Source organism: Pleurodeles waltl, chromosome 6 (assembly GCF_031143425.1).
Source record: "Pleurodeles waltl isolate 20211129_DDA chromosome 6, aPleWal1.hap1.20221129, whole genome shotgun sequence".
In the NCBI taxonomy this organism is placed as follows: Eukaryota; Metazoa; Chordata; class Amphibia; order Caudata; family Salamandridae; genus Pleurodeles; species Pleurodeles waltl.
Window position 1 is genome coordinate 1,167,289,727 of NC_090445.1, and position 144,179 is coordinate 1,167,433,905.

At 43.4% G+C, this 144,179-nt stretch overlaps 1 protein-coding gene across 1 annotated transcript; it reads right to left on the reverse strand.

The window, feature by feature from the left end:
- Window positions 1-16,671: 16,671 nt before the first annotated feature.
- LOC138300704 (testican-2-like) lies at window positions 16,672-118,475 on the reverse strand. Its single transcript, XM_069240382.1, has 9 exons — window positions 118,427-118,475; window positions 115,069-115,183; window positions 111,908-112,022; window positions 103,231-103,348; window positions 80,912-81,022; window positions 47,866-48,084; window positions 38,282-38,344; window positions 21,766-21,903; window positions 16,672-20,648 (listed from the first exon to the last, which is right to left on the reverse strand). The coding sequence occupies exons 2-9, from the start codon at window positions 115,098-115,100 to the stop codon at window positions 20,494-20,496; spliced, it is 951 nt and encodes a 316-aa protein (XP_069096483.1). The 5' UTR covers window positions 115,101-115,183; window positions 118,427-118,475; the 3' UTR covers window positions 16,672-20,493.
- Window positions 118,476-144,179: the final 25,704 nt, after the last annotated feature.

Consider the following 144,179-nt stretch of genomic DNA (forward strand, 5'->3'; position numbering starts at 1 on the left):
TAGGTGTGCCCATTTCAGAGGAGAAGTGGTGTTATTGTTGTGCCCAGATGAGGGAACTCTCCCCTAATTATAGACTTCGCCTCATACATTTAAATTTTTTACAGCGTATACACTATACACCCAGCCGACTGAAGAAAATGGGTCTAAAGGTGAATGCTCACTGTGAACGCTGTTCGGCATTGGAGGCGGGCTCTTTGCATTTGCCGTGGGGCTGCGAGGTGCTGTGTGAATACTGGTCTGAGGTGCTGTGTGCAATTGATAAGATAACAGGCCTGGAGCTGCTGTGCACCCCTGAGGTGGTGCTTCTGGGATATGTAAGGGAGGTCCCCTCTACTTCCAGACGGTTGGTGGGATTGTTGCTGCTACTTGCAGAGCGCAGGGTGGTGATGTGCTGGGGCCGGCGGGCGACACCCCGATGTGCTTACTAGCTGAAGGATGCAGCATATTGTCAGTAACAGCTGGTGACTTATTGAGAATTGATGGCGGAGGGCTCCCGCCCACGCGATATATGGTCCCCCTTGACGACGTATCTTGCAGCCTGCTCCCAGAAAGATGATTTGCTTTCCATGCCTCCCCCCTGACCATTTTGTTGTGCTTGGCCTCTTCTGGAGGTGTTGGGATGACCCGGTCCCCTTTCCAGGACTGTTTTGACGGCAACGCTGCTTTTTCTCATTCCCCTCCCTCTCTGTTTTTCTTTCTTTTAACTCTTCTTTCAGCCTTGTTTCTCTTGTTCACATGCAATAATGGATGATAATGTTGCGGCAAAGGACTGCTTTATCCTGTTATTTCTCCTATTGACTGATCATGGTTGTTAACTCTGCCAGGTGCCTTCCCAGCTTGCGCTGGACATTTAGGGCCAGATGTAGGTACAAAAAAATTAGCGACTCGCAATTTGCGAGCATGTGCGACTCGCAAATTGCGTGTCGCTAATAGGAATGCAGGTACAATGTCCGTGTACAATTTGCGACTCGCACCCGGAGTCGCAACGCAGATAGCGAGTCTGCTGTCTGCGAGGTCGCTGTTTGCGACCGCGCAAAAAACGGACTCGCAATTTGCGAGTGGGTGTCGCAAATTGCGCGTACCATGTAAATTGATTGCAGGTGCTGCAGAACACTCCAGAAACCACTCCAGAACACTCTGGAAACACTTCCTGGCACATGATGATGACATCACAGCCAGGAAGTTTACTAATACACCTGGGAGGAGGGAGGACCACACCCATTTTAAACTGCTGAACAGCCAACAGTAGGAACAGCAGCTACAATGGCAGAAACACCCAGAAAGAGAAAACTTAAATTTTCTGAGAAGGAGCTGGAGGTGCTGACAGAAGAATGCTGTCAGCACTATGATGATCTTTTTGGAAAGGCAGCCCTCAATGTGCCAGACTCAACAAAAAAACAACTCTGGCCGGAAATACAAGAAAAAGTGAACTCCCTGGGGGTCAGCCACAGGAGTGTGGATGAGATCAAAAAGAGGTGGTATGACCTCCGCTCCCGGACCAAGGAGGGGTGGCAGAAAGGCTCTGGGAGATGAGAGGCACAGGAGGGGGACCATCATCCGTACCACCACCCACACCCCTGGAGGAAAGGGTGGAGGAGACCCTGGAGCAGGAGGCAGTGAAGGATTTGGAGATCTGGACACCTCTGAGCCCACTACATCAACCGGTGAGTACCATGTGATATGCCTGTACCCCCATCAATGCCATACCCCCACCCACCATGTACACAGGGGCATGCACAACCAAGATAGCTCCATTTCAGGGTAGCAAACACCAGAATGGTGCATTATGGGCAATGTAGTCAAGTAGGCAGTCACTAGGCAAATGTTTATTAGGAAGTGTGCAACAGATAGTAGACACTGACAGTCTGTTCCCCATGTACCACAGGTCTCCCACAAGACACCACCACAAGCCACAGCAGCCAGCCCCATGAGGAAAGCACAGGAGCTGCCACCACTCCCACCTGCACCACCAACACCATCCCCTTGACGACAACACCTGCTGCAACAGTGGTTCTGGAGGCTGCGCCAGCAACAGCCAGGAGTGCCATGGTACAGCTCACAGGGCATCCACCACTGCGCAGGCAACGCAGGTTGAGGAGAGCAGGGCTGCAGGCTGAGTCCGGGTGTCCATCGTCCACCATCACCGAGGCACAACTGCTCCGTGGTCAGCGCCTGCAGAACAATATGTTAGGGAGAATTAGTGGGGTTCTGCACCGCTTTGTGAGGAGCAATGAGGCCAGCATGAAGCAGCTCCATGCCCAATTGGACGTCATTGGCACAAACACTGGGGACCTAGCCCTGTCCATGCGGGAACTGGTGGCAGGACTACTGTCACAGAGCGAGGGTGGGCGGCGCAGGGACCGCCAGCTGCTCCAGAGGCTGGACAGGATGGCCTCATCAATTGGCAGACTGGCAGTCAACACCACTGGCCTGTCAAGAAGGACAGTTGGCCTCCAAGTGAAAATGGGCCACTTTGCAGGGGATGTGGCAAGAGGCCTGGGCCGGATCACACAGGTGATCGATCTAATGGAGGCACGGCATGTGTCCAGGGGGACAGGGGACACCCCCCAGGACAGCGAAGAGGGCTCCACTGTGAGCAGTGTCTCTGCCAGTGACACTAGGGTGCTCCGGAGTGGGAGTACCAGGCAGAGCACTGCAGAACAACCTGGGACCAGCCAGGCTGGCAGAGGCCGCCGTAGGTCATAGACAAAACCCTGTCCCTGATGTAAGGGCACATGACAGCAATGTGCCCCATGCATGGTTTGCTTTTTGATGTACATGAACAGTTAGTCATTGTAAATAGTTCAATTTCTGCACATATTAAATAGTTTTTTGTTCCACTGAACAAATGGAGTTTTCGGTCAATAGGTGAGTATGGTTGAAGTTGACAGGTACCTTCCAAAGTATTGGGTTGCGATGTGTTCCCGTCTCAGTCTGCCTTGATTTGCGATGCTCCGATCCCCATGATGGCGATGTGGTTGCTCCTACTCTTCATCCTCAGAATCAGGGTCTGCAGGGGTGAGAGGTAGCCCACGTCGGGTGGCAATATTGTGCAGGATGGCGCATGCGACAACAATTTTTAATGCTGTAATGGGGGTATACTGGAGGGCACCTCCACTGCGGTGGAGGCATCAGAACCATGCTTTCAGCAATCCGAAGGTGCGTTCAATCATGTTCCTGGTCCTCTTATGAGCACTGTTGTATCTCCTCTCTGAATCATTGCTGGGTGTTAAGAACGGAGTCATTATCCATGGCTGTAGTGCATATGCACTGTCACCTGTTGGGCACAAACATTACACTGTTAGAAAGTCCTGGTTGGTGTGCAGATTGATCTGTGTATATGTCTACAAGGTGTATGCAGCTCTACCTAGGAGGTATCCGTCTCCAAACTCCCCACGTTCCAGGCCTTGGTGTATCCCACTGTGCCTAACAATGTATGAGTCATGGGTACTGCCTGGAAATTTTGCAACAATGTCAGTGATGACATAATGAGCGTCACAAACAACCTGAATATTCAGTGAGTGGGTGCACTTTCTGTTGCGGAACAGATATTCCAGGTTAGCAGGGGGGCATATTTGAATATGTGTCCCATCTACACACCCTATGACATGGGAAAGTTGGCAATCCGGTAAAATTCCAACTTGGTGCCGTTAATTTCTGCCTCATTCCTGGGTAGGTATATGAAGTGAGACATGTGTGTGAGTATGGCATCTAGGAATGCCCTGAGGAACCTTGATAGTGCACTTTGAGATACCCCACCTGCCCCAGCAATGACCCCCTGATAGCTCCCTGAGGCCAAGAGGTGCAGTGAGCATAGCACTTGCACATGCGTAGGGATGGCGCAGCTGCGCAGAGTCTGGCGTTCTAGCTGTGGTTTTAGTAATTCAATTAATTCTAGTATGGCTGCGCTGCTAAGCGGTATTTGTCATATATCTCTTCCTCAGTTTGCTGAAAAAGAGTCTGCCTTGTTCTGTAAATCTTCTCCTGTCTCTGGCTCCTCCTCCTCCTCTGCTGGGCTGCGTGGACTCTCCTCCTCACTGCTATCAGGTATATCTCCGCCATCTTGAGTAACCCAGATGCCTTCTGGGTCTCCTTTTATACTTTGGTAATGGTTACCACCTGCTATGAGTTAGTGGTAAATGGGAAATGCAAACTGGGCTTTTTGCGACTGGTCACAATTTGCGAGTTGCAATTGCATATGGTTTGCGACTCGCAAATTGCGACTTCCTATTTGCGGGTCGCAAAATGGGGTTGCAATTTTTGCGAGTCGGTAACGGCTTGCATCGCTTTTTGCGAGTCGGAAATGGGATTTTTGCATCCCATTTCCGATTTTGCGCAGTCGCAAATAGCGATTCGGGCCATTTGCGACTCGCAAAACTTTGCTACATCTGGCCCTTACTGTCAGTGAATGGAACTTGCTTTGTTTGCTGGTTATTGTCTGTTTACAAATGCAATAAATAAAAAAAATTAAAAAGTTCCAAAATCAGCCTCTCTAGCCTAGGTACGCCTAGAGTTTGTCTTAAAAAAACAAACATTTCAAAGTAACAGTTCTTTTATCAAACTATGCTGGAAACTGTGTGCTCCAAGAGGAGCTCCAGCAACAATTTATTTTGGCAGAAAATCAAGGAGCAACAACACAGTAACTTAAAAGGCTCATGGGGAAAATATTTAACACAGGCTATTAAGGAACTAGGCATGCAGGATGCTTGGGCTGCCAGTACAGGAAAATCAGCATTTAACCGAGCAATCAATACCTCAACTCGGATCCAGTCCCTCTGAACAGAAAAAAATGCTCTCTTGGGAAACTGAGATGCCTGGGCTGTGATCAACTTGTATAACTTCTGAGACCCCAGGAGTATCTCTCAGCACACTTTTCCCAGGCCTTAAAGCATCAGGCCTTAAAGCATCAGTTTATGTTACTTCGCTTCGGGATCATTGACACCAAAGAACTCATTCCAGCTTGAATCATCATTCAGATGCTTAACCTTCTAGTAGTTTATCACAGAAGAAGTGAGGCTTAACTTAGAGGCAAGGTGTACAGTACTCAAATAGTAATAAGGTGAAAACACAACACAAGGGAAATCCCAAACCAATTTATAAAAATAAAGTGCATTTTCATTAAATAAAAGGACACCAACACAACAGAAATCCAATACGTAGAAGCACTCAATCAGAGTGATGTATTAACATTTTTTTGGCTCATAGAAGTGGCAAAAATCATTAACTGCCAACTAGAGTCATCTGGGTGCGCTTGCCTGGGAAAAAGTAAAATGTTAAGGCTGGTGTGGTTCAGATACAGGGATCAGGTTTGTCTGGTGAAAAGTTCTACCTTCAGTCTTAGTCAAAAATCCGCAGCATGGGAAATGTTCAACTGGGAGAAATGTGAATATCTCTCCCAGAGAAGGTCCCTCTTTAGCCGGATAAATTTCATGCCTTTAGTTGGTGATAATTTCTACTGTGGTATGAAGTAATTTTTTTGCACTCTGATTCGCTCAGCGAGGCAAACCTGCAGGTGGTTGCCAGAGAGGGCTCCACAAGGACAGATACCCTCTCTGTGAGGGCCCACTGGATCGAGTTTGCTGCTACAGAGAACTTACGCGGAACAACCTGAACCTTTGGCCCCACAACAACGCACCTTTGTCTGATGGGCTTCGCTGGTTGGTCCAGGTCCCCTGTTGATTCTCAGAGCAAAGGGTAGCAAAAAGTTTCTAAGTCCCAGGCTTTAGGAGACCTTAGGAGGAGTACACTTTGACACCAGTCAAGGGTCTAGGGCTTTGGGAACAGCACTTGAGGGTCAAGACTCACTCCAGCAGAAATCAGCAGCAGGGTCCTGGGTAGGTCCAGTTGAAACTGGTCAGCTGGCTATGCATTGCAAAAGGTCTCTTGGAGCTTGTTCTGTCCCTGTAGCCCAAACAAGAGGTCAGTCAACTGACCTTTTAAGTCACTTCTGGGGTCCTGGGTTACAAGCCACGCAGGTTCATTCTTCTTTTAGGTTCTTCAATCAGCAAAATACATATTCTGATTTTCCTCACATCTATGGGAAGGGCAAATACCCAGCAACTCCCTAACCAGTGGGGCAAAAGATTCCAGGGTGGACCTTACCCTCTTTTGCAGCACTTACTGTGTTTATTACTTTAACCTATCTCAAAGTACCCACTCTACCTAAATATAACAGAACTCTTCTTCCCCTGCTCTGAGCTCTTTGTGCCCACCCAGAGGTTTGGCTATGCAAATGGGAAAATCCTCCTTTGTGGTTCCTGCACAACAGTTCTAGGGCAGCTCCGTCCCCCCACTGGGTTTAGGGCCAAATTAACAAGGAAGACAAAGGGAGACAGGTCTAGGGAGTGAGCTGCATCTGCCAGCGACAGGGTAGGCACACTTTGAAGTTAAGAAATGACATTAGCACAGCCCCCAAGCTATTCTCCTAGAGGAAGAAAGGCATCTCTCCACACCGAAGCCTATTGTCCACTGACTGGGATCAGCCACATCTCACCACAGGGGAGCCATTCAATTGTCAGGTGAAACTTGACAATGGCGGAAAGACCCTCTGTTTATGCAGAGAAATTACAACTTCCTAAAAGTGTCATTTCTAAATATCAATTTAAATCTGAACTTGACTATTAAGTGAGATTTTACATTACTATTAAAAGATTCCTTGAATAATCTTCCTAGCTGTACCCAAACTGAAATTAACCATTATAAGTTTTTATAGTGTAACCCAGGCCTGCTATACTGGAAAACAACTTTCGGTATTTTTTGCTGCCAGGACATCAAGGAGCATGTTTATGTCATTTGCCATGCAGTACAGCGCAGCAAGTCACCTTGAAGTGCTGCACTGTGTGACAGGGAAAAGGCAGGAATATATCATATTTAAAAGAATACACTGCATTCCTGCCTTTTCTCCTGCGCTGAAGCCCTTTTGGCTGCCTAGCACCAAAGCATGCACCCTTGCACCATGGTGCAAGGGTGCCTCCATTGCGTGTAGGATTGTTTTCTGTGCATGATGGGGCACCTTTCTGCACAGAAACAATCCCCTGAGGCTTTTTCCTTTTTCTAAGTGTGCTGCGGAATGCAGCACACATAGAAAGAGGAAAAAACAAGAGGAATACAGATATTTCTCCTCGTTATACCTCTCCTGAAAAGGTGTATTTGTTGGTGCATTCCCAGGTTTATCAGTTCTAGTAAATCTGGGATGTATCAAAAACCATTGGAATTGAGTAGGAACACCCACACAATGCCCATGGAACGCCTCTATAGTGCAGAGTCAGGAAAAGCAGCAATTTGTGCTGTGTTTCCTTAACTCCAGATTTATGGAGCCACTCAAGTGCTTGGGTTAATAAATCTCACTTAAGGCTTAAGGTTTGCGTGACGCATGGCATGTACCACATTGTGGGGTGCAAAAGCGACACTCTACGAGTCCTAAATATGGTCCTAAATATTCATGTTTAACTTTTTAACTACCGTGCACCCTGCCCTATCAGCATTTAGGGCCTAACTTAGGGGTGACATCTGTATTAAAAGGGAATGTTTATGCTTGCAAAAAGTTAATTTTGCCAGGTTGAAATGGCAGTTTAAAACTGCTTACCAAGGCTACAGGAGCAGGCCTACAGACATCTTTTATAGTGCTGCTTTAGTGGGTGGTACAATGACTGCTGCACCCACTGGTAGCATTTCATTTACAGGTCCTAGGTAGACATAGTATCATAGATTTGGGACTTAAAAGTAAATTAAGGCCCAAATTTATACTTTTTTAGTGCCGCATTTGCGCCTCTTTTTGACGCAAAAGCAGCGCAAACTTACTAAATACAATTGTATTTTGTAAGTTTGCGACGCTTTTGCGTCAAAAAATGACGCAAATGCAGCACTAAAAAAGTATAAATATGGGCCTAAATATCTTAATACAAAACATGTCAATTTTACCCTGTTTAAAGTGAGAGTACAAGCACTTTATCACTTGTTATCAAGAGTAAAGTCCTATGGTGAACAAAAAATAGTTCAATGAAAAGAGAAAAGAATCTGTGGGAAAGAAACACAAAAGGTGGTAATTTTCAAGAGCATTCAATAGGCATTTTGGAAAGCGCTAAGTTTAGATAAGGCTCAAGATGAATGTGTTGATACAGCTCTCCATTTAACCAAATACTATGTTCATCATCAGGATATTCCCCTGAGTGGTCCCATTGCTGTGGCCACCACAGAAGAAGCCAAAGAACTTATGAAGACTTTACCTTCACCATGCCTTAAGTCTGAATTGTACCACTTGAGATGGATGCCCTTCATTGAGCCGTTATTAACGAGATAGAGAAGTGGCAGGGCCACCAAGGTGAGCCCTGGTGACTGCAAATGCATCTGCTAGTTAGTGCTGAAGCACAACTGCATACATTCTTCTTGCAGTTATGGGTGCTGATGACAATTCTCCTACCCCTTCCAGTGCCAGGGCATTATGTGGTGGTCTAGGCAGTCACCTTGAGTCATCTGGACTACTGGAATTCTTTTTGTCTCGGTGTATCTTTGGCCTGCTGAAAAAACTCCATTGCATCCAAAATGCTGTAGCCAAACTAGTTCTTGATCTATCTTGGCATACCTCTTTTTCTGCTGCTGTTTTTGATGTATTGCTTTGACTCCTAATGGTGAAAAGAATTGCCTTTAAATACCTCTGCCAGCTTCATAGAGCCTTACACCACAACAGTCCAATGTATCTTTGGAATAAGTTTACCTCCTATGTTCTCGGTTTCACCCTTTGCTTTACCAATGCTCCTCTTCTTCTTGTACCTAGATTTAATTGGACTTTGTACACTGCTAGGGCTTTTTCAGTGGCAGCAGCCAAACTGTGAAACACTAGTCAGGTAATTTTGCATATGGTGAGGGTTAAGTTGCATTTTAGGAAAGCCTTGTAGACCTGGCTCTATGGCCAGTAGATTCTGTTTTTTGTGGCACATTCCGCTCTGTGTCTTAGCGACAGAATGACTGTGTAGATAACAGCATGCTCTACCAAACATATAACATAACATGCGCACTTGGACAACCATAGCACGCATTGATGACCAGTTAATGGCAACACCCAAGAACTTTGACTGCGAACATGCTAAACAGAACAGATTGGTGGTACTTTGGAATAACACCTCAACCTACATAAAAGAACTGCCTAGCCAAGAACTGACTTATTGGTCACATACTGCAGGGAAGCTGCTCACTTTCAGCCTTAGTGAGCCTGCACCTTCACTTTAAATGAAAACTGTTGTTTTATGATGTAATAGACACCAAAGGTTCTGTTATAACGACCCTACTAGAGCTCTCTTCTTTATTACATTTTGGAATGATTAAAGTACTTCTCCTTTCAAAGGAAAGCCACTGAGATATAGAATAATTGATTGATTCTGTTTATTGACTGTTGAGTTGTGAGTCTCTACTCTCCACACTACCAGTCTCAGATGTCTTGGGCAGCTCCCCCTTACTACCCTGAGAGTCAAGCGCAGTAAAGGTGTACTTGGCCCAGTTTCCAGTGCTGTACGGAACAGCTCTGCTTCCAAGACACTAAGCAACCCCAAATCACTAAGTGGCCAAATACTACAATGCACAGGCTTTGGCCACATGCATCAGAGGATAGCAGCAGGAGTAGGGTTGTGGAGATACTGTCAGTGCCAAGTACGATGCACATCTTAAGGGTGATTCGTGGCACATTTCTTCAACATGTCTTACAGTGAGAAGCAGGAGGGAGCCATCTTACATAGAAGAAACACCACACAATCCCAGAGTAAGGCGTGGAGGAGAGAGGTGGACCTTCGGATGGTAAATCACACAAGGTAGATTAAATACTCTGCACTTGAGATATGTCTTTTGTGAAAAAAATGAATTCACAGAAGGATCTCTTGACAACACAGTGATTTTGAAGTAGGGCACCAAATATAGGTTTTTATTTCTTTGGGATGTCCATGTTCATAGCAAACAGCCTCGAAGAGTTCACAAGACATGAGTGTCAACAAAGGAAAACACAGCATATTTATAGCATTACCTGAAAGGAGGTGCAGGAGATTGGAGCTGTTCCTTCACAGGTTGTGCACATGAAGTAAGTTTATTTGGTTTCAACAATATGGAGTATGAAAAAAATATCTGGTGTGAAGTACAGAATCTTAATATACACAAGAGGAAATCTCAGAACACAAGCACAAATTCCATGCATAATTAAGAAAAGTAGTTCCCATTTGTAACAAGGCCTTTAAATAAACATTTTAAAAAATACCAAAAAGGTTACTGTTTTTAAAACCAAACAAAGAGGTTTTTATTTTTTTTCATTCGTTACTACTCCCTTCCCTTTTTTACTTCACTTTGGCAAAGTGCTGCAGGGCTAGCTACATAGAGTCAGCTGGCCACAGGGCTGGAGGCCTGGCCCTGTGGGCAACGCTCTCACTGTGCTTGAGCAGCATGGGCTGGCCACCCCTAGCTGCTTGGCATGCAAGGAGATTCAATGTGTTATATCAATTTAAAAAACACTGCAAAGTCCAGTTTAAGTGAAGTTATAGTTAGGATTAGTCATAAAAATAAACCTATGTTTTTAAAAAAACTGTCACTCATGTAAAAACAGTGCCCTTTATCTACATCAATGATATTCACTTATAAAACCACAATTCAAATGTAGATATTGTTACAAAGCTAACTCATCCCCCTGAAAATCTCCAATTATGTTTAATCACACCAATAAAATCATAACTCCCAACTAAATACATTGCTTACAACCTTTCAATATTTATATCAATAAATAAAATAAAGGACAACGTAACTTCATAAATAAAAAATACACAGAAACAATACTGTATCAATAGTGAGACCATCCACAAAGTTAATTCTAATGGGATTTGTGATGGCATGGTTCAGCTCATCAATGTAATTTATGTTATCTGTCACATCATATGTGAAGGTTTGATCAATGCACAATGCTTCCATATTGTTTTAGACTCCTCATGTATCTTATTTGTACAATCTCATTTTATCATGTTTTTGCTTCCAAACTTTTGAACCCTTCAAAAGCAAAGTAATGACTTTTATTTTATTTTTTCACATGCAGCAAATGCCAAACACTCCAAAAATAAAATGTATGGTACACTCTTTGTGTTCCAATGTTCACCTTTTGTTTAGGACATTAACTTTACTGAGATGGAGGCAACATTATGTCAGGAGGCAGCCTGGGGGCCCTGTCTTTTCACTGGAAAGGTAAGATGCAGAACACTGGTGACAAACTACCAAGATAAAATGCCAATAAAGATTGTTTGAAAAAATGGCAGATTATTAAAATATCTTCTATCACCTTTGACCTGCAAGTGTCAGTACCATGAAGAGTGGAGAGACAGGTGATGTTATTCCGTGTTTCTCTTTTCTCTCCTATCCCCTTCCCCTTTAATATTGTTCAACATATTCTTTTGTGTAAGGTTAGTGGTGGATACAGTGAGGGAGGGAAAAGTGGCTCAATCTTGTTGGATACAGAGTACAAGGTTAGTGCTTCCAGACACATTATTTGTCAATCAACCACAAACAAAATGAGATATATGCATAAAGTTTTATTTTGTTTATTTGAAAAATGATGTTTTTGTTCTATGCTCCAAGTGTATTTTTGTGTACTAGTTTTCTTAACATTAAGTACTGCGAAAACCCCCATTCTCAATGTAGAATAGCATTTGTGTGTAGGGCATCCTTCCTGGAGAATTAGAGCCAAAATCCAATGAGCTTGATACATCCTGCATTTGTCAAATTTACACAGACATCCTAACACTTATTTTTTACATCTAAAATTACTGAGTGATACAATGTCAGCACTTAATAAATATACAAACTCAAGTCCTAGCACTTGTACACAGTTCTTAATTCTAACTTTAAAGTTATTGCACATAATAATACATTATATGATTTAAGAATAAGCTGTTTGTTCCTTTCTGTAGATTGTTAATTTTACAGGCATATAAATGAAGAGATTCAAAACAATGTTTTCAACACCTTGAAAATACGTATCTATTACAGTTCTTATTTAATACATATTGTTGATTCAGTGACAGTGGGCTTAGAATTTGTTTAGCAACACAAAAGGATGATGGACGGAGTGCTGAAACTTTTCAACCGCTCACCCCAGTCACAGATCTGGGTTTAATCCATCATTAGATATTGTTTGCCAGCAGCTAACAACTGCTTCATTATGATTTTCACTGCATGCGATAAGACACACAGATACTTTATTGATCTGCATTCAGTGAAACATAGGTATATCTTTGTGGAGTGTAAGCCAAAGCTACTGAGGGCCACTCGCAGCTTACACTTCTACAACGCAAGCACTGACTCATTTTTCCCACATTGTTGTAATCATGTCAACCACCCCCCACGCACTGGGGTGACAGGTTTGCTCCCAGCATTTCACATTTGTCCGGGTTCTTTGCATCCATGTATTATTCTTGCACCCTATCCGTTGCCATCTGTTTTGTATGATCCCCAATCCATGCACAAGTCCAAAATAATGAGGGCCTCCAAAAAAGCCTAACCTGTCCAGGAATTTATAGACATTCTGGGTGGAATCATACAATTCAGATTGTTAGGGCCATATCAGACAGCAACGTTGTTTTGACACAACACAACCTAGGCTTCCACTTCAGGATGAGGGGCTAAAAGCATGAGCATATCAAGCACTGTGACCATGAAGTGGCAACTGTATCCAGCTTTGTATATATTCTCACTGACAAGCACATCATTACAAAGATGGCAATGTTGAAAACATTTGGTGTGAGAAATCTATGCTTCCTGACACAATGTATGGTATGTGATTATGTGATCTCAATGTTTTGATATGCCTTACACAAGCGTTTTACTTTCTACTTCCATTTCCCCTCAAAAAACATGTGTGTAATTTGAAGCTTAAATTGCTTTCAGTTTATAAGTTCACTCACAGCAAGGATGAGTTCACTACAGTTGTAGCAGTGCAACGTAGAACCACATCCAAAAATGCAATTTGTTGTGTTTTGTTTAAAATGGATTTATGGTATTCAATTTTACTTCTGTGTGCAACAATTGAACCTATAAAATTGTGCACTGACTATAGTCAATGGAGTCGACTGGGACACATGCCTCTCTACCTCAGAAGAGGGTAAACTTGATCAACTTACTCTGTACAAAGATCTAAAAGCCACAGGCTGCATCTGAAATGTTGTATGTACTTGTGACAGGATCCTGATTGATGGTGAATATGAAGGAGTGAGGTCTACAAGTAGTGAAAGCACAAGTGGAGCTTTGGGAAAGAACAAGAGCTTGCCCCACACAAGGGAGAACATTGAAGTTGTAGTAAGGTGGTTATGATAGCAATACTTTGCTCAAAAGCCATTATACAGTGATCTTTTATACTTCTACTTATCATGCCAATACTCCAAAAGTGAAGCATATAATTATTAGTATTTAAAGTTTAAATTACACAAAACAACTTACTATTCTAATATGTGAAACATAAAAAATGAAGGCAGAAAACAAGAAGGGTCTAGCTAAATAAAACAAATAAAATTCAAAATTCAAATGGCAAATAAGCTAGAATGAAATGAAGACATAATTAAAAAAAGGGACATGGTAAAAGAAAATGGGAAAAAGAAAGTAAAAATATAGTAAATAAGAATGAGGGAAGAAGTCACACTTCATAAATAGGCTAATAAGAAACAAAGAATTCCAGAAATCCAAACAGCACGTTTTGTTACATGCATATTTCTGAGGACAATGATATAACCAACTTGTTAAATACCACATCAGAGTAAGAGCAGTACAGTTAGTAAAACTTATTAAATGCTTCTTTCAGTCTGACTGATAGCTGTAGAAGCACTGAGGTGGTGTTCACAGATGTATATTTAGTAGGAAATGTTACAAAAAGTCGATTAGCTGTGCAGGACAGTGATGATAAAGCATTTAAATAAGAGCATTAGAGTTTGCCGATTTTTTTTTATTCACTTTCAACTCTGCTGGACAGCAACATAATTGGCGCTCGGTGAAGAGTGTTAATGAATGAGGAAATTAAGAGATGCTAACAGTTAGAAAGGGTGTATTTATGATGATGAGTCTGGATGAGAGAGATACTCAGTGTTATTAGAAGTAATGCAATGCTTTCTAACAACAAATATTGAAAAAATAAGACGAATTGGTCATTATTGTCTGTCGTGTTGGGTTGAGGTAAGGTGTGTTCGGCATTGTTATGTAATTTCCATTAAATAAATTTAGTAATTTTCTTTGCAATTAAATGCTTAATTGTTTATTTAAAATTAGATTGGATCTGTCCTTGTGGTTTACAAATTAACACTCTGCCTGAAAACTGTCTATTGTCTGCTTATGTCTCTCACGCGTTGCTTCTGTCACGCAATTTCAAGCAAATCGAAAAATGAAAATGGAAGAAAATGTAATAACGTACATAGGTACAACTGCGCAGAGTTCTCAAAAGTACAATCAATGCACAGATTTGAGTTCAACTAGAATATCATTTACAGGATACATGCATGCATTACGTGCAAATATATTCCAAATTAGTATGTAAAATTAGCTTAATTAAGGGAGAATAAGACGGGGGACACAAAGTGTAAAATTGCAGTTATTCACAAAGGTTTGAAAGTGCCAACAGCACTTAGCCAACTTTCACTATCACCCACCCAAATGAACATTGTATAAGTATACTACATAGGAATAGTATCTAAATGTACACAAATTATCAAAAAGTTATAACTTTTACTGTAGTATGTTATATATATATATATATATATATATATATATATATATATATATATATGTGTGTGTGTGTTCCTATTTTTTGTTCATTGTGTTTGTCTGAAATGTGTTTTTTTTTCAGAACATGTTTTATATTCTAAGCTCACGTTCCTAAAAATTTTTTAGACTACCTTCATTTAATGTCACAAGACTAAGGGCCTGATTAAGACCTTGGCGGATGGGATACTCCGTCACAAACATGACAGATATCCTGTCTGCCATGTTACAAGTTCCATTATATCCTATAGAACTTGTAAAATGGCGGGCGGGACCACCAAGGTCATAATTGGGCCCTGAGGTTCCTAGGACACCTTTACAGTAAATATGGGATATTGTAAAAAACAAAATATTGAAAAATATTCACCAATGCAGATTTGGAGACTTTTGATTATGGGAATGGGCTTTGGAGAAACACACCTCAGCAATTAAATAAATCTCTCCTCACAATGATATATTTGTTTGATCTGTATGTAAAATTGTATGAGTCAAAGGTGAAACCTGTACAAATTAATGAGTGGACCCTGGGATACCTGAACTACATTCTAGGACCACCAAAGCTTTACTATTTGAACAAAGATTTTCTGTGTGGTGGGAAATCCACAACCACCAATAAAACAAGATGGCTACAGCCTCACTTCCTGGTGTATGTCAAATTATTTAGCTAAAAATATAATTACACAATTATCTAAACATGCAGAGCGGGATAACTACCCAGCAGAAACTAAGCGAGTATGTAATCAAAGACAGAGATAATACAAACATATTATGAGATTAAGAATTGGCAAAAGCATTAAATACAAACCTTTCCCAATGGAAATATAGCAGCAAACCTTCAAATCCTTCTCATATTGCGTTTCAGTTGGGTACCTAAGGGATTAAGGGTCACATGTACGAAGCATTTTTCTAGTTGCAAATGGGCCGCTTTGCAAATATTAGGAAGGAGCGTGTTTAGAGAGTCCCTTCCTAATACCAAACCTAAATGGTATGTATGATTGTTTTGTGACCGTGAATGCGGTCACAAAACAATCGCAGTTAGCACCAATTTCAAATTGGTGCTAACCCATTTGCAAAGGGTATCCTTCCCCTTTGTGAATGCATGCAAAAACGTTTTTGAAGAGCAGGCAGTGGTCCCACGGACCACTTCCTACTCTTCAAAACTGAAACTGAAATGTTTCATTTTCTTTCTTTTTAAACACAGCCTGGTTTCCTTTAAGAAAAAAGGGCTGCGTTTAAAAAAAAAACAATGCTTTATTTAAAAGCAATCACAGACATGATAGTCTGCTGACACCAGCAGGCCTCCATCCCTGTGATTTTTGTAATCCTAGGTGGGTCGCAAATTGCAAATTACCTCATTAATATTAATAAGGCAGGTCTATTTGCGACCCACTGGGAATCGCAAAGGAAAGTCAATAGAGTTTCTTACATTATGAATTGCGATTCCCTAATAGCAATTTGCATAGAATTGCAATTAGGAAATCGCAAATCCAAATATTTGTACATGTGGCTCTTAGTTGCTAGGAAGTACGTTTTTAGAATATGTGCCCTTCTTGGGGGTCGTGCTCATTCAGACAATGTCTTTAAAAACCCAGTAACAGGAGTACCTTAAACAGATCATAAGACCACACAGTGAGAGATCTGGATGGAAACCGGAAGGCGGGGTAGAAGGTCAAAGGTGGAAAGCAGCATCTGCCTGTATACATTCTATCTATAACTCTTCAGAGCTTTGTCTCTTTCACTTCCAGGGCACTCCAGGGACAGCATTTTGACACTTTTTGCTTCTTTTACCTAGAGCCTAATTGGCTAACTTGTCGTCTTCAATTAGCCAGATTTTATGTGTTTACTATGTATTTGTATACCAAGTCTCTTTTGATTTGGCCGCTTGAATAGAGGTTATTTCTCTATTTTTTTCTGAAACTATTGGCTCACGTTTGAAGAAAGACTGCTGATACCAGTGCCTTTGAACGGTTCGTGCCCCGGAGAGCCCAAGACAAAACTCTCTAAATCCTGACTTAAGTACACTCATTTAAGTCAGTGTTTACATTCATTCTGACCTCTGCAACATTTAAGGGTATGAATATAGCATATTGCAAAGCGTTTTATGGACTAGTAATGGTATTCTTAATATTTGCGTCTGGTGCACAACTAGGAGCGTAAGTTGCAATTTGCAACATATCACATCAAGTCATCTACTGCACACTCATAGCTTAGTTTGACCACATATTCTTGAATATGCAGCATAGTTGGGTGACTGTATTTTCCTGTAGTATACACGTACATGCAGAAAGAAGCACACATGCACTCATACACACATATGCGCGCAAGCACACACAGTCACATCACTCTCTCTCTTTAGTCCCAAGGTATTCATTTGTGAGGCCAAATGCATTATAATCCTAAAACTGTCCATCAGTTTTCCTCTCATGCATTCCCTCAAAATGGCATGATACTTAAGGGATAAAGCAAAGCGTCAGAGCCCACTGGGCGTGGGTTTAGAGATTTGGGCCCATATTTATACTTTTTTCGACGCAAAAGCGGTGCAAAATTACAAAATATAATTTTATTTTCTGAGTTTGCGTCGCTTTTGCTTCAAAATTGACGCAAATGCGGTGCAAAAAAAGTTTAAATATGGGCCTTGGTGTTCTATGGATTTCTCCTAATTTCCTTTTAATCAATATTTTTAATAGGATGGCTGTTTTTGTAGTGGGCCTGACGGTCAAAGTTCTAGTGCAAATATTCCAGTGCGGGCTGCCTTCACTGTGAGTTTGTGTTTTGCAATAAAGGGTCTTCAGATGCTATGGGTATTGGAATTACAGGGAAACACAACCAAACAGTCTGCAAGGAAAAGATCTGGTGTGATGGGTCTTTGCCGGGTCCTCCTGACTACAAGCACATTGAATCAATATGGCATTGACATGCTCATTGTGACTTATCTCTGCCAGGGTCTTCCAATTACCAACTAAGTTAGTCAATGAAACTGTGCCAAATCAAGGATCTCCTCCTCCTCTTTGTGTTGTTTTATTCTTTGCAAAAAACTTGCCCCATGCCACTTGGCATATTTGGAGACTAGCGCCTTGTTTAATGCAGTACAGTGTATGCACAAGAATGGTCCTTGCTTCTGTGTGCAAAGAATACAGTGAGTGCAAACAAGGGAACAAAAAATATAGAAAACGAGAGTGCAATATTGACACAGCAGATAGAAGAAACAAATGGCCAAGCTTGCACCTGTCTAAATAATGAGCACTCCCGTTTTCATTGTACCCTGAAATTAACATTAAAAGAAAAAAAAACAATCACTCAAGCTTCTAGTCACAATTGCAACCATTTAGTGTCCTTTGTTTTCTCCTCCTAAATTCTTTACAAACTGCATGCATGGGAGGTGTCCACACCAACTCGGCAAATAAACGTGGGAACATTGAATATAGGTACATATCAAAGCAGGTAATCTGCCTTGTGAGAATTGTGAGAGAAATCAACATTTCTGTGCACAGCATTCATGGTCGATTTCATGCTACGCTTCGACATTTCTCACTCAAGCTCAAGCATGGAGGATAAGGGCTTATGAAATCTGAAGTTCCTTATTTGCTTTGCTGAATTCACTTTTCAGTGTGACCAAAATGTTGCTTGTTTAAACATTAACAACTGGCTACATACCTTATTATATGGACATCATGCATATTCTAAGGTGACAGAAAAATCTCATTACTGATTTATTTGTACTACTTGAGATTAATGTGCATGTAATTATTGAAAGGAGCTAAGCCCAGGTTTTAATATCCTGTTATATCATGAAGCTTAAATAGCAAGGATAAAACAAAATGGTTGTCACTATATTGATGTGTGTCATCAAAAACAATTAGCATGTTGGTGGTGAGTAGGAGAAGCAACCTAGAGGAATATTGGATTGTTGCGTTGCACTCAACTGGGCTTTGGGATATATTTGCATGCTCAATAAACCTTGACCATTGACAGAATGAAATTCATTAAATTACCTATAAGTCTAAAGAACGGGACTTTTTTCATCATTATAAATGAACTCTCTTCTTGTTTTGGTCATGTATGAACATGTATGAACAGAAAGGAAGAAGCACATGTATTTAAATTGCCTTATTTTTTTCCAAATCTTCCTCTCATTTGTTTTAATTTCTGATCAGCTCTCTTTGGTCAGGTCACAATAGCATATTAAATGAGAGCCTTGTGGACATGAAACAAAATCATCTAAGAATAAAAATGGACTGACTGATTGGGACATTTTTGAGAAAATGGGAAACCTTGCCTTAATGGTGTAGAATGGTTAAACGTATCGTTTAGGCAGTTCACTGTCTGGAAAAAACACTCCCACCACCATCTTGAAAAAATGACCAATTTTTTCCGAAATGATCCATGAATGGCATTAAAGGACAATAGCGGTCCCATCTGCAGTTCACTGTAGAATATGCCCTGTAGACATTGTCCAATTCAATTGAAGGCCTTGAAACAAAGCTTTCTTATCGGCATTTACTATTGATGGACAATAAATGAAAGGCAGATGGCTCATTTCCAAGTTTACATTCCTGTTGTGATCAAATTGAAAAATACTGCATCTTGTCTGCCAGATTCAGGGTTGTTGAAAAGAGACAGGTGTACATGGCCTCTGGATTGTTAATATTGTTATCTTGGTCAATCAAGGATTTCTCTGTGTTTATTATAGCTGCTAAGGCACAATACAAATAATAACATAATCATGTATAATAACGCCAAACTAATCCAGACATTATTATTGGGAAAAAACTGTGTTTTTTCAAAGGAAGGTGAATAGCTCTACATTCATACTGGGTTTTCTATACAGAGCTACTACTTGCTAAGAGATAGCAGTCTGAATCCGGGGACCAGCACTGAGTAAAATGACAGCAGATAAAACATATTTGTCAATGTTCTGAGGAAAGTGAAGACGCCGTAGCAGAGTAACGGCCGAGTACAGAGAAAAGGAGCTGGATCTGAAGCCGAAACACTGATAGTGTCAACTAAAGATCACCACGCTAATGTTTTGTTCTACGATAATACCAAACTCTCCCAGTGCACGGAGTACGTAACCTGCACCACTCCCAGATAGTCCTCCTGGTTGGCTAGTCTAATTTACCCTCAATCTTGAGGAGCCTTTGTGCTGAAGTTCCTGTGAATTTACATCAAATATTCAGAAGTTCATAAGACAAGGCACAGCATTAATTCACCAATGACATACATGTGTCCTCAAATAGGAAAAGTGCACTGCACTTGTCAATATGTCAGCAAGCAAACACCATTTCAATGATTCTGTGTTGATATGTGTGCCAGCTGCCACATTTATAAGGAAGATATACCTGTTTTATATGTTACCTTCTTTTGTCTTAATTGTATATGACCGATGTTTGGCTCCGCTATCGATACGCGTTATACATGTTACAATTCCTTGAATTTGTATTTTAGACTGTTACTAAACAAGATGTTTTTGTTTTTTTCCCTGTTATTCTCTGTTCTGGGAGAAAAGGTGTATCCACCTGGAGCCCATAAAACACGTCTCAAGCATTTAATCCACAAGCATGCACTCTCACACTTTCATGCACACTTGCTCACAAGCACATACGACTTCTACTGTATTAAATTACTGTACATTCAACTGTGTTTCCTGATCGTCCAGTGACACCAGTGTTCTTTTTGTTTACTGCAGTCTCCCAACATGGCTGCCAGCATCCCGGCAATCTGTGCTTCGACAATCTACCAAATGTATCCTCCATCATCGGCCTCTCCACCCTCCCCCTCCTCCTCTTCGGCTTCTTCCCCGGCTTCCTCGGCTTCCTCGGCTTCCTTCTCTTCCTCATCTTCCCAGCCGACTCCACTTCCGAAATCTCCGGAGAAACCCACCACGTCATCTAAAAAAAAAATATGCGAGGCTCTCTATTAATACTTTAATAATATAACTATTAATTAAATATTTGCAGGGGCAGAGAAATATACCCTTGTTAATTTAGACAACTATTGCCCCCCAACTCTTTAGGGCCCCATACTCCTCTTTAGAAAATGTACTGAACAACCAGTAGGACCCTCTTTAATGAGCTAACGTTTGCAAGCAGAGGCATTCTCAAATAGGTTTTATATGCTAGCGCGTTAAAGCCAGAAATAATGACCAATAGGTCTAATGAAAGTGATAAAGAAATATGCGGGACACGTATAAAAATAACTCTACTACGGAATATGTATTTAGTAGAACTACAAGTTTCTGACAGGCGGTCGTCATCAAGGAAATTCATCCCAGTGTCAAGACACACGTATATGATTTGTGAGCAGGACAAACTTCCCCAAGGAATGGCCGTCCTTTCCAATTAAATGATTCCATGCAAATTCTCAGAAATAAATATGCCATAAGCAAAAGGTGAATGGTTTTATTTTATTAGGACCAGCTTGAGCTAATAATTGGTAGATCCTTTTTAGTTCCAAAAAGACTTTGGGGTCTGTTTGGTGCCCATGTGAATAATCAGATCTGTTTACGGATACTTTAAAGGTACGTATCCGGTAGCCTTTGATAGTTTACTAGATATTTTTTTTCTGCCTGATGGCAGTTCCTAGATATTAGTAAGCGGTGGCCTCGATTTTTCGATACGATGTGGTTAAAAAAGCATGCAAGAAACCAACATGGGGAGGGGGTCAGAAGTCATGTGATGTCACTTTCTATGATTTTTTAGCACACAGTTTTGCGTGCATAACTAATGATCTTCCTTATCTACAACATTCCTTGGAGATACAGCAAATTAAGCCATATCTTCAAGCTGAGAAAGTAAACTCAAGTTTTTTTTCAATGTTCTTGTGGTGAACAATAATTTGCAAAGAGATTGACAAGGGATTGCTGAAGAAGGCAAACATAGATTTGAAATATTCCCATAAATCAGGTGTTAAAAGTCACAAAAAACCCTTTGATAATTTCCAATTCAGTAATCAGTTGATGGCCCCATGATCTCTCGGTTTTGAACTCTTCTATGGGAGAAACCTTACCACAATCCGGATTCCCATGTAAACGTGTTCCTGTCAGCTCCACACCCAGCTGGTCAACACACCAGCACTCCCCACTGCTTTGGTCACACTGCATCTTCCTATAGTAGCCATCTTCATCACAGCTGGGGATGAACACACCTGGAAACAATGAAGCAGAGGTTGATGGGCCTTTGTGCAGCATTTGGTAGCTGAAGATTTTAAGCATTTGATACCTTTTACAACAAGCAAAGCCAATAGGTCTGGCTTGCCTTTAGAGTCCTGGCTAAACCATTTTAAAGAGCAGTTGAAGTGAAAACTCAAAAAAGATTGGTTTCTGTATACGTCTATTAGATAAATAATTTAATATGTAATGATTTAGAGTATTTTTAAGATGTAAAATAGTCTCTCAGGCATGGTAATGTTATCACTCCATAGAATGGAGAATGATACACCAAATATCCAATAGCATAAAGGCATGAGCCAAAGTCCACTTTATTAATATTTTAAATAACGTGTAACATTAGGTAGTGCATACAGATACACTCTCAAGCCAGACCTAAACATAGGGCAGCATCCTACGAAAAAAAGTTAGAATCAATTGAAGTTTCTCAAATTCCTAGAACCCAAGTAGGAATGCTCTACATTGAAGCAAGGAATGGTGGTGCAATTCAAGTGAAAGTAAACTTCATTAGAGTAATGCTTCATGGGTATTACAAAGGGGTTTCTTAAAGACACGTAACATAAAAACAAAGACAAGTTTATGGTCGGATAATGATATTTTTCCTTTGGACGTGTGTATGTACCAGTGTGCAACATGTTTGTATGAATATATTTACTAATGTGTGTGTGCGTTTGAAAGAGAGAGAAAGACAGAGAGAATGTGTGCATGCCATCATGCAGGTGTGTGTGCCTTGTGTATATGTAAGCGGCTGGAAGGAGGCAAAATGATATATCAAGTAAAGTTGCCATTATACCCGTAAAACATTCTAACTACTGACCAGTTATTGCATCAGTATTTGCTGACAATAATAAAATGACATTTTATTGCAACAACATTTTGTGCTACAATTCAAGGTTGCTGCATTTTTATTCATATCATCAGGATTTAGCCCAGCACTCCTTTCTAACCAATCAATATCAGTTGAGTTAAGAGTCCTCATAAATTATTTATGGTGTTAGTAATTACATAGCATCAACTTTCCCCTAAACATCTTGATTATCCCCTCTTATCTGACAATGATGTGCTAAAAACTGTTTGTTAGATTTGGCATCTTTTGGCATGTTTCCTCTGTCTGTTTGCTTTCTGACCTCCTGTTTTCATGGTATGCTGGACTCTGTTGTTGCTGGTTTATTGTCTCTGCACACTTTACCACTGCTCATCTGTGCTAAAGTGCGAGTGCCCCCCAATGTAAATTGTACTGATGATTGGTTTATCCATGAATGGCATATTTGATTTATTGGTAAGTCCCTTGTAAAGTGCACTATGTGTGCCCAGGGCCTGTAAATCAAATGCTACTAGTGAGCCTGTAGCACTGATTGTACCACCCTCATGAGTAGCCCTATAAACATGTCTCAGACCTGCCACTGCAGTATCTGTGTTTGCAGTCTTTCACTGCCAATTCGACCTGGCAAGTGCACCCACTTTCCAGACCCAAACCTTCCCTTTTTGTACATGTAAGTCACACCTAGAGTAGGCCCTCAGTAGCTCCATGCTCAGGGTGCAGTGTATTTGAAAGGTAGGACATGTACTGGTGTGTTTTACATGTCCTGATAGTGAAGTTCTGCCAAATTCGATTTTCACTATTGCAAGGCCTAACTCTCCCATAGGTTAACATGGGGACTGTCTTTAAATATCTTTTAAATGCAGTTTCCTATTCGGGGCAGATAGAGATCTGGAGTTTAGGGTCTCTGAACTCACAATTCAAAAATACATCTTTTGATAGAGTTGGTTCTTTAGATTGTCTATTTGAAAATACCACTTTTAGAAAGTGGGCATTTTCTTGCTTAACCATTCTGTGCCTCTGCCTGCCTGTGGGATCCATGTCTGGGTCAGACTGACAGTTGGGCTGTTTGTGAATTCCCTCTAGACAGTTACACAAAGGGAGCTGAGGTGTGTCCTGCATATCCTGATGAGTTTCTTGGGCTAGAGTGGGGAGGGAGGACCTGATATCTACACCTGAAAAGGCTGTCCCTCTCCTTACACAAACCAGTCTCCGGTCCCCTGGAGTGTGTCTGGGGCCAGGCCAGGGCAAGATAGGATCTTGTGAACAACAGGGACTTTTCTTTGAGGTTTGCCTACTAAAAAGGCAGAAATGGGTATAAGCAGTGGACCCAAAACCCCAGACTTTTAGAACACTTCTCGATCAAGAGGAACTTATGCCAAGGAGAAGAGCTGAAGAGCTGGAGGAGGAGTACTGCCCCTTTGCTGTGTGTGCTTTGCTGGGTTGTCCTGGTTTGCTGCTTTTGCCTTAAAGAGGACAAAGACTGGACTTTGCTGTGTATCCTGCTTGTGACATTTCTTCAAGGGCTTGAAGTAGAGCTTGCCTCTTGTTGGAAGTCTCAGGGAAATCAAAGACTTCAGGTTCATCTGCCTACAGCACTGGGAGCTGTGTGTTTTGTGCTGCAACAGAAGAAAACCACCAAAATGGCGTCAACGATGGCGCTGCCTGCACCGTGACCTGACGACGACGCACGGAGCTGTGCCCCATTTAGCACCGCAACCCTGGTCTCACGGCCGACGCCACCTGATGCCGTCACCGAGCCGATGCTGGCACCGTAACCTGTGGGCCCGAACTCCGCATCACCTTGCTTACACTGTAGCCTTGGTATCTCCGCCACCGCCACTCTATCCTGACACTGATGCCACTGCCTGCTTCGTGGCCTGAATACACTGCTCATGAGGTACATGAAGCATCATTCAGCACTGCAGCCCAGGTCCACCATGGCCAGAACCATCGACTCCAGCAATGACGATGCTGCTGCCTGCACCATGACCTACCTGCTTCACGCAACCTTGGTCTCACCAATGCTGCAGGACACCGTCACCAAACCACTACCAGCACGTGACCTGTGTGCACTGCAATCAATCAATCATAACATTTGTAAAGCGCACTATGTACCCGTCAGGGTTTCGAGGCGCTGGTGGGGGGGGGGGGTGAGCTGTTAGCGGTCGAAGAGCCAGGTCTTGAGGAGTCTCCTGAAGGCGAGGAGGTCCTGGGTCTGGCGCAGCGAGGTGGGGAGAGAGTTCCAGGTCTTGGTGGCGAGGAAGGAGAAGGATCTGCCGCCGGCGGTCTTGCGCTGGATCCTGGGGACGATGGCGAGGGCGAGATTGGCAGAGCGGAGTTGACGAGTGGGGGCGTAAAAGTTGAGTCTGGAGTTGAGGTAGGTAGGTCCGGTGTTGTGTAGAGCCTTGTGAGCGTGGGTGAGGAGTTTAAAGGTGATCCTCTTGTCCACGGGGAGCCAGTGGAAGTCCTTCAGGTGAGGTCAAGGAACAGGCGGGCGGATGCATTTTGGATACGCTGGAGTCGTTTGATGTCTTTTGTTGGGATGCCTGTGTAGAGTGCGTTGCCGTAGTCAAGTCTGCTACTGACGAGGGCTTGGGTCACCGTCTTTCTGGTTCCTGTTGGGATCCACTTGAAAATTCTGCGGAGCATTCGAAGGGTGTTAAAGCAGGAAGAGGAGACGGCGCTGACCTGTTTGGACATGGTGAGGGCTGAGTCCAGGATGAAGCCGAGGTTTCTTGCGTGGCTGGCTGGGGTGGGTGGGGGGTCCGAAACCGGTGGGCCACCAGGAGTCGTTCCAGGCCGAAGGGGTGCGCCCGAGGATGAGGACTTCCGTCTTGTCGGAGTTGAGCTTCAGGCGGCTGTCGTTCATCCACTCGGCGATGGCTTTTAGTCCCTCGTGGAGGTTGGTTTTGGCGGTGAGTGGGTCTTTGGTCAGGGAGAGGACGAGCTGGGTGTCGTCGGCGTAGGAGATGATGCTGAGGTGATGTTGGCGGGCCAGTTTGGCGAGGGGGGTCATGTAGACGTTGAACAACGTAGGGCTGAGGGAGGATCCTTGGGGGACGCCGCAGATGAGGTTGGTGGCTTTGGAGCGGAAAGAGGAGAGTCGGACTCTCTGGGTTCTGTCGGTGAGGAAGGATGAGATCCAGTTGAGGGCTTTATCCTGGATGCCAGCTCCATGGAGGCGGGTCAGTAGGGTGCGGTGGCAGACTGTGTCAAAAGCGGCTGATAGGTCGAGGAGGATGAGGGCCGAGGTTTCGCCGTTGTCCATTTGGGTTCTGATGTCATCTGTGGCGGCGAGGAGAGCAGTCTCGGTGCTGTGGTTTCGTCTGAAACCGGATTGAGAGGGGTCTAGGATGGAGTTGTCTTCGAGGAAGTGGGCGAGCTGTGTGTTGACGATCTTCTCGATGACTTTTGCTGGAAAAGGGAGGAGAGAGATCGGTCGGAAGTTTTTGAGGTTGTTGGGGTCAGCCTTGGGTTTCTTGAGGAGGGGTTGGATTTCTGCGTGTTTCCAGCTGTCTGGGAAGGTGGCGGAGTCGAAGGAGAGGTTGATGATCTTGCGGAGTTTGGGGGCGATGATGGCGTTGGCTTTGTTGAACACGTGATGAGGGCATGGGTCCGTGGGGGAGCCTGAGTAGATGGTGTTCATGGTTGTTATTGTTTCGGTGTCGTCCACGTGGGTCCAGGCGGTGAGGCGGCAGGCGTCTGTGGAGATGTCAGGGGTGGGGTCTGGCGGCGGAGTGGCGTTGAAGCTGTCGTGGATGGTTGTGATTTTCTGGTGGAAGAAGGTGGAGAGGTCGTCGCAGAGTTTCTGGGAGGGCGGGATGTCGTTGGAGTTGGCGTTGGGGTTTGAGAGTTCCTTCACGATGCCGAAGAGTTCTTTGCAGTCGTGGGCGTTGTTGTTGATGCGTTCAGTGAAGTGGGCGCGCTTGGCGACTCGGATCCGTTGGTGGTGTTCACGGTTGGCGTTTTTGAGGGAGGCGAGGTTGTCGGGTGTGCGCTCTAAGATCCACTTCTTCTTGAGCTTCTGGCAGAGGCTTTTGGAGGCGGTCAGTTCGTCTGTGAACCAGGCTGTTTTTTTCTTTCCTTGGTTGGCGGTGGGTTTCTTGAGTGGGGCTAAGGTGTTGGCGCAGTCGAGGATCCATTGATGGAGGTTGATGGCGGCAGTGCTTGGGTCGGTTGAGCCGGGTGGAGGGTCTTTGACGAGGGTGCTGGTTAGTTGGTCTTGGGTGATTTTTCCCCAGCGGCGGTGAGGAGGTCGAGGGATGCGGTGGTGTTCGGTGATTTTCGTATAAGAGAAGTGGACGCAGTGATGGTCGGTCCAGTGGAGTTCGGAGGTGTGGCTGAAAGAGATGTGGTTGCTTGAGGTGAAGAGGGGATCAAGAGTGTGTCCGGCGATGTGGGTGGGAGTGTTGACCAATTGACGGAGTCCGAGGTTGAGGAGGTTGGAGGTCAGAGATGCGGTGTTGACGTCGTTGTTATTTTCCAGGTGGTAGTTTAGATCTCCCAGGAGGATGTAGTCTGGGGAAGCGAGGGCGTGGGTGCTCGCGAGGTCGGCGACGGTGTCGCTGAAGGGGGCTCTTGGTCCTGGAGGGCGGGATATGAGGGTTCCTCTGAGGGTCGTGTTGGGGTCCGTGTGGATCTGGAAGTGGAGGTGTTCGGCTGTCTTGAGGGTGTCGTCCGTGTGGGTGTGGATTTTGAGGGTAGATTTGTGGGCGATGGCTATTCCGCCGCCGATTCCGTTGGTTCGATCTCTTCTGGTGATTTTGTATCCCTCCGGTATGGCGATTGCGATGTCCGGGGCCGAGGAGTCGTTCCACCAGGTTTCGGTCAGGAAGGCCACGTCAGGGGCGGTGGTGTCGAGTAAGTCCCAGAGTTCGATGGCGTGTTTTCGTGCGAAGCGTGTGTTGATGAGGATGCAGTTCAGGTGGTTGGTGTTGGGAGTACTTGTTGTTGGCTTCGCCGTTCTGTCGCAGGAGAAGTTGCAGGTGCGGCAGGAGAAAGGTCCTTTTGTGTGCTTCGGGGTTGCAAGGAAGCACTCTGCGGAGGGGCCGGGGTTGAGTGCGCGGAGTTCGTTGGTTGAGTAGCGGACGCGGGTGATGCGGGGGGCGTGAGGACCAGGGGGGGTGGTGCTGGGCGCGGTCCAGGCGCGGACGGGCGCAGACGGGCTTGCCTCTGGCGCGCCAGCGGCGCGGACGCGCAGCGCCAGCCATTAAGAAGGGAGGGGGGAGGGAGGAGCAGCTGGGAGGCGGGAGGGAGCGGCGAATGGGGGCGCGAGGGGGGCGGGGCCGCAGGGAGGCAGCGGCAGGGATCGGAACGCTTGGGGGAGCGCACAAGGGGCAAAAGCACAAAAAACGAGCAAAATTAAAGGCAATCACAATAGAAAACACACAGTATGAAATACAGTAATGGCACAGTACACGATCTGGGAGACAGCAATCAGGGGGGCACAACGGGGGCAGAAGCGCCGGCGGCGAGGCGCAGAAAAATCGGAAAAACAATCAGAAAAACAACTTACAGGACGTCGGAAGCGGCACACGGGTCAAGTGGAGCTAGGCAGAGCCCACTAGACACCAGGGATGAGGCGCAGGAGGATGCCTGCGGGTGGAGGAGGGCCTCGAACACGCAAACAGCAGCGTGGTCGGGGGACAGAGGCAGGAGGCAGCAGGTTGGTGCTGCGGTCGTGGGGGGCGAGCTCAGGACCTGAAACAGGTCAGAGGTCGCTCACTCGCGACGCGCAGCGCCAGCCATTAAGAAGGGAGGAGCAGCTGGGAGGCGGGAGGCGGGAGGGAGCGGCGAATGGGGGCGCGAGGGGGGCTGGGCCACAGGGAGGCAGCGGCAGGGATCGGAACGCTTGGGGGAGCGCACAAGGGGCAAAAGCACAAAAAACGAGCAAAATTAAAGGCAATCACAATAAAAAACACACAGTATGAAATACAGTAATGGCACAGTACACGATCGGGGAGACAGCAATCAGGGGGGCACAACGGGGGCAGAAGCGCCGGCGGCGAGGCGCAGAAAAATCGGAAAAACAATCAGAAAAACAACTTACAGGACGTCGGAAGCGGCACACGGGTCAAGTGGAGCTAGGCAGAGCCCACTAGACACCAGGGATGAGGCGCAGGAGGATGCCTGCGGGTGGAGGAGGGCCTCGAACACGCAAACAGCAGCGTGGTCGGGGGACAGAGGCAGGAGGCAGCAGGTTAGTGCTGCGGTCGTGGGGGGCGAGCTCAAGACCTGAAACAGGTCAGAGGTCGCTCACTCGCGACGCGCAGCGCCAGCCATTAAGAAGGGAGGGGGGAGGGAGGAGCAGCTGGGAGGCGGGAGGCGGGAGGGAGCGGTGAATGGGGGCGCGAGGGGGGCGGGCCGCAGGGAGGCAGCGGCAGGGATCGGAACGCTTGGGGGAGCGCACAAGGGGCAAAAGCACAAAAAACAAGCAAAATTAAAGGCAATCACAATAGAAAACACACAGTATGAAATACAGTAATGGCACAGTACACGATCGGGGAGACAGCAATCAGGGGGGCACAACGGGGACAGAAGCGCCGGCGGCGAGGCACAGAAAAATCGGAAAAACAATCAGAAAAACAACTAACAGGACGTCGGAAGCGGCACACGGGTCAAGTGGAGCTAGGCAGAGCCCACTAGACACCAGGGATGAGGCGCAGGAGGATGCCTGCGGGTGGAGGAGGGCCTCGAACACGCAAACAGCAGCGTGGTCGGGGGACAGAGGCAGGAGGCAGCAGGTTGGTGCTGCGGTCGTGGGGGGCGAGCTCAGGACCTGAAACAGGTCAGAGGTCGCTCACTCGCGACGCGCAGCGCCAGCCATTAAGAAGGGAGGAGCAGCTGGGAGGCGGGAGGCGGGAGGGAGCGGCGAATGGGGGCGCGAGGGGGGCGGGGCCACAGGGAGGCAGCGGCAGGGATCGGAACGCTTGGGGGAGCGCACAAGGGGCAAAAGCACAAAAAACGAGCAAAATTAAAGGCAATCACAATAGAAAACACACAGTATGAAATACAGTAATGGCACAGTACACGATCGGGGAGACAGCAATCAGGGGGGCACAACGGGGGCAGAAGCGCCGGCGGCGAGGCGCAGAAAAATCGGAAAAACAATCAGAAAAACAACTTACAGGACGTCGGAAGCGGCACACGGGTCAAGTGGAGCTAGGCAGAGCCCACTAGACACCAGGGATGAGGCGCAGGAGGATGCCTGCGGGTGGAGGAGGGCCTCGAACACGCAAACAGCAGCGTGGTCGGGGGACAGAGGCAGGAGGCAGCAGGTTAGTGCTGCGGTCGTGGGGGGCGAGCTCAGGACCTGAAACAGGTCAGAGGTCGCTCACTCGCGACGCGCAGCGCCAGCCATTAAGAAGGGAGGGGGGAGGGAGGAGCAGCTGGGAGGCGGGAGGGAGCGGTGAATGGGGGCGCGAGGGGGGCGGGCCGCAGGGAGGCAGCGGCAGGGATCGGAACGCTTGGGGGAGCGCACAAGGGGCAAAAGCACAAAAAACAAGCAAAATTAAAGGCAATCACAATAGAAAACACACAGTATGAAATACAGTAATGGCACAGTACACGATCGGGGAGACAGCAATCAGGGGGGCACAACGGGGCAGAAGCGCCGGCGGTGAGGCGCAGAAAAATCGGAAAAACAATCAGAAAAACAACTTACAGGACGTCGGAAGCGGCACACGGGTCAAGTGGAGCTAGGCAGAGCCCACTAGACACCAGGGATGAGGCGCAGGAGGATGCCTGCGGGTGGAGGAGGGCCTCGAACACGCAAACAGCAGCGTGGTCGGGGGACAGAGGCAGGAGGCAGCAGGTTGGTGCTGCGGTCGTGGGGGGCGAGCTCAGGACCTGAAACAGGTCAGAGGTCGCTCACTCGCGACGCGCAGCGCCAACCATTAAGAAGGGAGGGGGGAGGGAGGAGCAGCTGGGAGGCGGGAGGCAGGAGGGAGCGGCGAATGGGGGCGCGAGGGGGGCGGGGCCGCAGGGAGGCAGCGGCAGGGATCGGAACGCTTGGGGGAGCGCACAAGGGGCAAAAGCACAAAAAACGAGCAAAATTAAAGGCAATCACAATAGAAAACACACAGTATGAAATACAGTAATGGCACAGTACACGATCGGGGAGACAGCAATCAGGGGGGCACAACGGGGGCAGAAGCGCCGGCGGCGAGGCGCAGAAAAATCGGAAAAACAATCAGAAATATTGTCACAGCATATTGTCCTGCTTTTCACCGCAGCCCCAAAGCCATCAGCGCCAGCGCTACTGACTTGGTCATCAGCCTGGAGTTCGATCTGTAATGTGTGTGACTTCAAGAGACCGACGACTCCTGCACCGACCCCCAGAACTGACTCCAGTGACACCGCACTCCGGATCTCATTGCGAGGATCACAACGCCCTACATTTCCTAGGTACTGTTTGCGGGTCTTCCAGACGCCGTAGGTGGCCTGCGACCCCGTGGTTACTGTATGTTGGATTTTTCTCGTTTTGGTGTGGTTTTACATAGAAAAATATTAGCTATTTTTCTAAAACTGGTGTGGTGTCCTTTTGTAGTGTTTTCACTGTGTTACAGTTTGTTATGTGCAGATGCTTTACACAGTGCTTCTGAGATAAGCCTGACTGCTCGTGCCAAGCTACCAAGTGGGTGAGCAGGGGTTATCTGACCTGGGTATTTCCCTTGCCTTGACTAGAGTGAGGGTACCTACTTGGGTAGGGTGTAAACCGTCTGCCAACTAGAGACCCCATTTCTAACACATTTCTTGTTAAAGACAAACAGCCTTGTTACGAGTTTGGCTGTCCCACCGTGGGACCGCCAAACTCATGGGGAGGACACCACGGCCATGTCGGTGACATCCCCACCGTGCATATTACAATGTCCCACCCAGCTGACTAGTGGGAACATTGTAATACGTGTTCCCGGCAGTCAGTCCCTTGGGAACCGTGTTACTATAAAGGACTCGGCTCCCTTAAGGGGTCCTAGGACCGCCAACTTCATAATGAGGCACAAAGTAACCATTGACAAGGGTAAATTATAATTAAATGTAGTTGACCAACACAATACCATTGATAAGCACTCTCCTGTAACAAAATCAAATCAAAAACGCAGGGCAGAAAAAGCCTGCACTATTTACAAACTTTAAATAACTTATTTTCAATAGGATGCTTAATTGTTTGCCACCGAAAGTTTTGATTTCCTCATTTGTTAACCCCACAGTGTTCAAGTTAATGTGTGTTTTCGATGGCTTATTTTATATAAAATGATTCATTGATTAATTTTTCAATGATCAGTTGTGGCATGTCAGAATCAACCCACAGCCACGTTCTGAAGCACAATTTTTATTTGTATTTCGTTTTCCGTCTTAAATATTAAAGTGGTAAACTGCAGCATTAGACAAGGGAGAACAGAGTCCACAATCTTGATATATGTTGTGAATGGGCTCACAAAATTCACACAAAGATGAATTGGTTTCTGGAGCCGGTACGGAAAAGTCACAAGTTCTATGCATTCTTTTAAAATCTTTGTACTTGCTACAAGTAAAACCCAGAATAATATTCAAGGTGCTGTACCGTGCGCACAAAAGTTCAGGTGGAAGCCACTTGATATATTTAAAATATCATCGGTTCGCTCCCAAATGGACATTACGATCCATGGACAAATGCTTTTTGACGAAGCCTCCTTCTTGTTTAGGGGGAAGAGTTTGCACAAGGTTTTCTTTTTCTTTTTACCAAAACTGAACACTATCTTTGATATCAACATGAAAGATGAACATTACTAAAACATCAAAAAAAAATATTTATCAAGAAGTTATGAATGAGACATTATAATTATGTGCTATTTTGCCTTTTAAAGATGGTGTACAATGATTGTCTGCGGTTTCAAGTTGACTCTTTTTGCAGCCGCTGGGGATCAAAAAAGGATTAGCCAATCAGACGTCAGCATAAAGATTGGAGTTTGAACAAATAAAGAAGAGATCGTATCTTAGAGCTCGACAAGTGTTCGTGTGCAGTTGGTTTTATAATAGTAGTTCAGGAAAGGGAGGGATCCAATATCTTCCAAAGGCAGCAGCTGTGAAGTGCCAGAAAGAGGTTGTTTTAGAGCTCGGCAGATGAGGGACATCTACCCAAAGTGGTGGATGTCTCTCCACACTAAACAGAATGTTTTGATGTCTATGCACTCTAAGGATGTCTGTCATGTTTTGGTACATGTCTCACATCACCAAGCTTAAAATTAGACCCTTAGTTTTTAACTTAAAACCAACACATAGGGGACTGGTTTAGAGCAGCACAGGAATGGCAAACTACGTGATTTATGGAGGAAGTGATAAATCAAAGCCATGCACATTTTCTGCCCAAACAATAATTAGAAAATTGTAATCAGGGCCATAGAAGGCCCTATTAATTTACCAAGATTTTGAAATAATAAAGGGGAAGGGGAGGGTGAAGGCATGAAAGCAGCAAGAATAGTTTATCTGAAGAGGAACACAAAATAACCAGGAGGGTTACATTACTGGAAGCCACGTCTGGCTTCTGTATACACGAAAGTAGCCACTGAAATAGGAGTGGGATCTACAGAGAAGTAGGGTGTCAAGATGAGTGGTGCCCATTCCATTTTCCAATGTAATGGGTTGTATTTTTGAGGCTCTTGCATGATCTACAGAACATATCAAATGAACACTAATGAGGCCTACCTACATACAGCACACAATGTTCTTGTAATGCAGGACGGAGAGCTCCATGTGTATGTATTATATCTGGAATACAGAAAGAAGCATAAGGCCAGATGTGTCATGCATTTTTGCAATTGCAAATGGCCCAATCAGGACATCTGCGATTGCAAAAATGCATTTTGGTATGTATGAATTCCAATTTGCGATTCGATAACTTGTAACCGAATCGCAAATTAGACTTGAGACTACATACTGATTCGGTATTAGTAAAGGGCGTGTAAAGGGTGTCCTTTCCTAATACCGAATAACAGCATTATGTAGGAATGTTTTGTGACCAAAATGCGGTTGCAAAACACTGGCATTTTACCATCTACTTCAAGTAGGTGGTAACCCATTCGCAAACGGGAAGGGGTCCACAAGGGACCCCTTCCTCTTTGTGAATGCATGCAAAAACATTTTTTGAGAGCAGGCAGTGGCCCCATGGACCACTGCCTACTCCTAAAAAATAAAAATAAAACTTTTCAATTTTCTTTTTTAAATGCTTCCTGTTTTCTTTAAGAAAAAAGGGCTACATTAAAAAAAAAAAAAAAAGATTGCTTTATTTAAAAGAAATCACAGACATGATGGTCTGCTGAGCCCAGCAGGCCACCATCCCTGTGATTATAGTCATTCACGATGGGTCCCAAGTTGCGACCCATGTCATGAATATTAATGAAGTAGGTCAATTTGCGAGCCATTGGGAATCACTAAATGAATCTCCTGGAGTTTCATACATTCAAGTAGCGATTACATAATTGCGATTTGCAGATAATCACAATTAGGTATTCGCTATTTGAAAAAATTATACATCTGGCCTTTAGTTCGGAAAAGGCTGCTAAAAAGCACCATGCTAATAGATACCATGCCTCATTTCTAAAAGGGGCTTACTTGTCTCTGCAGCATCACTTGGTAGTGAAGACTTTACTACCTGATTGATGAACACCAAGAACCCAGTGCTGGCTGTGCTGATGTCATACAGCTATTTACTGGTTCTTTAAGCCTGACTGTGACCTGCCAATCTTCACACTTCTTATTTCCATAAATACTGCCATTACTCCATGTGAATGGGTGTGCTTTACACCTGGTTTTTGATTGTATGCTTATTGGGCCATATTTCCAAAGGTCTGTCATATCAATTCCAAGGTAAGCAGTTTTCAAGTCATGGGTCTCACCCATCCAAGGTACCACTTTAATAAGTCTATCAATAAAATATTTTACAACCAATTGGAAAACAGTGGCATAACTTTTAGTTACAAAATGACAGGAATTCGTTTTTTTTCCGGTCAAATTAGGAGTGGTTTCCTTGGTGATGTCCACAAACAGTTCCCAGAAAGATTGTGGATTCACAAATGTGTGGGAAACCTGGAGCTGCACTCTCCTCACCGGCTCATTTCTCATTCAACTCCAGTCAATTAAATCTGAGTTGAGTTTGCTCATAGATACATCCAGGATAGGAAACGAGTAGCTGTTTTGGATGCTCTAATTATTTGCATGAAGTGCATGAATAGTGTCTCTCAGCCTCACTTCTCAACATGTCTGATCTAACACCTCAGTTTAATTTCCCTCATCTTCTTTTGTGGCCCTCTTCATATTCCCTTTCACCATTTTAGAGCATTGGTTGACGATTTATTGTGCAAATATCAGGCCTTGTATTTACAATGAAAATCTCTGAAGATGAAAAACCTGCTAGTCCTGTGATAGCAACAAAGCTGCTTTTACATAAACAAGGAGGTGAAGCTTTAGAAGGCATCTTGTAGGATTCCTTTTTGCAGGAAGAGTTCCAATGTGTATTTGTTGTGTAGCTATTTTAGTTATAGCTTCATACACATTATTTTAGCAAACTAGGCCTGCTGCTGTGCACTTTAACCTAGACATATTTTATTCAGCTTTGTTCAGATTTTTTTTTCAATAGCCACATTTACGTCTTGTTTAATTTTTTCTATCTAGCTGTTCATTGCCTAGGCCATCACTGCATTCTAAAACAAGACATTTCTTTCACTCTGTGTTTTTCTCAAGGCTGCAGTGAGATAGGTTGCCGGTAAATGTGGTACGCTTTGTCTCTAATATTCACAGAAACATACACACTCTTACGTGGGGATCCTTTCTTGGAACATCAGCTGTTGTATTATAAAAACACTACTTTTACCCATGTACATTAGAGGGAGATTCCAGCCAGATGACCACGACTGTATGCTGATTGCTGAGTGCTTTGCTGCATCTGCTTATGTAGACTACAGGCTTCTTGCTCAGGTATGAGGGATGATGTCTTCCCAGGGGGAACCTGAAGGGCAGAATTAGAGCTTAACATGCTGTGCTCTAATATAGCGTAGTTAGGAGCTATTCCTAATGATTTTAGTGACACTCTAGCGCTATTTTTATGTTTCACTCTCCTTGTCACAATTTTAATCCTGTCATACTTCATCGTCCTAGTTATTGTAATGCATGCTTTAATATCTAAAATGAAGTTACTTCAACAAACCTTATTGAATTATACCCTACCTCTGATTGTCCTTGCATATGTGAGACTAATCTAACTGAGAGAAACGGATGAGATCTGAGTGACCACAATTTCCCTGAGGAGTCAATTGTGTCATGTGCTTTGTTGCCCAATCATCCCTGCTCTAGGGTGGAGATGAGGCACTGCTAGCTAGCCGGAAGAAAACCCGGATTAGGTCGACAGGTGTCACCTGTAGTGGGTTCAGACTCAGTCCCCCACAGTACAAGTGATCTTGTAAAGAAGAATTCCTTTAGTCTAACAAAAAATATCCTGTGAATGAGAATCCTTTTAGTAGAGGATAAGAACTCTTTTAGAACAGGCTATAAGACTTTAAACAGATCCCATGACTGCAGTAATTAAACGGAATGGACCACTCTGCAAACCAGTGGATACACAGTACCTTGGGACGAGTTGATCTTTTCAAGAATGAATGTGAGCAACATGACGTACATGACCTGGAAAATGGCAATGTAACCTCAAAGTTGCTAGTCCTTTCATGTTCACCAAACATACTCCTCACCGAAGTCACCATAGAAACCAGACAGTGACAACGATAGGAATCAATTTAACATGAAGAAGAAGCACTCATAGAGGGGAAGGTCCAAAGCAAAAGGCACTGAATTACAATGCGGCTTAATATTATGAACATCATTTGCCTTCCCTTCACTGAACAAATGAAGAAAAGAACCTGGGATCTCAAATTTCGACATGTTGCAGGAAGGGTTCATGAATCTTTAAAATGTAATTTGTATTTAATAAGTTTAGTATACATACATGTTTGTAACACACATCACATGCTACTTATTGTATTTTAAACAGAAAGTCGGGTTAATGAATACCTTAACTGCTAAGTTAATCAAGACAGGGGAGAGAAACCACAGAGCAGAACTAAGTAAAATAGCAAAGCCATTAGCACCATGGAGTCCCCATGGTGGATACTACAAGCCTATGAAGATTTCAAGGTATGAATTATTCATATGCAAATAAAGCAGGGTAGATACAACAAGCAGCCTCTAGTACAGAAGACAGCCAATAAGGCTGACAGGGAGTGATAGACTTGAAGGATAACCATTACTGAGATAGTGCCCACGTCTGATGTAAATCCACAGTCTTAGGGCCTGATTACGAGTACGGTGGTTCCTTGAGCGGTCTTCCCACCAGATTAAGATGCTGGCAGTTAGACCACCACAACACCGCCAACACCACGAGGATCATAAATCCTGCGGTGCCAGCAGTGCAGAAAGCTGTGGTCAAGTACGGGATGCCCATGTCAGCATCGACGTGTTGATCATGACTTTCCTTTCCGACAGCCTGTTCATGGCAGTGTCACCACAATGAAAAGGCTGGCAGAAAGGAAGAGTTGGGGCCACAGGCGGCACCCGCACTGTCCACGATATGATTGTGTGCAGTGCAGGGGCCCCTGTCAGCACACTGGGAATGCACACTGTCTGCAATCACAGACAGTGCACATTCTGAGTGTGCTGTGTGCTCTGGTATTGACCTTGGCTCTCTCTGACAGCTGAAGCCAATGCTGTTGCTCTGTTCTCGCCGGCCAGCCAGGTGGAAACACCGTAATACGGTGGTCGAGTGGCCTCCCCACCGCCGTATAGGTGTTCCGGTGGTCAGACTGTCACCATCATAGTGAGGCCCTTAATGTTGAAGGTCCGATTCGAGGGGCATTCTTGAAAGAGCTACATGAGGACATGACAGAAGAGAAGGAGTGTGAAGGGATATGGACAAACCAACAAGAAAAATCCTCTGAATGGGAATCCTGACTGGAGTGAATGCATTTGAAAGCCTTAGCAAAGAAGCTAGGGAATGGTTAAAAAAATATAGAACTTAGAGAGCCACACAAAAGATCTAAGGGGGTTGTAGGTTTATTAAATACAATATAGACCCTAAAGGAACTTATGAAAACAACATAACCCACATTGTCTAAATTACTTTTTTATGTGTAGCCCCACTGTATTAACATATATGTTAAAAATCTGTCAAAAATATTATTGCAAAATGATTGATCTCAACTAAATAGTCACTAACATGGCTTCCTCTAAATTCTGAAAATCACAATTAGGTGACTTAATGTTTCTTTTCATTAACAGGTAGAGATTATTTACAATAATACTCAAATGAACTTGCATATTGATCATATGAAATGGTCTTTGGTTCGAGGCTCATAACATCAACAAGGTGAACAGATGGCTGTTCCAGAGATCCTGTGCCCAGCTGGCAATCTGTATGACTGGAACCCAGAGATTATTGTAAAAGAATGGCTCAGTATTTAGTAGTGCTCATTCAGGTGCATAGGTAGTGGCAGTAACAATGAAAATATTACCTGGCTTCTTTTTGGCTGCTTCCTGGATCTGAATCTTCTCAAGCTCCACAAGACAAGGGGGTTCTATGACACACAGGAGAGAAACATGGAAAGTGAATGGAGACTAGGTACACATGCTGAATTAAGTATGCTTAGACTGCCACTTTGTTTACTCAGTGTCTCTCATGCAAATTCTCTATAGAAGATGACCACTTACAGACATATTTATTCTTCATAAATCTGATTATTTTTAAACTTTTAATTTTTACCTTCTTTGATTTTGTCATGTGGTAGCCTTAAATTACATTAGTATAAACACTGGGTGAAAAGATATTTGAGGACATTTTTGTTACACATTTGCTTCTTCAAATTAGGGTCAGAATGCATATCACGATGGATGTTGTCAGAACTCTTTCAGACAGTCACAGGACAGGCAAAAGCTACCGGGCCAAACATTGGGGGTTGAGGCCTTTTTACTCCTGAGGTCCTGGGGCCCAATTTATTATGGGTCCAAAATAAATGGGCCACGAACCTCTTCAGAATTTGACTCCCAGTGGTATTATGGGTGTAGCAGTCCAGGGCCTTTCTTGAGAGAGTGGGGGAGGTAGATGCAAGGGGTGAACACAGGCTCACAACTCCAAGTAAGTTCTATAACAGCAATTCATGACTAGCGAGTCAATTACCTTCTTTTATGGAAACAGAAGTATTTAAATACAAATACAGAGTTAAATATGACATGCACAAATAACCCACATAGTCCCCAATGTACTAGTGTTTTATAGGCAAGTCCCACTTTCCTCTCTTTAATGGTAGTGGTTATTCCCCATTCACAATAGATGACATTCAGCTTAGGCCCCACTAGCAGTCCAGATCTCAGGAGTCCTGGACTGAGTCTTCCAAAGTCAAAGGTGTTCCAGGGCCTAAAGTGCTATTAAGCAAAACAATGTTCCCCAGTACCCTTTAGCCCAGTGATCCATTGTACCTGCTCCTAAAGGGGAGCTCTACTGGAATCCCGGAAAGCGTTTGGACTCAGATGTCCCAGAGGTCTTCAGAAGCTGCTGATGGTGTGCAGCAATCTTGGCTTTGTATGGGCATTGCTGTTCAACCATGCCGCTTTCTCTGATGACACCATAAATACCTCTGTTCCTTCTCACAGATAGGGAGATGATTTCTGGCTTTCTGATACTTCAGTTGAGGCTCAGGCATGCACAGGTCACCAAGGCATCTTTTTCCCTCGATGTTGGCAATGATCCTTGCTCTTCATGTAGCCCCGATCTTGTATATTGGGTTGACGACTTTACCTCACACACGAGTTAACAGCTTGATCTTCACCGCAGTAATGTAATCTTCAAGGTGGCCCACTCTGCCATACGGGGTCACCGACTTTACTCCACACATGGGCTATGGCCTGATTGGCATGCCAGTAAGGCAACTTTTACAGCGGGCTCCTCCGGCACACAGGGTCGCCGATTTTACTCAGCACACAAACAATAGACACAACAGTAAGGGAATCTTCATGGTACCCCCATTTTCCCTGCACACGAGTGATGGGCTAAAACCAAGGCTAGCTTTGCATTAGCCCTCTCCTGCATATGGGGTTGGTGCAATAGCTGCTTCCTCACACCTCGTGATAAAGATCCACTCACCAGGAACCCCCCTACCGGACCTCGCTCCCTCCAAGTCTTCTTCTTTTCCTCACAGAACACAATAGTCTTGAAAAGCAGGCAAGTGCTGGTGCTCATGGACAGGTGGTACTGGTTTCCCTGGGTGATGTCCGCTCAGCCAGCTGAGAGACTGGCAGACCTTGGCTCCAGTCCTGTACAAAGGTATATGTTTTGCAGAGCTTCACTTCCTTGACATATAGGCTGACTGTCTGCATGCAGTTGACAATTTTGGGGTCCTCAAACTCCCCTTCTTATTGTCCATATCAAACACAAAATGGATTTAGGGCCTCATTACGAGTCTGGTGGTAACTAGACCACCAGACTCGTGGTGTCGGGCAGGACCGTTGCTGCTGTGGCAGTCTGACCATCACATTACGACCCTGATGGTAAGACCGCCAGAGTACCGCCGACTCCGCTGTGATCGGTGATCCTGACGGACTACCAGTGAGTGCAGGTCACAATCAGCCAGGGCGGCTCTGCACACAGTACCACCCTGCTGATTACGACCTGGTTCTCTGCCAGCATTTTCATGGGGATTTCACCGTCATAAAAATTCTAGCGGAAAACAGGTGCAGGGGGGCCATGCACTCCCCATGCACTTGGCTTAGGCAGTTTCACCGCCATGGAAATACTGGCAGAGAACAGGTGCAGGGGGCCAAAAGGGGGCCCCTGCACTACCCATGCACTTGGCGTAGGTAGTGCAGGGGGTCTAAGAGCACTCTTTGATGTATACTTTAATGTGTCCTTACTCCAATGTATGTCCCACTCAGCCCTCAGGAATTTAGCAATACACAATTCTGTCAGGGGATAATTTTCTGCCTCCTCATGTGCATCCACGTAGCCCTGGGTCTCCCAAAATGGAAGCCAGAGTTGTACCACTCAAGGTACACATATACTCAGCACATGCATGCAACCATATGCGCATTGCACACCACTACTTATTAATTTGATGTAGGGCAAGAGTGAGTTAAGCACACAGCAGCAGAACTTTATATGACTGAGCCTGTAGGCCTCACTCCAGTGGCACAAGTAAAAAGACATGTTCACCCCTAAAGATCAGTACAAGGTATCCTGCCACCACTTGTGCTACTCAACTTCTGGTAAATACAGTAACCTTTCACTATCATGTGGGTAGCACTTTGGGCCCTCCTCCCAGTCCGACAAGACCACAATCTGTGAGACAGGCCTATGTTGTGGCATGCACATATGTTCTGTGTTTGCTTATGCCAACAAGAGACTAAGATATCTTTGAATCTGGGGCACTCAGAGCAGAGCTACATGTCCGTTACCATTTGAGGTGAGGGTCTTTCCCATCAAATCAGATGTGTAGTTTTAGCTGCAGGTGTGAATCTTATAAACTGTGGCAATGCACCTCTTCAGCAATCAAAATGTGCTGTCTGCAGCACCTGCACACATTACATTTCTAAGGTATGGAGATTGATGCAAAGAGAATACCTTAGAATCACAGAGAGATATGTTGTAAGGCTGCATTTGAAAAGAACTGCTGAGAAAAAATTCAGGATTCAGTGCAAAATAAGGATGTCCTGAAGAAGGACCTGGTTCAGGAACACCAGCTTGGAGAAACTACTCCTACAATTGGCAAACAAATGTATCGTAAATACAGTTAAAAACTATTTAAACACAAAAATGTTACATATTAAAAATATAGCCAAAAAGTCAGTGAAAGGGAGCACAAAGGAAGTATATCTGCTATTTCTATCATGGAGGTCTGTTTTTCAAGGCACACGGGAAAACAACAACTGCACATGAATGCAGGATTCTCATGATGGGTGAAGGATTCATGGCGTGCCAAGTAGGCCACACGAAATAGGAAACTGATGAAAAGAGAGAATGAAAAGTAAGGATGGGTAAAAAATAAAAAGTTAAAGGCCTATTCACAAACTGTGTTTTCTAGTTGGTTGAGTAGTACAAAAGTAGTACTGCTAAAGGGCTACAAAACGCCGTTCACAAACATACACGTGTGAATCTCCATCTTCCCTTCTCCTATCTTTTTTAGGGGAAGATCCTCACACGTAAAAATGTAATTTAATTATTTATAATAATTAAATTATTTTTATTTATATTTTTCGTGTTTCAAATATCTCAAAATAAAACATATTTGTTATGTAATTACAGAATATCTCAATAATCTTTTGATTTGATAAATTGAGGTAACTTTATCTTTTATAAAAAATATCATTCAATTGTTTTTAACTAGTTTGGTACACCACTTGCAATAATTATTAAATCATAATTTTTTTTACTTTGGGTGTGATTTTTTTTTTAAAATAAACTTAAAAGAAATACATTTTATCAAATGTAATATACTTAAATTAATTAAAGATTTAATTCATTATGAAGATAATATTGCTGTAACATTTTTCTATTTTGTTCTACATTAAACATACATATACTAAAACAGTTTACCATAGTGCAAGGGTTTCTGCACCACAGGCACAATTGTTTTTGCATAGAAAGTGACACCTTCCTGCACAAACTAATCCTTAAGTATATTCTCCTCTCCATGTGTGCTCTCCATGTGTGCTGTGGATTGCAGCACACATAGAAAGAGGAACTTCAGAGAAAAAAATAAAGATATTTGTTCTCCTTATGCCTCTGTTGGGTAGACACATAAATTTGGCACAACCCAGGTTTACAATTTGTAAGCCTGGGTTTGCATGAAAATACATGAGTTGATGCATGAGAACATCCATACTCTATCCATGTAACGCCTACCCGACGCAAAATAATGCAAGTCACCGCTAAGCACTGTGTTGTATTACTTTCTATTTACTAAATAACACAAAGCCATGCAACATTTGTGTGGCTTAATTAATGGATAAAGGGATTTTATTTTGGGGCTGCACCACAAACGTGATGAAACATTGATGCAAAATCACAGTAAATCTGGGCCTTTATTTGGGAAGGTTAACAACACACAATGGCATGGAGTAAACTTTCTAGGATACTACAAAATGGAGGCTCGGGGTCTGCCAAACACACACCTTTACATCTGGGCCCCTCCTCAGCTTAGACAATATAGATCACTGATAGCATTTAGGCGACAGAGTAAGTTGGACAGCTGTTTTAAAGCAGAGATTGAACTAGACTGTAGGCTGGGGATCCTCTATGAGTTTGCTTTACCCAAGGTATTTAAGAAAACAAAGGTACTTCACGCACACTCACCCACCTAACATCCAGTAGGGAATATTTGGAGCATATTGTTAGAAGATGCAATAAGCCCCATTAACAGAATCATGCTTGATAATTATAGTCAACTTTTAGAAGGAGGAGTTCCTCAGTTTCTGAGACCATCTAGCTGCTGACACTATAGGCAGACTTTCAAAATTTAAATGCCTCCTGGTAGAGGCCTGTCTAAGAACACTTGACATAAAGAAGTGGATATGTGAAATTAATACTCTGGATGTAGAATTGAAAAAGTGGGAACATGCAACAAAAAGATATCAAAGTCGTGTAGGATACCTCAAGGCTTGCAGTAGCACATCAAGCAGCTCAAGATGGCGTACGGAGAGATGACTTGCCATTGTTATAGTGAAATAGCAAGTATCAATAGATCTTCTTCACAAAATGAAACAGCCTGCCTCCTTGATGAGAAACCACTTTTTATCAACTTTAGGTTGTATCAGGCACCAATGAGGATTATGGTCTGGTCCACAGTCCCGGTTAAATGCATCAAATGTGAGAAGCAAGCAACCGACGACCTTCATTATGTTCTCCAAATGCTCAGCATTGCAAGAATTCTGGCTAACCGTGAGTAAAGCAATACAAGAGATAGTGGGTGAAAATACCCAGATGATACCAGTGAATCTTCTATAATTTATGTGGTGCCTTCCTGGGTGATGCAGATAAATAAACTACAAAAGTATTTTCTTTTCTATCTAGTATCAATTGCTAGTTCTAGAATATGAAAATACTGGAAAGACCATTCCTATCCAAAGCATAAGAAAGGCGTGTAATTCTAGTTTCATGTGGCATCCCTTCCTGGAGTGGTATTAATGCGTTGTCACTCAACCAGTCCTAGGATTAGGAGCCTGAACTAGATCGGTGTAGGCTTTAGGCCTAAATTCTTTCTCCGTGTACTTTTAGCCAGTCAGATATGGTATAGTGGCACTGATGGATAGGAGTACAAAATAATAAAGAAGGCCTCCCACATGTACGACAGGCCTTCTTTCTTTCTTCCTTGTCACAGGACATGTGTAGAAAAAATAGTCAGCACCCTCAAACTCCCAATGCACTGTAAGGATACATTCTACACATCTGGCTATTGTTTTATGTTTCTCAGGAACAAATCTCAGTTTTGGAGGTTTGTTTCTGAGAAACAAACTGCTTGTGTAAGCTAGTCACCATGAAAAGGTGGCCTTCCCGAAAATTATTTTCTGCTGTATGGACTCATTCCATGTTTGAGGGAGCACCTTTTATGAAAGGTTGAAGGTATTCTGTAAATAGGGTGGGTGGTCTGCTGCTGGCTTGATGGAGGCTGGGTCTTTGCCATCTCCTGAAGAGGTTTTAATGGTCCTCTGTACCTTAAATATTTAGCTGTTAATTTATGATTGTTGTGAGTAAAGATAAGGTCGGACGGTGTTTCCATTTGGTTGGGCATATTCTGTATTGCTATAGTACTTCACAAGCTATTTCCCAGTGCCTAGTTGTTGGAGGTGTGTGGGTAGGGCGACATGCTGGGTGGGTACAAGTATGATGGATCTATGTTTGGAGTTATTTTGTTAGGACCATGAGGATGACCAACTATTTAGCATATCAATTCTACGTTGCATGTATGCAAATTTGTCTTTCCAATGTGTTTTGTTCCATATTTGTGGGTTTTGTCCATCTGTGTCTTAGTATTCATTGCTGACAGGTGACAGGCATTCTGATTTCTTACTTTCTTATGGGCATCAACATAGGGCAGACCGGTACCGGTGTATATAGTGTGTTTATACCAAAAGAGGATTATCATACTAGCCTACAGATTATGATACGAGAAAAACTATGCACCCTTTCAGAGGCATGAATATTGTCTATTGCCATACATTCACGCCCCATGAATACAACAGTAATTGAAGCAGCAATCAATGTTAGTGACATAACAGAATCTATGCTAGATTTTAAAGATATAGTAGCATCTGCGGTAGTGGTTATATTTTTGTGTAATAAATAATAATAAATAATAATGATAAATAATTTGCTGGATCCAGTATGCATGATGAGCTAATATGATTATGGCCGAAAAGAGTTTAATATGATGTATTGAAATGTGCTGATAAGTGTAATTTAGTTATACCACATTTTTATGAAAATTCCATTTTTGGATCAAATGGATGCTGTTTCTGTCATTCACTGCAGTATTCACCCCCTCCCGTCCTGTTCCTCTGCGCATCTGCTCTTCCCACAAGCTCCACAGAGAAAAGAAGGTGATGTAACGGTGTATTCCTACTGTTAAGAATACCATACTTTCAATGAACTTTCCAGTGTTCCTGATATGTTTCGAATTCCAATGCCCTTTTTCTGTAATTCCGCTTTTTATATGGGTCTTATTCATTTGAGTGAAACAATATTATTAAATATTTCATATTTTGTTTGAACATCTCTGAATGGCATTATCATGGAACATACTGTATAATTACTTTAAATGGCATAGTGCTTTTGCATTAAGGTAATGACGTTCATATTTCTGATTTACTAAAGAGCTGTTACTTATGATAATACCATGAATTTGTTTTTGTTTTGACTAACTTTTGCTAATTTATTATGCAACAACTGTGTATAAGAACCCCTAGAATCTAGCGGTAAGGGAGAATTGTTTTTATCTTTCCTTAATGCTAACAGGATGCTGTTCGACCTTTCTTTCTGATTCTACTGCTAATTTGGGACTTGGAATGATTTCTGATTTCGACTACTCTGTATAACTGTATTCGAGCCTTTATGGCATTTATTCTGTATCACTTGATTTTGAGAATTTGTAATGAATCTCTTTCACCTTTCTCTGTTCTAGAACTCAATTATTGAGCGGTCTCGTTATTGGATTTTGCTTCTTTCCTCAAAATTGATGTTGGGAGGGTATCTTTTTTCAGTGGGAGAACCTTCTGAGGTAATGTTTTAGGGGTTCTGAATTTTGGGATGTCCTGAATATTGGAATAGGATTTTTGTTCCCACAAATACAAGGACAATGCCTATATATCTACAATAACAACAAGTGAATGAAATAAGAATAAGAGCAGCACTAAATGTTAGTGACCTGGGCTGACCTCTTAACCTGCTAAGGACCCAGATTTCACCTACCTTCCCTAGGGGAGTCATAGAGTGAAAACAAAGACAGGCTGGGTTCTGAGTACTGTTTACAGTGTTAGAGCAGGAAGGGAAATAAGCGGACTCAGTGTCCACTTGCCGTCCAAACTCCAAACATGACTTCATACTCATTCCAAAAAGGCTTTACACTGTAGACAACAAAATCGAATAGCTTTGTTGATGTCTGTACTGGGAGAAGGTATTGATCCTATAGCTGTTCATATGAAGCAAAGAACCTTCCAAGGAAAGAGGTGAAAACACCAACATGCATTAACAAGAGGGAACAGAGCAAGGTGTCACTGCTTTGTCCCTAGCCCATGAGGTCATAATGCATGTTTTTATGGCGCGAGTTCAAAGCACATTTTTAACGTACAGGGCAAAATAGATGAAACAGGAAGAAAGGTGCAAATTGGCTAGTCTAAAATGTGTATATGGGCAGGTTTAACCCGTGCATGGAACAGAAGGGATACCAGGGTTGCCATAAAAATGACTTGAAATAAAATAACAACATAAAGTAAATAGAAAAATGATCCAGGACTAAAATACATGTGGGCGGGAATAGATTATTCAAACTGCACCTAAATACTGGGATACTGCTGCTGCCTTTCCAAGGTGCAGTATTTACCTGCTATTCCAAGGTTTCTTAGGAAATGATGAATAACATGCAGTATGGGCAGTCAACATGCTAAATTCTGCATTTTTATATTATTTTTTTGGGACCTTTTTCTCTTGTCCAGCCTAAATCTGTCATGAAAAACAGAAGTGGATGCGATAATTATTATACAATTTAATTCTCCAAATCCTTGCAAAACAACTATTGCGCAAGGATCAGAAATGAACTGGTTATTTGGAATCAGGGCACTAGTGTAAGTAAACAAATGATATTGAAAATGCACCTCCCGAGAAAATGTACCCCATCAGAAATAGGTTTTTGAGGGCCGATTGGGTTTAATAGTTTGTGGAAATTCGATGTACTTTGTAAAACACAGAGCAGGACTTAACTCGGATTAGAGGAGACAATTATCATAGTAAAGGGGAAATGAATAGAGGTGCAAGCATTTTTTCAGTGTTTTTTTTCGTTCTATATATACAAATATTTTCATGATGCTTCAATATTTTGAAAGGGTGGAGGAATATACTCCCCGCCTACTAGATCTTCCACATAGTGCAGAGGTTGCATGTTACAATATCTTAATTTACATATTGACCTGCAAATATTTCGTATTCACACTCAGAAAAACAGATTGTCGATCACAGTGCACATTGTGCTGCGGCTGAGAATTTTGGCATAAAATCCACCCTGGTTTATTCCATTCAGTCAATTCCTCTCTTTAATTCCACTCCATTCTTTAATTCCTCTTTCGCTTTTTATTCTTTTCTCCACTCCAGTTCTTTTATTTTCTGGTTATGTTATTGGTGATTTGAGGTGTTTAACAATAATCTCAAAAGTCTACAGTTCATTGGTGGTGTTTGAAAAACCCTGCGGCATGAGTATGAAATGCTTGCATTTTTTTCTAAAGTGTATATGATACAATGTGTACAAAAACGTATCAGAAGAGTAGTTGTGAATTAAAGGAAAAGTAACCAAGTTTTTGGATGGGTGTGATATTCAGGCAGTAATGGAGATTTCATACGTACTCTCTCTCCAGAAGCAGAAACACCACTCGGCGGTCGAGACTTGGCCATCCTTGTAGGTGTCGCAGGAGTTGAAGAAGGGCCGGATGCAAATCTCGTACTTATCCAGGTTGATAGAGGATAACTCTGCTTGGTCCAGGAACAGGTCACTGTTTGAGTCCAACTTGGAAAACATCCAGCCAATGGAGTCCTTGCAACTAGCCACCAAGTTCTTATCCAGCACTGCAGATGGAGACAGGGGTTGGAGAAAGAAAGGGGGATCAAGAACCGATAGACAGACTGAGAATTATTTCCAAATTATATTGTAAAATGCTTAGCATATTGCAGGCCTGGGAGTGACCAACCAGAAAGCAGGAGGCTGCAATATATTTTCCCCGTCATTATCACATTACTTAAAAAGAATCCGTGACTGGGCCACATTTAAAAAATCACCTGTGTCTAAGGTCCCGGAAAATATCTGCTGGAAATGCATACTATCACTCAGAAGTAAACAGGAACTATTAACCCAGCTAAAATTTTAACAAACCAGCACAATCTTTGAAGCTGTCAATGCCGGCTAAATTTCTGTTCCGTAGTTTGCCAATACTAAATGTCCTGGTGAGCTAGGAAGACGAACTTCCATTCCTTTCTGCTTGTCCCAAAACTTCACTGAGATCGCTGTTCAGCATACTACTTACCATCAGAGGATGCCACTGAACTACATGATAGGGAAAATGACAAAAAAGTAACATATTTAGGATCCGAGGGCATATTTTGGGAAGGATCTATTCTATGCTGTTTCGTGCCTACAAATATGTAGTCTATGGGCTTTCAAGTAAACCCATGGGCTAGGTGTAGCTTCTGGTTTAGACAGAGACACAGCGTGGAAGATGGGCAAAGATAATGCCTGAGGTATAACATTTCAACCCATCTTTTTACTTTAAGGAACAATAGCAGCCTGAACACGGAACATGGACCACCCCACCTTGTCACCAGACAACTCCAATAATGGTTTTATGTTTATTCCTTTCCCATAAATGATCAACATGTGTTGTTGTGACTGTTCAGTGTTCAGAATTCCAATCCTATATCGCTTCCAGAAAAAGATGGCAGGTGAAAATATTGTTGGGTCTTTAAACTTAAGGCAGATGAAATGTGATGGGGCGCAGTGGTTGGGGCTCTAAAATCAGGATAGAAGAAATGGTTTTGGCACATACCTCATGTGGAAAGATTACCAAATTGAAGGATTTCCCATCAGCAGCACTGCCATTTATCCTGCTGGTAACTCATTTGGAAAGCTCCTTCTGACCCACATGTTATTTTAGAGTGAAAAACAAATCTTTATTATCACTCCTATATCAAACACTTAATTTATGGCAGACGCCAAGGAGAGAAACCTGGAACCTCAACTAAATAGATTTTGCATTGGCCCAAGGAAAATGTTCAGCCTCACAGATATCCAAACAGAGTTGAAAAGAGAATAAAATTGACCATACTATGCACAGTGTTAGGGAGGCTTTCTCCGCAGAGCTTGAGAAGCAAACAGAGGGTACTTGCAGCAGGAAATCTGTAGTCCTCTGAGCAGTCATCATTACTGAGCCCAGGTGAAGAACAGGTATTGCATGGATGGAAGGAGTGATGAAGTAGTTGGGCGCACTTGGGGTATTCCAGGGTGAGTGCTTTCAGTGAGATGATTAGGGTGCTCTTGAAGGAGAGCGGTCACGCAATGTCAGCCATAGACCAAACAGCAAGTTTGCAGGCAAGCTGCCACTGGACAGCCCTGTTAAGATTGAAACTACTGTTCCTGTATTGAGGGTAAGAAAGAACAAGTATCTCCTTATGGATAGGCTCAGACAGGGATCCTGCCAGTGGGTGGACCAGACACTGGGCATCCAAAAGCTGGACAATTTTTGAGACACTGACTCCGTGTTTCCAGAGCCCATCCTACCCAGACCCTCAGCAAATGAAAGAATCCAGAGAATTCTAGACCTGATGACTTCTGGTAAGGTAATAACTAGTTAAAATGATGGGATGAGCATCTTAGCAACGCAACATTTAAGATCCCATTCCGCCTTGCTACTACTGACTGTCCACCACCACTTCATGCTATGGTACCCAGCGGGTATGAACTGTTTTTGGACCTGAGTGTTATTTATTAGGCTTCCCCAGACACCGATAGCCAGGTGATGGCACTAAGTATATATATTCCATAACATTTTCTTATCAATATTTTCATGAAGCGATTTACATATGCGACCAGGGATGCATTCCTTCTCCTTACAGGTCAGCAGCAAAACTGCACATGCTACCCAGTGAGTGTATCAAAGAAGGTAACCATTGCTACAAAAACATTTGGGGGCCCCTGAGAAAAATTACACCCAGAACCTGCCACCCAACTGGAGTTTTGGCATCAACCATAGGTCATACAAAGGATATGTGAACATCTGTACAAGATCTAACCTCAGAATACAAAAGTGTAGGAACAAGAATAGTGTATCCAGGACTCTGGAATGACTCTCTGCTGACCGGACAAAGCAACCAAACGTCCAGACTTTCAAACGATCTCTGAAGATGAAGCCTTTTTAATTTAACAGATCAGGATTGTACGAGGACCCGCCTTTCCCAGATAAATTAGGGAGCACAACTACAGGAACACTTGTGACTCTGGATGTAAGGGTTGTATGACGGAACAATGCATCCCATTGCAACGCCTGCCTTTACCATGCATGCCTTTACCATGCATGCATTACAACGCGAATGCGTTAACGCATAACGTTAACCATGCATACGCAAAAATGAACATGCATTTACCACACATGCTTTTACAGCACATTTCGTTGTAAAAGCATGTATGGTAAATGCACATACGTGGCTAAGGTTTTCCCAAACCCCTGACCTAAACACTAAGGGCCAGATTTACAAGGCCATAGCGCCTCTTAGTGCCACATGAGTGTCGTTTTTTTTAATGTTAATGTGGTGTGAAGGAGGCCATTCACCTTCGCCATATTTACAAGGTAGCCCAATGCTAGCATTGCGCACTTTGTAACCCCTTGTTCCACTTTGTACCTGTGCCAGGTAAAATGTATGCAAGGGGTGAGTTCTGACACAGGGAGGCCACAAAAAATGGTGCAGTGAAATCTACAAGATTTCACTGCAACATTTTTTCAGTCATTTTTAATGCCTGCTCGGGGCAGGTGTTAAAGTGCCTATGGGCCTCCCTAGTGCTTTGCTTCATCAGTGCCGTACTTGATGGTGCGAATCCAGCAAAGCACCACAATAGCATTATAAATGAGGATGCTATTTGTGGAAATGAGTGCCATGGTGCGCCCTACTGTAAATATTGTGCGACCATGGTGTACTTAGTTAGGGCAGGGGTGGCGCAAGAAAAGTGGCACATCAGGACCGATGTGTCACTTTCTTCTAGATCTGACCCTAAATCCGGACCAATGCGCCCCCCCGCTCACAGCTGTTTAAAAAAATACTACCCCACCCGAGCTGACTTTTTCTACTGTTATAGTGTTTCTTTGCAAAGTGTTTTTAGTGCCACTCATTAGGGGTTGGTGCACATCAAAACCCAATGTACTCAACACATTTGCGGTGATCTTTAGCAGCATAAAACATACCATAATAGCTGCAGCTTGAACCTAAAACATTTTCCCCACAACCACTTCGTGTTAATTAGGACTCAGGGTTTTTCTTAGCAATTACATTATCCCAAAAAGTAAGGGAAATGTACTCTGAGGAATGAGAGCCTTCCCACAGTCCTTTAAAAAAAATACTGAACCCTGCCCTAAACCCTAAAACTACCCCCAAGTCACAAGCTAACCCATTCCGCCATAAGCCCTAAAATCTGACTCCAGTACTATCCCGCCCCCCACCCTGAGCCCTAAGACCTCCCCGCCCCAAGCATTACAGCCCGCTGTCCAACTAAAGGCTTCTTAGCGCTCCTATGCCAAACAAATGTACAGTGCTGCTAGGCACTAAGGCCCTCATTACAACCCTGGCGGACGGCGGTATTTTAGAGAAAAGTACTGCCAACCGGCTGGCGGTACTCCTCCCCAAAATATGGCATTGGCGGTTTGGCTCAAACCAAACCGCCAATGTACCACTCCGTCCGCCAGGGCGGTAACAGCCGTCGGGCTGGAGACTTCAGTCTCCAGCCAGGTGGCCGTCACTATCCCACCCACGGGATTATGACCCCACCTACCGCCATGGTGGTTGTGGCTTCCTTACTGCCACGAAAACCATGGCGGTAGGCACTATCAGTGACAGGGAATCCCTTCCCTGTCATTGATGGGGGTCTCCCCTGCCCCCCTACCCCTCCCCAGAGCTCTCCTCCATCCCCCCTCCCAATCCAGACCCCCCACGACAGACACGCACATTCACCCACCATCATACACACGCATACACACACTCATACCCACATTCACCCATGCATGCATACATCCATTCACACACACATCCACACACACTTACATACATACAAGCACCAACGCATTCACACAACACAACATACACGCACACTCCCAATCATGCATGCACACACGCATTCCACACGCCACACACCCGCAGGCACGCACACACAAACATACCCCCACACATACACACAACAATCCCACCCCTCTCCCCTGTCAGAACACTCAACTTACCTGATTGCAGGGGGGTCCTCCGGCAGGAGACGGGACGGGGCAGCAGCAGCATCCGCCAGCAGAACACTGCCACGCCGTATGGTGTGTCATGATACACATCTGCGGCAGTCTACTGGCGTGGCGCTGCTGCTGGCAGCAGCGCCACCTTTCAGCCAACCACCGCCGTGGCCACAGCCGGAATTCCGCCATCCTTCTGGCAGAATTTCCGGCAACGGTCATCATAAGGCGGATGGCAGGTGGCCGCAGCAATGGTCTTTTGGCCGCACTCGCCGCGGCGGTAGGCGGTCAATACCGCCATTGTCATAATGAGGGCCTAAGTCTGAATTATATGAAAGAATTAAATAGATTTTGGGGCAAATTTAAGAAAAATGTCGTTGCACACAGTGCAGTGGCACTTTTCTTGTGCCCCTTAGCACCCACCCTAACGCCACCAATTAAAATATGTCAGTAGTTAGGGGAGTAGCATCAGAATTTTTTACGCTAGTCCGGGGATTTGCAGGATTCACGCATTGAGACCCAATGGTGTGCCTCCTTTTAATGCCTGATCTGAGCAGGTGTAAAAGTGCTGAAAAAAATGATGCAAAGAAATCTCCTAGATTTCCTTGTGCCATTTTTTGGCCATCCTAACGGGGGAACGCACCCTTTGCATACATTATGCCTGGCACAGGCATAACTTAGCGCAAAGGATGACAAAGTGATGCAATGCATGCCACTTTGTAAATATCGCGCAGCTATTTTGTCTTCGTTGGGCCACATTAGCATCAAAACAAGTTAAGCTAATGTGGCGCTAGGGGGCTCTTAAATATGCCCCTTAGCTTTTTAAGATACTCCCCAGCATATTCTCAATTGCACTGCAAGGGTGCTAAAACAGTATGTTTTCTTTGACTGAAGGTGATTTCACAAAAATACAGGGTCCGAAGATTACAGTTCACGAGTCTGCAGGCAGCAACCTTGAGCCAAAACACTGCTCTCATTCTGTAATATATAATTTCGCTTCATCGCTGCTCCTTGAAGAGACCCTTTGTGACTTTGAAGACAGAATAGCAAAATTGAGCTAGGGATTTGCTTCGCTCCTGGAACAGAGTTCTAGCAACACAGGCATGTTATAGCATCATTCTTATTCATGTGGACAATAAAAACAGCTATTCTGTGGGGAAAGGCGAGTGGATCGTCACACTCATCTTATGAATTTACCCAACACTTGAACTTCAGTCCCCCCTGAGAAACGAGCACCTTGCTGGCACAGCCCAAGGTACTGCTGGCTGACTCGCTGTATTAAATCTCACTATCAGTAGCTGCTGCAGTCACGTAATATTTTGAATATAGAACTGTCAGTGCTTTTGACTAAAATATCGGCCAAGTTCAGCATTTTATAGTAATATCAATCAACAAACAACCCTACTGGCCATCACTAATATTGATTAAATAACTCTCATTGGTCAGACAGCCATTGTAGTCTAAACAGGCTGCATAATAACTCCCTTTTGCTGGCCATAGTATACCTCCACAGACAAGACAGAACCCCAACAGGTCTTGTCCGTCACTCAGTATTGAACCGGTCCACAAAAAATAAAATCTATCACCAACTTAACAGACATGGAATAAGTGGAGGGATCTGACAATTACCACTGGCCAGCAGTGGACTCTAATTTAGTCCGCCACTGCGAGTCGCAACTAGGTCCATTCTATAACTGCTTCTTGACATCTCATAATGACAGGCAGTTATGGGATGATAGTAAGTCCATGCCAGCAGATTCCCACGCTATCTCTCACTCCAGCCTATGCCTGCTCAGGACCATAAACTTTAAACTAAAAATTTCAGAATGAACAACCCAGTGCAGTATCATCAAAGTGGATTATGATTTTAAATATATTAAAACGTCCTGCAGAGGTGTCCAAAACTGCCAGCTTACTGAAAAATTAAAACTGACATCCTTTTTCTTACTCTCATTCATCGTTCGCACCACTAAGTGTTACGTCCTGTAACACGATAGCCTTACCTTGGAGGTCATAGTGCAATACAGATCACTTTGTATTGTCATATGATTAAGACCCGGATTAGTGTTGAAACAGGCCATAATGGATGAACTTTCTGTTGCTGTTACCTGATAATGGACTCTAGTGCAATAAAGCAACTGTTATCTGCAAAATGGATGGTGGGCTTGTTTGTGCCTCTAGATATAGGGGCATGATATCTATATATCTATACATATATATATCTATATATATATGTATATATATATATATAACAAGATAATTAAAGTTAGGTCCATGTTTCCATAGAAACAACGTTTTTTGACTTGACTATATCTTTGACACCTTTGAACAATCTTCACAAAATTTTCTTTAAAAAAATGTTGCGAAGATTCTTGCTGTATATGGAAAGTTTCGGGGTGATCCGTCAAGCGGGGGCCGAGAAAAAGGGGGTGTCAAAAAAGTTGCGTTTCCCATGTTAATTCCCACAGGACTTTTATGGCACAACTACAGCTCAAACAGCTGGACGATATTACACCAAATTTGGCAGAAAGGTAGCTTTCGGTAAGTAGATTATGCTTTTGTTTATTTGGTGTAAAGCAATTCAGCAGTTTTTGAGAAAGTTAAGGAAATCCAAAGGTGTACATCTCTGGACGCAGAGACTTCACGATTATTTCACGACTATTTAGGGGAAATTTGTGAATTTTCACACAAATGCTTGCAAAAAGAAGCACTGTAATTGGCTGACCTCAACCTGACTAGAAAGTTGTGCCCGCCATTTTATTTCACGGTACACAGTTCCTAGGGGTGAAATTCTACTTGAAAGGGGCATAGAAGGGCAGGGCGAAGGTATCCTGACCCCAGGGGTCTGATGTAGGTGTGTTTCAGGGGCAATTATGGGTTCAAAATAATTTCTCATTACCATGCATGATATTCATGAAAATTTGCCAATTTTTGAGAATTATTTGCAAAATATTGGCAAATGTGAAAACATTTGAAAGAAAAACCACAGATTCATTCATACATTATTATTTCACTCATACATGCACTCAGAGACTCACGCACCCACTCACATACATACACCCACTCAGACCCACTCAGAAACTAACACACCCACTTTCAGAGCCACTCAAACACTTGCGCACCCACTCACAGAGACAGGCACTGTTGCCAAACTGCACTGCGCATGTCCAAAGCCTTGCGTGGTGCAGGGTTGTGTGGTTATAAGGACTTGGCTACAAGGCCTGGCTGCAAGCCAGGCATTGGGACCAAACCCTGCTGCGCATGCCCTTTGTTGTGCGCAGCAGGGATTTGGAAAAACCATAGAAATTCACTGAAAAAAACAAAGATTACTGGGACATTATAGTTATGAATTTACTCATACAAAACTATAGAAATTCAGCAGTTATAGTTAGAGTTATTTCAAGTAACTATAACTCTCACCCTAAGGAAACTATAACTCACGCCTTCGCCATGCATAGCTAATTACTCCACATATTATATCATTGATGAGATCTTGTATGGCATCTTTGATATTATCACTGCAACATTGCAATAAAATTATTGATAAGAAAATTGTGCATGGCAAGGGCGCGAGTTAGAGTTATAGTTACCTTAGGTCACGGGTTATAGTTACTTGAAAGAACTCTACCTATAACTGCTGAATTTCTATGGTTTCGTGCGAGTAAATTCAGAACCTACTATAACGTCCCTATAACCTTTGTTTTTTTCTGTGAATATATATGTATATATATATATATAGATATATCTATATATATATCTATATATATATATGGCACATCATATTTTGTTATTTAATCTTTTAATAGTGCTACTCTTTATTTAATTCTTTAATAGCGCTGCTCATCCCCATGTAGTGTCAAAGCACTTTACATCACACACGCACATTATACATTGAGAAGAAACTCAAGAGCGTGAAAATCAATGCACAGGATATGTTACGCTACTTACAGTAATCAGGGTTACAAGGTGTACGAGTCACACATCATCTTTGCTGGTAGGCATTAAGAACCAGATTTACTAACCTTTCACACAAGGCAAAACAACAAGGGATCTTGCTGTACTACTCTTTCTTGCCTGAAGGGGAAAGAGCAAACATGCACTATATTTACTAAGATATGGTGCATGTCTGTTCGCTCCTTGAGCTGGCTCACTTAGAGCAGCCTAGCACAAATACAGGTAACCTCACACCATGACGCAAGGGTGCCTCTGTTGCGCTCAAAATAGTTTTGTTCATGAAGGGGTATGTTCTTGCACACAAAAATATTCTTCAAGGCGAATTTCTCTTTGTATGTGTGCCGCATTTTGGTGGAAACCCATGTTTACATACATTAGTAAATCTGGGTTTGCTTCAAAATACACGGTACACTGGTACTGAATTCCACAACTCACTTCGGTGTGGCTTGCAACCTCATTTTAGCAGGCTCCCATTAAGGACTTATGTGGGACGGTAGACAAACAGGTACTTCTTCATACTTATACTTTTAATTTTGCAGGCTTGCCACAGTGGGATACATGCATACAGCAACTTTCTGGAGGCCATGATAGTTGGTTGCTAAATCCCTTCCATTTTACATTTGCACGTTATGTTATCCCAATTTATAATCAGCATAGTTTAGCACAATATACTCTGAAACAAACTGATCTAGCTTTACGTAGGAAAGTGAATCCTTATCTAATCTAATCTAGCCTATCCTACCATGACATGATATAACTTGGCTCAGCATAGTATAGTATAACATAAGCTAACTTAGCATATAACTTCATATAAAAACATTACAGAATAACACAACATAATTTACCATAGCATAGGAAAACATAACATGACATAACATATCGTAGCATATCCCATGCTTAAATTGAGCTGTGGTTTCCAGTGCTCGGTGCCAAAACTTAGTTACCAACACCGGCACTTTTGACAGCTGCCACATGGTGGTGCTGTTTGGTGAACTTGTCAGTCAGTCATCATACTTTGGGGCATATTTATACTCTGTTTACACTGAATTCACGTATTTTTTTTACTCTAATTCAGTGCAACACTAACTCCGTATTTATACTTTGGCGCTAGACCCATCTACCCCCAAATTTATGGAGTTAAAGTCATTTTTTGGATGTGGAAACCTACCTTGTCTTAATGAGATGCAAGTTAGGCGTTCCCGTGCAAAAAATAACTCTATGGCCTTAACACCATATTTATACTCCTGTGCAAAAATGGTGCACGGGAGGGGTCAAAAAGTGGGGTAAAGCTTGCTTTGCCCCATTTTGTAACACCTGGGTCAGGGCAGGCGTTAGGGGACCTGTGGGCCTATTTCCATGTGGAACACTATGGACTAAGCCCACAGGTGCCCTCCCCAGGCCCCAGGGACACCCCCACCCACACCAGAGGGACTGTGGAGGATGGGGGACCCCATCCCAGGTAAGTACGAGTAAGTGTTTTATTTTATTTTTTAAAGTGCCACAGAGGGCCCTGAAATGGGCCCCCATACATGGCACAGGGCGCAATGGCCATGCCCATGGGACCCTGGTCCCCTGTGCTGGCCATTGGGGTGGTGGGCATGACTCCTGTCTTTTCTAAGACAGGAGTCATGTGGTACAGATGGTTTTGCATCAGAAAATTACTCTAGGCTGGTTAGAGTCATTTTTTTTCACTCTAACCTACCTAACGTCATTTTTTGGTGCAAAACCCCCTGCTTCCATACCGCCACCCCCACCTGGCTAACGTCATTTCTTTTTTTACACTAGCCTACACTTTGCACCGGCTTGCGCCATTCCATAAATATGGTGCCCGGCTGGTGCACAGAAATGGTGCAAGACGGTGCTAAACGTTTTGGTGCAAAACTGCGTTAGTGCAGTTTTGCTCCAAAAAGTAGAAATCAGGGCCTTTATTTCGGCATTTGACATAAAGGCACATAAAATGTGGTTAGTGTAATTTAAAGATGAGCAGCACAAAAGTTGTTTATTAATTCAATATACAGTAAAAACAACTAATACCTCCCACTGAAACAATTCATACTGCTTTGGGGGGGATTGAACAGTCTGAACTGTAACATTTGTTGCAGTGTCATGGTTATTAGTTGTGTAAGTACCGCCATTGGCAATGCTGACAGTGGCAATGTGTGGTGCAAGCCGCGGTGGCCCCCTGACCAGGGCCCTGGCACTTCTTCTTTTTTTTTTTTTTTTACAAATTACACTCTGGTCATATCATTTTATAATACATTTTATGGAAACGTATGCACTGGCCACAATATTCGTGTGCGCCCCCTCTTACAAAAGGCTTTAGAGTTTGATAGCTTTAAAGTGCAGTGCCCCGTTTTTTGTGTGAAGTATTCAATAATATTGGGAGCTTTGGTTCTGGCTTGAGGTAATTCGATCGACTCAGCCTAGAGCTTGGCAGACGAAGACAGTTTCGTAATCATCCCTGATCTCTTTGGAGCATTCTCTTATAAGGCTTTGTCTGGCTTTTTATCTCAATACTGTGGCAGACCCTTACTTTCGAAAAAAACAGGAGGACCACGGGTAGAAAAAGTGGAAGGGAGCCCCAAACATTGCTGTGATAGAAGTGATTTTCATTTTTTTTTAATAATGGGAGGCGTTCTTTCTTCATTCAGTGGAATTGCTCAGCATTTTCTCAATCTGTTAATGTACAGAAAAAGTCAACTATGCTGCAGTGCTGTCATTATGCAAGCCTCATTGGAAGAGCCCCCTAAAGCTAGTATGCCGCAGCACGCGCTTCTCAATAAAAGAGCATGAAACAAATTCGCCCTCAGGGAGTCCCAGTTTGGAAGCCCGTGCTCGGTGACATTTCAGCCGCGACGGGTCGGTCCTAGCAGAGGGGATTTCACGGCACTGTAGATGGGGCAGGTGAACGAGAAGAGACAGGACTGTAGGTTTTTGGGCTTAACGCTTGCGACTCAATAACAACCCTCTCGTCTGCAGGTGGCACTTGCCACAGAAGATGTCGGCTGAGTGAGCATTTGCTTATGTCTGCCTCTCCTGCTTGTAACGGATCCATGTGAGCATAGTGCGGACTGCCACGCATCACACTTCGCTGAATTACAAAAGTGTTATAAGACCCCTAAAAAGGCGCGAAGGCGGCTATTTGCTCCATTTAATGCTCCAAAACCATCTGCATTGGCCGTGCTAGTGTGCAGGCGTCCCATGCTGTGGCATGTGTACTGCATTCTTCAAATGTAAATTGTAAACAATGCAGAATGAATTCAGTATATAATTGGGCCCGACGCAAAAGAATGTACCGAGGAAAATATTATTTTAACGCTACAAGATCTGGTCGCAAGTTTAGGGGCTTTAAAAGCATGTCCTCTCGCACCGTTGTACCACACCACCACCTAGTGCTCCGGTTACTTGCATGACTACAACTGCATCACCTGTCATCAAAGAGATGAGGACCAAGAAGGCGCCGTCCTGCACCCTGGAGGTTCCCAGCTGCGCCAGTGTATACAATCACAGCTGGCCACTTTTAATTCTTGATCACCCGATGCCCCCTGCAGTCACTGGTGCCATGTCTGTGAGACATCGCCGAACCCCTGATGCCTCGTTTAAAGAAAGTCTGCCGCCGGGACTGAAAACAGCCAGAAGTGAGGTGTATATGTTTTCATATGACTGCAATATGTTTCTGAATGTCTTTGTGTGAATTTCGTGTGGGATTCCACACAAGTGTCCTGAATACTATACACAATACCACATGTTTGGGTATTAGGCATCAGTGAGTTAAAGTGATACACATAAACTACAGAGAATCTACTTGGGTTGACCTTAAATTGTATTCGAAATATGAATATAATATTCATCGTTTAGGGTCTCTTTGCCATCTGGTCTGCAATTAAGCCCATTGACTTTGTTTTGATTTCAGCAATCTTCTAGGATCAAAATTTTATAAATTATGAAAAGCATTTTTTCACTGTAAAAATACAAATTAAGCCCATGGCTGAGCTGACCTTGTGGGACACAGGGAAAATACCCAGTGGGCTGAAGACTAGTGAGGCTGCTTTTAGAGATGATTGGACGTCGGGGCCTTCTGCTATCCAGCCTCGAAACAGCCCTCTGGTACCCACACATTATTTTTAGGTAGACAGAGTGGTAATGTGCCTACTTCAAAGAACATGTACCATGCAGATCACAGAGCAGAATATGAAGGAGCTGTGAGTACTGTTATGAAAACCATTAAATACATGTCAGAGAAGGGGTGTGCAGAGATGAGGGGCACCCTTCGAGGGCGGTATTGAGGGAATTCATGAGAAGGAGGAGGGCATTAGGGGGCATCATAAAAGAGTGTTGCACTAGGTGCAACCACCGCTAAAGCCGGCCCTAGTTTCAACCATGCAGCACTTCTAGTGAAAATAAAGCTTGAAGTTTGGAAGGCAGAACAGGAGATCTCCCTTTGGAAGGACCACACTCTAGAGCAGGTTCCCTCCTAGAGGACAGAAAGGAGCCTCATCGATCTGAGGAATGGATGACCTAGCATTAGGCCCAGTCTGAGTCACAGGTGATCTAATTCACTGGGGCAACCTATGTCACAGCTCATCCTCAACAGTTGCAAAGTGCAGATTATGGAGATGAGCCATCACAACCAATATCCAGTGAATCCTCTTTAGGGGTCATGGTGTGAGTCGCCAATTTAGGGTTACCAACCATGTGGTTGTCTTTTGGGCAGTTTATGGGATACAGCCTTGGGTTGGAAACTGCTCATGACAGACAACTGTGACAGAAACTCGGTTATATTGATAACTGTGACAGAAAATCCTTCATGAAGTTTCAGGGAAGCTTTAGGGAAATACTACATCCTAAACACAAACTGTTATCACTAGTACATTTCACCATCCCCAGTATAGGTTTTTCCATTCATTTGATGGGGAACAATCAGTAAAGGCTTGTGATGACTTCATAAATAGAACTTTGTCCTTATAGGTGTTCTGGAACTGTGAACATCCACAACCATGTCAGGGCTTCCTACTCTGTCACAGAGTAGTTATTCTCAATCCCAAGCAACGTTAAGGAAGCAACTGCCATCACAACGCCCATGTGTTACCTTTGCTGCAAGGACTCTTATGTGAACCTTCATTCATCATGCTGGACCTTCTTCAAGCTTGAAACATTGTCTTTTCATTCTTTCTAATGCTTGGTAATTATTTCTTGATCTACAATGTACTGCCAACTATATTATTCATTCAGCAACAAACAATGTCTACCTTACGAGCTCGAAAGACTCTTTCAGATTGTGATCTTCAGCAGGAAAATATTTTCCTGCAACTTTAGTTGTTGTCTGGATTCTATAAGTTGTTCTCTCATTATCCCATTGCACAAAGACACCAAAGCGAAATGAGCCAACAGATCAGAATCTACAGAGTCTGCTGGTGGATACTCATCTAGAACATATTAGAGCTCTCCAGAACTACACTATAGGAAATTGGGTTACTGGGTGAGGGGGGGGTGAAACCCTACTTGTTGGAAATGGCCCTATGCAGGGTCACCCTCTAACTTTCTGCTTTTTACCCTCCACTTTTCGATTAATTTGTTTTTGTTAGCCTTAGATTCTGTGCACTTTACCACTGCTAGCAAGTTCTAAAGTGCTTTCTCCCTACAACATGATACATTTGGTTTACACACTATTGGCACATTTAATTTACTTGTAAGTCCCTTATAAAGTGGTATCTTATATACACTCATAGCCTGTACATTAAATTCTAACACAGGACCTGCAGCACATATTATGCCATCATCTAAGTAGCACTCTAAAACTTGACCTAGGCCAGCCATTGCAGCCTGAATGCACTGTTACACTGCTATGTCAGCTTGGCAATTAAACCCCTTTGCCAAGTTTAATACTCACCATTTATTACATACAAGTCCCCCATAGACTTGGTAGGCCCTAGATTGCCCATAGGACTGGGTGCTATGTTTCTAAAAGGCAGGACATGTACTTTTACATTTTGTATGTCCTGATAGTGAAAAACTGCCAAATTCGTTTTCACTACTGTGAGGCCAATCACTCCCACTGGATAACATTGGGTATTCCTTATTACATTTAATAAACTGTAATTCCTAAATGAGAGGTCATGTTTGGTACATTTGGATTTGAAATGATAAACCTTCTTTAATGGTAAAGTTGGATTTATCATTACAGTTTTGAAAATGCCACTGTTAGAAAGTTGTCATTTTCCTGTCTTTAGCCCTTTGCGCCTGCAGCCTGTCGTGGGTCACACGACTGCCTCACTGGGCCATCAGCTGGCTGGTTGGGGGGTCAGTGGAGCTGAGCAGAGCCCCACTTGCATCTGAATGTACTCTGTCTTGTCTCCTCACAATAAGCCTAATGACATGTATTGTCAGTGCAGTCAGCTTGGAGCCAGGGTAGGGGAGTCAGGAAATTCCTAGAACTTCAAAGAACCTTTCTGGAAACATCTCCTATCTTCTAGGCGCTGAGCACTAGGGTATAAACATAGGACTGTAAGACACACACTTCAATTCACTAATTGACTTGCGGAAGGCCTCTCTTCGGACTGCCTGCTGCTGTGACCTGCTGTGCACTCTGGCAGACTACTGCTGCACCTGGAATGACTGCTTTGCTGCCCAAAGCCTGCCTTGAACTCTCAGAGGCCAGCCCTACTGTTTAGCCCTGCATCTGCATCTGCACCCAGGACTACCAGAAGTGACTCCAAGGGCTAGTTTGTTGGCCTACAGCTCAGAGCCACAGGGACATAACAGGCTCCCACCATCTTGAACCCGCACCTGGACCCAGCCTGAGTGAACCCCCAAGAAGTCTCCAACCATTCCTGGACCGTTGGTTGTGTTGCTAAAGGAGCCCAGATGGCCATTTTCCAAAACTGAGGATTTAGACAAGCTTTGGCCAAAAAGAGCTCTGAGAACCAGGAGGAGACCAGGACCAACCTGCTCACCTAGTTGTCCAAGGTGCATCACCAGTTGGATTGACTTCACTGCTTCATCCTGCTACGCTCTTCTCTGCAGCGGCAAATCTGTTTAAGCAGTCCTTTGAGAAAAGGGTATCCGACCTCATGGAACTGTCTTCGGCTACAGCATTCTTCTTTGTTCAGGTGGGGATTTTTGACTTCCAGTTTGGTGACTAAGTCTGAAGGTAAACATCTTCACCGCAGCCTCGCTCCACCCCCATCCAATGACAAAGCTCCCTCCTTCAACAGTCCTGCAGATTTGCCCCACTGAACTTCTACCTTCTCAGACATTTTCTCTTCCAAATTTTTCGTAGTCCGAAGGTTAGTGCTGACAGGGCCCAATCCACATCTTTTATCCGAACCACGTTCCATCGTGGTCAGCCTTTACCTTCAACTTTGATCCGGTCTCGCACAATCAGATGTCATCGGATGGTGCTTTTATCTTTTAGGCGCTATGTTGAACCTTAAACTCCAAAAATTCATAGCTTTAGTTCTACTGATTGGATGTTTGTCATTTTGGTGTCAAATACTTTATTAACATTTACTTTACCTTTCTAAATTGGTTTGGGATTTTTCTTGTATTGTGTTTTCACTTTATTGCTGTTTGCGTGATGCATAAATACTTTACACATTACCTCTAAGTTAAGCCTGACTGATTTCTGTGCCAAACTATCCGGGGTTAATCACAGGTTAATTTAGTGACTTTTTGTGGTTTACCCCGCCAGGGACTGTGGCTGCTGCTTGACTAGCACCCACAGCTCAGTTAACCAACAAACCAATTTCTCACACTACTTAAGCAGCAACCACCATTCTTTTCAGGGTGAAATACAAGCAAACCTCAAATTTAATCTGTGCTTAATCATTTGGTAGCTTGGCACAGATGCAGTTAGGCTTGACTTGGAGGCAATGTGTAAATATATTTATGCAGCATTTAAAACAGTAATAAAGTGAGAACAGAACACAAGGAAAATCCCACTTTTTGAAAACTAGAGTAACATTTAATACATCATTTGACACCAAAACAATAATCATCCAATTACTAGAACTCAATATATTTAATTTTAAAGATTTAGGTAAGAACAGTGCTTACAAGAAAAAGGTGCCAACTGTGGTTATCTGGTCGCGCCTCATTGGGACAAATTCACATGTTTAGGCCGACCATGCTGGAGCAGGGATCATGTTAGTTCCGCTACCCAATGTACCTTAAATCCCAGTTGCAGACGTTGCGCTGCGCAGTGGCAGTCCCGACAAACAATGTGATGTCTGCGTTGAAAATGCCTCCCACAACAGCAGTTCTGATAAGCTGCAAGGCCTGTTAGGAGGGCTTACTTCAAGGCTGTTTCATGCTACATCAGTTGAGAAGAGAAGCTGTGGGGTCCATATGGAGTCTGCGCCACATAGCAGCATTTCCGAGGAGGTCGTAGGCTGCAATGTGGGCTTGCGTTGAGGCTGTGTCACGCTGTCGTAATTTCAATGAGATGCTGGGAAGAACAGCGTAGGGTTGATGTCACACTGCATCATTTCTGGTAAGACCACAGCTGGGCCAGCAGTGACCCTTTAGCCCCACTTCCAAGGATCCAACACTTGGGATTAGGACTCACAGTAGGCAGAGTCCAGGTTCAGGGTTCAAGATGGTTGAAATCTTTTCTGTCCCTGAGGCTCTGTTCAGGAGGCCAGCCAATTTGCCCTTGGAGTCATATCGGTGGTCGTGGGTTCAAGACACATGTCCAGTCCTTTTCAGACAGCAGAGCAGCAGGGCAGCATGGCAGTCCTTCTTGCAGCAGAGTAACACAGCAGTCTTTCTTCTCACACCTCCAGAGGTCCAGAACTGATCTGAAGAGTTGGGTCTGAGGGTCTATGTGGTGCCCACTTTCAGGTGGGAGAAGCTTCTAGAGTCCTCCACCTACAGAGGTGTCTGGAATTTCCTGCCTGTCTGTATGCTCTAGCCCCAGCTTGTCTGGGGGCACAAAAGACTATTGTCAAACCTTTTGTGAGTATAGTGTAGGAGGTGCCCCTCCCCTCAATCTGACAGAGATGGCGCATTCTGCCAACACCTAGCCCCTCTTTGTCTCACTGTCTGGAAGTCATACACAAAGACCAAATTCCAGCCACACCTCATCATGTGACCCAGGATACAGGTTGTGAGTACCGAATTGTTGGGGCAAGAAAATGGCAACTTTCTAAAAGTGGCATTTTCAGAAATGTGCCTTAAAATCTGACTTTAGCATTAAAGAGGATTTTAAATTACAATTATTTCTGTAGACAACAAACTGCTACCTGCTCCCAAATGAAAGTTATCATTTGTTAAATGTAATTAGGTAACCCAGTGTTATCCTAAAAATGAATCTAGGTGTTTTTCACTAAAACTTAAAACTTAAACTTAAAATTACATCTCCCATTTTTAAAGTACACTGCACCCTGCCATTTGGGCTGTTTAGAGTTTAACCAAAGGGTGACATATATGTATTGAAAAGGTAAGTTTTGGCCTGGCAAAAGGTTTATTTTGCCAGGTCGAAATGCCATTTGGAAACTGTACTCACAGGCTGCAATGACAGGCCTGGGGCATGTTTTAAAGTCTAATTAAGTGGGTGGCAAAGAATTGCCATTGGCCCACTAGTAGCATTTAATTGACAGGTCCTGGGGATACCAGCACACTAAGGACTTACAAGTAACTTAATTGTACCAGTTAAGTGGAAGTCAATGTTACCATGCTTTAGAGAGACAAGACAAGCACCCTAGCACTGGTTAGCAATGGTAAAGTGCGCAGAGTCCTAAAGTGAGCAAAAACAAGAGAATTGAAGGCAAAAAGTTGGGGTAAACCATGCAAAGGATGTCAGGTCCAATATATATCTCTTTTAGGATTATAGCGCTTATCCAACATCTTTATTGTGATACATATTCAACCACTGCCCTTTTCTTACCAACTACTGTCACAGATGGGAACTGCTTATTTGATCCCTTTCACTCTACACCAAAGCTATTTATTAATAAAGAAAAAATCCTCTTCTGAGAGTATACATCATCCCAGTTGCATCTAGGTAGTCCTTAAAATCACCCGGCCTTTGCTCCAAGGCCAGAATAGGAACTCTTCTGGATTGCAGGAAGGCATAGGTAGTGCAAAACCTGGCATGGGTCTTAGCTGCAACATACACTCCTCACCAACCTGTACTCTGTCGATGCCCTGTGGCACTGCTACATGGCACCATGCAGGGTCACCCTGAAGAGATAAGGGGAAGCTTAATCTGAAGAAAATCTTAGATGAAATCACCTGTTCACATTAAAAATGTGTCCACAGAACATCAGCACACCATCTAGGTTCCTGCCTCACTTGAGCAGATTGTGTCCTTTGGATATACTGTAAATTCCAATTCACAGTTGGCATATCCGTTCCAACCATACTTTGCTCACATTTAAAACCTGGAGTGATACCCTATGGATGGCATGTGTTTCCTTGTCCAGATGAAGTTGGTGTGATCATGTCCACTCCTTCTAACTCTATCCTGCCGGACTTAGGCTGTCTGTGGACAAGCAGCAGGGCAAAAGCTGCCACTGAAAGTCTTCTGCACCTACATGTGTGTTGTCTCCTTGACTGACCTCCTTGTGCAAATGAGTGGGGTGGGCAATAAATCCCTTTCTGCTCTCAGAATTGGAGGGGTTTTTGCCACTGCGCACTCCTCGTGGAGCGCGTAATTTGGCAAAAACGTTGCCATCCGCTGCATGGCAGAGTTTAACGGCACCCATTGCCCACCCCTCCAGCTGATCGATTTCACAATAATTTATAGATTAGCCCTTGGCAATCATGTAGTTTTACGTGGTGGTAATAGTTGAACTGCAAGTCTATCATGGTAATTCAGGAATGCATTACTGATGGCAAGCTTATTAAAATATACCCAGCTTCTGCATGCTGCATTTTAAAGTGAAGAGCCAGTTTTCAGGCCTCTCAGGCTGCAAAGACGAGAAGTTCAAGGGAGATGGAGTCCTACAATAAAATATGGACTTTGAGCCCTAAGCTCTTTTGGACTCACCCATCCACACCCAACCCATAATATAAACCTTCCCCAGATTCCAATGCTTCCCTAAAAATCGACTGTACACAGAATACCACTCCTGCCTGGCTGCACACAAACTTTCTGATTGGTGAAAGTTGCCTCTTCACCGGAGAGGCCGGTGAAAGGCTGTCAGTTACTTGACTAATCAGCTCCCAACCAATAGAATGGCGGAGAATTCTCTATGAGGTTTTCATGATGGGCTGGGAGCGGATGAGTAAGTCCAAATTAGCCGAGGGCTCAATGGGTTGTGGCCATTTTGCTCAGCTGGTGTTTGCAGAGGCATGAAATGTTCATTCGAAGTTTCCACATGATGGGAATGTGGGGCCATGTGGGGAAGTTCAAAGGTGGGGTGTGAGACAGAACAGTCGTTGTGGCCAAGGCTACGGGTCAGTGAATATTTAAGGAGTCTGTGGTAGCTCAAGCCCTCAGACAAAACTGTGAGAAAGCCCTTATTGACACAGAACAGCTGACAGAGGTGATGCCATATGCCAGGTTCCCCTGGTTGCCCCGGCAACAAGCAACCAGAAACAGTTAGCTAAATGACTGCACATACTAGTAGGGCACCCATGGAGGGAATCCTTGCTTATACTGTGATTTGTTGTTGCCATGAGATCTGTTTCCAGTATGTAATGTGCAGGCTTTTGAAGTATGCCTGCAGTGAAAGCAGTGGCACATTTTCTCTTGGTGAATGGGCTTTCTCGACCTTGTGTACAAAGGCACAGTCCATTTGTTTTAACCAGAGAAGGTGTTTGTGGTTTCTGTGCACAAGTTCTACTCAACATGGATGAGTGACTATTTTTTGTACGAGCGGGCAGAACTCAGCAGAATTTCGTGGAGTAGAACTCCACAAGTTCCACCCACCCTCACACATGAGCGTCATCCACAGAAATGGTGGCACTGCCAGAAATGTGCCCAGTGAGCACATGGCATATCTTCTGTCACACATGTAAACAGCAAATTCTTTTGCCTCGGAGAGGACAGAATGTTTGTGGAGCACTTTAATATTCTTCTTAAGCATGTGTGCATGATATTACTTCTCCTCCAGGATCCATGCCGGCCAAACAGACCCTGACAGCTTGTATAGTGCTTAATTTGAGCCAGTAGTTGGGGCCCACAAGCACACTTTTTTTAAAACCGGCGTACCCCTTTAACACCTCTTCCAAATTGTGATTCGGTATGGTTCGCTAACCTCATTTTGCGATTCAGAAAAATGTATCCAACGTGCTAAATGTGGTTAGAACACATGAAAGGAGGATTTTTGCAGTCACAAACTCTGTCATTTTTCTAAATGCAGGGTTTGCAATAGTAAAATCCTTGAATATATATTTGGCCCTATGAGAGTTCTTTAAAACTCGTCACGTACCTGCAAGGAGCAAATATGGGTTATATAAATCAGACAAACTGTCCAGTGAGGCCTCTCACCCTGAAAGCAGAAGAATGAGCCCTACATTGCCAACTGTCAGCTTCCATAGAACAATTCAATGTCTGCTTTGTCCATGAACGTGATTGATAGTGGTGTATTGGCACCAGCATCTCCTCATCAGAGTCTAAGTAAGAGGAAGAAGATTTAATACCAGTAAATACAACATCCACCATCAAGAGTAAAAAATGTAATTCTTGCTCGACCAATACCATATCTTCCAGATTTAATACAACCTGTCAACCTTGAAATCATATTCATCTTGTGTACCTGTCGAATATGACAACAAACTCTCAGGAAAGGGTGTGGGTTTACTTGGGAATTCATTTGTTCTCATCCCTTTAGAAAATATCCTAGTAAATGCAGCACTACTTTTTTTTAATATGTTCTGAAAAATCGCACATTTTACAGACAGTTCTGAAAGGGAACTTAAGATATACTCCTAAACATCAGCCTCTCACTTCTTAGCCTGGAGCCCACAATAGCCCATTATGAAGGTGTCAACCACAAAATGTGTCCCCTCTTTAGAAACACTGACTTGCTGCACCGTGCTTTTCATTTGGCAAAAAAGCGTTATTCAATTAAATGTTTAATATTGTCTTTCTTGTTTTTTGACAATATGGCAGAAGGGTGCGATCAAAGTGTGATCTGTTTGAAGCTCTCATGAGGCCCACACTATTTTACCCCATTAGACTGTGAACAAATCCAGGACGACCAGCAATGCATCTCTTGGTTGATAGTAGATGAGATGTTTTGTCTCTTCACTGTCGAGCAGTACATACCACAGCGCAGATTTCCTCTGGTGTTTTTCCATTGTCACCTGCTGCTTGGCGTCAATCTCTACCTCCCCTGAGATCCTGGAGTCTGGATATTGATTCAGAGAAATATAAGCAGTTGTGGGCCTGAGGTTTGTGCCAGGATTGGCTGAATCCTGGGATCAAAAGTGGGTGAGGTTCCTGCCACAGGGGTGCATACCTTGGCTCACCTTTGTTCATTTCAGACCCTGCTCAGTGTGCTTGAGCCCCAATCTTGACCTTTCAGTGTTTTACTCCACACATCATAGGAATGCTGAACTGCACAGCTTTGGCTGGCACTTTTTATTGTTCCATGCTTGCTAGCTCCGGCACTTGGAGAGATGAGCCACTCCATGTGGTTGAGCACTCCATGTGTTCGATGGCTGGGACTTGAAGGTCAGAAACATACCTGAGATGCTGGGAATGCCAAGATGAGTACATCTTGGCTGAAGATGCCACTGGCTGGCCACTGAAGATCACATAATGTTTGAGATCTCGGAGCACAATGTTAGGGATCTCTGAGCATGAATCTGTGCACACAGAAATAGTGCAGAAATAACTCAGAGTGCAATAGTTGCGTAGTTTAGTCCTATGATTTCATCTGTTGCCTAATAAAATATCCAGAAACATGATTGTGGTAAGACTATACAAGAGGCCCAAAGGCTAGACTACTATTCTCACATAAATCGGCTACCGTGGAGCCAAAAAACACTACGGGTGGCAGAGGCAAAGTGTGCATGAGAAAAAACAGTCAATCTAGTGTGTCCTTCTCAAAGTGATATGGAAAGACAAGACCACTGATTAGAAAGGATTACAACTTCTCAATCCTCTGTCCTTTCGTACCCTGAAGCCCTCCCATCACTTGCTGCTGTAACACTGGAGACTCTATCAGGATCAAAATTGCATTAACGCAGCTGAAGTAGCTGTGCCTACACCCCCTGAGAATGCTGGGCCTTGCCCATGTTGTAAGGAGACCTTCTGAATTGTATTATTTCCTATTGATCTTCCTGTACTAAAACTGTCTTTAGATACTCTAGCCACTTCGTTAGGCTTGGCTGGATCTGAGACTCAGGACTAGGCAAGACATGGACAAATCTATTATACTGCCACTAGAACAGACTGCCAAATTAAGATGATAGCAGGGTTCCTCGCCTCAGACAATTCAATAGCTACAATATACAGCTCAGTCAATCATGACAAATCCTACTTTGAAGAAACTCAAGAAACTCCAGAAACCCATGACTTAATACCATTAGATAAAGTTTAAATGTCAATAATAAAAGACATACACCCATCATCCATAGTGGTAAAGCAAATACTTTCTTCTAGTTTTCCAGATATGCCACCAAAGATTCTTATTCCAACTATTTTACCAAATTCAACATAGATGGAAACTAAATGAACAAAAGTAGTTGGAGGTCCTAAGTCTAATATTTTGTTTCTCATAGCTCTCACAATGTCAACTGCCCATTACTCACATAAGAGAAAAGACTCTTGTTTACTTTTCCACTGACGCTTCCCAATATTACCACTTATTATAATAAAGCTGCTCTTTCTCTTCAACATGAAGAAAGTATCTCAAGTATTCAAAGAACCTTACTAATTCTACCTAGATCTAAACAGCAAGAATGACTTAGGGCACCAAAATGCTTCACATACTGCCTGATGTGGATCTGTAAATTAAAAAGGCTACCCACATTCTGCAAAGGGTTTCAAAGTGGTCAGGAAATGTACTTCAATCTGGTTCTGGGTTGTGGGCTCTCCTTCTGATCACACCAATATTACAAAAGTTGATGCATCCAATATGTCACCCTTTTCTCTGGTGCAATTAGGAAATCAGCCCTCCTAACATACCAATGGCTCAGAGGATCAGGGGGAGATGGTAAGCTCTTGGTCTTCTTGGTCTGTTTCAACAAAGGCCATGCTAACAGCCATCTTCAAAGAAGTCAAAGTTATTAATGGAATCCACTTGCAACATTGACCCAAAGGTAACTTCATTAGAGGTCACCCCGAAAAAGCAACAAAATAGTATTCAACAACAGATGAGAACTATACTGGCGTGATGCAAGGATTTAGAGAACAAGTCTTGTTGATTTAATCTGTGAATTGGATGGATTTTAGAGGGAAGAGGAGGGAGATGCAAAAACTAATCTGATTTCACAAGTTACAGATCTTATCATACAATACCTGCTCGATAAAGGCCTAGATTCCCATGTGGGTTGAGAATTTCATATTGCCAGAGCACATCAAGTTCCGTCCTACGTGCAAAACCAGGAAGCATACCTGCACTGTTACTGTCTATTTTCAAGACTTTAGTGTCACTGAAAAATTCTGTCTGTTGCCAGGGCAAAGTATCAAATTACAACCAAGGAGGATTTTCCCGCTTTCTGTATTCCCCTATCTATCATGGGAAACTGCAATGTGCCAGCATGAAAGGAGGGCATTCATTCCCCATCTCGTGCCCAAAGGAATTCCAAGCCTTCTCTTACTCAAACAGTATTATATATTGCACCATCATTACTTTCTATTGAGGAAACTGAATGGGCTAATGACCCCAATGGTTGCTGAGGAACTCTCAAAAATGACATCTACTGTTCTCATGGCTGATTCTTCAGATACTGATGTTCTTCAATCAATCAATCAATCAATCATTCGTATTTATAAAGCGCCCTACTCACCCATAAAGGGTCTCAAGGCGCTGGTGGGGGGAGGGGTCAGTGCTCGAAGAGCCAGGTCTTGAGCTGCTTTCTGAAGGAGAGGTGATCAGGTATGGCGCGAAGGTGGCTGGGCAGAGAGTTCCAGGTCTTCGCTGCCAGGAAAGAGAAGGATCTTCCTCCGGCGGTGGCTTTGCGGATGCGGGGTACGGCTGCCAGGGCCTGTCCGGTCGAGCGTAGAGTGCGCGGAGGAGTGTAGAAGGAGACGCGGTTGTTGATGAGTTTGGGTCCGAGGTTGTGAAGGGCTTTGTGTGCGTGGGTGAGGAGTCTGAAGGTGATCCTCTTGTTGACTGGGAGCCAATGGAGTCTCTTTAGGTGTACGGAGATGTGGTGGTGGCGGGGTATGTCCAGGATGAGTCGTGCGGCAGCGTTCTGGATCCGTTGGAGTTTCCGCTGCAGCTTGGTGGTGATGCCGGCGTACAGAGTGTTCCCGTAGTCCAAGCGGCTGGTGACGAGGGCGTGGGTGACGGTCTTCCTGGTGTCGGTGGGGATCCAGCGGAAGATTTTGCGGAGCATGCGGAGGGTGTTGAAGCATGCCGAGGTCACTGAGTTAACCTGTCTGGTCATGGAGAGGGATGAGTCCAGGATGAAGCCGAGGTTGCGTGCGTGGTCGGTGGGTTGGGGAGTGCTGCCTAGGGCGGGGGGCCACCAGGAGTCGTCCCATGCGGTGGGAGTAGGGCCGAGGATGAGGACCTCCGTCTTATCTGTGTTCAGTTTCAGCCGGCTGTCTGTCATCCAGTTCGCTACTTCCTTCATGCCATCATGTAGTCTGGTCCTTGCTGAGGTGGGGTTGTTGGTGAGGGATATGATGAGCTGGGTGTCGTCGGCGTAGGATATGAGGTCGAGTCCGTGTTTGCGTGCGATGTTCGCCAGGGGGGTCATGTAGACGTTGAAGAGAGTGGGGCTGAGGGAGGATCCTTGGGGTACGCCGCAGATGATCTCCGTGGCTGTGGATCTGAGGGGGGGCAGGCGGATTCTCTGAGTCCTTCCGGAGAGGAAGGAGACGATCCATTCCAGGGCCTTGCCTCTGATGCCGGCGTTGCTGAGGCGGCGTATCAGGGTGCGGTGGCAGACCGTGTTGAAGGCTGCAGAGAGGTCCAGGAGTATGAGGGCCACGGTTTCTCCCTTGTCGGTCAGGGCTCTGATGTCGTCCGTGGCTGCGATGAGGGCAGTTTCGGTGCTGTGGTTGGCCCTGAAACCGAACTGTGTGGAGTCGAGGGAGTCGTTGGTTTCCAGGGCGGTGGTGAGTTGAGCGTTGACGATTTTCTCAATCACTTTGGCGGGGAATGGTAGGAGAGAGATGGGTCGGAAGTTTTTGAGTTCGGTGGGGTCTGCTGTGGGTTTCTTTAAGAGGGCGTTGAGCTCTGCGTGTTTCCAGCTCTCCGGGAAGGTGGCGGTGGTGAGGGAGGCGTTGATGACGTCTCGGAGGTGCGGTGCGATGATGTTGTCGGGCTTGTTGTAGATGTGGTGCGGGCAGGAGTCCGATGGGGATCCGGAGTGGATCGAGTTCATGACGCGGGTGGTCTCCTCGGTGGTGGTTGGGCTCCAGGTGAGGATGGTGGTGATGTCGGTGGCGGGTTCCGGGGGGGGGTTCGCGTTGGCGGTCGTGAAGCTGTTATATATATAGGTGATCTTGTGGTGGAAGAAGGTTGCGAGGGAGTCGCATAGGTCTTGTGAGGGAGGGATGAAGTTGTTTTCTGCGTCCGGGTTGGAGAGCTCTTTGACGATGCCAAATAGTTCCTTGCTGTTGTGGGCGTTGTTGTCAAGTCTGTTCCGGTAGGCTGTTTTTCGTGCGGCGCGGAGGTGTTGGTGGTGTTGGCGGGTGGCGTCCTTGAGAGCTGACATGTTCTCCTCGGTCTGGTTGAGGCGCCACTTCTTCTTGCGGGCGCGGCAATCTTTCTTGGAGTCCTTGAGGTCGGGGGTGAACCAGGAGTTTTTCTTGTGGTTGTTGGTGTTAGCTTGAGTCTTCAGGGGGGCCAGGAGGTTGGCGCAGTCGGAGATCCAGCTTGTGAGGTTGTTGGCGGCTTCGTTGGGGTTGGTGGTGTTGGTGGGTTGGTTCTGGGAGAGGGTTGATGCGAGCTGTTCAGTGGTGATACGATTCCAGTGTCTTCTTGGTGGTTGCTGGGTGTGGTGATGCATGGTGGTCTTCTTGAAGCTGAAGTGGACACAGCTGTGGTCCGACCAGGTGAGTTCGGTGGCGTGGCTGAAGGTGATGTGTTTGCTGGAGGAGAAGATGGGGTCGAGCGTGTGTCCGGCGTAGTGGGTGGGGGTGTTGACTAGCTGTTTCAGTCCCAGGTTGGCGAGGTTATCCAGTAAGGCGGTGGAGTTGTTGTCGGTGAGGTTCTCCAGGTGAAAGTTGAGGTCTCCTAGGAGGATGTAGTCGGTGGACGAGAGTGCGTGAGGGTTGACGAAGTCTGCGATGTCTTCGCTGAACTTGGTGCGAGGTCCTGGTGGTCTGTACATGAGGGTGCCTCTGAGGGTGGTCTTGGGGTCGCTGTGGATCGTGAAGTGGAGATGTTCGGCGTCGGGGAGTGAGTCGTCGGTGTGGGTCGAGATGCGGATGGAGCTTTTGTGTGCGATGGCGATGCCTCCTCCGGTGCGGTTGGTGCGGTCTTTCCGGATGATTTTGTAGCCGTCGGGGATGGCTATGGTGATGTCGGGTGCCGAGGAGGGGTTCATCCAGGTCTCGGTGAGGAAGGCGATGTCAGGGTTCGTTGAGTTGATGAGGTTCCACAGTTCGATGGTGTGCCTGTGGACGGATCGGGTGTTGACCAGGATGCAGTGGAGATTGCTTCCGGGGGAGTCGTTCTTGACGGGAGCGGTGTGAGTCCGTTGGCAGGTGAAGCGGCAGTTGCTGCAGGTGAAGGGTCCGTGGGTTCGTTTCGGGGTGGCGCGGTGGCAGCCCGGCGTGCGGCCGGGGTTGAGGTTGGCGAGGGTGGCGGAGTCGTAGGTCAGGCGGGGGTTGCGGGGGCCAGGGGTTCGGGCGCTGGGCGCGGTCCAGGCGCAGACGGGCGCAGACGGGCGCAGACGGGCGCAGACGGGCGCAGACGGGCTTGCCTTAGGCGCGCCTTTGGCGCGCCAGCAGCGCGCCCACTGCGCGCGGCCTCGCAGCGGCCGCCATATATGGGGTAGCTGGGGGAGGAGGGGTCAGCTGGGAGGTGGGCGGCGGGAGGGTAGGCGGGGAAAAGCGAAAAACGGCGGGAAAAATCGGCGAGGCCGGAGAACGGCGAGGGGGCCAAAAGTGGACAAAAGCTGTGGAAAAAGAGGCAAAAAGCGAGGCGAGGGCCAGAGAACGGCGAGGGGGCCGGAGAGAAAACAACGGGGGTGAGAGAAACGTGGCAGGGGGACCGGGCACTCACGGGGGGTCACGCACTCGGGTTACACGGAAGAAAACAGGGAGAAATCAATCACTCAAGCCAGTCACACGGGGCCAAGCACTCGGGATACACGGAAGAAAACGGGGGGAAATCAATCACTCAGCCAGTCACACGGGGCCAAGCACTCGAGAGAAGGAGGACACCAGCGGGCAAGACGGCAGCTAGAGCGGAGCTGAGAGTTGGTGAGAGGAGGCAGTCAGGCACTGGTGGTGCTGCGGATGTGGGGGAGCGACCTACCCTGGGGTCAAGGGTCGCTACCTCCGCCTCGCAGCGGCCGCCATATATGGGGTAGCTGGGGGAGGAGGGGTCAGCTAGGAGGTGGGCGGCGGGAGGGTAGGCGGGGAAAAGCGAAAAACAGCGGGAAAAATCGGCGAGGCCGGAGAACGGCGAGGGGGACAAAAGTGGACAAAAGCTGTGGAAAAAGAGGCAAAAAGCGAGGCGAGGGCCAGAGAACGGCGAGGGGGCCGGAGAGAAAACAACGGGGGTGAGAGAAACGTGGCAGGGGGACCGGGCACTCACGGGGGGTCAGGCACTCGGGTTACACGGAAGAAAACGGGGAGAAATCAATCACTCAAGCCAGTCACACGGGGCCAAGCACTCGGGATACACGGAAGAAAACGGGGGGAAATCAATCACTCAGCCAGTCACACGGGGCCAAGCACTCGGGAGAAGGAGGACACCAGCGGGCAAGACGGCAGCTGGAGCGGAGCTGAGAGTTTGTGAGAGGAGGCAGTCAGGCAGTGGTGGCGCTGCGGAGGTGGGGGAGCGACCTACCCTGGGGTCAAGGGTCGCTACCTCCGCCTCACAGCGGCCGCCATATATGGGGTAGCTGGGGGAGGAGGGGTCAGCTGGGAGGTGGGCGGCGGGAGAGTAGGCGGGGAAAAGTGAAAAACGGCGGGAAAAATCGGCGAGCCCGGAGAACGGCGAGGGGGCCAAAAGTGGACAAAAGCTGTGGAAAAAGAGGCAAAAAGCGAGGCGAGGGCCAGAGAACGGTGAGGGGGCCGGAGAGAAAACAACGGGGGTGAGAGAAACGTGGCAGGGGGACCGGGCACTCACGGGGGGTCAGGCACTCGGGTTACACGGAAGAAAACGGGGAGAAATCAATCACTCAAGCCAGTTACACGGGGCCAAGCACTCGGGATACACGGAAGAAAACGGGGGGAAATCAATCACTCAGCCAGTCACACGGGGCCAAGCACTCGGGAGAAGGAGGACACCAGCGGGCAAGACGGCAGCTGGAGCGGAGCTGAGAGTTGGTGAGAGGAGGCAGTCAGGCACTGGTGGCGCTGCGGAGGTGGGGGAGCGACCTACCCTGGGGTCAAGGGTCGGAGGTGGGGGAGCGACCTACCCTGGGGTCAAGGGTCTTCTGCCAAGTGTGTTTCATCCTCTACTTAGGGAAGTCCTATTTTCAGCTTTTTACACATTATACAAGGCATCTTTCTGGATGCCTCTATTACTCCACCGAGGCATCAGACACAAATTGTGGTCTTTTTGAACGTTTATAAGCCCATTCGGTACTAGGCTCCAATTGACCCATTACTGTACTCTCTGCAGACAGTAGAATTATGCTGGACTGTTAGTTAATCAACTGAGAACAGCCAGGCACATCTGATCTTACAAGGCAACATGAATTTATCCCACTGACATGCATGACGGGTCATACCAACTTTGTAGTAGCCTTAATAGATTGGGCTCAGATCTCCCAGATTCAGATGTGCTGGTCATCTTACATGATGAAAAGGCATTTGATCAGTAGAGTGCCCTTTTGTCTGGGCTGTTATGCAACACCTGAGCTTTTCATCACAGTTCATAGGCTGAATTCAGGTGCTCTATCCATCATCCTGGACAACAGCAAACACAGTGGCCCCTTTTAACACCTCCTGGGGACTTGACACATTTGTTCTTTATCCTCATTACTTTATACTCTTTATATGGAGCCTTTTCTAATAACTCTGCAGAAAGCCACACATGTGCCACCAGTTTTATTATCTAATAGGATAGCAAAGTGACCTATGCCAGCCATGTCCCGATTTCAACAATTGAATTATCACAAGCCCTTTCACAATTGAACCCAAGGTACTTGTCCTTGGTTGTTTTTACAAAAATTAAACTCAATAGGTAGAAGTTGTTTGAATGCCTAAAAACCAAGACAGACACTATCCCAAGCTACCACTGGCAAATGAAGAATGGGCCCTCCCACACCTGCAGTGGTACTATAGGGCATCCTTAAACTAATGATTAGTCAAACGGATTCAAGATTTCTCTACCCATACTTACTTTTATAATTATCCATGTAGATCTCCTTTTCTCCAGTTTTTTTTTTTAGATACACAAATTCTAGGTGTAATTCCAAGCATGTGAAGATCAAGGGGCCAGCTGATCTGCTCCATGCCTGGCATGACATTACCCAGTGTCATAAATTTTGAGCCCTTTTTGGAATTTTCCCTATTTGAATGAATCCACAGCTACCACAATGGTTTGATGCCCAGTAGGTTTTCCTGGCTAACATCAGACTTACAATTTATCCATGAGCTAATATCATGGAATCTTGAAATCTTTTCAGGAACTTATGAGTAAATTTGAGATTCAACAACATGATTTTTTATAATATCATCAGAATATTGATTCTCTTACAAAAAATATTTTGACCCTAACTTGATGTAGATGCCTTTCCTTATGTTTGCTATATTATAATTCTCTGCAATTTAAAATGTCTGTGTATTATAAAGAGTTAGAAGATCGGAATATTTGGTGGACAGTCAAATGGTTGGCGTGGCTGTGTACCGCAATCACTCACGATCTGTTTGATGATTCATATACAAAGATCTTTGGAATTTCCACATTTTCTAAACTCAGACTCCATCAAAATAAGTTACAATATGATTTTTATGTCACTTGTCAGTCCAGAAAATATCTCTAGATGGTATCCATGGTAGGGACCTGCAAAAGCTTGTTTCCAGAGTCAGTGGTGTATAGCCACCTGGATTCATATGTCCATTGTGTATTTACACTGAACCCATATTGAAAAGCTGTTGTTAGTAGCATTTGTACATTTGTAGGCTTCTGAATAGATGTAACTGGGAATCACCAGTAACTTCAGTTATTTGGCCAAATTTAAGCAAGCTTACTGATCGCATGCCAGTGTAGAGATGCCTACCATCCTGATATAAATAATTGTGTTAAGAGGTTCTAGATCTCTATTACCTTGATGAAAGAATTTACCTGAAAACAATCACGGGTGTTTCAGTCTTAGTTAGGGCAAATTTCAACACAAGCAGTTTTTAAAGCCAATATCAAAGTACTTAGTGAATGAGAGCGGAATTCATATATAGCTGTAACTGGATGGTGTGCTCTGTGCTAGATCGTTGTCAATTTTAAAATTTGTCTTCAAATTCAAAGCAAATATTATGGATGGAATTGAAATACATCTGGGACAATAAAATGAAATAGGTAAATAATCCATTAATTTAATAATTTGTCTACAATTTCTAGTAGCATTTTCTTCAATTGTTAATATTTTTTCAGGTTGTCTAGTTCTTGACTCATGTAAAATTAAAAAAAGCTCAATAAAAAGCAAAAAGGAAAGACTTCTTTGTTTTATATTTTAAATCAGAAAGAGCTTCATAAAATATCATTTTATAATGACTGTCTTGTAACTGCATAATTGCAGACATATCAATATTTTACACTGTTCTGTTATGTCTCACTATTCAAGGCATTAACACAGCAGCGCATTACATCATAAATACACAATATAAAAACACAACCAATATAGTAAATAATAATACAAAAAACCAAAACATTGACACATCACAAAACCCAACCTAAAACAAATCCGTTCCTTTGACATTGTACTCTGTTGTTGTTATGCTTTGATGTGTTATGCTGTGTTGTTTTGTTCTACAGCTAAGCTGATCTGTTGTTGTTCTACTATGGGTGCTTGTATCATTGTTGCTGGTAGATTGTTGATTTTGTTTATAGTTGTGTTGCTGTATAGTGTTATATTTGTGCTGCATTTTTGTGCTGTCATTGTATTGTTTCATTGTGTTGAATTTTGATGTTGTAGCGTATTTTTGTTGTGTTGTCAACTTCTTCCAATATTCTTTTGTTTTGCCATGCTGTGTTTGTTTGCTTATTTTTGTATGGTTGTGTTGTATTACTGTTGTGGTTTTGTGTATGTGTAGGATTGTGTCATGTTTTTGTAGTGTTATTGTTGTGTTTCTGTGCTGTTGTACCTGCACTGCAATCCATCTGATTCTGTCACATGTTAAAACCTCTGCAAATCTACTTTCATAATACAGTGATGAAAAGGTGTTTACAAAAATTACTGTGCTATTTACCAAAAAATGAAATTTTTGCTTGCCCAGCTACAATGAGAAAGTATGTATTCTATCTAATGCTTTCAACCATTTGTGATATTATTTGTGTGGTGTACATGCGTACAAAGACTTTAAACCAGGTTTTTGACAAGAGAAATATATATATTTTTTAAACTTTTATTTTTTTTAAACATAACACAGCACTTGTTTGACAGGGATGTATATAGCATTGTGAGCGCAACTTAAGGAGAAGGGTCTCCCACCCTGACCTGCACATTTGTGTCATCAGAAACCCTCCAACGTGTAACACAATATCCCTTATTCAGATATGACTCATTGTGCAGGTGGTAAGTGCTCTGCTCACCTCTCCCCCCACCCCCCACAGAATCAGGGTTGCCTCCCACCTGGTCCTCTAAGCTGTGATTGCCTGTTGATTCTGTGTCGGCATCCGGGTGTAGGAGCTTTTCACAAAGATGTCGTCAGATTGCAAGGTCTTCGAGAAATATATATTTTTAAGTGGACGTGCAAGAAGATTAAATTACTGGTGCTGAACTGATATTATTTCTGACTTTGTTTTCAAAGATCTCAGTTTCATGTGAGGTAAGAGCCTGAACCAGAATTCCACGCAGAAAGGTAAGATTACAGGATATATCCCAGATACAGACCAACCACTGGCAGCAAGACATACAATTTGGCAAGTAAATCTTCAGCCTCCGCGGTTTTATAGTAATGCACAGGCATGAGAGTGAATGGTTTCTGTAGATGTACTGGTGATATGTGTTCATTGTGTGAACAATATTAAGGTGATTTCTACAGGAGCAGACCAAGTTACCTTTAATTGGGGTTCCAGAGCTGTTCTGCTTGGCGTTCTCGTGGAGAAGTTGGAACCAATCTCGAAGGCGGTCTCCCAGGTCTGCTAAATCCTGCCCAGTACAGGTTTCCACTGCACAGAAGGGAGAAAGAGAAATGTATTTGCCCCAATACTTTAAAGGAGGAGTATTAATTGGGCGTGAAACAATATTAGAGCAAAAATGTTTACCATAAAATAGCAATATCCGAAGAGTTTGCAAAAACATTTTTACATTTTAGAAAGTTTTCAGAAGAATCCTGGCTTTTTATGTACGAGGGAGATGGACATTATTACAAGGTCCTTCTATAGAATCGGCAGGCCGTGCCGCTGGACACTGAGAAAATACTTAACAGATGGTAGAGGAGGCGAGGGAATACCAGGAGAAGAAAGAGAGAGATATTGTGTTGTTACCCAGAATCCTCCGTTGGTGCTCAGCTGCAGCAGACTGCATCATGAGATGCCATGTTTGTCTCGATGTTTTTTTAAGTATACCTTCCCCTCAAAGTTAAACCAGTAGGGAGACGTAGTATGGGGAAGAAGGATTCGGGGACGCCGAAATGAATAAACAGTAATAAATATAAACAAAAGAACTATCGTGAACAGTAACACATGAAAATAACCATTTAGGGTGAAATAAGTACTTTTTACATTTAGATACATCAATGTAAGAAGACAGATCCGATGGCACGAAATTAACCTAAGAGAAGAGAGCAATATGTAAGTTTGTTCTGAAGCATTTGAATGTGGTTCTTGCATAGGGTGTTTTTCACAGTTATTTTCGTAGTAAACGGATTCGTGAAACCATTAGAGACTTGACTTGGTGTTGGATGGCAAATAAAAAGCATTCAGTTTCAGGAGCAAATGCTAACTCCGATAGAGAATCCGGCGATGTAATTTTCATCACCATATGGATAGCACATTGGAAACAATGGAGCCACTGGAATCTCTTTAAGATGTCATTGTAAGATTTATTACACACATCCTAAATCAGGCCTGAAAAGTCTCCAGGGTGTCGTGTGACAGAACAGATAATGACTCCGTTCTGAAAATCGAATCTGTGCCTTTAAACACAAAGGTTTTTTTCGTAGAGACAGTCTTCAGTTATAGACCACTAACCTCATATTGTTGGTCATATGGTGTTGCGGCTTTATTTATTTTAATGGTCTGTGAAATAATGGGGGCTGATTACGATTGGAACAGTAATTCCCTTACGGCTGAAAGTCCATTTTTAAGCCAAAACGTGACTATAAGTGGTATAGGGTGGCTACAGTCAGGATTAGTGGCTGAAGTAAAACCTGGATACAGTTCCACGTGCCAAAACAAGTGGCGCGTGAGCCTTGTAAAAGACCCATTAATGGTGAAAAATACGCATAAACAAGTATGATAATTTGGCATCCTGCTTGTCATTCGGCATTCTGGCCCCAAAAAAACATACATGCATAGGCATGGTGAGGGGATACTGCATAGAAACAATAATTTCGGGTGTGTTTTTACGGCTCCATCATTACCGTGCTACTCGCGTTGGCATTTGAGGGATGCCCACGTTAAAAGTTGAGTCGTTTATTAAACAAATGTGAGTCTCCCCAGACATGTCTTTGTCAACAAAGAAGAGCAGTCTCCAACAGTGAGCTCTACTAGTACCCCGCTGCTTGTACTCAGGCAGAGAATAGGCCAAGGGCTGAAACCGCACAGGTTAGCACTGCTCTCCACATGCTTCGCTACATATTTAATGGGCAATCGATTTGCGCGCTGGAAGCCAATAGCAACTATTAAGACTAATTAGAATTCCATTTCTCATGCTGTAGGAACAGACACAAACTACAATATGATGCCGCAGTGCTACAAATACATAACCTGGCAACACACAATCCACCATCTAAAATTCATTTTAGTTAACCAATCAATAAATAAGGTACATACAAATGTAATCCAACCACTGTTGTATGACATTTTCAGTGTAAGAAAGGCTTAAGATGGACATATTTACTGTAAAATAAAAAAGTACATTATTCTAAGTTGAGCGTACACAGACCATAAAATATAAAGGAATGTGGGGCAACATTTTCCATGAAAAAGGGTTCTAATGTAAAACTTATTTAAAAACCAACATCACCATAATCGGAACTTAAGTAACTAAAGCTACTAAATTCTAAAAACATGGTTCTATATTCAATTGCGTACTTCTTGTTTGTCTTATATCAATTACTCCATTACTTTGGAGCCCCATTATCCAGGAAGTGGTTTGGTTAACTCAAGAACTGTCTTGATCATATTCAACTGTGTAATGATGTGGCTACTTGTAAAAGCCAGCATGTTATGAAATAATTACATAAATAAATATCATTTTAGAAGAGACCGCCTTGTTTTGATTACATTGCTTTGTTATGTTATTATTGTGATATTATTCTGTGCATAGTTCTTTCACTGAAACAAGATACTCAGCTGCTGTGTATACTGTAAACCACGGTCTGCAATCTCTCTGAGTACTATGGGACTTATTTACAAGCCCCTTGCGCTGCCGGTACATCACTTCCTATAAGGGAAAATGTGACGCACCAGCAGCATAAGGGGCTTGTAAATAAGCCCCTATGTTTGATTGTGCAGTGCTATCGGGCCAAAGCCAATGGTTCCCCACTTTTCTTTCTGAAATGATTTCAGTTATAAATCCCCCTGAATATTCCAACTCTTGGCAACTGTATCTTCTCTGCTCCCATTAACTACATCCTGGATTACAGAATCAGGACTGTGAGCACTTTTACTGTGTTACTATTGCCATCTCTCAGAAGATGCCTCTTCAATACTGGCAGTAATCTCTCTATTCCTGGTACCCAAAGCCTGCATCCTACTTTCAGATGGTTCTCTACGCACTCTCTTGACAGACCCAAAATGCTTGATCACATTTCTATCTTTATGACCCTCCTCCTTATCCAAAGATGGATATATCCATTTATGTTTTGCTGAAGCCTACTCCCATCAGAATACAATGTTCTGGGCAGGGTTGTTTCTTTCAAGGGACCGGAAGACAATGACTTGTCAGCTCTCCAGTGTAGCAATCAAACCATATGAGAAATTAAAGCAGTCTACGTATCTTTTAACTTTCCTTTAGTACCGCGTTTGTGCTACCATTTCCTTATTATTGCCTCCTTGAGCTTGGCTGTAACTCACTTAGGTTTTCTTACTGATTTTTTATGTTTTTGTATCAGATTAGTGTAAAGAGTTGTGTGTACCTTGAATCCTTTACCCAGTGTTAAAATAGTATAAAATACTCTTTTTTAAATAAATAATTAAAACGAAAACAGTCCTTTAGGAAAGCGCTGGAAAAAATCATCTCAATATTGTCATACGATAAATGAAAAAAATATATAAGAGGTGGAAGTATTTTCAATGCAGTTTTAGAAGACTCTTAAAACTTTCAGGAATAGTGCTTGATATTGCGGCCCACGTTTCCCAATTGATGAAGTACCCCAAAGCCTCTGCTATCAAGTCCACCATACATACCCTTTTCCATCTGGGCCACTGGGATTTTTCAAGGTCGGGAACAGCTTCCTCTGTTATCAGGCAGAATATTCTGCATCTTGAAACCTAGGATGAAAGAGCCACAGGCGCGAACAGACTTTTTAGGTACGACCTGAATGTCTTTAGCCCTCTGGATATGTAGGAGGCTGGCTCAACCAGCTCTAAAGGAAAAAGCAGGACCAGGAGTCCAAGACAGAGCTAGAAACATTTTGTCCACTACTTGAGGAAGCAGGAATTCTTTATTAGAGCAGCAGACAGGGACATATTCCCCTCTTCAGTTCCACTTTCTCATTGGTAAGGGCCAAGTAGTTTATTTTAAAGAGTAAAAATATTAGCAATTGATGAGACTTCCCACTCTCAGTTTTCAGCAGTCTGGTGCATTTCCTTCCCTTTGTATATGTTGTTTCCCAACAAGGATATCCTAGAATTCCTTTACCAGAAATCCATCATGGCAGCTTTACACTTTAACTGTGGGGTGGTCTTTTGTATTGATTAACTTTTCATCCTACCCGACCAGTTCAGCAAACTAACTTTCAAATGGAAGCTGAACCACAACCGTAACAACTGGTTTCTGTGATGCTGAGAGGAACCCTGCTGTATATAGAAAAGGTTCTTCATAGATTTACTGTAACTAGTGCTACACTTATAAGCTGTTTGGAACTCCTCCACTCATTTTTCCTGTCTATTGACAGCCAGTTGCATTAGTTTTAAAAGAGGTACAGTTTCACACAAAAATATGATGCCTTTTCAATGCACCCAGCGTATTTCTGGTACAATATACTTAATATTCATTAACTGATAGAAGGTTGTCAGTAATATGTATCTGATTTTACTACTGATCATTTGAGCCCAGAGTACCTCCACTGCAGATCTGGTTTTCGTGCAGCAGATTTTTGGCTCCTACCTTTGATGTTACAATGTTGATCTGAATGTGCCCATATTGATATTATATTGTGTAAACTGATAACAAGCTACTTGTAAAGTGGTGCACTAAAAGTCTATATTCAGGTGCATACACTGTAGGCTAGTATTTTAATGCTTGTGGTATAGTCACGCCATCTAAGATATAATCACCTAACCTAATTTCATATGTTGCCTTGTGGTGTTAAAGAATAGTTATCATTAAAACGATAATGAATTCCTTGATTGATATGTTTTGAATGCTATAGGCTAATGTTTAAAAAGTATAGTTCCTATCATATTTACTGACATGCAATAACAGGTTATTTCACTTCAGTAATTTACTGTAACAAGCTAATTGTAAAGTGGTGCACTAAAAGTCTATATTCAGGTGCATACACTGTAGGCTAGTATTTTAATGCTTGTGGTATAGTCACGCCATCTAAGATATAATCACCTAACCCAATTTCATATGTTGCCTTGTGGTGTTAAAGAATAGTTATCTTTAAAACAATAATACATTTCTTGATTGATGTGTTTTGAATGCTATACGCTAATGTTGAAAAAGTGTAGTTCCCATCATATTTAACTGACATGCATTAACAGGTTATTTCACTTTAGTAATTTACTGTAACATGAAATTAGACAACATTTATTAAAGACAAATTTATTATTGAAACATTTACACGTGCTTGTTCAACATGGATAAAGTGTGCCATTTTTATTCTGTTTTAGTTTAGACACTCTTTCCCAAATGCTTGCTGAGAAGACTAGATTTTTCTTGACCCATGAGAAGACTCTTGACAAAGCTTCTGAGATGTTGACACCTTCCATTTTTACGTGCTTTTTACCACCTTAAGTTAGCTTCATTTTGTCTCATATGTCATTTTCCCACTTCATTTTGTCCTATTTTTCCTTTGTACTTCTTGTCCTCATGTTTTATAGCTCAGCACATTTGAATCAGTGACTTTTTGTCTTTGAAGGTTTCGTCATCACTTAGCCAGCAAACATGGAAGGTTCCTAAATTTCTCAACTGTTTAGAAGAACTGGTAAGTGTTTATTTTCAGAGCATCAGATTTTGTTTCTATTGTTTTGCATCACATTAAATGAGTGTTTAGTTTGTCTGATGCTGATCAGGCTTAGATTTTACTAGCGTTTTGGTCACCCTATGAAGATACTGTATCTTTATAGTCTGGTGTTGAGAACTGTTCACATTAACCTGAGTATTCATTTGTGATAAATCCCTTTTAAATTTATTTCCGATTTGGGTTTTCATTGTGTGACTAAATTGGTCATGCTGTAAATTAAATGTTCATTGATTATGATGTTAACTGCTCTTACCCCTGCGTAGGGTGACAATATTTGCCAACCTTGTTTAGAGTATACCTGAAATGCTCCAACAAATCTGGTAACAGCGGACGGTTTCTCCCACGAGGTGGGGAGCTCTAAATTGAGAGGCAATAAAAAGGAGATTGTATTGGGACTTAAGGAGTTCTATTATGAAGTTGTCCAGACCAATCCCAACTTATGATTTCATGGTTTGTTTGGAGGATTAAAGGAGTCCCAGTGTCATTCCTTTGCAGTGGATGTATGAGTATTAACAGAGTTTGCGCTTTAAGTTGCTTTGGCTAAAGATTGCTGTGAAGTGTAATTTTTGTGAAGTGTGTTGCTGAGTTTTCAAAGTTGTGTGAATGTGGCTCTTTTTGCTAAGAAGTTGTGTTGGTTAATGGGTCCGTTATGGCCTAAGATCCCGGGATAATGCACAAGTGTAGAAGACACTTGGTTAATTTATTGTCTGTGGTGTGAGGTGCTGGTCATGGGATGTCATCAACAGTAACAGCAATATTCTTTGTGTGACAGGTTGGTATTAGTGAATCTTGAGCACACCGAGACAAACTGTTTCAATCCAGGTGAGATCTGTTAGTCGAGTCTCGTGTGCAATATAAATGTGAAAACATAGTCAGAAGGTGTAGCTCCGTGCTGCTTTTGAAGTGTTTGATTACCCGATCCTTTTGAGAAGCAGACAGTTGTTGTTAGTTTTCACTCCATTATTTTGCATTTGGTTTGCGTGAAAGAGTGATTATGAGGGAAATTGTAAAGGAGGGCGAGCTTCTGCAAGGAGTGAGATTGACTTCACAGTGTGTCGCGCTGTTAAGGTCAGTTAGTGTGAAGCCTCATTGGTATTGGTGGACTACGTCATAGAGTGTTGCACTGCTATTGATTGCGAACATCGAAAAAGAGGATTGTGGGAACAGAATCATTTCCTGATTGCAAATGAGACGTTAATTGTGTTTTTTGTAATTTGATTGAAAATGAAGTTCTTTAAAGCATTGAAAAGTTTGATAAAAGGTGATATATTCATCCTGGCTAGAGATGGAATAAAGACTCCACTCAACAGTACTCCAGGTCAATATGTATTGTCCAACATAGGTCTTCAGGCATGTTTGTGGCTTGAGCAATGGCATAGGTTACTGAGAAAGAAGGTACATTAGCCTTTCCATCTATGGAACATTTAGTTTGAGAATTATTGAGAACCTGAGGCGTATTTTATTCATGATCAGTCCGCCTCTGAGACCAGCTCAATTTGAAGCACTTAGGCCCTTATTTATACTTTTTGGTGCAAAACTGCACTAAAGCAGTTTTGCACCAAAAAGTTTAGCACCGGATTGCACCATTTCTGTGCACCATATTTCTGGAATGGTGTAAGCCGGTGCAAAGGGTAGGCTAGAGTAAAAAAAAAATGACTTTAGTCTGTGGGGCTGGTGGTATAGAAGAAGGGGGTTTAGCACCAAAAAATGACTTTAGGCAGGTTAGAGTAAAAAAAATTACTCTAACCAGATTAGCGTCATTTTATGGTGCTAAACCTACCATGCCACATGACTCCTGACTTAGAAAAGGCAGGAGTCATGCCCACCACCCCAATGGCCAGCACAGGGGACAAGGGTCCCCTGGGCGGGAAACATCCTGAACAACTAGGTCTAAACCACTACTTGCCTGACCCACTACTGCTAAACAACTGAAAAGACTCTACAACTAAGTACTGAACAACTACTGTCTAAACAACAATTGTGCCTGAATAACAATTGCCTGAACAACTAATTTTAAGGTAAGGTTTTCTTTTTGGTTTTTATGGTTTGTTAGTTGTTTAGAATATATATATATATATTAGTTGTTCAGGCAACATGACTGTTGCAGAGGTGAGATGGGATAATCAACAGAAAGCTTGACATAATAGAGGGAACTACTTGGTATCATACCTTCTTGAGTGACGAAGGAGAAAGTACTAAATCAATGGTAAAGAAAAAGATAGAAAAGGCAGAACAGACAACAGAGTCAGAGAAACCTGTGAGAGTGCTTCGAATTATGATTTTATAAATCAGTTACTGTTAAATCATCCGCCTCCATGCAATTCTGACATTGAGAAATGTGACCTTTAATATGCTGTTAAATAGAGCTCTAATCAGGTAGTATAAAGTCTAAATTTGAACCAGATGAGACAGAGTTTTAATCCAAATCAGACAAGACAGGGTTTAAATACTAATTTGACAGGACCAGGCTTAGGTATAACTGTTCCTTCGAGTTATACTGAGTTACACCAACCCAGGCACATTAATAGTTCCAGTAACAATAGGTCTAGTTGTTCCTTTATATGGCCCAGGTATGACAGGAAATAAAACACATGCCTTAAATGTTCCAAATGTTCTGAAGGTTTCAAATGTTCCAAATGTTCTAAAGACCCCAGTTGCCCCACTGTTCCTTTACTTGCAAATGCCCAGGGATTGGTTTGTCCAAGTGGTTCAGAATTAGAAAGAATTATTTCACTTCAAGGACCATTGACCCCTATACGCATTTCAGATCCGACTTTGACACCTAGTCAGCAAGGAATTACCCCGATGTGAGGTTTCCTCAGAGATCCTCACCATATTTTGTACCCAGATCAAAACTTACCCTGAATATTGGTTATAGTGCCCCAAATAGGAGATTGCCTTTTAACTGTTCTGAAGAAATGTTCATTGTGACTACCCCAGATCAGGCAAATTTGAGTTCTTCAAAAGGAGAAGCATTGGCAAATCCTCCAATAAGTTTGAGAGGTTTTAATGCCCAGGAATTAAACAATTAGTTAAATGGTCTGAGGACTACAAAAACAGCAGGAAACACTAGTTACAGTGGAAAATCATTACAAACTCTTGCCAGAGAGAAAGAGACCGCCAGATGTGCCCAGGTTGAAATTAGCATTAAATATTGGGAAATTTAGACATGGATCAGCTAGACACTTACAGAGAGAACAAAACTGTGGTTTGTTTGCAAAGACATTACAAAAATGTGCAGGACAAGCTCATGAACTATTAACTGAATTGGTCCAGAAATATGCAGTAGATCAGGAGAAATCAAAACCCTTATAGAACAGCTATAGTCCGGAATTCAGTGATAAGGATACTATGAACATGAGGCCTTTGGGAATGAGATTACAGATTAGAGAATTAATTTGTTACATATACAAATGGGGTGCATTATATAAGTGGGAAGGATGATGGGTAAAGAAGAAGGATCAGAAGAAAGCGTAAACAGATCTGCCTCCGGCTGGAGCAGGTCAGAGTGAGGGAGATGTAAAGATGCTGCCTAGGAGAGAAGTTTGTGGTGGAGTATATATTAATGTAGCTTGGAATAGAAGTGACATTCTGTCATTCACAAATGATTTCCCCAAATTGTGAGAGAAACCAGCAGAATGGTATGGGGAGATTGAAAGATTTGTTAAACTTTACAAAAGTTTGTAGGAAGATTTCAACACATTGTTTGACGTCGTGGTTCCGAACTCCTTGTGGGCTGAATGCAAGATTGCTGTTGAGTGGCCTGACAGGGAACCTCAGGGGGCCAGTGTCAAATGTGCTGTCTGAAGAGGTGATGAAAAAGTAGCAGAAGCTGATTGCATTTCTGAACGAAAAGGTGTCCCCCAAAGATTCTGACTGGCTGAGGATTGACAGAATGACTCAGGAGTCTAAGGAATCAATACTTTCCGATTATGAGAGATTGTTGCAGACTTTCAAACATTTCAGTGATACTGAGACCATAGAGGCAAAAGATATGGGTCATTTTGTGTTTAGATTTGTACAGAGATTGAAGCCAATTGTGAATATCATGATTCAGCAGCATTTGATTTGTTGGCAGAACAAATCGATTGATGAGATCCTGCGAAATGCAAAATATTGCAGTGATGAGTTGGATTTAAAGTAGAAAAAGCTCAAAGGAGAAGTTGATGGTGATGCAATTGAAGTCTGCACAGAGAAATCAGAATCCACAGTTTTCAAGGAATGCATGCGAAATCCAGGAAGTGTATCACCAGGGAGCCCGGATGATGCAAGGAAGTAATGGTTTTCAGCAGTAAGGTAGAAGGCAAAGTGTTAATTTTGGTCCCAATGTAGGTGTGGATATCATGACATTGAAGAGAACTAATCCATGTCACATGTGCTGCAAATTGGGCCATTGGAAGAGAGAGTGTCCCCTTAACCCCTTCGCTGCCAGGCCTTTTCCCCCTCAGGTGGCAGGCATTTTTTTTGGCTATTTGGGGCAGTTCACGCGTAGGCCGTCATAACATTTTGTCAACATAAGCTATCTACGCCAAATTTGCATCCTTTTTTTCCAACATCCTAGGGATTCTAGAGGTACCCAGAGTTTGTGGGTTACCCTGGAGGAGACCAAGAAATTAGCCAAAATACAGCGAAAATTTAGTTTTCGCTGTATCCAAAAAAATGTGAAAAAAGGGCTGCAGAAGAAGGCTTGTGTTTTCTTCCATGAAAATGGCATCAACAAAAGGTTTGTGGTGCTAAAATCACCATCTTTCCAGATTTCAGGAACAGGAAGGCTTGAATCAGAAAACCACATTTTTTAACACAATTTTAGCATTTTACTGGGCCGTTCCGCATTTTTACTATTTTTTGTGCTTTTAGCCTCTTTCTAGTTAGTGATATAAATGGGTGTGAAACCAATGCTGGATCCCGGAATGCTAAACATTTCTGAAAAGTAGACAAAATTCTGAATTCAGAAAGGGGTCATTTGTGTAGATCCTACAAGGTTTTCCCACAGAAAATAACAGCTAAATTAAAATTTTGAAATTGAGGTGAAAAAAAACAGCCATTTCTCTCCACGTTTTACTCTGCAACTTATTCCTGCTATGTCAGATATTTGAAAGCAATATACTGTTACATCTGCTGGACTCTTCTGGTTGTGGGGATATATAGGGCTTGTAGGTTCATCAAGAACCCTAGGTACCCAGAGCCAATAAATAAGCTGCACCTTACAATGGGTTTTCATTCAATACCGGGTATACAGCAATTCATTTGGTGAAATATAAAGAGTGAAAAATAGGTATCAAGAAAACCTTTCCGAAATGGGCACAAGATAAGGTGTTGAGAAGCAGTGGTTATCTGCACATCTCTGAATTCTTTGGTCCCCATACTAGCATGTGAATTATAGGGCATTTCTCAAATAGACGTCTTTTTTACATACTGTCTTACATTTGGAAGGGAACATTTTAGAGAAAGACAAGGGGCAATAACACTTGTTCTGCTATTCCTTGTTGCCCCAAGTATCTCGATAAAAATTATATCTCACTTGCATGGGTAGGCCTAACGCCCGCGACAGGAAACACAACATGGACACATAACATTTTTACATTGAAAACTGATGTGTTTTTTGGAACGTGCCTAGCTGTGGATTTTGATCTCTAGCTCAGCCGGCACCTAGGAAAACCTACCAAACCTGTCCATGTTTGAAAACTAGACACCTAGGGAAATCCAGGATGGGGTGACTTGTGGGGCTCTCACCAGATTCTGTTACCCCGAATCCTTTGCAAACCCCAAAATTAGGCCAAAAAACACTTTTTCCTCACATTTCAGTGACAGAAAGTTCTGGAATCTGAGAGGAGCCGCACATTTCCTTCCACCCAGTATTCTCCCAAGTCTCCCAATAAAAATGGTATCTCACTTGTGTGGGTAGGCCTAGTGTCCGCGACAGGAAATGCCCCAAAACACAATGTGGACACTTCACATTTTCACAAAGAAAACTGACGTGTTCTTTGGTAAGTGCCTAGCTGTGGATTTTGGCCTCTAGCTCAGCCGGCACCTAAGGAAACCTACCAAACCTGTGCATTTTTGAAAACTAGACACCTAGGGGAATCCAAGATGGGGTGACTTGTGGGGCTCTGACCAGGTTCTGTTACCCAGAATCCTTTGCAAACCTCAAAATTTAGCCAAAAAAACACTTTTTCCTCAACTTTCGGTGACAGAAAGTTCTGGAATCTAAGAGGAGCCACAAATTTCCTTCAACCCAGCATTCCCCCAAGTTCCCCCCAAAGGAAAGGCCCCAAAACACTATCTGGACAGATCAACAAAACTACCTGTTTTTGCAGGGGCACCTGCGTTTTTGGTCCTGGGCTCAGCAGGCATACAGGGAAACCTACCAAACCCAGACACTTCTGAAATCTAGACACCCGAGGGACTCCAGGAGGTGTGACTTGCACGGATCCCCCAGTATTTTCTTACCTAAAATCCTCAGCAAACCTCAAATTTAGCTAAAAAATCCCATCTTTCCCACATTTCATTCCATCCAACATTCCCCTCAGTCTCCCGGTAAAAATTATACCTCACTTGTGTAGGTGGGCCAAGTGCCTGTGACAGGGAAGAGCCAAAACATGTTGAAATTGAAGGGAACCAAAGCGGGTCTAAAAGGGCGGGTCTAAAAGGGCAGTTTGAAAAAAAAACATTTTTAGGCTGACAAGTGGGGCAGAATTGTTATCGATATAGATGAGACAATGCTGGGTGGTAGGAATTTTGTGGATTTCTGCAGATTCCATCACAAAAATGTGGAAAGAATGTGTGATTTCCAGCAAAGTTGGAGGTTTGCAGGGCATTGTGGGTAATAAAATGGTGCAGGGTGCATGTGAAGCACACCACCCTAGGCTCACCCAGATATTTCGTTTTCAGATGTGTCTAGGTCTTGTGGATTTTTCTACATGGCAGCGTCCCAAAGTTCAAAAAGTGAAGCCCTCACCATTCCAAGTGGGACAATTTTGAAAGTTAGCCAAGCTCTCATGGCCCAAATGTGAAACCAAAACCCAAAATAATCAGATGTCCTCTTGCTTGCCGTGGGATAAGATGTTTTAGTGTGCGGGGGAAGAGCTGAAAGACTGTTACCCCCTTCAGTTGGGGTGGGGGCATAACCATGCCCATGCTGGTTGGTAGCCACCAAGCCACTATATATATTTTTTTTAATTCCCTGGCATCTAGTAGACTTTCTGGATTGGGGGTAATTGCTCTATCTTTCCACTGGTGGGCAGAACAACTTTGGCTCCATTTATTTGGAAAAAATATCTTCCCTGGTCTTTCGTGGGCTTTCTGCCCCCTTTGGGGGCAGATGGGCCTCCCAAAAATAGGCCAATCTGCCTCCAAAGGGGGCAGATATGGCCAACAGTAATGTGCCCCCATGGGGAGTGACCCTTGCCCAAGGGGCTGCCCCCGATACAAAACACACACAAACATACACACACACTAATCCCTGGTGCCTAAGTGGTTTCTGCCCCCCTGGGGGAAGATCGACCTAATAGAAATAGGCTGATCTGCCCTGAAGGGGGCCAGAAATGGGCTAAAATAAATTTGCCCCCCAGGGAAGCGACCCTTGCATAAGGGGTCGATCCCCTTGCATGAAATTTGCGCAAAAGAAAATAATATCTGGGGCCCAGTGGTTTCTGCCCCCTTGGGTGCAGACTGGCCTAAGAAAAATAGGCTGATCTGCCTCCAAGGGGGACAGAAATGGCCTAAAATAAATTTGTGTAAGGGGTCCCTCCCCTTGTGTGAAATTGTCGCCAAAAAATAAATCCCTGGTATCTAGAGGGTTCTGCCCCCTTGGGGGCAAATTGGCCTAAGAAAAATAGGCTGATCTGCCCCTAAGGGAGGCAGAAATGACCTAAAATAAAATTGCCTCCCAGGGAAGCGACACTTGCCTAAGGGGTCGCTCCCTATCTGTAAAACAATATAAAAAAATTAAAAAAAACTGGTGCCTACTGGTTTATGTTGGCCTAATAAAAATAGGCCGATCTGTCCCCAAGAGGGGCAGAAATGGCCTAAATATAATTTGCCCCCCAGGGGAGCGACCCTTGCCTAAAGGATCGCTCCCCTTGCGTGACATTGACCTTAAAAAAAAAATCCCTGGGGTCTAGTGGTTTTTGCCCCCCTTGGGGGCAGATTGGCTTAATAAAAGTAGGCTGATCTGCCCACAAGGGGGGCAGTAATGGCCTAAATATAATTTGCCCCCCAGGGGAGAGACCCTTGCCTAAGGGGTCGCTCCGCACGTCTGAAAAACAAACGAAAACAAAAACAAAACAAAAGAAAAATGATCCCTCGCACCTAGAGGTTTCTGCCCTCCTGGGGGCAGATCGGCCTAATAACAATAGGCTGATCTGCCCGCAGGGGGTCAGAAAAAGCCTTAAAAATAATTGCCCCCCTGGGGAGCAACCCTTGCCCAGGGGGTTGCTCCCCATATGCCAATTTTGCTACACAAAAATTATCCCTGGTGTCTAGTGAGCATTTCAGCAGCTAGATCGCTTCACGATCCGTCTGCTGAAATGCTCTGAGAGACATCAAAGGGAAGGAAATTCCTTTCCTTTCCTTTGAAGCCTCTCAGGCACCCATCACATGATCAGAAGAGAAATGCTTTTGCATTTCTCTTCCGTGGGGCGGCCTCTGATGATGTCAGCGCACGATCAAGCACTGACATCATCAGACATCAGTGGAGGTGTGTGGAAGAGGAAGAGATTCCCCTTTCAGCCCTGCCATGGGGGGGGGAGAGGGGGCTCGGCCCTCGGGGGGACCACTAGCGCTTCCCCCGAGGGTCAGTACTAGGACGTAATGGTTACGTCCGTGGCGCCTCAGCGCCGCAGCCACGGACGTAACCATTAAGTCCTTGGCACCCAAGGGGCTAATGTGAATAATAACCAGATGAAGACTAGTCGAGTTATGCAAATGCAGGAAAATAGTAATCAGGTTCAGATACAAAAAGTGCAGATACTTTGAGTGCAAAATTCAAATGCGTCCCAAAGACAAGAGATACAAAATTCAAAAGTGTCCCACAAGCCCCAATGCCCCAACAACGGTCAAATGTTCCTTGACAAAATTTGAACCAAGTCACAAATGTAAATTCTAACTAAATGGCAACTCAGTTTCCCTTAACTGATCTGAGTGATGAGGATTCCTCAGCTATTTTCTAATTATGGTGTCCGAAAGGAGAAGAAGAATGCATGCTTGGAGCATCTTTAGCGGTAGATTAGTGTGGTCTATAGGTTGAGGGTAATATGAATGGCTGTAGTGTGTCCTTTTTGGTTGACACTGGTGCTATCTACTCTACTGTAAGAACAGCAGAGTTTCCTAACTTTCCACTCTCTGGAAAGAAGATCCAAGATGTAGGAGTTACAACTCAGCAATTGACCAACCCTGTAACAGTCCATGTCCCTATAAAAATGGGTTCATTTAAGGATGAGCACCAATTTGTGGTGTGTGACTAGAGTCTTGTGAGCTTGCTTGGATGTGACTTGCTATGTAAGTTGCTAATCCATGCCAATGATGAGGACGTAGCATTTATAATTGGGAATCAAACCCCAAGTGTCACATTGTTCTCTATGCTGACCTGTAATGATGTACCCACAGAGAGATTCTGTGTCCCCTGAAGACTGGGACTTTTCAGAAAATGAGATAGGACTCTCAGTTTTGACTTAACTGCATGGAAATGCACACGGACCAATCTCTTACTTTTCAGCCACTCTTCAACCTGTGGCTTCTGCATTGCCCGGCTGTCTTAAAGTGGTTGCTGCACTCAGTGTTAGCATCGAGCGGGGCGAACACTTTGAATGTTTTTGTCCCCCATTCCATGGACATTTTGTTAACCTGTACCAAGATGCAGCATTTGACAAGTAGTAAACTTACCCGGTATGAGCAGACCATTTTGGCTGCACCCATTAGTTTGAAAAGATGCCTTACCCTAAATCCAGCAACACATTTGCCTTTTCCTGTTGACAATAAAGATGTAAATGGTATTGATGAAATTGAGCATGACTGTCAGGATGTCACTGAACTATGCACCAAGCCAAGACCCGATATTCAAGTTATCCCCCTTCCTGAATCTGATCATGTCATATTTGTTGATGGCTTCTGTTTGAAAGACCATGAAGGTACCCAGGGAGCTGGTTATTGCATGCTTTTTCTCTTGTTGGGTTGAAGCTTACCCGACCAGGAGAAATGAAAGTCTGATAGTAGCAAAACTGTGGCTAGGGAGTTAATATCTAGATTCTGCTTCCCAACTTCTCTAGAGTCAGAACGAGGAACTCACTTCAATAGTGAAGCCCAGAAGTTACTATGTATGATATTACAAGTTGATCAAAGACAACATTACAGTTACAGGCCGGAAGCTTCCAGATTGGTGGAACAAGTAAATGGAATCATGAAATCCAGACTGGCAAAAGTTTGTGCTTCCACCTCACTGAAATGAACTGATGTATTGCCTCTTGTGCTGATGAGTTTGCACAGTACACCAGACAGGAAAAAATATTGTTGCCCCACGAGATAATCATGGGTCATGCCATGAGATTAATAGCAGGACCTGCAAATGAGCTTGTGAACATTACAGATGACATGGTACTCGATTATTGCAAAGGACTGTCTGATGTAATTTGTTCTGTGTCTCATTAGGATGGAGAATCTACAGTTCAGCGGCTCCAGGAGCCTGTGCCCAGGTGACTGGGTCATGGTAAACAAACATGTACGGAAGTATTGCATGGAACCTTGGCGGAAGGGACCTTACTAGATAATACTGGTAACAACAATGGCTGATAAAGTGTGCTAGTCTCCCCAAGTGGGCGCACAAGGCACATACTCCTAAAATTCCAGGTCCCCTTGATGAAACACCACCTGTCACTGAAGGGCCAGTTACAGTGAGACAAAGGGAGCAGGTTAATCGAGCTGTTGGAGACAAGCAAGTACCTGAAACGGCACATCTATGGTCTGAGGGGTGTCTGATTGAGTCAACAGCAGCAGTTGGTACAAAAGGAATGAGACAAAGACAGTTGACCGTGTAAAACTCAGATGTGATTAATAGTAACTCTGAACTGTGCATTTATTAGAGATATTAGGACATTTAATAGAAACACTTGATGAACTTTGTAGGGAATCAAAGAAGATTTTGAAATTAACACCTGAACTTTGTTGAAAGACAATTGCTTGCAAGTTGCTTTGCTCACAACGAGACTGAAAGAGACATTTGCTATTTTTGCTGTCATCATTTGCATTTTACTTATTTGCATTTTTACATTTTTGATTGAGAACTCATGGAGCCTAATAGAAAACTGATTTCATATGGTTCTTTGTGATGTTAAAGAATAGTTATCATTGAAATGATAATGAATTCCTTGATGCATATGCTTTTAATGTTATATTCTAATTTTGACAAATTGTAGTTCCCCATTGTATTTACTGACATGTATTAACAGGTTATTGCACTTTTGCAATTTACTGTAATATGAATTTAGACAAGATTTATTAATGACAAATTAATTATTGAAATGTTTACATGTGTTTGTTCAATATGGAAAAGTGTGCCATTTTTATTCTGCTTTAGTTCAGACGTGTTAAGGCTTTTTAGGCCTCAGTCTCAAAGAACACGAGAAAGTTGTCTTTTGTTTTGCTAATGTGTCATTTCTTTCAAATTTCAGTCACATGAAACGTTAGTTTAGAAGTAGATGTGCTATTGTCTTATTCATAGAGAGCCTGAGAAAGTAACCTTGGTGATAGCACAAAGATAATCCGTGAATGTGAAGATTGGATTTATTCATAAATTGTTACAAAGTCGTACAGGAGAGCAAAGATGGATACCTTCCTGTGACGGTCTTGGGAACAACCCTGGATGTTGCAGATGCCTGTTGTATGATGTGCTTTGATTGGACAATTTAAATCTTTGGATCCATATGCATTAGCAATGGACAAATCACCATTCACCTTGAACCTTAATTTATTGCTTCCAGTTAGTTTCAGTAGGACAGACCTCTTGGACTTTGAGAAGTACAGACCTCTTTGCCCTTGCCCTGCTCATTCCCAAATGATTGCTTAAAAGATTTAGATTTTTCTTGACCCATGAGAAGACTCTTAACCGAGCTTCTGAGATGCTGACACCTTTACTTACTTTCTGCCAACTTTAGTTAGCTTCATTTTGCCCCAGATGTTGTTTTTATAGCCTCCGTTTATCATTTATTTCCTTTTTACTTTTTGTCGTCATGTGTTGTAGCCCAGCATGTTTGAATTAGTGAGTTGTTGGGTTTCACCACTGCTTAGCTAGATTCCTAAATTTCTCAAATGTTTAGAAGAATTGGTAAGCGTTTATTATCGATTTTGCTTTAATTGTTTTACATCGCATTAATTGAATGTTTAGGTTGTCTCATGCTGAACAGACATAGATTTTTCCAACGTTTTGGTCACACTATGGTGATACTATGGACCATATTTATATTTTTTGCAACACATTTGCGTCATTTTTTGACAAAAAAGTGGCGCAAACTTACAAAATACAATTATATTATAGCCTAGTGTTCAGACTTGTTTACATTAACCTGAGTATTAATTTATAATAAATGCCTTTTAGCTTTATTTCCGATTTGGGTTTCACTGAGTGACAAAATTGGTCCCACTGTAAATTAAATGTTGATTGATGTTGAAGGTAACCGCTCTTACTCCCTGCTTAGGGTGAAGAGATTTGTCGACCTCGTTTAGCGCATTCCTGAAATGCTCCACCAGTATTATGGCACTTTCTGATCAAATGTTACCAATTTACCGATTTATATGCGTTTTACAAATTGAGAATATATCCTGTATAATTCTGCTATGAAAAAAAGACTCTAAAATTAGGTTAGATTTTAGGTGTAGGGGAAAAAATATTTCCTTTGCTACAACACACCATAATTGTGCTCTGCACAACTATGTAAAGGATTTGGGCACAGTCAGCTTATCAGAGTGACAGATGGCTTTTTGGATTAAAAATGTTGATCCATTTAAATACAGCTCATACGGCAGAGCATGTTTAGTAGGTCACCAACAGCGTTCAAACATCAGCTCCTCGGAGCAAACAAATGAAAGAAATGCTGTACATAGTTGGCTCCCTTACATATACAGGCTGTCATTACACAGTATGTCACAGACATGGGGTTCTCCATTCATCCCTCTGGCACAGAACATCTATGAATGGATATTTACAAACTGAGTCTCAGACTCAAGCAAGAGGCGCTATCATAAGGCTATACTGTTTACTTTAATACAAGTTCTTTGGATGGTCAATAACATTGGGCACCAGGATGAACATGTATTAAATGTTTAGGTATATACAATGTAAATAAAAACAGCCACCTCTAACTGAGAACATAAGTTTTGATTTTTTGAGTTTTAAGATCATCAAGCTGGAAGGTGTTTTTGAGTTGGGGCGGTATTGGTCAAACTTCTTAAGTGTTACTTAGGATCGAACGTCTACAGAACACTGAGGTCCAGAATTGCAAACTTTTGGGGGACCTTCATGTGACATAAAACTACACAAATAATAATCACGTCGATCAATTTATGTATGCTAAATTATTTTCGCACTTAAAGCAATTAATATCTTGTATCACAATATCTCTGATAATGTAAGCAAAGTGGTCATTACAGATCAGGAACTCTGATCTCCTATGAGGGTAAAGTCCATGACAACAACATTTATGCAACATAGGGCGATCCACTGTTGTATACAATTTGAGTGCCAAATAAAAACAGGCACCTCAAACGAGCAAAATATATGTGGGTGATTTCTCATGGACTTTTCATGTCTAAAACATGTATCAATTGCAAAAATTATGCATTTTATTCGGTGTACCTGAGGGAAGTTATCTACGTAAAGAAATCTGCACTGACAGTAATACCCCCAGTAGAAAGGCTGCACAAGATACCCAAGTCTTCCCCACAACACTCTTCCAGTGAAGTTAACAATGCTATTACTAGCTTCAACCATAAACCAAAATCATGTTACATCGGGTAGGCAGATACTTTACTAATCTAATGGAGCGTCAGGTTACCTTGTAACGTTGCTTTTTCCTGTACTTAATGTGATTACTACAAAAGTCTTATGAAAAATAGAACGAATGTAAGAAAGTAGTTCACAGGCTTTTTCATGCCTGAAAGTGTTTGTAAATTCAGCTTCCCCTGAGGATAGGAAATCACTTATGCTGACAAAGGCGCCATGCCTCCTGCTGCCGAACCAGCCTTTGGCTGTTTGAAACTGCATCGAGGGAGAACTCACAGGACGCAAAGAACTGAGGCAGCAAACACAAAACAATGAAAAAAAAGAAGGACGAATACAACCTTGTTTAACGTCGAACAATCCTTCTATCTGCTACTTGTAAAAAATAATCGTAAAGCTTCACCAATACAAACTCACCACAAACAGTGGCGGCTGGTCGCTTTAGGGGGGAGGGAGTTGGGCGGGACGCACACACACACACATTCATTCTTTCACACACAGACACGCATGCATGCACGCACATCCATTAACAACACTCATACCATTCAATCATGCACGCACGCACCAAACATTCATTTTAAAACATCACACACACTCATTCTTTCACACACGCACATCCATTAACAACATTCATACCATTCAAACATGAACGCACGCACCAAACATTCGTTTTAAAAGATCGCACACACTCATTCTTTCACACACACACGCGCACGCTCGCCCATTAACAACACTCATAACACTCAAACATGCACGCGTGCATCAAACATTTAATTTAAAACATCACACACATACAAACACACACACTTACCTTCAGCCTCCAGGTCCCAGGAGGGTTGGTACTGCTGCCTTCCCGCATCGGCTGACCTTAGGTCAATGAGGGAAGGCAGCAGTCCCAGCCTCGTCACCGTGTGGGATGGGGTCAGTGAGACTGCTGACCCCACCCCACCCCACTCAGTGACGGCGCTGTCATAAGGCTGGGATGATTGACACTCGCTATTGGCACTTCAGGGCTTCAACCTGAAGTGCCCAGGGAGAGTGTCAATTGGTGACGCTTTCCTCGTCACCCAGGGGAGGGCCTTGAGGCACCTTTGCTGAGCTGAGGAGGTCATGCCCAGCAAAGTTCAGCTCAGGCAGCCAGGAGTGTGTGCAAATCGCGCATGTCTGCTCCTGGCTGCCTGAGCTGAACATGGAGAGTGTCTGTCAGGCTGACCTTTGTTCAGCCTGACAGACACTCTTCATGAGGGGCAAAAGGTGGGGGGGGCGTGGCCCCTCTGCCCTAAAGTACGAGCCACCACTGACCACAACGCTGTTTTTGAGAATATACAGCAGAGTGGACCCCAAAGTAGTCTGTGGCTGCGAAATAGAGTGTGGTTCATTTGACAGGGTCAGGAATAAATATGTGGTTGGTAAAGTCAGCATTCCACTTTGTCTCTTTTGGGATTTTCCATCTACTCTTTGGTCCGTAAGAAGGAGAAGCAACAAAAAATTAGAGCAGCCACTTGTTATTATCACCTGGAATGGGCTTGAGAGAGGACAAATGCCACAAATGCTATCTGTTCAGTTCCTCACTGATGTACAGATATCTAAATTAACCCCAAACGAAATGGTCACATCTGTCATTGTCGCAAATCTAGTCTTGGCTCCAAGTCATTTGAAGGAGCTGATGGCATGTGGGGAGACCATGAAATATGACTTGAATTAGGTGGTAAACAACTCCCAGGAGTAGGAGCCCAGATCATCAAACGCATCATCAGATTTGGAGTGCACTGCTACCTTTGTTGGGGATCATAACAGTTGTAAACCGTGAGAACTGAACAATATATGATATGTTTTCCGCATCGGTCTACACTGGGGTCACAGTTTTGATCCTGATATCAGCTGAAGAAGATGCTACAAAATTAGCTTGATGATATTAGCCCCGCTCCTTGTGGGTGTACTGTGGAAATAAGGTATACAGTACAATCCGGCCCACTGAACAGAGACAAGTTTGCTTTTATATGAAATGCAAGGAGAGGCTACGACATGCTCTGACATTAGTGGTGCACTCTACTCGAGGTTGTTACGGGAACCACCAACACGTAACCTGGTAATGCCTTACAAAAAGAAGTTTTAAATAATGTGCATTCCTTATCCTCTTGGCAATTGGACTGACGGGTGCGGGGCGAATCTGAGGACAAGCTTTCATGTGCAAACGCGAGGGGTGTCGAGGCTCAAAAAAGTAACTTTCCTAGAACTTCCATTAAATTGGTTTCCAATTGCAAGGCCCTTTGACATTGCTGTTCAGGATGGAAACATTATTTTTCATTCAGGACAGCAGTGCTCTGTCACAAAAACGCCACCAAACATCTAGATTAATTTGGAAAACAACTGACTCCTGCCCTTCAGGAGCTTGTGAATCAAAGCTCTGGTGGTATCAGCTGTGCCAACATCCACCTATTTGTAAATACGCACAACTATGGTTATGGTGGGAATCTGTAAGGAAGTCGATGCTGTCACATTGTGGAGAAACCTCCCTTGCTGGTAAAAGTAAGATACATCTGTTTTCTGTTCCTGGGGAGCCATGGACCAAGGGCCAGCTACACTATTCTCTTAGCTTTTCCCAGCGTTTACATCAAGTTAAAGGCTGTAGGCAGAATCAGGTTTCGTGGATGGAACCTCACTACTAATTCCCCGATTTCACATGACCTGTGATTGTAGGGAAAAAGAACCTTAGCTTATCATACTGCCCAAAGGACACATTCATGGACACTAGATCTGGTTAACAGAAGATACAAGCGGCAAACATTGAGCTAACAACATTCTCTTACCCTGTTTGTTGGTGTCCGTGGTAGATGTCGGAGTGTGTGTTGTTGGGCACGGGCATGACCCCTGACACTTTAAAGTCAGCTGCTTGCTGGACAGGCACGCCTGTTGCTCAAGTTTGCACTAAGTGAGGAAAAATAAGGAATCACACATTATACAAAGATACAAATGGGTCAGATCCACGATGCACAATCCACAAGCCAAACATTCACATCAATACAAAAAACACCACTATTTGAGAAAAATCTATGAAGGGCTTAGGAAGCTTACAGAATCGAAGGAATTGTGAAATATTTGTGTTCAACACAGGTACTGAATACAATGGCTCTCAGAAAATGGGTGAAAATTGGTTGCCTGTTGATATACATTGGCAAAGGGTGCACTAACTGATGGGTGCACAATTTGAACCCGCTTACAAAAATGTCACCTACGGATGGAGAACTGTGTGCAAATTCAGCTTTAATTCACCAGTTACCAAATGTGCAAACATATTTTGCGCAGTTCGCATCTGTAATCAGTGGCATGTTTTTTCTGCCACATACTGTGGGAGCAAACGACTATGTCAGGCACACTTCTAAACCCATTTTAGATATAAATCAGAGTTTGCACCAGAAATGGGATTAACAGACCCATCTTATATAAGTACCTTTACCATACAAGTCTCAACAGGCCCACCTTATTTAAGTATATTTAACATACAGGTCTATTGGGTTTGGTTGACAAAGAGGATCTTTTGTTATTTAATGTTGTCCGAAGCTGTTGCTATCTGAGCCTTTCCACAGCCCTGAGATCTGAGTGTTTTGGACGTTTTGGACGAACATATGATTTTGAGAGTAATATTTTCTTTTACATTGTTTTCCCAAAGACAGAAAGCATCCGCGCAATATTGGATACACCTGTTACCAAAATACCAGGGTCTTTTTGGCTTACTCCCCTAACAGACACTCGCATCAGTCTAACACACAGACAGGATTCTTATACCTCTGACCTCAACAGCCAGTTAGTTCTTACTTTTCCTATCAGATATGTCAGTGGCCAAACAAATTTCTAATCTCTCACTGTGTCGCATTGACCATATCTTCTTTTGGTATATTTTCAGGGTAAATGGAAATTATCAGGGCTAGGAACATCGTTCACATGAAGGGAAACCCCCTCCTCTAGGTTCTCATACTCACTACCTGGTATGATGAGATTGTGTTTTAACAGCTTACTAAAGATTTCTAGGTCTAAGAAACCTTTACGTTCCGTGTGGACACTGAAACTATCCAGGACTGATAGGGTCTTTCTAGTGACAGTCTTGCTACCAATGAGCCCCAGCTTCTCCTGTACCGCTAGGACATGACAGGGATCAAATGTTTCCCTGAGATGGAGCGTTCCTCATAGTCTTCTCACAACCCTTTATCAGGGAAGATCGCACAGAAATCAAAACTGAAACAAACTCAAAGTTATACTAAAGAAAATCCATTATTAATTATAAATCTTTCAAAATTAAGGTCCAGATACCTGTCTTGATTTAGCTACAGTGTTACATTACTGGTCAGCAAATTTGAGATATGACTAGAGAAAGGTCCACTCAATGGAGGAAACACTTCATTTAATGAGGTAGAGAAACAAAAGAAGAATTAGGATTTTAGGGAACCGTTGTAAGAGGTTTTCAACTCCTCTACCCTGGTTGGCTGTACAAGTTCAAGGAAAATCGTTGTAAGCGAGGAAAGATAGGATAGTGCCCCTTTTCCTGGGAAATCCTGGGCTCAAGTAAAGGCTGAACAAATGAATGACTGACTTTTCTCATCAACTGCTGTCTTGGAGGTTTGGTAAAATAATTTTGTTGTTATAATATTCTGTGTTAGAATATCATCTGACATGAATATGGGTTCAATTCACAATGAAATAATAAATCTAAACTCATAGATCTACACCTTATATGCATGTGCAGGTTTACAACTTTCTGGGATTCACAAACATTGCCAGGAATCTTCATTGAAAACTGCAGCAGGTGCAGGTTTCCATGTCGATCCAAACAAAGGTTATGTAACATTCCAATCAGGTTCCTAATCCTGCGGTGTGGCGTTTTGTAGATCAGACAAATCATAGAGTAATAGACTCCCATGTGCAAATTCACGCTTTGTTACTACATATGGAAAATATTTAACCATTGGTAAGCCTTGGAGCACATTTTCCCAGCACTTGAGAGGTATTTACACATTCAGGGAATGCTACTCTCGTGGAGGAGATCTCTTCACATGTAAAGGGCAAGAACATTTCTGAGCTGCTAATATGCCTCAGCCAGGGAATGTTATGCCCTTGATCACATTTGAGGTAATTTTCTATTATTTACCTGCCAGCAAGAGTTTAGGACACTAGCAAGGCGCCATAGGCATGAAGTAAGGCCGGAATGGGGGCTCGAAGACCAAGTTAGCAAAAAGGCCATTGATTTACAAAAGAAACGGAATAAGGGCTAAAACACATACCTGACAAACTCCTTTTTTCCACCTCAAAATATTTAGTACATTCTCCCTCTATCCCATACCTTACTGAAGCCTTGGCTCCAAAGCGCAGAACTCATGGAACTTCCACTATGTCCTGATCCAATACAATCCCAAGCAATATGGCCCATAACTTAGACATGTTAAGCTTATCAAAGGCACTACTAAGGGTCATAAAACTGAGATACAATGAACCCTTTTCAGCAACAGCATATTTGCCCACAATTTGATGAAGATTGAGGCAATTCTCCTACGTTCCAAGCCCCTCCCTAAAGTCATTTTAGACTGGGGTTATCAAATTGTATTTATTGATCCATCCCCAAATCCAATGCAATACAATTTGCCCAATGAATTTAACAACGGAGAATAACTGCAAATGGGACTAAAATTGAGGGTGTCCTTCCTATTCCCCATTTTAAGCACATGTACAATAATTGCCTTTTGATATTATGATGGTAGATGGAAGGCTACAGCAGAGTTCAAGACATTAACTGTCACCTGTGTACTGAAATTACCATTGGCCTTGCAAAGAACCATAGAGACTCCATAGGGCACGGGGATTCATTAGCAGGACTTTCATTAATGGTGGTCACAACCTCTTGAAGCTCAAACCAAATATCCAAAGGATTTTTTTTTTTTGCCTCAGACATGGGTGCTTCCTTGTCCAGACCCAGGTAGTAAATTACTTTGAAATGCTCTTCCCAAACGTCTGATTTAATATTAGTCCCAAAACCATCTATTAAGCAGGTGGTGAAGTTGTTTGAATTCACAACCTTCCAAAAACCCTCTTTTATCTTGCAGCACACAGACACTCAGTAACTTATCCTAGGCTTTGTATCTCAAATCTGTTTTCCTTTTCGTTATTGCTGATATAAAAGATTCAGCACTACAATCAACAATAATCTTCCTTACTCTGAGTTTATAATTTAAAGCTAAAAATCCCTCTTGTTCTTTACAATATATAATATTACTTCATCAATATAAAATACAAGTTCCAATGTAAATATCCAATGAGTTCTTCTTTAATGCTTCTTCACAAACAGCTACAGCCAGTTTCATCTGGGTTATATCTCCCCTATAGACTTCCTCAGGGCTTCTCATGGCTGTCAATAATATAGAATAATAACTATTTTTCACATAAAAAACATGTCTCAATTAACAATAAGTACCCTTTCCCACGAAATCCATAGTGCATTAGCTCTTTTGTGTACTCACATACATATAATAACGACTCAGTGGAAATCCCCTTAAAGTTTTGAACAACCCATACCAATATAAATATATATCACAACCTTTGCAAAACCACAGTGCAAAAAAAGCAGAGGAAAACTAATGAATGTGTCACAGACATGCACACCCAGGTTAGGTCTCCTGTTTAATAAACAAAATATTCCTGAATATATTTCTAAAATGTACCTGCCAAATGGACTATCAAAAATGCTATCTTCTAGTCAGTCCTATGGAATAGTTCAAAATATCAATATAAGTGTAGTGCCTTATTTAGACATTGCCCAAACAGCTTACCTTAATAATAATAGCTTCACTAGTTTCAAGTCTACAACAGCTCAGGTGTTGAGAGCAAATGTATCTGTGAGGAGAATTATTATATAATTTGGTAGTCCATTTGATAGTCAATTTGGCAGGTACATTTTAGAAATATATTCAGGAATTTGTAAAGAAGCATTACAGAAGAACTCATTGGATATTTACGTTGGAACTTGTATTTTATATTGATGAAATATTATTATATATAGTAAAGAACGAGTGCGCTTTTTTGTTGTTTCGTGTTTAGGGACTAATCTGAGGATTGTCCCATCACAAGGTCTTAAGGGGAGGTACCTTGTTTAAACACTGTTCAATACTAAAGGAAAGACCACTCTGATGAGCGCTATTTTCTCCTTTACCACCCCTATCATTAGTTATTATAATTTAAAGCTATCCTTAACTGTCTATTTGCCTCCCCGTGTTTCTTATCAAACCAGCTAGGCTGAGGAAACGCCATACGATTAGCCTGTCTCAAAGGAGTTGTTCTGATGTGTTGTACCTAATAAACAAAGGCATTGAAAGTTAAAACATTTAGTGGATTTTCAACTAAAAAGCACTCATTAATCAAAGTTAAAAAGACTTTAACAATCATACAAAACAAAAAGTAAAAGTAACTCCTCCCATCTAAGTCTAAACCCATTGGCTTTCAGTTGAAAAATGGTCAAACCCTTCTCAGACACTGGGGTGTAATTAGGAGATAATTTTATAAATAGATCTTTCAGATTGTGATCGCTTTATCTGCTAGCCTTCTTTCCCCCAGATTGAACATACATAAGCATAGACAGTGAGACAAATAAATAATCTATGATAATTTCTTGCCCCCAATCAGTAAAACTAACAATTTGTTTGGCCGCTTCCTCTGGAGTTTCAGAACAGTTACAAAAGTCAAACCTCAGTATATGTTTTAGGAAATGCCTCTCTTTCTCCCAGTGATCCATCTTAGATGTATGTGGCACAATTACCCCTGGCTTGTAGGGATCAGAGATAGTAGAATTAACATATCCATCTTTGCATTAAAGACACCTCTTATACTTATGTTTAAGTTTTTCAGAATTGAAAGTGACCTAGCCCTCCATACCTGTATAATAAAAAATAAAATGACAATATTATACGTCTTTTCATGCAGAAGTACAGCATTGTAGAAGTTAATTAAAACAAAATATATCTAAATGGAGTGAAAAACTAAAAAAAAATGGATCCCAGGATACAGAATTGGAATGTGCATTATCTTTATATCTATGTAAGCTTGGAAAAAAAGTTACCAGCCATTCCTCCCCCCACTAATCCCCCTCCCCCTGGCCTTCCTGCTGAAGATGGAATTTCTGGCACACGGACACTGAGATATCCATCCCATTTGATATCCCTGGTGGCCCAAGTCTTCTGAAACATATTAATGTCATATGTGGTTAGACCAGTTAAACCTTCTTTGATAGTCAGTTTGGAACTATTCCTGAAATATCCCAGCAAATCCAATTTAGATGTCTAGCTTGGGTAGTAGACAAAGGTGGCTTTATATTCAATATCATGTTTCCATCAATTAGACAATCATTCCTAATGGATGCAGTACCCTCCACACTCTGTCAGTTCCTCAGGTCAGAGAGTAGAGGAAAAACGTTAAAGGTTGGTACTAGGCCTCTTACACCGAACAGTAGATACATTTTTCATCCTAGATGCTGTTTTGGGGGGCTATGCTGCAAATGCTTGTGAAAGAAGCCCGGGGGTAAAAGAATAATATCCTCCTCATTCCTGTGATCTATTTTTGTTTCTGGGAAAGGCAATATTGTGCTAGAGCAGGAGATTTACAGTTGATGACTATACAGTCTCCTGTAAAGGATTTCAGGGAGGGCCTTGGCCAATCCACCCTTCTGACAAACAAAATATTTCCATAATTAGCAAAATTAAAGTTGGTGTGTTTTTAAAGTCAGTGGCACACCTTATTCTTTAGCTGTATAGTAGATTCTGTTTTCCTTGTTTCAAAATCAGCATGTTAGCCATAACAACATAAGGGTTTGCGTTTGGTGGAAGACTAAATCGATGATAAGGTGACTGCTGAAGAAGTTTAACAAGACCATGGGCATATAAACCTGCGTTCTCTCATATTGTGAAGCTCTAAGATTATCTAGACATTCCAGTATGGCCAGTAAGGGGGTGGTCACGTTGCAGCAGCTTCCAAGGGGTCTCCAACAGATGAGAATGTCATGACCGGGGGTTAAAATGGTGTGGACTGGATGTGTAGTCATCCGAGCTCTCCATTCATGCATCACACTATGGTGGTTCATTTGACAATATAATTTTCCAGTATATGCAGTCACTCCACCAGACGAAAGATACAATACTCAACAATATCCTCGAGTTTATCAAAAAAGATATCCCAGTCGGGGCATGCCCCCTACCACAGGAGCTCACGTCGACCCCAACTAGATGAGGGACTGAACAGGGTCAGCCAGTGGTTCAGGATGTATCACAGGTCTCTTTGCCCTTTTTGTCCTTTTCGTCCTTTTCACAATAGGGCCTGCATTGCCACAAAGAGAACAATCAAGTGCAGTTGTGTCACACTGTGGCGGTGTTATTTTATTGCTTCAAGAACCTCATCTGGAGCCTAGATAAAATCTCTTCAAAGAGGGGGAATTGGAATGTGGGAAACCTCCTTAGAAATAACTCCCATGCTAAAAAGGAATCCAGAGAGATACTTTTTTGCACGCCTTCTGGTTTTTAGCTGAAGTTTTTTGTCTTACCCCTATTTACATATATATTTGCCAAACAAAAATGGCATAAATGGTGATGACTCGTTAATTAGAACTAAGCAGGAAATGCAGCATCATGGGGGAAAACCCTGGAATAATAAACATAAACAACCCTTACCTACTAAGTTTATCAGCTCCAGGTCAGCACAAAAACTCCAGTCAATTAAAGATTCCGGGCCACAGAGTATGCAATCACAGAATCAAATCAAATTAGAAGTAAATCAAAGCGAAAATACCATAGACATCCTCAAGCTAAGAGGAGTGCCCGAGACCAGCCTCTTCTGGGTGATGGCAGGCGCAGTGGGATGTTGCAGAGTTCTTGAGAGTACCCCTGCGTGCCCGTATTCCACCACAAAACAAACGGGTACAAGCAAAGGCGAAGGGTGACCTAGTCCCTGAGGTAGCTGAGTGGAAATAACACCCCTTGCAGTGGGATGCTGGAGCTCTCCTTATAGGGCCTCTGCGTACCCCTCCTCCATCTTCAAACAAACCGGTACAGGCACAGACTTCTGGGCGATGTAGTCCCTGCGTTAGCTGTATGTAAATAACGCCCCCATTGAATATAGACCAGTGGTGAATTCAGAGGGGGGAAAGAACCTTTAGTAATAAAAAATGTGCAATTTTGAGTTTTTTCAAGGAGAAAGGGGCTTGCAGTCTCACGCCCAAGAAAGACCAACTGTTATGCTGTTTGCAGTAATGAAAATGCTTTAAGCAAGTATACGACTTCACCTACAGGAAACAATCCATTCTCTCCACTCCTGATTGACTTGATTATCTGTCCAGTGTGCTGATTGTATCGCCATCTGTCCACCAGCCTTGAGCAGTTCGTCACAGCTTGCCACCATGCAATACATGTTGTACCTCTTGAACTCAGTCCGGGTTTGCAAAGCAGGAACAGCCTTCTACACAGAGTCATCCTGCCAAGCAACAGCAGGTAACTCTTTGCAGAACCACAAGGGGCCAGATGTACGACCTTTTGTTTTGCGACTCACGATTTGCGATTCGTTTGGGAATCACAAATTGCGAGTCGCAAAGCGAAATTAACATTGTTTGCGATTCTCAATGGGTTCGCAAATTACCTACCTCATCAATATTCATTAGGTAGGTCACAATTTATTACCCCATTGGGAATGGTCCCGCTCACAGGGATGGTGGCCTGCTGGAGGAGGCAGACCACTACGTCTGTGACTGCTTTTTAAATAAAGGAGATTTTTTTTCTTCTTTTTTTAAAATGCAGCCCGTTTTCCTTAAAGGAAAACGGGTAGGTAGACCGTTCCTAGTGAATGGCATGGAGGCCAAATTCATAGGCTACCTAGTCTTAAGTCCATCTCAGGCTTCTTTCCTCAGCCACCCCACTATTCACCTCTCCGTGGCATACCTTACAGGCTACTTTTATTACTGCGTTCTCTCATTATCATTTATATCCTATCGTTCTTTTCCTTCTTCCTTCCCACTTTTCTGCTTTTCTCACTCTTCCTCAGGGTCAAAGATTGAAAAACATATCCAGCTCTTGAAAATAGACTCTTGTGTCCATCACCAGAAACAGTCGGCACAAATTAAACACTGCGTTAAATAATCTTGCAAGATGAAGGATTCAGATAAACCCAGAGACAGAGTATATGGACATATCCCCTTTGACATTGAAATAAATGATAAAATGTCCCACTCTATATATGTCAAAACTGGGACATGGGCGGAATGAAATATCTCTTCCACCAGGACCCGGGCATGTGTGATGTCACTGATCACCACACTGACTGTGCTAGACTAGACCTGCCGCTGGACAGGACTGAGAGCCTTTGATCGGGTAGAGTGGGCTCCACCTCTTAGAGCAGAATTGGATCGATCCAGTGTTAGTCTAAGGCTTAATAGATAAGTAGGTCTAGAGGTTTGCACAATATCCTCACCACAGAGCTGTACGTGTGTCCATCGGAGCCGCATACAGGTGCAGGTGTGGTCACGTGGCATGGCTTGCAGAGGTTCTCCTTGTTCCCATGAAGTTTCACGGCAGGCTGCTTGATTCTGGCCAGGTGAGAACCAAACATGAGCAGAGTATAAGAATGGAAAAAGAGACAGCGAGAGAGTGAGCAATGTAGTCACAATCAAGAAGGGAGAAGAAGAAAATAGAAAAGAAGAGGAAGAGATAAACCACAATGACGAGTTCAAAATGGAAGTAGAAGAAGAATGAAAACAGTGAGTCAGATGAAAAAAGAATCATCACAATGAAAGTAAGTTAAAGCCCAAGGTTATGTTCGTGTGCAAAAAGAGAAGTAGTAGAGTAGAAAAAAATAAGGAGGAAAGATTATGTGAGCAAGACGGAGAAACAAAAAGGAACGGAATACAATGTACTCATTAGAGAAATATAATGTATTTGACGTGCACCCAAACTTGCATGTGATACTTTTTGCGCCTGGAAAGGATACTTTTTTTGTCGTTATCAAGCCCCATTTGTACGTAATACATGATATGGTCGTGAAAGCTAACTGAAACACAATTCACCATGATAGACTGCAACAGAAATAAATTATAGATACCAGCAACAGCACAGAAAGCTTACCGACCTGTGATGTGTAGGTCAGTGGCAGGCTGGAGATGAATAGCGTAATAACTGAGTGAAATAAAATGGGGTGATATCTGACTGGACCTACATGTGAAAATGGCCAAATGGAGCTAAAAGGGCTGAAGTCTAAAACAAGAAAACAGTGACGGAGCAGAAATATAGCATGTTTGTTTTGAGAAGGGTTGGTGAGTGTTGACAAGAGTATACTGAGTGTGATAAGTGAGTCGAGTAGTTAGAAATAATGGGTGACTGGAGCATAATGGGCCGACGTCTGATTCCTGCAGAGTAATGGATGGTAGACGGGAGGGGAATGGGGTTGTGGATGACTGGAGCAGAATGGAGTGAGTCTGAATATTGTAGAAACAGTCTGGTGCACATTAGGGTATCTGTTGACTGCTCTACCAAGGGAGATGACTGACTAAAGCACAAAGGCTGATGACTAACTGGAGCAGACTAGTGATGGAATGCAGAGGAACCATCTTAAACTAAACATTTCTAAATTGGAAACTTTAACCTATCATGGCAAAATTTCACCCTTATATACCTAGTCTCTGGTGATGAGAGGGCTGCTAGCCACGTTAATTGAGATGAAAAACCTTGAGCTCTAGCTCGAAGTCTAACTCATCACAGTGACCAGAGTTCATTCTACACACTGAGTATAATTCAGAATATCTTCATTTAATTAGGTCCGTATCCCATGATACAGTGGACTCTAGACACTTAATTGGAAATCGTGTATGCCGCAGCCAGCTAGATCGTGCCGATCAGATGGATTCCACTACCTCGGCACTCAAAGCTCTACACTGATGATCTTTTTGAAGAAAAATCTGCTTCTTGGTCGTCTGAATTGCACACCAGGCAGTCCAGTGGATGGGACCAATCTTCTCACAATATGACCCCAGACTGTATATTCAAGAAGGAGAAATCTTAAATCGTGAATGCTTCCCTCCTGATAATCCTCCCTTTTATTAAATGTCTACAAACGAGCTCTTTCTCTGCACAGACATACAGGTTGTTGAACCATGAGAAATGCTCTGTTTTATGCTGTGAACCCTATATTTCCTAATGGGATCACTGAAGATGTCTGTGTAACCAGGTAGCCACAGAATAGAATCGTGGGTGGTGCATTTAGGAATAGTGATGTGTATTTCTAGTGATATGACGCCTTAACTTGTGACAGAAAGCACTGTAAATATTTAAGCAATTATTTTAAACTTATATTACACACAACATAAGATAAGCTACCAGAAAATGTACACAAAATTAGGTTTAAGATAAAAAAAGTGCTTTTAAAATACAGGTTTTAGATTTTTAGAAATATACAGACTGAACCTAGTGCAAACAATTTGTATAAGTGTGGATTAAATGCATGAACTCCAGAACTCAGCTGGTACCACTCTTATAATACCACTCAAAACAATAAATCTTTGTCATCAAGTAAAGCCAATACCAGCTTCCAAGGACCCTTTATACTTGCTGACTAACCAATTACACACATTAACATATCTTTCAGACAGCAGGCGGCTTGGCAAGAAGGCCTGTTTCTTGTGTAGCTGCCTAGTCCTCCCTGGCTTGGCAGCACAGACGATTCCTTCCTCTCTACTTCAGCTGAGGCATCTAAGCTGTCGAAATTACCTATCACAGGAAGGTTGTTTTTTTAACAAAAAGTAGGAAAACTTCCTTAAATTAAAAAGCGGGGCCAAATTGTGCCCTTCAGGTCCTGCCCACTTTAACCTCTGCTGCAATACAATAGAGCGGCTGACTATAGCGGAATATGATGATGATTAAAATATTTTTTTCAATACGCCTTTTCCAAAGCAGCACATAAGATCTGGGGCATCTGTACTACATGTGTAAAAATATATTTTGCGTCAAACATTTGAAAGCAACAAAAATTACTTATGTAAACTATTACGAAATAAAAAGATACTATTCTTTCCTGAAAGAAAATAAGAAACACTGAAATTAGAAATCACAACAGCCAGGTAATATAGAAAAGAAGGAAGGCACTAACTTAATGAAACACCACAACATCATGTCTAAACTGCAACAGAAAGGGATGACAAGTGACTCATACACTACACGGTGCTGGATATAAGGGACACAATGGCGCAAGGAGCGTGCACAACCCATGTATGGGGGCGCTCCCGAGCATGATCACCTTTGTAGTGCACTGTGTCACCTTCCACTCTGTGTCTCATGGGTGCAACAAGGTGCCCTTGACCTGTGGGAGACCATGCCCTGTTTTTGACCATGCCCATCCCTCTAAAGAATCTTCAAGAAAAAAGCAAATGTAGATAGGAGGGAGGGTGGATGGTGAAGGATGGGCTTGTAATGTTGATAGGACCCAAAGGGGCTGAAAAGTAGTGCAATACATGGATCTTTTTTTATATAATGACATATTCACTGTAGATACAAAGTAAAAACAGACTTAACAGATTCATGTTATACTGACGCTTTGTATCCTCGAACATGTGCTCGCAATAGGTTTCCTTCAATGGTTCTTACCTGTGCTCAAGCTTCTTGCGGCTGATGCACATGGCTCTTTGGTAGCCATGTGCTATGCAAATTTTATGCCGGCTACATTTCACCTTCTGGCAGGGATCCTTCGTCGTGTCCAATGCTAAACAGAGCACATTGGTAAATAAATATTACTACGATTAATATCACTGGAATAATACAATGGAGTGGTTACAAGCCCAGAAATATCACTCAGAACCATTTATTTATTTATTTAGTTGCTTTTGTTAACAAGTGTTGTTCATTGCCTTTCGGTTATTTCAGCATGCTGAGGTTATGGCAGGGATTACTGCGTGTCCAGTGTCCAAGTGGGGATCTTCTGATCCCATTCCAACAATCCCCATTCACGGTATGTGTGGCGAGTAAGGGAATAGCCTCATCCCATTTTCAGTTAGTTCCACTGATTGTCCTGCTTTCATTGCATGTCAGAATATCTATATCCATATTGTCTAACATAAGTATCTTGGCCTAAATATCTTTGACAGACATCACTCCATTGGGTGTACATTTTCTATTATTAACTCCAATAGCGGCGCTAGTTTAGTAACTGTTAATTAGGCCATAGTATATTTGTCCGAGGACATTTAGACTATGATATTCTGGTACCATAACACTGCTTCATGGTATATGCTAAATTTTTTTATCAAATGTGTGTCTGTCAAAAATGCTTGAATATGAAATGCTTGGTACACCAGGTTAATATTTTGATGGACGCTCCATTTCTTCAGTTAGTCCACTTTGTACATGAATGTCCTTGGAGTATGTTTAGAAGCTAGGACGAGGTGAAAACCTTTTCTGGCCTAGGCAAAGTGGGATGGATACTGGCACCCCTGTCTGTTGCTGCACATGCGGCCAACCAGACATGCCTTTTAGTTAAAGCACTTAGCAACTACTGGATTTCTTTTGCCCTAATCTATCCTATTTATGACACTACTTGGAATAGACAGACCAGAACATAGAAGATGCTCGAGGGGAATTATACTTTATAAGATCAAAAAGCCGAGAGATGGAAGTAACAGCAGATCATAGGTTAGGGATAGTATGATAGGCAAAGACTCAGAACTTATGCAGACATTGCTTCTCTGAGCTTGAGACCAAGATTCCTGACAAACTCCCAGGGGAAAGAGAAAAAAGGCCAGATTATGAGTGTGAGAGATCCCACTTGCTTCACGTAATCCTCACCGGCACTGAAACTTTGGTTTGATTCTCCTGCTCTTAGGACCTTTACTAAGAGCTAAGGTCAGTATGTTATCCTAAGTCCAAGGTGACTCGAATGAGCTAGACCAAACGTTCATAAGGTTACAGAAACAATTCCCTGTATTTGACTCATCCGCCATTTGTGCTGCTACACCAGTGTGTGTAGCACAATAGGTTCACGTAACACAATGGGTTCACGGGCTATTCTGTGATTTAACCATATTAAAATAATTAGGAGTTTTTATTAAGATCCCTTTAGTGGCACCTCCAAACAATTTTGCGAGCAGAGAGATATAAATCTGAAACCTCTATGACTGAATTAGCCATTTGGGTACCCTTTGAGAGGGCAAGAGCACTTTTGGCAAAAATGTACTGCCAGCTGGGCTACCATGTCATGTTTATGGGCAATGCCACTGCCAATCTAAGAGAGGATTTATTTCTCTACTTCAAAAAGTCAGGGGTATATTTACAAGGCCCCTGCGGCACAATAACGCAGCCGGGGCATCACTTTCGTGATGCTTTGGCAGTGCAGTGTGCCTGCACATATTTACAATGCCATGTAAAACCACCTTGCGTGGCTTTTCATGGCCTTGTAAATATGGCCCCCTTTCATGCATAACTGCGTGAAAGGGGCATTGAGTGGATGTTGCTGTGGGTTTTCCCACGCAAAACACATGGAATCTGATGCATTCCCATTTTTACGAGGTTTCCTAAACCTGGGAATGTGTCAGATTCAAAGGGGTAGCTTAAAAGTGGTGCAACAAGGAGAAATACCTTGATTTCCCCTTATTTTTAGCTTATTTGATGTGTGATGCATTCTGCAGCACACATAGGAGGAAAAGGGCATTAATGATCGTTTATGTGCAGAAAGGTGTCCCTTCCTGCACTTAAACAATGATCCCTGCAATACAGGCTACCTTGCACCATGGTGCAAGGGCTCCTGCATTGGCTCTAGGCAGCCAATTGTGCGCCAGTGCAGGGAAAGTACAGGGAAGCGTCGTATTGCTGTAAATACAACACATCCCTGCAGTTTCCTAATGGTGCAGCATGGTGCCGCAAGCTGGCTTTCGGCACCACGCTGTATTATTTTCTTGTACATATGGGCCCGAATGTTCCTGATGGTTTGGATATTTTCTATCAGCACATGGGAGTCATTGTTTTCATCATGGCCTTGAACAGGAAACATTACTGAACATGGACTAATGGCAACGGGTCTCCGAAGGCCAAGAACAGCTGTGGCTATGATGTCAGAAACCAAGGTATTCTTCCACCTCTGAATGAGAAGAGAGAACTGCAAGGTGGACAGACGGCCATCTGCTGACTTTTGATGATGCGTGCTTCCACGACCTGTGAATTACCTATAAGGGGCATATTTAAGATTCCTTTGTGCCATCTTAGCACCACCTTTGCATCATTTTTTTTATGCTAAGGTGGCCTTTTCCCAGGGTCATATTTGCCAAGTGGCGCAATGCATGCATTGCGCCGCTTTGTAACTCCTTGCGCCACATTATGCCTGCCACTAGGAAGCCCACAAAAATGGCGCAGTGAAATTTAACAGATTTAACTGCACCATTTTTGGCGTCATTTTTAACGCCTACTCTGAGACGCACCCATAGAAACCAGCAACCATAGAAACTAGCGTCAAAGCACCACAAAAGCATCAAAATTCGGTGCAAACATGGTGTCGTGTGCCGCTAGGGTGGCACAGATAAAGTGACGCATCAGCTCTGATGAATCATGCTTAGCAACATTCTCTCAGCCAGTCAGACCATGGTTTCATGACATACAACGACTTCTCTTTCACTAAACAAAACATCACTTTTAACAAGAGAGCCTGATTAACTTAAAAGGAATGATTACCAAGAGATCTTATTTGGCCTGTAGTGGCAAACTGTTCCTTATTAACCTAATGGAAAGGTCTAATAATAATTTAGAAGGACATGGTTTGAGTTGTAAGGAAAACTCAGGTATTACATTCTACCTAGGACAACAAATAGCAGACTAGCGCAGAATACTTTAAAGCAAAAGTGATAATATGTGCACGCACACCTCCCACTCACAGACTGTTTATTACTGAAAGGAAAATTTGAAGCCAACCATCAGGGAAGTTCACTTTGATTAAAATCAATGACTAATCATCAAGTTTTACCTTCATCTCCAGGTTGGCTATCCTCCCAGTTCTTGATATAGTCATCCTGTGCGAAAAATAGGGATAGGAAAGAAGGTCAATAAAAGGACACGCATGAGTGTAATTGCTGCTCCAAAGCAACACCTACACAATAGTCATATAGATGAACATTATTAACTTGTAAAGTGCAACATATTCCAGTAGGTCAGGCTTCAATTAACATTTGGCACAACATATAAACAAAACGTACCCAACTAAATCTGATAAAAAAATTAAATATGCAGTTCATTTTATACAACCATAAAATCGAGGATAGTCAGGTCCATCAGCCATTGTAACAAGACATTTCATCCCATAAATGTTTTATCAATCTAGATATAAAGGAGAAGAGGGTGGGGCTGTGCCGAACCGAAATAATTGCATGAGAGACCATCTGAATTTGACAATGGATGAGGTACCGTTTAACTTTGGCACCTGAGCAACGCTTACAAAATGGACACGTAAACACATTGTGCCGCAAGGTCACTTCAGTTCTAATTCTACAAGTACCTAGATATGCAAGGACAGCAACGAATAACATAAACCCTGTATAAATTGGTACACATCCTGTGTTTTTTCTTTAAAAAGCAAAAGTAGTTAAGTGCGAAACTAAATACTACAAGCAAAATTAGAAATAATGCAAGGTTTCAGGTGGAATTACATATTAGAACCCACTCCTAAGGGCGCCTTGCAGATTAATCAGAGTGCAAATCATGTACCCTACATAATAGCATGGGATTGCACGTAAACCTGTAATTGTGGTCTGCTCTCGTTATCTGTGAGGTACCATATGACAATCTGCACACCAGCAGGCCCTAATTGTAGAAACATGAAATGGTCATGTGTGAGTCTATTGGTCAACCCAAGGCTTTATAGAATCACTAAAGTTTTAATTCAGCAGGCTTTGTCAAGTCATTCACCATATAAAGTGAGAGACCTGCTCCTTTTCTCACCTGATTCTATGATAAAAGAATCCCAGTTGGCTTTTATTTTAGCATAATCACAACCCTGTGGTCTCTGCCTACATCAGTGCTTAATTTGTGCTTGTTGTTTCCGGTGCTGAGCACCGGCACTTATTGTTGAGGGCCAGCTCTTATTCTTCACCCCCAAGCATTTGCTGCGAGCAAAAGACACATATGGGAAAGATGGGGGAAGAGAAAAATGAAAAAGCGTCACAATCGGAGAAAGCAGAAAGCTGCAAAAGTGAGCTGAAGGGGCAGGGAGCGGCTTTCAATGGAATGAAGTGGCCCAAGATGGCTTCAGGATTCCGCGACCTCAATATTCTATGTTTCCACATTTAATTGCAGCAGCCCTGTGTTTAAGAGGAGAGCTTTGAGCTCCGGCACCTTGTTATTTACAAATTAAGCACTGGCCTACATAAACCTATCAAATATTCATAGCAAAATCAAAGTATACACTACATCAACATTAAGGGCCTTATTATAGTTTGGTGGATGGAGGTACTCCATCACAAACGTGATGGGTATCCCATCTGTTTTATTACGATTCCGTTATGTCAGATGGAAATGGTAACATGGCAGATGAGATATCCGTCTTGTTTGTGATGGAGTAATCCATCCGCCAAATTAAATCAGGCTCTAAGTCTTTCTCAACACACAAGCGCTTGCAGTGGCTCGACCTGAAAAAGAGACCTCTGTACTAAATCGCTATTCATTGGATTTGTTAGAGAATTCACAATGAAAAATCCCTTCTTTCATTTGTCAAGATCAAAATGCAGAATAGCCAAATTACATAGCTCCTCTGTGTGTCATATGATGTCTGCTTTCTTCACACTGACACATGGTGAAGAACCAATATTACACGGTGGCATGGAAGTGGGCTGGAAACACCTACACTGAGTTTTTTTCCAGATCATCTTTCATAACTCTAAGCAGTGGATGTCCACTAATGGGTGTGAAATGACTCCACAGCATTGGTGGCAACCTCAGCAAGGTTTTTGTTTGGGTGTGGGGGTTTTTGATAGAGCGAGAAGTAGCTATAAGGCAGTCCTCTGCATAGAGCCACGCCACCGCCTCACACAGTGATATTTTTAATGAAGTAGCAGTTCGGAAAATGTAAAGTCCCTTTCTTTAATGTTTATCATGGCACTGGCAATGTAAAACTCCATCCTGTATGCAATAGAGGATTCACAATGCAAAACCTCTTGCTATTCCGTCTGCCTGAGAGTTTAAAAGGTAAAGCTACTTTCTGTGTTTTTGCAAGCAGTTCAATATAAGAAATTTGCCTTTTCTGAGTGGACACCCCAGATTTTTCACTTTTTTCCAGACTTCATGCTTTTGCTGGCTTGGAACTCTGTGCACTCTACTCCTGCTACTCCTCCTAAAGTGCTTATGTTCCCACTTTAAACACAGTTGAATCACCAAACTTCTAACTGGAATATATTTAAGTTGCCTGTAAGGAGATACTGCCTTTACAATGTGGCCATCACCACGCAATCGCTTTACCACGCATCCACTGCAATGCATATGTCTTTACCATGCATGCTTTAACCGCGCAAATTTAGGTAACTATTACTCGCGCTCCCGCCATGCACAGTTTTGTCATCACTAATTTTATTTCATATGTTGTAGTATATTATGAACAGTCGCATACAAGATGTCATTACTAATGTAATATGTGGGGTACGTAGCAGTACATGGTAAGGATGAGAGGTATAGTTACCTTTGCAGCACGACCCACCTCCTCATTCTAAATATGGCCAAGCCCCATGGAGGTGGTGGTTCCCAGGGCTGTAAATGTGGACCCCCAAACCCTTTGAGTACATCCCTTTGGCCCCGGTGAGCTGTTGCTCCCTAGGACCCTAATGGGCTAAGAAGGTGGTCCACGCAGCCCCTTTCGTATACTGGCCTAGCCTCAGCGAAGTGGTGGCCCCCAGGGCCATAAACAGCCTTGGGAGGGGGCTACGTGCCCCCTACCTTACTTACATTTGGCCTGCCCCAGGGAGGTGGCAGTCCCCGGGGCCTAGATCGGCCATGCGTGCGCCCCCTTCAACATAAATAGTACGTTTTGGCCCTGGGACATGGTATCCTGAGGCTGTTGTTTAAACAGGCGTGGGAGACCCCTTCTCTTTTTTTCACTTTTGTTTTGGGACTCGGCTGAGTCCAGGTTTCAAAATAGCTGCCAACACTTTCTCGTAGAAGTGTTGGTAGCCAATCAGATATCAGCATGGGACTGTTGGATCCGCGGAGGATCAGCATCCTTAGATATCTATATTTTTTTCCTATAAATATCTCAAAAACTACTGAAGGGGTATTTGGTTTGTAAGGGTGTTTTTAGGCTTTAGGGTTGGTAGGGGTATGTGAATGACTAGGGTAGATTTAGAATTTACGGTGCATAGGGCTATTTGGGTGGCAAGGATATTTTTTAGGTTTTAGGGTGGGGATGGGTATTTTTATTTTTTAGGGTGGGAAAGGGTATTTGGGTGGCAAGTGTATTTTTAGGTTTTAGGCTGAGTATATATATAGATGTTCATATATATATATATATATATATATATACATATATATAAATATATATATATATATATATATATATAAATATATATATATATATATACACACACACACACACATCTATGCATACACACAAATATATGAATATATACAGATATTTATATAAGATAAAGGGTTTATACTTATCCAACTAAATACTTACATTTTCTTTGTAAAGGCATGCATGGTAAATGCATGTGCGTGTTGAAATTTTGTGTGGTAAAGGCATGCTTAGTAAGACATATGCATTGTAATTGACACGTTGTAAAAGCATGTGTGGTAATGGCATGCGCAGTTCCATTATACAATCACCTAAAAGTCAGTAATGTAGGGTAAACATTTTATCCAAAGGCCTGAAAATTAAATGTGGACTGTAACCCCTATTGTGCAATCCTCTATAGTGGCAGTGCAAACATGGGTTCAGAACTACCACTGTAGCTTGACTGCAACAGTAACAAAATATGCAAGGTGTGTGAGAAAGTGCCTCTTTTGACATGGTTAGCCCCCCACTTTTTGCCTGGTATATGATGTGGTTTCAAAGTTGTTAGTGTCCAAGTGTCCAAGTGCCCAAGTCCCCAGGGCCAGCTCTCTTTCCCAAATCTGTTGTGATGCATTGGCACAATTGGCAATACCTTTAGCTGCCACCATAAGTCCCTAGTAAATGATACTTAGGTACCCAGGGCTTGGGGTACTAAGGGTAGACCCCTGAGGCATCAGCACAGACTGTGCCACCCTCAGGTACCCTGCATCCAAGTGCAATCAGCACTGCCATTGCAGGCTAAGTGTCCTGGTGCAATCCTAAAATGCAGATATGACATGGCACACAGCCTGTGCGACCTGTCCACTACACACTGCGTGCAAGATAGGTAAGCCACCCCTCTGGCAGGCCTTCTAGCCCTAAGACAGGGTGCTCTATAATGCATGTGTGGGCATAGGTGCATGAGCAATATGCCCTTACTGTGTCCTTGCCAAACCTGGGATATAGTAAGTGTACAGAGCAGCCGTTTTAATAGATGTGCTGGACACTGGTCAGTATGAGTGTCACAGCTACATGATGGCCACTCTGATCCCTGGGTTATTTGGTACCAAACAACTCAGAACAAAAATCCGAACTGGTACCAATATTGGATTTATTGCAAAAGATACCCAGGGGCCACCTTAGAGGTGACCCCCGCAAAGCTAACTAGCTCTGGCATGGTTGCTGAATGGTCGCAACCCGCCTGCCACCACTAGACAAAATTCTGGATCCCTGGGGTGAAGACCTTTTCTCTCTGGGACCAGAATACAAAGCCCTTCCTGGGCAGAGGTGTTACACCTCCCACCTCAGGAATGTGCACTGCCCTGCCTGCGAGCTTCAAAGAGATTGCTGCCCTTGAAACTTGACCTCCAGCCCTGTTGCTAGCAGCAGATGGCTGCCCCTATTGTAAACCGCCACTTTTGACAGAAGCAACGCTGGGGAAATGCACAAAGACTAGGACGAGTTGCCAGCCCCAGCCTGCACCACCCCTAAAGTGTTGCAGGTGAGGTGCCCACTCCATTTCATTTTCCTTCACCTTGCAAGGTAGGAAAATAGCCAATCAGGGATAGGGATGTGACCTCTGCCCACTATCAGGTACTCCCCTAAACACCCATTAAATTCAGTATTTATGGCCATCCCTAGACCAGCAGATCAGATTTGATGGACACAAGAAGGCCTGTGACAAAGAAGACCCAAGGCTCGAGAACTGAAGTCCTGCTGCAAGAAGAAAAAGGTGCCAATCTACAATCACCACTGAGGGGTTGACTGGATATTTGACAGACTCTAAAGAACTCCAGAGGACCTCCAACCTTCGAAGAATTGCCAAGGACCTCCCTCCAGAGTACAGACAACACTCCCTGCAAGCAAGAAGCAGAAACCAGTGAAGTCCAGTTCACTGACATGCCACTGACCAATGAACTATATGCTGCAGTTGGACCAAATTCTACCCAATGGATGCCAAGGACAAACCCTATAAGTGTGCCAAGTTTGGTGGCACTGTGACCTCAAGTGGCTGAACCGTGCAATAGTCAGGGGTACTGGACCCCCAACATTCTACACACAGAAGAAAAATCCACTCTGGACACTTCAAGGATCACAAGCAAGCACCAGTTGAGGGACTTCAGGGCACATAAGAACCATTCCCCAGAGTGGCCCTGTTGACCTGCAATCCACCCTCCAAGTGATCTGCCCCCTGGTTCCAAAGGCTCCTTTGCTCCCAGCTCTTGGCTGACCTATCTGTTCTGCACCCTACCTCCCTGGCCCGCGCATCAGAGAACCAGCTGTGCTCAATGGGTACCCAACCCCTTGTGACCTCTACAGTCCAAGGGGACACACAGGATTCACCTTGAAGTCCACCTGTGCAGTGCATTTCCAGGAGGTCCCCTTTGCCTGTCCTACACCAGCTCCAAGACTTTCAGCAGTTGCTCCCGTTTGAACCCGAGAACTACCAGAACTTCTCCGGCTGGCCCACAGGACACCTTAATGACCTCAACGTAAAAACAGAAGAAGACATTGATAAACGCATTGCCTGATTTTATATGCATTTTTAAGGTTTTCTCCCATTGATTCCTATGGTGCGTAATTACGCACAAAAGACTATTTTTGCTAAACTTTGAAAAATCATAACTTAAAAAGTACTTACCCGATTTTGATGATCTCGGTCTTAAAAGTTTTATAAAAATCTGATGGATTTTTGTAAATTGGTCTCACATTATTCTTTTGAGTGTGATTCCACATTTATTGATACTGTGTGTACAACAAATGCTTAGCACTTCTCCAAGATTGACCTAACTGCTTGACCGATCTGCCACAAAAATAAGAGCATTAGGTGGTCTAGTGTTTACCTCTGTAAGCCAATGTGGGGGTTGCTGGGATTCTTAGCACAACGCACATAATGTTTGTATACTAAATAGAGTGCCAGCCTTCTATATTTGGTGTATCAGCAGTGGGATACAAGACTTTGCATTTGTTGATACCACTTTGTCAATTTGTGAGCACCAAATTGTCTTTAGCTTAATTGCATTTTTTCAATTGGGCGCATTTTTTTGCAAATTGTTAAACTAACTGTTAGGGCACTGGTTAGGTCCCTACAACAAGAGTAAAAGTTTAAAAGTCCTTACTATAGTTGGCCTTGACAAAAAGGGTTCCAAATTCTTCAAAATGTCCTAACTTTAGTAGCTTAAAACATGTCAGACTCAGAGAACCAGAGCCAGGAGCTTGGCCAGGCCTCTTACATGGCATGTAACTATGCCCAGTTAAGGAAACTCTGCAAGCTGTACAAGATTCGTACTAGGAAGCATGACACCTCAGAAAAGCTTAGGCTTCTAGTGGCACAGTATGAGAAAGCTAACCCCAGGGAAGAAGTAGATCATGATGTCTCTGGGAGTGAAGATAATGCTGTGGACAATGGGAAAGAAGATAGTTCATCTTTCCCTAGCACTAGTGCACCCACAGAGGAGGACCTGGCTTTAGCCACACTGATCAAAAGACTGGCCCTGGAGCCTCAGCTTTTACAGGTAGAAACAAAGAGAAAGGAGTTGAGCCTAGGACCCATCTGTGGTGGCAGCATACAAATCCTTAAGGAAAAGCCTTTCAACCTAAAACTCCCCAAAGGAGTTGCCCCACCTTTTTCAGAAGGTGATAATATAGTCAAATGGTCATCTGCCTTTGAAAGAACCTATAAAGGGTGGGATATTGAAAAGAAACACTGGGGCATATTGTTGTGGGAGTTATTCTCCTCAGGAAAGTGCTGAGATAGGCCCCTGACACTTCATGAGGTAGATTCTAAATCTTATGACCTCATCAAGGGTACCCTGATTGAGGGCTTTGAATTTACAACTGAAGAGTACCACATATAGTTCAGGAGGCTAAAAAAACCATAGCCAAACTTGGGTAGAATTTGTGGACTTTTCAGTAGAAATGCTGGGTGGTTGGTTAGCTTGTAACAAGGTCATGATGAGCTGTATAAACTGTTCATGAAAGAACTTCTGCTAAGATATTGTTACAGTGAGATGCTACATCAATACCTGGTACCCCTAGATTCACTTTCTCCACTTGAGTCGGGGAAGAAGGCAGACCACTTGGCCAAGACAAGGGTGACAACAATTACCACTGGTGGGGGGGGCAAAAGAAAGAGGCCAAAAAGCCCCCCCCCCCCAAGGGAAAGATGGCAGCTGGAATAAAATCAAAGAGTCTTCTCCAGGCCCCCAAAACCTGCGCAGGTGGGAGGGGGCCCTGAGATTCCTCACAGTCTAAGGGTAGGTAGGTAGGAGGTTTGATCCCAATAAGGCTTGGTGTCATGACTTCAAGAATTGAGGGTACCAAACTGGAGACTCAAGCTGTAAAAACAATAAAAATGCCTCTAGTCAACCTGCAGTAAATGCAGTTGCTAATCTCCAGATGGGATCACAGTTGTGGCCTGACCATGCCAGTGAACCCACAGAGGCAACACTAGTCACAGAGGGATGAGTAGATTTATCCCGTGCTGCCTGGCCTAGTATTATGCACAAATACAGGCAGCACCCTTTGATTAATGGAGAAAAAGTAGAAGGCCCGAGGGATACATGAGTTAGTGTCACCATGGTGACCCAGCATCTGGTCCACTCAAATCAGTTTCTGGTAGGGAAGACGTACCCTGTCACCAATGCTGACAATGAAACCAAGTTCCACCCCTTGGCAATGGTAACCTTTGACTGGGGGAGAGTAGTTGGAAAAAAGGAAGTGGTTGTGTCCTCATCAATTTCAGAAGACTGTCTGCTTGGTAATGATCTGGAGAATTCCCTCTGGGCTTAAGTAAAACTGAAGACCCATGCAGCCATGCTTGGGATCCCAGAATGGGCCTGTGTTATGACTAGGGCATAAAGCAAACTTCAGGATGAAAAAGAAGTGTTGGATCCTGTAATAGTGGACCAACCTTCCAAGAGAAAAGGCAAGAAGACTGGGGAGCCAGCTTCTACAGAGATCACAGGTCAGAACCCCTCTTGTCAGGAAGAGGACTTGTCATTCCCAGAGGGAACTGAGCCTGCAGAGCTTGGGCCTTAGCCCCCAGAGCTCTTGGGTTCAATGGGACCCTCCAGGGAGGATCTATGCCAGGGGCAAAGAACCTGTTCTACTCTTGAAAGCCTGAGGCAGCAAGCTGCATAGGAAGAAAAGGGTAGTGTCAGTGGTACCCATAGTGCTTATTGGGAGGATGGACAGCTGTTCACTGAGGCCAGAGACCTCAAGCCTGGTGCAACAAGGAGGGTGGTAGTACCTCAGCAATCCAGAGAGTTATTTCTCCCTCTAGCCCATGACATTCCCCTAGCTGGGCTATGCATTTGGGCCAAAATAAAACTTGAAGCAGACTAGTCAATCATTTTTACTGGCCTTGAATGTCCCAGAAGGTGAAGGACTTTTGCCAGTCCTGAGGAATAAAGGCCCCCTTAACCCCACTACCTGTGGTTGGGGCACCCTTTGAGAGGGTAGGGGTGAATATTGTTGCCCCCCCGACCCTCAGACAACATCAGGGAATAGATATAGCCTAGGGATAGTGGATCATGGCACTAGATACCCTGAGACCATTCCCCTTAGGCCCATCACTGCTCCTGCAGTAGCCAAAGCCCTCCTAGGTATGTTTACTAGAGTTGAGTTTCCTAAGGAGGTAATATCAGACAGAGATTCTAACTTAATGTCTGCATATTCAAATCACATGTGGAAGGAAGTGGGTGTAACTTATAAGATCACTTCCCCATACCATCCACAGACTAATGGGTTGGTTGAGGATTTAACTAAACTCTAAAAGGCATGAATGTAGGACTCCTTGAAAATCAAAGATGGAGATGGGATGTCTTACTTCCATGTCTGTGTTTTGCCTACAGGGAAGTATCACAAAAGGGAGTAGGGTTTTCTCCCTTTGGGCTTTTGTTTGGGCACCCTGTTAGGGGACAACTGAGTCTTGTATGTGAAGGCTGGAGAAGCCTCCGAAAGAGCTCTGACAAGACATAGTGGACTATGTACTTGGCCTACATTTCAGAATGACTGAATACACGGAAAAGCAAGCCAAAGGCTTCAGGCCAGCCAGGAGCTTCAGAAGTACTGGTATGACCAAAAAGCTGCTATGGTGGAATTCCAACCAAGGCAGGAAAGTTTGGATATTGGAGCCTGTGGCTTCTAGAGCTCTCCAAGACAATTGGTCTCGGCCCTACCCCATACCACACCAGTTGACCTTGGCAGTTGCAAAAATCCCAAAAGGATAAGTCATGTCAACCGCCTTAAGCCCTTTTATGACAAAGTTGATGTGACCATGCTCATGGTTACAGATGAGGGACAGGAGAGAGAGAGCAAGTCTCTTGCTGATCTCCTCTCCAGCAACCCACAAGATGGTTCTTTGAATTAAGTGGTCTTGCCAGATACCCTCACAGGACATCATCAGACTGATCTCAGGCAAGTCCTCAACCAGTATGCTGAATTATTCTCTCTGACCACTGGTAGGACTGATTGGAGTATCCATGATGTGGTCACTGGTGACAGCTTGCCTGGCAAAAACAAAATTTACGGACAGCCAGACCATGTCAGAGAGAGTATCCAGACAAAAATCAAGAAAATGTTGGATTTGGGTGTCATTGAATCCTCAGAGGTCCCCTTGGTTAGCTGAGTAGTTTTAGTCCCCAAGCCACACTCCAAAGGTGAGAAAAAGGAGATGAGGTCTGTGTGGACTACAGGGGCCTAAATTTAGTTACAAAAACAGATGCATACTCAATTCCAAGAGCTCATGAGCTCATAGACAGACTGGGGGCAGCCAGATATCTGAGTACCTTTGATTTAACATCTGGGTACTGGCAGACTGGCTTGACCCCTGGAGCAAACAAGAGGTCTGCATTCTCCACTCCAAGTGGGCACTATCAGTTTACAGTTATGCCCTTCGGATTAAAGAATACACCTGCTACCTTCCAAAGGTTGGTGAACCAAGTACTTGCTGGGCTAGAATCCTGTAGTGCAGCTTATTCGGGGGGCATAGCTGTCTAAAGGTCTATCTAGTAGGACCACGTGATCCACCTGGGAAAGGTTCTGGAGGCCCTGCACAAGGCAGACCTCACTATCAAGGCCAGTAAGTGCTAGATAAGGCAGAGAAAAGTTGTCTACTTTGGCTACCTGGTAGGTGGTGGCCAAGTCCAACCCCTCTAACCCAAGATCCAGACCATTCTGGCTTGGGAAGCTCTCAACCCCCAGACATAGGTAAAGGCATTCCTTGGCTTGACTGGGTACTATTGGAGATTTGCAAAGGATTATGGCACCATAGTGGCCCCCTCACAGAATTGACCTCCAGGAAAATGCTCAAAAAGGTTAACTGGACAGTGAGTTGTCAAAGGGCCTTGCACACTTTGAGGAATGCAATGTGCTCTGCTCCAGACTACTCCAGGCAGTTTATTGTCCAACCTGATGCCCCAGAACTGGGGGTAGGAGTGGTCCTAGCCCAGAAAAAGTATGAGGGGCATGATCAGCATGTTGCTTTTAAACGCAGAAGACAACTCCCTAGGAAACAGAAATGGAGTGCCATAGAGTGGGAAGCCTTTGCAGTGGTCTGGGTCTTGAAGAAGCTGGGGTCATACCTGTTAGGCTCTCACTTCATAGTTCAAACAGACCACAGGCCTCCCAGGTGGCTCCAACAAATGAAAGATGAAAATCCCAAACTACTTACATGGTCCATATCCCTACAGGCAATGGATTTTAAAGAGGAACACAGACCTGGGACTGCCCATGACTATGCAGATGGCCTTTCCTGGTTCTTCAACTTAGATGATGAAGACTCACTAGAGAAAGAGTAGTCTCATCCTCTTTAATTTGGTGGGGTAGTGTGATAACGTGCCTCTTTTACCATAGCTAGCCCCCATTTTTTCATGGTATATGATGCGGTTTCAAAGTTGTAAGTGCCCTGGACCCCTACTAGACAGGTTCCCAGGGCCAGATCGCTTTCCCAAAACTGTTGTGATGCATTGGAACAATTGACAACACCGTAAGCTGCCACTATAAGTCCCTAGTAAATTGTACTTAGGTACCAAGGGCATGGGTTGCCAAGGGTAGGCCCCTGAGGGCATCAGCACAGATTGTTCCACACTCAGGGACCCTGCATCCAAGTGCACTCAGCACTGAGCTTGGAGACTGAGTGTCCTGGTGCAATCCTAAAATGCAAATATGACATGGGGCACAGCCTGTGTGACCTGTCTCATGCAAGATAGGTAAGCCACCCCTCTGGTAGGCCTTCCAGCCCTAAGGCAGGGTGCTCTATAATGCATGTGTGGGCATAGGTGCGTGCGCAATATCCCTTACTGTGTTCTTGCCAACCCTGGGACATAGTAAATGTACCAAGCAGCCATTTTAAATGCATGTGCTGGACACTGGTCGATACGAGTTTCACAGTTACGTGATGGCCATTCAACCCTGGGTTATTTGGCATAAAAAACTCAGAGCAAGAAATCCAAACTGGTACCAGTATTGGATTTATTGCAATATATACCCAGGGCTACCATAGAGGTGAAACTGCAAAACTAACTAGCCCTGGCATGGTTGCTGGCCAATCATAAAGAGCCTTCCACCGCCAGACAAGATTCTGGATCCCTGGGGTGAGGGCCTTTCTGGGCAGAGGTGTTATACCTCCTCCCCCAAGAATGTGCACTGCTTTTCCTGTGAGTTTGAAAGGGCTTGCCACCCTTAAAACTCGACCTAAGCCCTGCCGCTAGCAGCAGATGGCTACCCCTGTTGCAAAATCTCACTTTTGGCTGGATCAACAGCAGGAAAATGCACAAAGACTAGGAGGAGTTGCCACCCCCGGCCTGCACCTCCCCTAAGATGTTGCTGGTGAGATGACCTCTCCATTTCACTTTCCTCAATCCTGCATGATAGGAAAATAGCCTATCAGGGATAGCAGTGTGACCTCTGCCCACAGGAAGTGGTCATATAGTGGGTCTAGCCACTCTAAGGTAGATGGCCCATTGGCCACTACCAGGTGCTCCCCTAAATGCCCACTAAATGCAATATTTAATGGGCATTCCTAGACCTTAAGATCAGATTCAATGGACATAAGAAGGCCAGTGAGAAAGAAGACCCAAGACTTGAGAACAGAAGTCCTGCAGCAAGAAAAAAAAGGCACCAAACCCTGCCTGCTACACTCAGGACTCGACAATTGCCACTGAGGGGATAACTGGATATGGGACAGACTCTAAAAAAACCTGATACAACCTCCAACCTTTTTAAAACTGCCAAGGACCTCTGTCTAGAGTGAAGGCATCACTCCCTGCAAGCAAGAAGTAGAAACTAGTGAAGTTCAGTTCACTGATCAGCCGCTGACCAATGAACCAGATGGAGCAGCTAGACCAAATTCCATCCGATGGTCTCAGAGGACAAACCCTACAAGTGCACCAAGTTTGGTGGCAATAGCCAGGGGTACTGGACCCCCAGTGTCGGACACCTAGAAGAAAAGTTCACTCAGAGAACCAGAAGCAAGCACCAGTCGAGGAACTTCAGGACACATAAGAACCACTCCCCAGAGAGGCCTGTTGGCCTGCAATCTACCCTCCAAGTGACCTGCCCCCTGGTTCCAAATGTTCCTTTGTGCACAGCCCTTGGCTGACCTATTTGCTCTGCATTAGCCTCCCTGGCCCTCGTATTAGAGAATCAGCTATGCTCTGGGGATCCCCAACCTCTTGTAACTTCTACACTCTAAGGGGACCCACTGGACTCACCTTGAATTCCCCCTGTGCAGTGCATTTCCAAGTGGTCCCCCGCTTGCCTGTCCTGCACCAGCTCCAAGACTTCCAGCAGCTGCTCCCGCTTGAACCAGGAACCGCCCGAACTTCTCCAGCTGGCCCACAGGACACCTCAATGACCTCAACCTAGAAACAGAAGACATTGGTAAATGCACTGCCTGAGTTTATATGCATTTTTAAAATTTTCTCCCATTGATTCCTATGGTGCGTAATTACGCACAAAGGACTATTTTTGCTAAATTTTGGAAAATTACAACTTAAAAAGTACTTCCCCAATTTTGATGATCTTGGTCTTAAATATTTTATAAACATCTGAAGTATTTTTGTAAATTGATATTGAGGTATTCTTTTGAGTGTGTGTCCACATTTATTGATACTGTGAGTACAAGAAATGCTTAGCACTGCTCCAAGATTGGCCTAACTGCTTGACCAAGCTACCACAAACATTAGAGCATTAGGTGGCCTAGTTTCTACCTCTGTAAACCAATGTAGGGTTGCTCAGACTCTCTGCACAGTGCACATCGTTTTTGTACATTCTATAGAGAGCCAGTCTCCTATACTGTGACCTGTAAAAACAAACCTTTTTTGACATATAAAACCCCCCTTTTGAACATTAGGAAACCACCCCTACGTAAGCCTTGAAGCTCACTAGGTAGAGTGCATGGTATTTAACCTGTGAATTGTGGAAGACTAATATTACCATGTCCTTGAAGAGATAAGGTCCTAAAGGCTATTTTCACAGTGGAAGGCCTAGCTGTCCAATGTAAAAATCCTGAATACAGATTGAAATACTAATACTGTATCTACGGAACAGGACAAGCTAGAAAAATAATTTAACAACTCTTTTAAATAGCAAATAAAAATCCAATGCAATGGTGAAGTCTGATTTTCAATAAAAAGTGAGTAGAAGTAACTTTAGAAAGTTACCTTTTCCCTGCCTGAAGTTCCTAGGTGCTAGTTTGCATTAGCTCTCCAGCAAGCCTCCAGGCAGTGATTAGCTGTGAATAGGTGTGAAAAAGTTATGAAACGTATCCCCAGAGCAAACAATAGGCTGGCCTGAATAGGCAGAGATGTCTCTTCTGAACTCCACAGAATACGCAGAGTGATGGCTGTGGGCTTCCTTTTGACAGAAGAGTTGCATCCTGCTTGCACAGGTCTGTTGAGCCACATCTAACACTTGGGGATCACTTAAAAGGATTTGTCCTATCAGACTTCTGTTTTTTTATTTGTTTTGGGTACAAGGCTGGCTTTAAGCTGGATTTTAGGGTTAGATGTGTGAGGACACTAAGGGGCATATTTATACTCCGTTTGCGCCGAATTTGCGTCGTTTATTTCGACGCAAATTCGACGCAAAACTAACTCCATATTTATACTTTGGCGTTAGATGCGTCTAGCGCCAAAGTTCCTGGAATTAGCGTCATTTTTTTGCGTGAACACCTTCCTTGCGTTAATGATATGCAAGGTAGGCGTTCCCGTCTTAAAAAATGACTCCGATGCTATTGCGTCGGATTTATACTCCCGGGCAAAAATGACGCCCGGGAGTGGGCGGGTCTAAAAAACCCGCATTTGCGCCGGATTTTAGCGCCTGGGTCAGGGCAGGCGTTAAGGGACCTGTGGGCTCAGAATGAGCCCAGAGGTGCCCTCCCCTGCCCCCAGGGACACCCCCTGCCACCCTTGCCCACCCCAGGGGGACACCCAAGGATGGAGGGACCCACCCCAGGGACATTAAGGTAAGTCCAGGTAAGTGATTTTTTTTTTTTTTTGTGGCATAGGGGGGCCTGATTTGTGCCCCCCTACATGCCACTATGCCCAATGACCATGCCCAGGGGACAGAAGTCCCCTGGGCATGGCCATTGGGCAAGGGGGCATGACTCCTGTCTTTGCTAAGACAGGAGTCATTTCAATGGGGGATGGGCGTCGTAAAAAAATGGCGCAAATCGGGTTAAGACGTTTTTTTTGCCTCAGCCTGACTTGCCCCATTTTTAGACGCCCAAACGCCATTTTTCCCTACGCCGGCGCTGCCTGGTGTACGTGGTTTTTTTCACGCACACCAGGCAGCGCCGGTCGGCTAACGCCGGCTAACGCCACTCAATAAATACGGCGCCCGCATGGCGCTTCAGAATGGCGTTAGCCGGCGCTAATTTTTTGGGCGCAAAACTGCGTTAGCGCAGTTTTGCGTCAAAAAGTATAAATATGGGCCTAAGATTAGCATAGGACACTACTCACAAACACACACACAGACCTCAGGGCTCTGGCTTGGTGTTACAGAAGACTTTTACCATCTTGGATTTGCCCTGACACATTGCATTTTTGGCATGTTTGCGGTAAGGCCTTAGGCAAACAGGAGCTACAAAAATGTGGCGGGGTTGGCAACCTTTATGAAATTCATTGGAGAATGCCCAAGAGTCCCTCCAAACCACTAGCAGGTGCCAGGCATAAACATGGCACATCTAGGCACCCGCTTCAGAAGACTTTCTGGACTTGCAGAAAATCAGAAAAGGAAGTGACCTGCTGTCTGAGACCTGAGAGGAGCCCTGAAAGACTAGATCTGCTCCCTCTTGTGCCTACTGCACAGAAGTGGACTCCAAGGGTCTGTTGGCTGACTTGCTGTGTGGCTACAGGGAGACAACAAGCTGCAAGAGGCCTTTTCATGGAAGTACCCACTTGATCAGTGACAATAGGACCATGACAGGACCTTAATGTTGGCCTCCAACTAACACCCTGTAAGTCTCTAAGTAAAATCTTTGACTAGGATGAATCTGGTTGGTGTATTTGACCCATGCTCCATCGCGGCCAGCCATAAATTGCACTTAGGCCCCAGTCTACCATGTCCATTGGCCATCATTGGCACTTTGTCAGTTTCCGATTGGGTTTGTTTTGCCTTTTGATATTGCTACTCTTTTAGTACTGGATAAATAATATACACATTACCCTAGGTTAAGCCAGTCTGCCTTGTGCCATAGCTACCAGAAGGTGAGCCCATGTCAATATAATGGCTTTGAGGGTTCACCCTCACAAGGGTTGTGATTATTCTTTCAAGTGTGTAGTCATCCACCACAAATAGTAATCCAATTTCTTACAAACCACATTTCTATAATATTCTATAAAGTTCACAGTAAGAAACCACTTCTTTCTCTAATGGTCATTTAGATACCATGCTAAGCCCCTTGCTACTGTATTTGACTTGGGATCTACATTAATAAAGTCCCTATCAGTTATCAGCAATGGAGTTAAGTCTTAGGTGAGCTAACATAACTATTTTACAATTGAGCTTGTAAAGAACAAGGTGAACATTTGCGAGGTGCCCCAGCTCCTCACTTAGAACTGTTTCCCACATCTCTTTCTGGTGATCACATAAGCTCTGGCTCAAAGCTGGTTAATCCAGGCATAAAAGTCAATGAAATTACAAAATAAACATTTGTCAGAAGGGGTAAACAAAACCTTTGCCTGCGATAGTAATCTGTAGGACTTATTGACAGGCTTTAACACAGTGTAATATAAATTCACCCATAAATGCCTATTGGCTTTTACATATGTTTTTTTCACAATCAGAAATTCAGGTCTACTGTCTTTGTTATAACTTTTCATAATAAATAGGTCGGAGCTGTGACTTCTTAAATAATGTTTCCCAATGAACCAGTCAGGCCTACATCCTTGATGTTGGCTTGTCAAACTAACCACTACAGGCCTACCCTATTGAGCATATTCCGTTCAATACACACACTCTCTTTCAGTGGAAGCACACAACCTCTCCCAAAGCACATTCTGTGGGGGTAGATTAACACGTAGGTGGGCCTATAGATCCTCTCTCAATACTGCTTCTTGATGCTCTTTCTCTTTTAATAATATATGGTAAAGCAACAGCTTAGCTGTCAAGCCAGACCTAAAAACATAGGGAAGTAGAGAGGCAGAGGAAGGGAGTGAGAAAAGACAGATGGAAATACAAAAGACTGGGGTGCAATTGAATCAGCAGTGCAGAGCTCCTATAATCACATCAAGAAATGTTCATGCACACTGTCACCCAGCACAGCAGATCAGAAACACACCATGTGCTGCTTCTCCTGTCGCAGGCGAGCGCTATGGCGTTGTAGAAAGGTACAATAAACTTCTCCACCCTGTCAAGTTTCCACATTTTTTTTTTCTTTGAGGTTTCTGTATAAATGCCTGTACGACTGAACACCCTTAAGACATAATTTTCTGTATGCCATGATCCAGAATTACAAACAATGTATTCTTTCTGCTGATATCTGGTTGACACCTTCCAAATTCTGAGTGGAAACAATGCTTTTAAAAAAAGCTACCACTATTACTCAAGCAAATGCATTAAATAGGTAATTTAGCAATGACTGCTACAGCTGAGGACTAGCTAAGTGCTAAATGCAGAGAGTGCAGCGTAAAAGGAAAGCACTCGAGATCTCTGTAAGAGGCACATGCGTCCCAAAGGCCGGTACTATTGTCACTCGGGCAGTCTACATACACCAAGTCGCCTACATGCCAGCATGGCTGGCACCACCAAGTAGTTGGTTTTAGGGGGAGCCAAGATGGCGTCTTCCAATGGAAGCAATCACCAAAACTTAAGGATTGAAAACAAGCAGATTTTCATATTTGGGATTGCTTGCTTTCTCGACATTTTATCTGTTGTCTAAGACTTTAGGAGGCTCTTGGCGTCAAACAAGTGCGGGGTACTAGAAACAAAATCAGGACAAACAACAGCCATGCTGTGCGAAATGTAGCAGGTAAACTAAGTGGAAGTTTGCATTGAGCTTTTAAACCTACCTACATGGGTTACTAGTATATCGACCATGACAGTGAAAGTTTTGTGGATTATGAAAAATGGAGTACTCAGAGCTTTCTTATGAGTGTGCAATGGCAGCTAATTTGTGAATGGGCATTTTCCTTTGCTCACAAATGCACCCCATACGATTTAATAACTCATTTTTAGGTGGAGCTTAGGCAGAGTGCACGCGCTGTCTGGAAGACCTTTTGTATTGTATAAAGGTCTTTGGTCCAGCCTGCTGCTTACCATTGGTTTAGTCCAGTGTCGCTCTTCTTTGCTGCATCCTAGGTGGTTCACGCTACGAACTACATTTTCCTTCCATTCTTTATTTGTTGTTGGGGCAATTTTCTTTTTTATATGTAATTGTAGCGGCACACCGCACTTTGTTTACATATGCCAGCAGCGCCTTTCTTTCGTTCGGCACGGCTCGACCACCTACTTGTTTTAGGGTTTATGCAATTTAAATGTATATTGCTTCCAATTGATAACATTGGTCACTTAAGTCTGACACACTTCGGTTATAATGGAGAACTGTGTGTGCACGATTTTGATGTACGACACATACATTTACAGAAACATGCAGTGATTGCACTGTGTGCTGTTTTACTATTAATCATGTAATTATGTAGCGCACACCACAAACTGAATTGCCACTTAGCTCTTAAATAGTAAGCGTTATTCCTCTAATCACTGGTCGTCCTTTTATAACCTTTAAAGGATGTGGAGCCCATCAGTGACTGACTCTGATGCAGCAGCACACGCATGAATCAGATGGTGCCTAAAGGCTACACTAACATCATACATCTGCAGAGGGCAGACAACCCACTGAGCTATCTTGTCATGGACAGTAAGCCGCGGAAACTATGGAAGTATTAACTTGCAGTGATTAAAGTGGAGATAGCTACCAATACATTTGAGTATTGATTGTCAAAAGTATGTCTACGTGCAGAATTGAATGTGCGTCGCAACTAAGGTCCTAAAGCATGTTATGTTCAAGTAACGTGTGTACACATTCTGGACAATTAAGTATTCTGAATAAAAATTTTAAAAAATCCTTCAGAGTGAACACGGACATATTTTCCAACTTCGGACTGTTCGATAGCATACATCACTTAAACGGTGGTGAGAGATAAAGTCACGGGTAGCAGAGCACCTGGTGATTGCCACTGGTGGGGTACCTGCAGCTCCCCACCCTCTGGCGAGGGACCTCCGCTCTCTTCTCTGAGCTGTAATGCTAGGATGTGAGCCAGAGCAAACAGCAGCTATTTTCGGTAGCTGGTCACTCTGCATAGCAGATACGAGCTTTGCTGGTCACTTGCACGGACTGAATCGGAGGGAGGAGCCCCGCAGTGTGTGATCAGCAAAAGGCCAGCGCGAGGAAGGATGCTGCAGGTACAAGGCAAAACCACAGTACACCAAAGACCCGGAACCTTTCTCCCCCTCGGCCAGAAGCGCCACATCATGTTGGCACAGGCAGGACGAAATGTACACAGTGCTTTAAATGGGCTGGTACTGTCCGGTACTGAGTACCGGCACTTCTATATTTTGAGAGGGAGAGTACCTGCACTTCTCCAGAAAAACGTAATACTTTCAATTAGAGAGTACCGGCACTTCTTAGAAACAAGAAGGTACTCTCGTACAGACTACCTGCACTTCAATTTTTCCATTTCAAGCACTGAATGTACATTAGCACCAACACTTTCTCGCCTTGTCCGTATTCGAACCAAGGACAAGCAGATAGTATAGGCAAATGCTCTGCCTCAGACTTCAGAACAGTTGGGGTCGATTAACGGTTTTATTAGACTGTTTTTGAACTATTGTCTTTCATTTCATTTTTGATGTTGTATCTTTTATTATTTGGGCGTTCTCTAGTGCAAACAGTCCCAGGCGGGTACGTGTGGCTAAAAATACAGGTTTCGGCGGTTAGATAGCGGAGTTACCTTTGCGCAGAGTTGTACATGGCATAGGGGCTGGCGAGGGACCCTATCTGCTCGCTTTGCTGACTACAGTGAGGCTATCACTTTGTAGACCGAATGATAAAGAAGCAGATTATTTCATCCGTAATACATGTGTTTGCTGTGGACAAATCTTTGGCTATCCCTTCTCTTTTGTTAACACGTTCAAGCACTAACAAAACAACTATTGTGGGGCAGGATACTAACTTATTAACCCCTTTTCTTTGTATCCGCTCTTCACTGTCCTTTGTTCTCATGTCCATTTCAACTCTCAGGTCTGTGAACACTACTGTTGAACTTATGTGCTTTAATTAGGTTGTTCCTGTACTGGAATGCACAACATTGTCGTGTATAAATTGTTTTTTGCTGGATTACTTTTGCAAATTTTATTCCTGTTGTATAATTTGTATGATTCGTAATTTGTAGGCTCTTGGTCATAACTATAGAACTGTGGTTGTTAGGTGCAGTGATTAATTAGCTCACATATATATGTGTTTATTGTTCCCCTCTGGTGAGGTAGATGGAGGAGACACATTCATAGTCTTTTGTGATTCTTTAAACTGCTAAACCATCTTCCAAACCAATAAGGAGGGGAACTAAAAGACATTGCATTATTAACTGGAGTTTTTTTCTAGTTTAGTTTTGTGCATTTATGTCCGTATCATGGACTTGATAGCGGGCAAACAAGGTTGCAATTGTTTCCAATATATTACCAACTTATTAACAGCAATGTTGATTTAATAAAAGTAAGCCTAGAGGCAGTTGAGCTTGATATAGAAAACAGACTGAACGAGAAAGCTGTGCGTTTGTTTCAGCTGTGCCAATACCACTGTCCAGGATGGAGAGAATTTGTCAGTGTAATTCATTGAAGTGCAGGGTTATCTGCAGCTGCAAGGTTTTTTGTAATTCTAATTCTTAATGTGTTTACATCTAATATTCAGGGATAGTGATGTGTGTTTTCAATACGTGTAACGCAGCAGCAGCTCACTGATATTACTGCAAGCAACATCCGTAGCAACCATTGTTGCTGCAAGCAACCATTTATCATATGTGAGGTCCTGTTTTGGTCTTAAAGAACCTTTTTCTATGGATGCTGCATGAAACAAACACATTTCTCTGAAAATGTCAGTAGCAATCCCTCACACATCACCCGCATTAAAAATAAATTAAAAGAAAACCGTACTAAAAACAATCTAAGAAATATTCATGGTCATCTGGGCAAGACTCTGCAGTAAATGGAAGTGCTTTAGTTATATGCAGGGCTAGTGGAATTATGTGGCAGAGGACCAAATTATGTGGCAGGGTTTAGCAATTTATGTGGCAATAAATAGTCCAGTTACGCATTTACAATGCCAATAGCTCTAACTCAAGCAAATGCAAGACCTATTGCATTGCAAATGTTTGTTTAATTATACAACGGAATAAGTCTGAGAGATATATACAAGTCAATTACAGAGACACCAGTCTCCAATTAAAGGGCTGGCAGCGGCAGACAATGATATGCTAATTGTCACTACGACTGCTCTCTCCTCACTTGCTCAAACATGAGTTTATTTGTGTGCGTTCACTGTAGATTGGGATCATACTAGATGTGTTAATAATCCTCCATAGTCCGAGCATGTTAAGTCTGGCCCAATGGATCATATCTGGAAATGTTGCTATAGTATATCTTCTTTCAAGAAGGATTCAGTTGAGGAATGGGGCAATGAAGTAATCAGATGATTACTTATAATTTTCATTCACCCTTCCTCAGCCACCTGAAAGGTTTGAAACCTTAAATACACTTAAGTACTTGACTTCAAAGATCTCCATGCCCACCTGTACCACTTCAGCTTACCTTTAAGAGATATACCAAATGTGCTTTCATGAGATGATTAATAGCACTGATGGTAATAAGGGGTAGTAATGGGTAGCAGTTCATATCATTAGTTCACCTTTTGCTGCCACTGGCATGGCTCTTGATACCCATGAACTTGGGAATCATAAAGACAGTGTCAGGAGCAGCACCTAAACAGGGTTCAAGAAGATATGTTTACTTTCTGGGGTTTCCACAGTTGGATCCTTCCATGACCCTCAGAAACAAGTAGAAGGAAGTTGAGGCACTAAAGGTGGCACAAGGGATCTGCAAAGTGACATCTTTGGGGTTATGACATCATTTCCTGTACCGCTGGCATTTTCAAAATCAAAATCCAAGTCAGCTTTGAAAATAAAAGGTGTCACAGGCAACATCACTCATTTATTCAACACTGGAAAGAAGGAGTTTTGTGTCAAGGCAACCAGATGGACATGTGAGCAGCATGCTCTGCAAAGGTTTCCAAGAACCCTCTGAATCATTTCACCAATAGTTCTCAATATTTCCAATTACAACAGTGTAGAACAATCATAAGTATTCATGTCAAATGTACAGGGCCAGAGAATTGTCAAAATTTCAGACTGTCATCATGGGATACATTTACACACAGAAATTTTAATGGGAATTATTTCACTGGTCAGAGTTGGACACTAACGGTTTTAGATCTTTGGAACAAACTTCTTACTGACCTCATGAACATTCCTGACAAATGCCCTCTCGATTTTGCTCCGTTGCTCTTAGTAAAAGATCCACATGGTTCTTCTGCCAAGGATACCAAAACAAACTAGTAGTATCGGCTGTAAAAATTCACCCATTGTTCAGAACTCTGACTATCCAAAAAAGTTCGATGTCAAGGTAAGGGGTCTGAGGCTAAAAACACCTTCTCAGTTGGCTAGCAGCAAATAAACTTTAACACAATGGCATGTTTAAAAAGTCCTCCTCCGTAACAGATGCATGTTTGAATTCTGCATATCCTTAATTAGAATGCACAAGTCGTCCTCGTTTCTCTCATCTTGATTTTTAATTTAGAGGGATTGTGAGTAAATCTACTTTTTCTCTAGTTGCTCTTTGAGCAGAATTTACAACTTCGTATAATTGCATTTCTGGCAGAGAGGGAATATGGATTTCTCTTTGAATACCGAAGAATGAATTACCATAGTGATGGGCTTCGACAAAATTTAAATGATATCAACCTGCTTCCAAATGAACAAATGTTATTCTCCAAACCGACTGCAATGTCACACATACACGATATTAGGCTTCAGTTAGGTTGGGCCTGGTAAATTATAGCAGGTATATTGCTATAGTCAATAGACTACATTGTGATTCATTTTTGTGAGGAAATTGACACGGACAGTTAACTTCTGGGCTGGTCGATTCCACCAGGATGCCATTATCCTGTCGCAGATAACTTTTATTCAGCGTTACATCGGGGACCTTGAGAACATTTTCCCTGCTCAGAGCTATGAATTTGCCTTCTTGGGGAACTCCCATACCTTGAAAAGGAGCCTTTTTCCGGTCTATTTCAATAATTTGTAACTACTAGCAGGCGGTGCCATATGACTGCTGTCTTACCGTGCCTTTTAGATGCATCCGTACTGCCTGGAATATACTCTCTAAACTGCAGCCAAGGAATTGTTCGCCCTTTCTTGAACAATGGAACAGTGGACATCTGATATGTAGGGCCTGATTTAGAGTTTGGTGAATTTGATCCTCCATCACAAACGCGAACCGTCTGCCATATTACTAGTGGATTAAATTCTATGGCACTTGTAATACAGCTGGTGGCATATCCGTCAGAGTATCCAATCTGCCAAACTCTAAATCAGGCCCTGAGTCACGTTATACCTCTCTGGCCTTTATTGTCAGAGGCCTAACATGTGAACTGAGTCCTCACCCCAGCAATTCACCTGCCACCTATTGAAAATATTGCAGCTGTTTTACAAACCCCACCCCTCATGTCACAAGAATGTTACTCCCACAGTGGACAAGGCTTTGCGCATGAAAATCATGAGATAACACCTAAAAAGGGTGAAATGAAGGGCTGTAATGAGAATGCCTAGACTCGGAATAGTGAAGATTTTGAGTGAGCAAAGTGGACATTTTAACCTCGTCCGCCTTCTTCATCACTTTCCTAACATTTGAGGAGGTACCAAGCAATCAAACCCCACACCGCAAAACGTAGCACATGGAAAGCAATTGAATAAAAGAATGTATGGTTTGATTCAAACCACAGAAAAGTCAATGATGCACACCATTGAGAACACCACCTGCAAATGCAGCAGACTAAGGATTCACAAGTGGTGATTTGGGGAGGCGAAGACGAGGACTGAGACGTAAAGCTATGAGTGTTTTGGTTGTGAAGAAGAAAATGTTAGAGGATATTTTCCATACATTCCGTAATTGAAATCTGGCTTCTCGGGCTGCCTTGGTCATGAATGTGCTCATGTTCGGTATACGGTTGCAATGTATCCCAGGTTTTTGGCTGAGGATGCTATTGTGATGATGTTTTTTTGGTGAAACAAATAGGATAGGGAAGGCTTGCAGCAAAGCACGTAAATATATTACTTCCATATTTTATTAATTCAGCATCAATGAGTGACCCTCCAAACCATGGCAGATTGCAAGGTCCATTTAGGAGCTATGAATGAAAGATGAATGAAAGTAGAAATGGAGAGGAAGGTGTGGTGTAGAAATGATAGGAAGAACTAACAAGGTGATGATATTGCCAGTGCTAGTTGGAATGAGGAGGGGATACAGGGCTGAGTCTAGTGAGACATCAAGTGGCAGGGGTTCAGGGGTGGGAACTACCAAGACCGATCAGAGAGATATGATGAGAACCACTTATGAGTAGATCCTGTGATTGCAATGTTGGTTAAGGAGCCTAGGAGAGTGCAGTGATTGACAGTATCACGAAACACCGAGGTCGAGGAGTATGAGAACAAAGGTTATGAAGCAGGGGCCTAACAGATTGTGAATAATGAAGAATGACACATTAAAAAAGCTATTGAAGAATTTCGGAGGATAATGGACACAGAGATACAGGCCAATATCGCCTTGAGATATAAGATGGCGGGTTTTCAGTTAGGCACTTCTTATTTGAAGCAGAGAGCATATGTACTTGCATTGAAAGAGTGACTAAAGAAAGATGTAAAGCTGGGCTGGATGCCTGAGGTCAGTTGATACCCATGAAGGATTGGCATCCAGGAGAATTGGGGATGAACTAAGTAAATGATGTGTGGGAGAGGGTAGGTAGCAAGAAATAGTTAAAAGTGTGAGAGAAGTGTAGGATGGAGGAGGCAGGTTGGAGAGAAGTATCAGAGCAAGGACTATTGCGAGGTTTGAGATTTTTGAAGAGAAGTATAATGCAAAGCCGGCAGCAGTGAGGGCAGAAATTGTGACTGGTGTGTGAGGGGGAAAGTATACACTAATGGCATGTGTGTGTTGATTGAGTGATGCCGGTTTGTACAAGTAAACTAGGACAATGGCCTTCCATCACTAAAATGTTCAAGAAATCAGAGCAGAACTCAGAAGAGTGCCTTGAGGTGATTTGTTAAATCTAGTGTGCTAAGTATGTGTGTATTTTTGCTGACCCACTCATTCAAGTCATTGTTTAAATACATGATTGACACAATGGAGTCTCATGCTTGTTGCTTAACATAAGAACATGCCGAACAACATGTCAGATGAGCACATCCCTATCAGCTCTTCTACAGAGAACTCATCAAGTGAAAGTGCTCCCACGGAGGATTTAAGAAGTGGGTCAAGGACATGCTAAAGGGATCCCTGAAGCCCTTTGAGATCAACACTGCCACTTGGGAAACACTTGTGCTGAACTGTCTAGCACAGCACAGCCTCATTTACAAAGGCTGCCAAACAT

Excerpts from the sequence above, each read along its gene's own strand:
- LOC138300704 (XM_069240382.1), bottom strand. The coding sequence starts at position 115,100 with ATGTGCATCAGCCGCAAGAAGCTTGAGCACAG. Across the intron at positions 48,085-80,911 it reads CTCTGGAACCCCAATTAAAG|TGCTGGATAAGAACTTGGTG; the intron begins GTAACTTGGTCT and ends CTCCATCTGCAG. Across the intron at positions 21,904-38,281 it reads AGCAGCCAAAAAGAAGCCAG|GTGTGTTCATCCCCAGCTGT; the intron begins GTAATATTTTCA and ends CATTGTTTCCAG.